At 39.9% G+C, this 124,246-nt stretch overlaps 1 protein-coding gene across 1 annotated transcript; it reads left to right on the top strand.

Moving 5' to 3' along the window:
- Positions 1-49,352: 49,352 nt before the first annotated feature.
- Positions 49,353-120,455, top strand: PTPN14 (protein tyrosine phosphatase non-receptor type 14). Its single transcript, XM_054396010.1, has 18 exons — positions 49,353-49,526; positions 57,194-57,363; positions 82,903-83,000; positions 85,223-85,290; positions 89,601-89,671; positions 91,375-91,462; positions 92,697-92,785; positions 94,389-94,476; positions 95,181-95,263; positions 97,565-97,622; positions 100,678-100,756; positions 102,347-103,836; positions 106,579-106,722; positions 107,766-107,984; positions 112,082-112,210; positions 113,133-113,367; positions 115,471-115,634; positions 120,327-120,455. The coding sequence occupies exons 1-18, from the start codon at positions 49,353-49,355 to the stop codon at positions 120,453-120,455; spliced, it is 3,576 nt and encodes a 1,191-aa protein (XP_054251985.1).
- The last annotated feature ends 3,791 nt before the right edge of the window (positions 120,456-124,246 follow it).

The raw sequence follows: 124,246 nt of genomic DNA, 5'->3' as shown, positions 1-124,246 counted from the left end.
CACCCAACTAATTGCAGTGGGAAATCCACTTCAAACAGCCATAGTTTATGAACCACTAACTGAAATGCTTCAACAGAATGTAACAAATATGCAGAGAGAAAACACCTGCATTGTGCATCTTACTGACTTTGGCTGTCACTTGCCCTCCTAACCTTTTCCAAGTATAATTTCCAACAGTTTTATTGGTATTTATGGAGCGCATCCATGAGTGCTGAGAGAGCTGGCTGATACTGTTGCTGAACCTCTCTCCATCACCTTTGAAAAGTCATGGAGAACAGGAGAGGTGCCTGATGACTGGAAGAAAGCAAATGTCACTCCAATCTTCAAAAAAGGCAAGAAGGAAGACCCAGGCAACTACAGACCACTCAGCCTTATCTCCATCCCTGGAAAGATGATGGAGCAGCTCATCCTGGAGGTCATCTCTAACCACATGGAAGACAAGAAGGTTATCAGGAGTAGACAACAGGGACTTACCAAGGGGAGATCCTGTCTGACTAATCTGATAGCCTTCTAATGAAGTTATGACCAAATGGGTAGATGAGGGAAGAGCAGTAGATGTCATATATCTTGACTTCAGTTAAGCTTTTGATACTGTCTCCCATAACATCCTCATAGAAGAGCTCAGGAGATGGGGCATAGATGGCTGGTCAGTGAGGTGGATTGAAAACTGGCTCCACAACAGAGTTCAGAGTGTCATCATCAGTGGCACAGAGTCACCTTGGAGGCCTGTGGCCAGGGGTGTTCCCCAGGAATGAGGACTGGGTCCTGTTTTGTTCAATATCTTTATCAATGACCTTGATGAGGTGATTGAGTGTATCCTTAGCAAGTTCACTGATGATACAAAACTGGGGGGTTAGCTGACACCTTGTCGGGTTTTGCAGCCATCCAACGTGACCTGAACAGGCTGGAGAGCTGGGTGCAGGCAAACCTCATGAAGTTTAATAAGGACAAGTGCAGGGTTCTACATCTGGAGAGGAATAACACCAGGCACCAGTACAGTTTAGGGGCTGCCCTGCTGGAAAGCAGCTCTATGGAGACTCCAAAGACCTTGGATTGGTGGTGGACAGCAAGTTCTCCATGGAACAACAATGTGCTCTTGTGGCCAAGAGAGCCAATGGGATCCTGGGATGTATCAAGAAAGGTGTGTCCAGCAGGTCTAGGGAAGTTCTTCTACCTCTCTACTCTGCCCTGGTGAGACCATACTGGAATACTGCATCCAGTTTTGGGCTCCCCAGTTCAAGAAAGAGAACTGCTGGAGAGAATCCAATGGAGAGCCACGAGGATGATAGGGGACTTGAGCATCTCCCCTATGAAGAGAGATTGAGATCCCTGGGGCTATTAAGTTTTGAGAAGAGAAGACTGAGAGGGGATCTCATCAATGTGTATAAATATGTGAGGGGTGGGTGTCAAGTGAAGGGGGCAGGCTCTTTTTGGTGGTTCACAGTGATAAGACAAGGAACAATGGGTTCAAACTTGAACATAGAAGATTTCACTTCAACATGAGCAGAAACTTCTTTACAGTGAAGGTGACAGAGTACTGGAACAGGCTTCCCAGGGGAGTTGTGGAGTCTCCTTCTCTGGAGACTTTCAAAACCCACCTGGATGCATTCCTGTGCAAACTACCCTGAGTGATCCTGCTCTGGCAGGGGGGTTGGACTCGATGATCTCTTGAGGTCCCTTCCAACCTCTAATATACTGTGATACTGTGATTTCTTGCATCATTTTTGTATCAATTCTGTCCAGGAAAATGTTTTTGTGTGGTTTAAGTCTTTCCAGGTTGCCTAGTGTATCATACATATGATAGCATAGAAAATAATCACTATTTATATATACCGCTTAGCATTCCCGTATTGCTCTAACTCTGAGCAACTTTCTTGTTAATTTTACCAAAAATGAGAATGAAAACCAGGGCTCTTTTAGAAGCAATATACAGACCTCAAAATGCTAAGCTATATCTAGCTGATGTTTTATTATTTTACAGTGCACTTCACTGTTAATTTCTGAAAGTCTTAAAATTCAGAATTTCGTAGTACTCTCATATCCAAGTATGGTCTTACACCCATTTCACACAGATAAGCAAACGTTAATGGCTCAATTCAATGTATGGAAGTTTGTGACAGTTCTATAACCCATGTTTTAGATTATAACATTAGCCTTTGCCTTCTCAAGAAACCATTTATCTCTAAGTGGCAACAAAGTATTTTCAACTGAGAGCCCACTGCGAGACACTTAAATTCATGCTGAGACACATAAAAATTATAATTATCTGAAGTGAGCAGCCACTAAAATACGTATACGACAGTGTATGCTGTCTTCTAGGTGTGCTACGAAAAGTAATTCTGTTAAAATCTAGTGATTTTTTTTCTGTCTTAGGAGACCACTGTTTTCAGAAATCTGAAAACCTAATGACCATGGTAAATTATGCATTTAAATGTACCTAACTTTATAATCCATGAAAACCAGAAAAATGTTACTCATTTCTGTCAGACTATTCTAACTTGGACAGCAGTTAACAGTTGCAGAGAAAGGTATATTTCTCATGCTAAATCCCATCTGGAGTACTTAAAAACTATGGAACTGTAAGTTCATCACTTGACTCACAAATGCCAAAATGTTTTTAAAATTTTACAACTCTTACTGAAGAGCTGAAAAGAGGCACAGGTATTAAGTCCTCAGGCAGAATACAACTCTAAGCAAGCTACAATATTCAACACAGTGTAGTTTATTTGCACAGATAATCAACCAAGTCTTGTTCTGGTCTCCAAAACTGGGTGCTGGCTTGTGATAAGCTGTAGAGTACTATAACATGTTAGCTCATGCTTGGTGGCAACAAGTTTGTTTTCCAGGATTGTGTAATCCAAATTCCTGTTCTAAGAGATGATTTTGAGAAGCACTATTAAATGGAATAATTAATGAGAGCATGGAATCCTAGAGAAGTAAACCTGGGGTTTTTGTTTTTATTTTTTTGGGGTAAGCTTCAAACATTATAAAGAATATGACTTCAGGAATGAGAATTTCAGCTAGTAGTGTGCTAAGTTTCTTATTGTACAATCAGGTCAGTATGCCCAGCTGTAGCACATGACAGAGATTTTAGGAACACAGTTAGGGTCACATTTACAATACAAATCAGGAATGTTGCAACTGCATTAGTTGATTGTAATGTAGATGACTGTAAGGCTAATTAAACATCCTCTGCTGTTCACAGGAGAAACCACCAGCTGTTGCCTAAGCACAGTTTAAAGGCAGTTTTATACAAAACAGGTTATGACATGGTTTCACCAACCAACGAGGACCGAGATTTTTCTGTGTTATAACAAGACTAGAATTACTTTAGCCTTGGTTTAAACACATGAAAAAAATGTTTAATACATGTATTGCTAGCAGTCCTAAGGCACTTATAGTCATTGCATATAGCTGCAGATAACACTGAAATAATACATCTCCTGTATTTTGACTGAGATAAAATCAGTTTTCCTCTGCAGTTGGTCAAGATAAATGGTGTTGGGCTTTGAGACAACATTCAGGCCTGTCAAACCCACAATCTGGGAAAAAAAGAAAAAAAAACAAAGCAAGCAAATAAACAAACCCAACAAAACCAGCCAAACAAAACAACAGCAAAAAACCAAACAACCAACCAAACCACCAAACAACAAAGTAAACCAAAACCCCCAAAACCTTTCTCTGCTACACAGCGCTTTCATCTGCAAATCAAAAAGCACCTTCTAAAGATCATTATCTCAGTTTTCAGAGAAGAAAATTAAGTCACAGGGATGTGCTGCTACATGCCCAAGACCAGACTGAAGACTGGTAGTTAAGGTAACTGAGCTACAGTCAATAAGTAATTTCCCATCTACTCCACTGTTTTGTAGAGCATCTTCATGTAATGAAATTGTAGAAGGAACCACTAAAAAATTATAACAGAGCAAAGGGAATATTTTGGAGCTAAATTCTGTAAATCATTACAGAAAGTCAATAAAATCTCTAAATATAAAGTGGTCACCTTATTAGAAAAAAAAATTAAAAATGCTGTAATATGATTCTCTAGCAGCATAGAAAGATGATACCTTAGGCAGACTATATGATTGATAGAAGATTAACCATCAAAGTTTTCTGAGTAAATTTGAACCAGCATAAGCCTTTGAAAACAAATCAATTATTTGTATAATTTTAATATCCCAATTTTGAAACAGTGTGAGGAACATCTAGTCTAGTTTTAGTATTTTCTGAAACCACTCTCAGAGTAGTAGGTGGGGACTGTTGCTTTTAATCCCCAGGTTATATACTCCTGACAGCTCTTGGGAAACAAAATGTATACAAAGATTCCAGGTTTCAATGGTCATAGAACGCAGTAGTAGCACCAACACAACAGATTTTCTGATGGAGACTCTTTGCCGTAACTGGCTGTGATCTCAAAGCACCTCCTGCTACAACCTTGGCAAATCTAATACAGACATTAATCACAGCATTAAGTAATCTCACAAAAAAGGAATCATCTTCGCTATTCCCAGTGTCAGGAGCTTCCCTTGGCTGAGTAAGTTTTAAATACATTTAATTTTGCAGAATTTGTTGAGCTGACCTTTTAGTAAAAGCTCTTGCATGAGTAGTCTGATTTTCTTCTAGGGGAACCCATTCTGCAAGTAAACAGTACATAAAATACCCTCTCCAAATCATCTCATCTGTCAGCATGTTTATGCTTCTGGCAACACTATTTCATTTGCAGTTAAGGTCATTAAACAAGTTTACTTCAAATGCAGAGACCTATGAAAGTGACCAGCTGCAGCACACCACCTTGAGGCACAGATGCAGAAGTTAGTACTCATTGTCTTAAAACCCAAATCCTTACACCTGGCCAGGCATGGGGAAAACCTGAGAGTGAACAAAAGAAGTTAAAACCCTACTTTTGATGCATGCTATCCTCTCATGCAACTGTCCACTTAGCAGGGGAAAGCCACGTTCTGGCATAAACTCTATCAATTCAAAGCACAGAAGCTCTATGATCCATCTGATCATCTACTTCTGACACCCGAGGTTTCTTCCAGATTTTTACTCAAAGCTCTGTATCTACATGTGGTCAAGCATAATTCATGTTAAAACCTTAAATGGTGTCACTTCTTAGTACCTCAGTGTAGCCACGTGTAAAATGGCAATAATTACTTACTTCATTAAGGTGTGGTGTTTGTAAAATGTTTGAGAGTCTCAGATGAAAAGGACTTTCCTTGCAAAATGTAATTATATTATCCCAGAGGTAAGGCATAAGCCTGTGATTCCACATACAGTATTTAAATACAATTACTTACTTATCAAAAGCAGGAATCTGTGCTATTTCTCCCTCTCTCAGCTCCTGATCCCCTTACCACTAAGAATCTGAGTAATCCTGACTCCAAACAAATCTGCTCACGTACTAGTTCAGTAAGGTGTACAAGTCCTTGCAACTCTGGTGATGGATACCTCCCTTTGACATTTCTGCAGGTGCCCACTGGTACCAGAAGTATTTACATGCACATTTAGGAATGTGGATAATTTTAAATAAACATAGTCTAAGGCAAACATAATTTTGCAAACTGTTCATCCACTATGACACGCAAGAGAATCTACATCATTTCTAATACTCACACTGTTCTTAAGCCTGCTTAGTCTGGTGTGATTTATTCAATTGCTCTTGGTAGCCCCAACCTTTCTCATGATACTCATTGCTTCCTACAGCATGGTGCCCTTTCTGCCCCTTCTCTCTCACGGCAGACATCAGGAAGGCTTCTCCACATCTGCCGTGAACTGGGTATCTTGGGCATTTAATGTATTGGAAGCTGTCACATCCCAAAACAACTTCAGGTTTTCTCCTGCTTGCTTTCTACCAAGGCTCCTGTACGATGCAGGCACCATGGGTCTTTATCCATCACCTCTGCACGGCTGGAGAAGCAGGGAGAATCACCCACCTAGGACCGAGGGTCACACAGTGAGCAGGAGACCAAAAGAGCTGACAAGGGAAAAGCAGGAGGAACGACTATAGGGAGAACAGAAGAAATGATGCTCTAACGCAAGACTAAGGGAAATGAACAGAGGGCTGTGGAACAGAGAAGAGGGGCACGGGTCGGCACCCCACCTAGTTCCAGGAGAGCTGGGAAGAGGTACGCAGAAGCTTCGAGGGCCACGAGTGCCAAGACTTCCTTAGCTTTGCTCCGCCCCACCCCGAATCCTCCCGGGGATACTCCCCCGGGCCCGGCCCGCCGCAGCTCCTCCCGCCCGGCCGCGCTGCACACAGGGCGGTGGGCTCGCCCCGGCCCAGCCCCTCCCGCCGCGGCCCGCGCCGACACGTGCGCAGACCCCAACGGCGGCTCGCGGCCACGCGCGCGCCGGGAGAGGCGGGGAAGGGGCCGGTTCCCTCCGGTGGGGAGGCGGGACGGGACGGGAGTGGAAAAGAAGGAACCTCGCGCGTGGCAGCTCTGCCCTCCTCGGGAGGGCTGCAGCCGGCACTCGCCCGGATTGGCAGGAGCCTGTGCCCTCCTCTTCCTTCCTCCGCTTCCCTCCTCCGCGGGGTGGGTTTCAGTCCTCCTCCTTCCTTGGGGAGGCGGGAGGGGGGAAGAGTTTAAAAAAAATAAAAAAAGGGAAGGAAAGAAAGAAAGAAAAAACCCGAAAGAGAAAAGAAATCCCAAGTCGCGTCCCCGACGTCTCCGGGCCCCGCGGCCGCAGCGGCCGCCCCACATTCCTGGCATTCCAGGGCCGTGACTCCCCGCGCCGCCCCAGCCCGGCCCCGGCCCCGCCGCCTCCGGGTTCCTCGCCCGCCGGCCCCGCTCGCCCCCGCGGGATACCACTCCCCTCCCTCCCGGCCGGCCTCACTCCCGCCCTACCTCCCTCCTTCCCGCACCCCGCGGGCGCCAGCAGGAGCTCAAGGCGCCCCGGCCCCCCGTGCCGCCGCCGCCACTGGCGGCCGCAGCTCCTGGCCGCCCCGTCGAAGTTGCCCGCGGTGGTTCGGGCTAGGGCGGCGGGAGCGGGTCTCCGTCCTTCACCGCCTGGGGAGCGCTTCGCCGCGCTCCCCACTCATTTCGCGACCCGCGGCAGACTCCGCCGCCTTCCGGGCCAGGACAGCCGCCTCCCGCGGGAACGCACAAAGCCGGAGCCGCCGCGCTGCCCCGGCGGCCGCCCAGCAGGTAAGGAGCCGCCGAGTTTGTTGGAGTTGGGGATGGGGCATGTCTCCGCACCTATCAGCCATCCGCGCTGACTTTGAAACGATCTGAGCGATGCTTTTGACTCCAGGTAGTGCGACAGGCAGTGTTTTGCGTGAGGCTAGCAGCGCTCCGCGAGGTGCGGATACAGCTCCGCGGCGTGTGCGCTCTTCTTCGTAAATGACCAAAATAGCTGAGCTTGGGTTACCAGTGCTAGTCGGTGACTTGCGATAAACAAGCTTCGGACAGTCCGCCTAGCCTGTGAATTTAATCTGCTGGACACCCAGATAAGGTGTCATTCGTGTAATCGAGAGGTAATTGGAAATAGCTAGGGACGGAGAGGGCTCTCTGCTGAGCTGCTGGTATTTACACCGCGGCGTGCCCCCATTTGTCTCCCCCCGCCCTGGGGTTTACCTTGTTCTTTGTTAGTTACAGTCAAGCCTAAACTGGCCGCTCGTCTTCAAGCAAGTAGCTTGTAGCGCTAAGTTATGCAGAACGCGGCGAGGGGAAGAGAGTGACATCTGCTCTCATTTCTGATGTGGCAAAGGCGATGAATTTTTAAGATGTCGAATTAGCTTGCTTTATCAGAGTGTATTTGGGACAAGCGTTACATAATGTATGTGTGGTGTGTGGATATAATGTGTGCTGGAGCTTTCCTATCGAGAATGTTTTATCTGTGATTTGCATGAAATAATCATTTGTTTCCATTATAAGAAACTCTTGAGCTTTAACAAGGTGGGAACAGTGGCCGGTAAAGGTTGTTGTCTAAAAAAAGTTTTGTGGGATTTTTGGCTCACCGCCTGAAGCCGTAGCTGAAATAAATACTTCTACCAGAAGACAGCTCCTTTTTTTTTTAAACTCTGGTTATTCTGAAAGCATTGTTACTCGGTGAAGTTCTTCAGAGTTTGGGAAAATATACATATAAAATGGCTACCCCCAAATCACAAGTCGCCACCTGCCAATCTCCGTATTAAGCAAGAAGGTAGCCAGGTCTCTTTGGGGAGAGATGTGAGGGGAGGCAGTCCCAACGGGGGCTGCTTTCTGTTTACCCGGCTGAGAGTGTCCTATCAAATATGAGTGACAAAATACAGATTATACAGCTTTTGCTCCTGCCCTCTGGGGGGTCTGTAGCTGACGTCTAGTACTTGTTACATGGTGTAAAATAAAGCATGTGTTGATATCATAGTAATGCAAATAAGCTTTAGGCCCTGTTCTGTTCTTGGCAGTACTTGCTTGAACTTCATTTGGTTTCTTTAAGAAGCTGTGCCAGAGTTGCTTACAGGCAGAGGGCACTTGTGTGTCTCTAATGGGTCATGCTACAAAAGTTGGGAGTTTTGCAAACTTACAGTTTAGAGCACAGCCCGTCAGTTAAAAGATAGACCCTAAAATCTGTGGCAGAGCTCATGGCCATCAATTCTGGCACTTTGCGTGCAAGAAGCTTGTGATCACAAGTGGCTCGATGCAAGCTCAGAGAATCTAGTGGTCAGATCAAGTCCAGAGTGAGGTCTGCAGGACTGATCCCAGTACTAGGCAAGTTGAGTTTTTGTATGGACACTATACCTACAGTTTTAAACGTGTCTTTTAAATGTGTATGTAGTAGTAGCAGAAGTAGCTTTGGAGCAGTGTTGTTAATTAGTAACCAATGTTAATACTGATGCCTGGCTTTCTCCTGGTCATTCTTGTCCAGCAGAAGCCTATTAGTGTCAGTTATCTTAACTTAGGAATAGAATGGCATTCTGTGAAGTATCTCTGGTTTGTACACTTAGCAAATTGTCTTGGCTGCCAGTGGCTTGAAGAAAGTATTTAATATAAAAAAACCTCCTGAGTTGTCTACATACTTCTGGTAACTCTATGGTTTCCTTTTTCTGTGTTTGTTTTCTTACCACCACAGCTATAGTCGCTGCTCTTCGTTCTATTTCTCCTCATATCCAGTAAGGCTGTTAGAATAAATCATACTTAAGTAGCTCGTTTTAATCAAGATTTAAGTTTAACATGGATACATGCCATGTGAAAAGTATGCTTCAATTCCAGCTCCTGGGCTGGAAGCAAGTCCTTCTCTGTTGCAAGGGTTAGTCAGTTGAGGGGGTTTCATAAACTGCTGGTAGTATACGAAGGTAAAAATTTTTCAGCTGTCAGTGCTGCTCAGTAGTGTATGGGTCCTAAAGTCCTGCAATGACCCACCCATGTGCTTGTGCTTAAATTCGTGTTCATGCCTAGTGCTTTAGAAACCACGGAACTTATTTTATATACGTAATAATAAACATGTATACAAGTCTTTGCAGGAGCCAAGCTGTAATACTTGGTATTCAGTATATTCGTGCATTTGTCTCCAGCACAATTATAAGAAGATTTTAATAAAGGCTTAATTTTTATGCTGAGCAGATGCCATAGAAGTCGTTTTATGTCTAAGTCCATTGCAGTGTGCTTTGGCTTACTATACTTTCTGGAGTTCCACTGGATCAGCTCCTGGTCTGTGAAAACAAACCTTTATCTTGTAGATGTGCCACCTGTGAGGAGCATGCCTGTGCACATGATTCTCTGTAATTTTAAGTGAAAAGGTCTGGTTGCATTTTTTAAATCTACAGGTTATCTATTCAGAGACCTTGTGAAATCTGCTGACTCCATTTCCTTGGTTGTTTAAAAAATATATATATAAGATTTTAAAGACTAAATCCTAAAGTAACTGACATAGACCTGAGCTGAAATTCAAGATCATGATGAAAGTGTGATTTTGGTTCCACTATTTAACCTCGTACAGGTGACCTCAAAATTCAGTGGGCACTTGGACTTTCCTCTGGTTGTGCTGGATTCAGTCCATGTCCAGAAGGAGTGTAGCCTATCCTACACATGCTTATGTTCTGCTTAAGGTCTTCTGGTTTGCTCTGCATTTGAAGCTGAAGAGGTGACATCTCACATGCTCTGAAGGAATTAAGGTTCCTCTCAGATACAGAAATAGCCCTGGGAGCAGGAACTGCAGTCCATGACTGTTCCCTTTCCTCCAGGCTATAGAAAGGAGTGATGAGAAATCTGGAGTGTAAGAGAATCAATGGCTTGAATGTCCAAGTGTCCAAAGGCTGCTATTTAGGTGTGTTGCCAGGTTATGGAGGTGTTGTTGACTTGGTCTTCATCTCTTTTTGTGAAATATTTTTGTGTTGTGTGCAATATTGGGATAGTTATTTTCTATTTTCCTGACTCTCCAATCTTTGGGGATCTTTTTTTTTTTTTTTTTAACTGTAAAGATATTTAGTCAGCTAATTGGAGTTCATGATTAAAATGTCTGCATAGTTTTGTAATGGTAAGCAACCAGAGCACAAAATTGGAGCTTGCTGAACAATTTAAAGCTAAGGATGTCACAAGGTACAGCTTATATTAAATGTTAGAGGCATCAACATTGTTACTGATGTTACTATTTTTTAGATGAAAATCAGATTTGGTTTTCCTTGTTAAACAAGGATGTACATTTTCTTCTGCTTGCACCTCTTCTGTTTAAATAAATCTTTAGGCAATTTTAACCTGTTTATTCACAATCAATGCTTTGGTAGGCAAGAAAATACTGACTTTACTGATCCCTTAAGATAGTAGAGTTGAACTAGTTTTCTTTTGAATTAATGATTTTCGCTGTCTAAATCAGTTGCTGTTTTTTACTTGTTAACGTATAATGGAGTGCGTTTTTAAAGCGAACTTACAGAATGGAAGGTTGACTTCACACGGAGGTTTGAAGGATTTAAAGCATTTTAATTTCATTGTCTTCGACATTTAATGTCCATGCATAATATAATGAAATTTAGCCCAATTTTAGTGAAGAGGTAAGGTAAGATTGTGGTCAAATAAAGGTAGTGTAACTATGCAAATGTAACACCTTGGTGTCTGAACCATGCTGGTTGGTATTTTGGGCTTTAGATCCAGGGGAAAATAAAGAAGGCTTTAAGATTGCTCTTTAATGTTTCTCAAGGTCAGCAAATCAATGCTAAAAGTGCCATCTGTAATTAAGGACGCAGGACAATGATGCAGCCCAAAGCATATATGAGGAATGCACATAATTGTTTTAAAATATATTTCCCCTCCCATCATTGTTGACCTAATAAGCAGTTGTACTTATTATGGTCGACTAAGGATGAGCAACTTCTGAAAATACCTAAGGGACTATAAACTTAGCACTAATTATGCATAAATTTAGATTACATTAAGAAGGATTTCTAACCAGAGGATTTTTCTGGAGGGAGTCAGGTATGTGACATGTTGGATGGGTGATGTCCTGAAAAGAAGAAAGCACCAACCTACAGCCTCCCTCTATTATGTCTTGTAGACATAGTGAAAGTCTTGTACTCTTCTCAAGTGAAGAGTTTAGATACCAAGCTTTGCTTAAAATCAAGCGTTTTTGAAACTGTAACTTTGCTTTCTAGTTCTCGGTGTATTCCTTCTTATGACTAAGAATTTTTTGTTGTTTGTTTGTTTGTTTTTTCCCAGTAATAATGTAAATCTTAAATTACCATGTGATGTAGAAACAGCTCTGAGAAGAGGGTGGTGAACGTGTATGTTTGTGATCTAATAAATGAATGATGGTGTGCCAAAACTTGCTAATAATTCAAAAGTATTTGGATTAGGCAAGACTGAAGAAGACTTGAGGAATTGTAAAGGGAATCCAAGAAAGCTGGGTAAAAGGGAAGCATAGCAGATGATGCTGATAAATTCAAGAATATGCATGTTAGAGGGAATAATCAAATTACTCATTCATGTTACTGGATTGTAAATTAACTATATGTGTTGAGGGTGGAGAGAAAAGGCTTCAACTGTTTTATTTGAACTTTTGTATCTCCTTAGCATTGGGCAGAAAAGAAATGCCACAGTCGTGTAATGCTGTCTTAATAACATTGTTATTAAGGACATTGTTAAACTTGCTGAAATTCACCTGGAATACTCAAATTGTGATCTATCGAAGAGAAACTGGAAGGAATTCTTAGGAAGTTGAATGGACAGTATTAGTGTAGCTTTGTTTCAAGGGCATTGGAGGTGGTAGGATATATGTGCAAACTAATATTTTGCAATTAATAAGTAATAATGTCACTGCCTTTTGAGGCAGTGACTAGTACTTTGAAAGACAATGTATATAATACCACTAAATTGCATTAAAACCAACAACAAACAATACAATTGTAGTACTTACTGCCAAAGGAACGTGTATAATTGTACCAATAGCTTCGTAGGAGGAAAAGTTGCAGGTAGATCTGAAGGGGTCTTAACTATTGTACTCTAGGGCATAAACCAGCAGTATCTGACAGGGATTGAGAAACATACCTTAGGATAGATGATGTTTTTATTGTCTGCTGTGATATTTCATGTTTTCTTCAGGAGGACATAGGGTAAGCTGCTGTTAAATAGAGGGTGTCAGGGCGGTGATTTAACCCACTATATAGCAATTTAGTTTCTGTATTGTACTGTGTATTGTGGTAGCTTTAATTAAGTATTAATGAAGGTGGGATTCAAATACCTCTTTTTTATGTATGTTCAGGCTTCATGAAAGCTGTATGTTGGATTTAACTCTTAATACGAAGTTGGATATTGTAATTCATTGAGACGTGCCATGCTACAGCCTGGGCTGATGTAGAGGACAGAAATTATGGTTAGGCTTCATTTAAAGATTATTGATTTGGCAATGATCAATGATTTCTAGTATATGCTTTAATGGACAAGCTGTAATTTCTACAGTTAAGAAAAATATTTTTGATTTCTGTAAAAGAATGATAGTTGTGCTCTCACTGTGACAAATAGGTGAATCAGTTTCTGGAAGTAGCTAGTTCTTCTGTAACTTAGAGGGTCTTTCAAAGAAAATCTTGTCAAAGCAATAGTGTACCAACACCGTGGGATTCTGGGACATATTTGGAACCTAAATGTTAATCTGTTACAGAACAGAAAGTGGGGAAAAAAACTGATTTAGTAGCAGGCACCATGACTGAGCTAATGATCAAGACCTGATGTTAACAGATTAGTATATGTAGGGTGTAACTCACTTATGCTTTGTCTGTAGAACTTTCAGAAAACAGTACTACATGCCACAGTATAACAGGTAAATCTCTGTAACTTGTATGTGATCTTAGCAACCAGAATGAGCTATCTTACAGACTGCCTAGCAGCTATCTACAAAACAGAATGTGCACAGATTTTTCTGCCTTCCTAGTTGAAAGAGCTGAAGCTGTTTTGAAGGTGGCCTTGCACTGCTTTTATGAACCAAGAAAATAAGGTTAATAGGAAGGCATAATTTGTGAGAGTGTGTGAAACTAATGCGCTCTTTCAAAGAGTCCATCCTTTGGTCATGGGACTTGGTTTAAAGCATTGCTACCTGAAGGACACTGTGTAGTGCCTTAGCCCACGAGAAATTGGCTGTGCGGGAGAATTGGGGGGGGTTACCAGTAGTTGTTTTAACTTGTGTTTGTGCAATTCTTTCTTGTTTTTACAACTAAGAAAATAGTTTGCATTCCTCAGGTTTTTTAGATTAGCTCTTATCATGGAACTCCCTCTTTTGAGAGGAGGCATTCACTACCCTGTAGATAAAATGCCTTTAGCTTCTTATTGATGATGATAATTAAGGTAGGTTTTTGGACAAGTCTGGGCAAAATCAGGGGACTTTGCCAATCGGAGATTCACTAATAGAAGCCAGATCCCATTTTTGATATCTGCCACTACATGCCATTTTCACAACACTGAATTTTTCCCCCTTCCCTCAGTACTTTGATTCGTTCTTTCAATGCAAAACTGTATCCTGTTGGTAGTGGAAACCCTGTATTTTCTGAGTATGTGATATGCAGTGCTTATCTTAGGTGCTTTAAGAACAAGATAAAGTGTAAAGGAATTTCTACACAAAACTTTGTGCCTGTTGTTTACCAGGACAGAGGGAGAGGAGAGGGAACAGCAGTATACCCAGTGGATAAGTTAATTTTGTGCCAAGCAAGAGTAACATCTCTGATGCCTTCATTTGTAGCAGGCCTTGAAAGTCTTGCCCCAAATACAGAAGACAAATTCTATCTTCCTCCTTAATAGGAGGTTTAATAGGTTTCTGAAATGCTCAATGTGAACACACCTGCCTCAGGAGGAAGAACCCTGGATGAGCTTTGGGGGTAATGGTAATTTATAATTTATTTCAAAGGTCCTAGGAAACAGGCATCTGAAATTATATAATTTTTTTTTCTTCCCTTGTTTGTCATACTTGTAAGAGCCTTGCAAGCTTGATGTCTATTTACATTCTGCATAGTGTTGCGAAGACTCAGCCTGTTTAGGAAAATGCTTTAGTCAACTTACCAGATAAAGATGTTGGCTGATAACTTTAGGAGATGGCTGATGCTGTCTTTTGCTGGTAGACAGAAATATTAACAGAGATTCAGAGCTCTGTTAGGTTCAGAAGAGAGGGTGGACAGGGCAAGTTTCTGCTTGTGAAGAAAATTAATTATGTAAACGTATTTGAGTAAAGTCGCTGTGATTGCTGGCACCTTTGCCAAGGCTCTGTTGTGGGAATCTGTGATAGCAGAGAAACCTAAATCACGATACTGATACTTTAAGTGCTGCTGCTTCCTACTTTGTTGTGGTCCTTTCTGAGAACCAAGAAAGGTGATGGCAGGGTTTTCTTGCAATTTTCTTCCACGTGTCCATGTTTCTATTGGTAGTTTGGTGTCCCAAAATGCCTTTGTACATAGTTGGAAATCTAGTTCATAAAATAGAACTGAAATATTTGCAGGGGAGTGCTATTGAGGCAGATCAGCAGTTAGCATCCAAACATTAAGTATGTTTGTTGCTAATAAATTTAACTTCCAAATTTTTTGAATTAACTTTCTTTCTGGCAAGTTGGAAATAAAAGCTGCCATTTAAATGTTGAAGTTTTGGGGTTTTTCCATGTTACATATTTTAGGGCTTTTGGTATGCAGTTAATGTTTCATACTAACTGTTATGTAGAGAAAAGTGTTTAAATACAATGCTGCATGTCAGAGATTTAATAATGTTTTTGAATTCCTTTCTGCATTGTGGAATGTGTTGGGTGCTTCAAATAGCAGAAGACTAGACTTGTATTACAATCTAAGAAAGAGGAAAAGAAATTATTTGGTACAATAGGCAAATGGTGTGTTGGAGAGAGCTCAGCTGAGCTGAGCTCAGCTGAGGTACCTGAGGGTTTTTGGGGTTTTTTTTGGTCCTAGCCTGCCCTCCTCTATAGGTGGTTCATTTCTCAGGAGTTTTTCTGGTTTGTCTATTTAATTGATAAATTGTCATAAATGGGTGTATTTGAATGTGCAAATCCAGGAAGGCACATTTTTCTGCAAATTTACAGTTCAGTAGTTCAGAGGCAGCTGTTTTAGAAGAGAATTACTGATACTACCTCAGGATTAGACCTTGTAAAGTGATAAATGTTTCCTTGGAGCTGAGATGGAAGGAGGCACCTTCAAGGAGAATACAGCAGCTTGGATTATGAGACATTCTCTATCTTGTACATTAGTTTTGTTCAAGTCCTGTTACTTGTTGCTCATGTAGGGACCTAAACCAGTTGCTCACAGAATAGCTCTGAGCTTTTATAGTACACATTTGCAGATAAATCTTCACTGCTGAAAAAGTAAATGATTAATGTAGCTAGAATGTGCTTTCAAAAAACCACATGAAACCTCGCCTAATGATGGCTCAGTTGTCTTCTGGTGTACAAATGTGTTTATCCAGAGAGACTGGTGCATTCTTACAGACTTCCTAGAATCTGACTAAGGTATGTAGATTGTCACCCATGCACTAATTAATCTGTCAAAACATCTGACAAGGTGTGGGTACACATGGGGGACAATTAGTAATTTTCTTCTATTAGTCAGTAATGTCAGCTTCTGTTCATGTCCTATAAGGTGTCTTTCCTACTTTGGTGTTTTCAGCTTGTGTTACAATAGAAGCTTGTTGACATGCAGCTTGACTTTCGTCTTACGTATATGTGTTGAGTGTCCTTGACAAGTACCACTAACACTGCATACAGCTGTGAAATTTTGCACTTCCTTTTCCCTTCCCGCAGCAGTATACTGAAATAGTCATGAGTGGCAGGACTGAGCTTGCAATAATATGTTGACTCCAAGGCAAGTGAATCTGTTAAATGAATGGGGCATTCACCTAACTTCATAAAACACTGTCCTCTATTAAATGCCACTTAATTTTGCTTTATCTGTTCTCCATTGTAATGTGGATTTAAAATGTAATTTCATATATTGTTTGCTTGGGACAGATCGAAGCAAATGCAATTCTCAGTCTTTTCATGTTGTATGTTGTAGTCATAGTGACAGAGGATATGACAATGACAGGGAAGGATATCCTCAATTATTCCAATATTTTCTTAGGATGAAAAAAAGGTCTGTTTATCTGAAAAAGGCTTTTTGCCATGGCTTTAGCGAGCTCTGGGAGCCATTTGGAAAGCTGAACATGTTTGTTTTCATGAGTTGAAATACTGGAATTAAAATGCCATTTGCAACTCACATGTTGAAAAAGACCCTTTGATAATACAGTGAATGAAATAATTTTATAAGATTCAGGCAGAATCTAGTTTGCTTATCAGAAAAAAGTCCTGATAATGAGCTCTATAATTTATGGTATTAATCTCTTAGGAACAGCAGTTTTCTTATGGGGACTATGTCAAAATAACACTAGACAGTCCACTTGAGCATTCAGTGAAGAGTCTAAGTCTCCATCAGCAAAATGGACAAGGTTCTGGCTTCATAATCATACAGGTCTATTTTTTCATAGTGGTTTGAAATAAAATATTTTTTCAAATTAAAAATGTTAGTAATATGGATATTAGCTCCACTAGTTGTTATTTTTCTACAGCTTTACTGAATAAGATGATGATCTGTGTTACTGAACTTGGGAAAAAGTCAGGGTTGTTTGGGGTGTTTTTTGGGTTGGGCATTTAAATGCAAGCTTTTTTAGCAAAGAATCTGGTAAAACGATAATAGAAAACCAATCCAGAGATTTTTAGGTAAATAGTTTTGATAGTACAGTGTTTTGGGGTCTTCATGAGCAAAGTGATTTCCTTTGCAAGATCTCATAGCTTTGTATCTGTACTTTGCATTGTGTTTCATTTGCTTTATCCTGAGGCGTTTGACAGGCCATATGTGCTCCTGCCCAGATATGGCTGTCTTGAGGCATGATGTCCCAGGCAGGTTCACACTAGCTACACTGGATGTGTTGTATGCAAGGTTTTGCACACCACGTTTTGTCAGACATCATTAGACGTGCTTTTCACAGCATGCTTTAAGGAATGTGTTAAATTCATCTCGTGGAGAACCAGTGTGGACAGGAACTGCTTATGTAGATTTCTTCCATTGATGTCTCTCTCAAGTTATTTTATTGGCATGTGTGACACATTCTTTGTGTACAGGGGTCAAACCTAAAAGAATTTGATCAGTGTAGCAAACTGATAGTGCTGAGTATCAAGCGCTAACTGCAGTGGAAAGCACTGGACACCAAAAGCGTCAGAATCTGTTCTGGATGATGTTGTCACTGATGGGTGTTATATTAAGCCTTTATGCAGTGAGGGCTCTAACTGTTAGGAAAAGAGAATGAGGAGAGCTTGAAATATTTTTGTTGTTGTTTTTTTTAACATAATGTATCTCATCCCTATAATGGTAGAGAAGTATAAGAAAGGCAAATGAAGTTATAAAAATATCAAAGGTGTACATGGCGTGAGAGTAGTTCTACCATGTGATGAAAACCATTAGTCTGCAATCTCTCAATTGTGATGTGCTTTATTACAGGCTACATCCGATTGTACTTTGTGTTACCTACCACCACAGCATTTTGCGTTGGAAAAGTGATGTCTAGATATAGCTGTAAGCTTTACCTCTGCAGTTTATATCTCTCAGGAGTTAGCAGTGTTTCAGACAACAAAAAGTTCTTTGTATTTAGGAGATGTTGAAATACTGGAATCAATTAGAATATTTCATTTCAGTATTTGTCTGTTTATGCCTTTAAAGACTGTGTCAAAATCATGTAATCGTTTCAGTGATTTGTATAATTTTATTTCTTCTTGGCTTAAGAAATATGGCAATGATGGTTCTGGTGATCTGGTGGAAGTGTATAAGGAGAAGATGTTATCAAGTATTTGGAAGCAGTTCATGTACTGAGTTTGTTTAAACACAGATGTGTTAGCTCACAAACAGTGAGAACTTTACAAGAACAAGCTGCAAGGTCAGAGGAAATGAAAAATAAAGGCAAACATAATTCCCATGTAAGACTGAGCACTGATTACTTGATCCTTGTCCTGGTAGGATCGTGATGATGACAACAGCATTTTGTGTGACTGTATGTCGTCAATAATCAAGACTTCATAAGGTTATATTCAGGTCTCTTGCTGGAGGCAGTTATGGAGCAGCATAATTAGACAAAAGGGTCTCAGAGTTTTATGCAAGAGAATCTTATACAATCTGCACAGATTCTAAGATACAAAAGGTTAAGTGTTGCAGTTGGCTACATACTGGCATTGTAATACACTTCGCATCGTTACGTTGTGTGCTAGGAGAGCGGAAAATTACAATTCAGCTATTCAAGACCATAGTAAATCTAGTTAATACCTCATACTTCTGACACATTTGTCAATGTGGTATTGTGATTATTTACCTTGGCACTGTAAGTTCCAAGCAGGAAGTTCAGTTGGTGAGCACTGCATCCCAAAGCCTCCGGCATATGCTTACCAGCCCCGCTGCCGCCAGTGTTCATGTGAGTTTGCAGAATCAGGGAATCAGTTTGTAACAGGAAATTGTATTTCCAAAGGTGAGTGAGTGAAAGGGGTCAGTAGCTCTTGACAGCTTGTTGCAGAGTAAGTTCTTCTGGAGGGTTATGGCCTGTAAAGTCAGTTGCTATGATTTTATTTTAAACCAAAAAGCTGTTGTGGTAAGACTGATATGCTTACCCTGAGTTCCTGGAGCACACTTTTTATAGGTCTGGGAATAAGGAGGCACCTAAAATAATCTCTGGTTTTGTCATCTCTTTGGTAGTGTGCTTGCTTCCTGTGTTATGAAAGTCATGATTAGATTAGCTGTGTCTAAGCTTCCTGTCTCACCAGGGTTTTTTCCATTATTTTTACAATCTCTTTCAGGAGTTACCAATATAATATTTCTGTAATAAAAGTTTCACTTAAATTATGGGATGAGTGCTATGGTGGTTGGTTTTTGTTTGCTTGTTTATTTTTTCACTCTGCTTTCTCTAGCATTCTAACTCTGATACTTTCTTAGGTGATCTTTTTTTAATGGTAGATGCTATTGTAATAGCATGCAGGCTAAGAAAACATAATACTGCTTTTGTCTGCACTTGGTGCTCTAATAAATTTGTACAAAAAGATGAACAATCTGTTGAGATGTATCATTTCTTATTCTTGCTCTGTGAAGTACCCTAAGCTTTTAAATGCACTTTCAAGTGGAGCGTGTGTGTGCTGTAGGGGCACTGTCCTTCACTGGCTCGGAGGTGGATGACTCCAGTTTGCCTGAATCAAAAAACATCCATTAGCATGTGGCACCATGGTTTAGATATTTTGCTTGCTTGCTTTGTTTGTTAGATGTCTGTATGTCAGGAAGAGGGGTAAACTCACCTGTGTGGTTATCTCAGGTTGGACAACAAAAATGACATGAACTATGTTGGGTAACTGTTCTAACCAACCGTTATGCTACTTTTCTTGGCCTCTTTTGAGGAAAGTGCTGTTGTTTAATAGGTGACACTTCCTCAATTTCTCAGCCAGAGTTCACATTTGAACTGTGATGCACAGTGTCATGTTTGGCTCATCTAGAGTGAACTCTTAAAGTAGGTAAGTTTAGCATAGTCTCATAAGCGTGAGCACGTTGGAGACTGAAAATAAGTGATCTGCTGAATTTCATATGTGCTCTTTTACTTATTGAAGCCAAAGGTAAATATATACATGTTTTAAAGCAAAAAGTGGAGCTGAATTTTCAGAACGCTGAGGTAGAACTCCTCCAGGACAGTCTTGCCTTAGACCATAGGCAAACATTTTTCAGTGCTGTATATCCTGCCTGACCTTCTGTGTCTCCCTTACAGTTAAATCTCATGTTCCATTAATAGATCTCATTTGCTCATCAGGGTGTGTGTTTGCCTATGATGTTGGTGAGGTTGCAGCTTTTAGTGAACATGAGGTTTGAAGTAACACTTGTATGTGAAAGTCTTTAAGCTTGTCTTTAGGCTTTACTCCTTTGATTAAACCTTTTTGACTTTGCAAATGCAGTTACTGCCTTGCCAATTGTGGATTTCATATCAGCTCTAGTGTTATTGCTGTAGAGGGAGCATTAGCTCCTTTTCTCTTTTATAATCAAATACTGAATTTGGGAGTTACCAGAATAATTTTTTTTTTTTTTTTAATTTTTGGGATGCTATATGGTTTCTTAATTCATTGCATGCTAATTTTTTACTAACATTTTCTACAGTACTTTATTTCTGTGTTCAGTGATTAACTTAATGTGTCATCTATCCTCTTTCTAAACCTGCACTTGTGAAAGAGTTGAACGGGGGAGTTTGCACTGATTAGTCACCAGCATTCACATTATTACACTAAAGGAATTCTGTGTTTTCCTAAGATGTGGCAGGTGTTATGGTATAAAATATTGGTCTTGGTTCATAATAATGCTTCTTCTTTGTAGTTACTATCTGTTGTTTAATTTGCTTCTAATACCTATGTGATACTTTATTAAGTGACAGGTTTGTATTTTGCATCTTTAGCCTGTGACTGCAGCAACAAATAGCCCTTTCTTTCCCTTAAAAGATAGATTCAGGGTCATTCTAATTGATTGCTTTCACTCACTTGCCTATGTAGTGCTCTTCTTCATTTGAGCATTGTCCTGATGGTAATTAAACAAAAGCCCAATTAAGTCTCACTCTATACTGGGAAGTAGCTTGCCAGAATTTGACAGTAGAACAAAGGATGTTTCATTGACAAATTTCTTAAGAGGAAAATGTCTCAGCGGAGGTCTTTAAAGCAGCGTGTGTGATTTCAGGCACTTACCAGCTATCACTTCTAAATTATTTTAGATCTGTGGCTGAGCCTTCTGCTCTGCTCTGAAGATGTGACTCAAAACTGTGCTGGAGAGCTAATTTCCATTCACCAACAGTGTGAAAGCTCCCTTGAAACATCTTCCCAAAGTAGGGAAGATGAGAGCAAGCAACCTCTTAGCTTCTTGGAATAGTGCAACATAGGGCTATATGATAAAAGTTGGGATTATAAAAGTAAAAAATTAATCAAAAATCTAAGTCTGTAAATCCCACTTAACTGGAGCCATTATAGTTATTATTCTTAATATTTTTATTTTAAAAGCTGTAAATCTGAAGAGGCACTTCAGGGGTGGAAAGAGAAGAATGAATTAGAACAATGCTTTTTTTCCAGACTTTGCCTTGTGTGACTCTTGGCACTTGTCCTGCTGAGTAAAGTGGTTTAAGAAAGAAGGGGAAGGGCCCAGAAGAGCCTTCTGCAACAGGACTCTTTAGAATACTTACAGGACTACTGCCTTACCGCGTGAAAACTTGTAAAATGTGTGAAAAGAGAATTTCAGTTGGGTTCCCAGCTTTCTGTTTCTTTTATCATTAAATTGTTCATTTGAATGCTATAGTTCTGTATCAATGTGTATCAGAACCAAGACAATAATTGTCAACAGTTCCAATTATTGCGTTTGATTTCCACCAAGCCATAAACACTCTTTGTCCTTTGCCTTTTACTAGCTATTGGCTTGATGTTCCTTCTGGACAGGAAAGCTGTGTTTAATGCTTTGTAAAGTGGCCATCAGTTCCTTACTTTTATCTCTATTCAGCATAAATTATTTTCAGCAAGGCCAAAGAATAATTTTGGCTAAGATTTGCAGGTGTCCCTTGTGGAGAGCTATTTCAGGATAAAGGCTTACTCTTACTGTTTCTTTCCTCCCCTTCTCTGTTTCATCTCTCCTTGAATATTAATTCTGAATGCTAGGAGTCAATGGTTGGTCTTCTCCCTCCTCCATGGTTCACTTTTGTTGTTGTTTTGTTATTTTCAGAATTAACCCTCAAGTGGATAGACTGAAGTATATTCTGTTATCCTTAAGCTTGAAAACTTGGTCTGTGCTGCTGTTGTAATATTTCTAAGGGGAAATTCAGCCCCTAATTATCAAATTAGATGCACATTCTGGTTCCTTGGCATGACGTTACTTCTGCCCATCTGTTAGGTTGGCATTCTGCCTTCTTAGAAAGTAGCCGACCAGTTTCAGCTGAGCAGAGGAGCCAACCAAAGATGGGTTAAGAGAGGCAGCCCACAGAACACTTTATGTTTGATTCCTCTTGCCAAAAGCTCTTCCTGTTTGCAAACAATGTCAGCTTAAGCCCATATGCTTCATTACATGGGATGACATCTGTGGAGACAGATGCAGGAATGGCAATACAAATGACATTTGATAAGGAAGGGCATATGTTATGAAACCAGACACTGCTATGTGTTTTAAGACCCTGTCTGTGCTGCACATGTGTACACAAAAATATAGATTGCCTGCTTATTTTGTTGTGTGAGTGCATTCATTGAGCAGCGTTTGGCCTTTGAAGTGCATCAGTGTTCGATGTTTGTGTTAGGTGTAACTACAGTGGTGTGATTTGGTTGTTGCAAATTATTAGCCTTGATCAGTATTTTGTTTCAGTACCTTTTGAGTAGCAATGTGCGTTAAAGGTCCAGTAATGCATGCTGTGTAAGGAAACATGTTTGGGTAATGCCAATGAAAGAGGAGTCTGTTAGAAGCAGAGGGTTCTGCTGTGAATTATCTTCCTGAAAGAATTCAGCAGTATCTTCCAAAATGGCTCTTAGGAAATTCACAAATTTCAGTGTTTAGCAATACATCATTTGGATGTGAATTCTCTAGGCCTGAGTAGAACAACAGTTTAAAACCTTCTTTAGGAGCAATCTTTTTGTTCCTTTGATAGATTACGCTGCATTTTTGCCAGAGATCAGGTTTCTGTCTAAAGCTGCTTTTCTCAAATACCTCTGTTTTTTGGTTTACAGTGTGAAAACTACATGAAAAAAAAAAAAAACCAGGAAATTAATTTAGTTATTGGACACTTTAACAAAATACCATAAAATCAAGATCTAATTAACTCTTTTAAACTGATTTTCATGTTCTAATCTAAGTCTGTCTAGGGCAGAGATTTATTTTTCTGCTTCAGAAATATTTTCTGTTGTTGCTATATGTATGTTGCAGCAACATATATGCAAACAACAAGGGATGTGCTGTTGCTCTTGGAGCCTTCCAGACCAGCCATGTCAAAGAGGTGATGCAGAGTTACAGGAAAGGAGAGATCAAGCAGTGGCCCTAGTACAGTGACCTGAAGTGCAAATCATCTGTGCCAAGGGTGGGAAGACATCAAAGAGAAGTGATTTCAGAGAGCCCCCAGTGAACAGGAAAGAAAAGAAAGAGATTCTCCAGTACAGTGGTTTTGGTTTCCTGTGCCACTGCCTCCATAAATTCCTGGATTACATTTAGCGGAAGAGTGACTTTGCAGTGGTTATAAGGAAGCAGAAGAGTTATTAGTAGATGCAAAGAGAGTTGACCTCAATCACATCACCACCGATCAGGAAGAAGAAGCAGCACATTAAGGTTCCCATCAGTTTGTGGCAAGATAGAGAGGACCTTGGTGTATGTGGAAAAGGTGCTTTTCTCTGACCACGGTGATGTATCCTCATGTTGAGGGTATCAGAAAGTCAATCATTAGATTGAGACATTGAAAGAGAATTAGCATCCCTCCTGTGTTCTTCAAACTGCTGATGAAAATCGTAGCAAGTTTTTGTTGACTAAACTTTGCATATAATCCATTTTAACAAGCTGAAGGTAAGATATTTTAAAACATTCTCATTTTGATTTCTATGCTTAGCAAAGTGTTAATTGCAGTAATTCCAAGCAGAATGTTTTGATTATGAGGAATAACATAAAGCCATATTGGTGACATAGGGAAATTAATTTTTTTCTGTCAGATTTTAGTGTGAAATACCGTTAACTTAGTATTTCAGAGCCATGGTGGGACAGCTCCCATGACTGGAATGTGGTTATGGACGACTATGTACTTTTCAGGAAGGACAGACTGACAAGGCAAGGTGGTTGAGTTGCTCTCTATGTGAATAAGCAACTAGAATGTGTTGAGCTTAACCCAAGGGGAGATGATAAGTCTTGAAAGCTTATGGGTAAGAGTGAAGGGACATACAAACATGGGTGATACGGTTGTGGGCATTTACTACAGACCGCTGAACCAGGAAGAAGCTGCTCATGAGGTCTTCTACAGGCAGCTGGAAGTAGCCTCAAGATCAAAAGCCCTGGTGCTCATGGGTGACTTCGACCACTCGGATGATAGTTGGAAAGATCACACAGCCAAGCACAAACAGTCCAAAAGGTTCCTGCAGTGCATTGACGACAACTTCCTCCTGCTAGTAGTTGAAGAACCAACAAGAAGTACAATGCTGGACCTGGAAGGACTGGTTGTAGATGTCAAGGTTGGAGGTAATCTTGGTTGCAGTGACCATGACGTGCTCGAGTTTAGTATCAACAGAGAAAGAAGCAGGGTGATAAGTAAAATTTCAACCCTGGACTTTAAGAGAACAAACTTTCCCCTCTTCAAGACTCTACTTAGAAATATCCAGTGGACTAGGACTCTGGAAGGAAGGGGGGCCCAAGAGAGCTGGTTAATATTCAAACATTCTTCTCCAAGCTGAAGAGAAATATGTTCCCTTGAAAAAAAAAATCATGTAAGGCAAGCAGAAGACCTGCATGGATAGGCAAGGAACTCTTAGTAAAACTCAAAAATAAAAAGGAGGTTTACAATATGTGGAAAGAAGGACTGGTCAATTGGGAGGATTATAGAGATATAGCCAGAGAATGTAGAGATGTAACAAGGAAGGCCAAGGCCCTCCTGGAACCAAATCTCGCCAGAGGGATGAAAGAGAACAAGAATAATTTTTTTTCAAATACATCAATGATAAAAGGAAGAGCAGGCAAAAGGGAGGGCCCACTGCTGAATGATATGGTAGATATGGTAACTGATGATGCAGAGATAGCAGAGTTGCTGAATGCCTTTCTTGCCTCAGTCTTTACTCTTAAGACCAACCCACAGGTCTCTCAGTCCCTAGAAGCAAGGGAGCAGAACTGGAGAGATGTGGATATTCCATTGGTCAGTCATGACAGGGTTAGAGATCTCTTATACCAACTGAAGACACACAAATCCTGGGCCCTGATGAAGTCTGCAGTATGTTCAGTTATCAATGGATCTTTCTGCATATATGTCTACATGTACTTTTTTGTATTTAAGGATCAAAAAAATGTTTATTTGGTTACATGATGAATTGTAGTAAGTTACTGCTTAGGCAAAGTAGCCATAGGAAAGGCTTTGACGTTGCTTGGCCTGCACATTCTCTTAATGGCTAAATCACTGAGAGAACCGGCACTACTAAAATGAAAGCAACTTGCTTGATTTTTTTCCCCTAATTCTCACCTTTGTGCATGGATTTGACAATGTGTCTGTGTCTTCTGTATTTGAAATGTTGCTATACTGAGATATTCTGGAGTTTGGTGGGGTTTGTTGTGTGTGTGTCTTTTGATGCTGGCTTGAATTGGTGGGACAGGGAGAGGACTGCTGGGCACATGAGGTATTAAGTGATGCGAATCATCTTGTCTTCCTCTTCTTGCTGTTAAGTGTTTTCAGTGTGGTGATTTTTCCATGCAAGTGCTAACATTCTACCAGCTGTGGGACTGGACTTTGCAGTTCAAGCCAAGCATACAGGCTGTTTGTTGCAGTTTTAGGATCAGCATTCAAGAATTCTGAGGAAATCTGTTGCTGCGTGTTACCAGCCCAGCAGCTGCATGAGACTTCTAAGCTATAGTCTGACATGCTGGAGAAAGAGTTTTAACTTACAAAAACACCTGTCAGTGCTTATTAGAGAATTTAGATGCTGTGAACTTTATTAGACAGATCATCTCCATTAGTGATGGCTTACTTTGAAAAACCTGTTTGCTTGCCCCTGTGGTATAATAGTGGCAGCTATCTTGAATGACAAGCGGGACAGCTCTGAGATGCCATCTGGACCAGCATGGGGATCAAAAAAAAAAAATCTTTTAGAGAAATGCTGAAATTAATTCAAAAACTTGAAGGCTGCTGCATCTTGCTAACCAGATGCTCTATGAGTACTGTATATATTGATACCTGCCACGAATGGGGAAAACAATGAAATGTGCTAAATTAAAATGACAGATTTACTTCAAATAGACACTGTTGAATTAATATATTTTTAAAAAATAGAATTATGATGATGCCTGCATTGTAGTGGCTGAATAACAGAGAAATAGAACATTGCCAGTAAAAAAGGGATTTCCAAATAATCTTGGAAATTCCATTCCCTTAATTGTTTTCTTTTTGGAGACAACTTGCAGCTTAGCTCATGGTTGTTACAAGACTCAGAGTGGTTACGGTATTTCAGATCTCTCCTAATGATACTAATCCTGACCATGATAACTAATGATATTAATCCTCTGATGCAAGTTTTCTGCTACTGTGAACATTCGTGCACAGTGCTTTGGAGACAGAGGTGGAAAAATTGTCAGCAGCTAGATAGTTACTCGGGGAACATGCAAGTTAAACACCTGACATCTTATGACTCACCCTCCAAGTATGTGTGATTGAGTGATGGTTAACTGATTGCCACAGTCGATTAAGACAAAATGTATCTGAAATGTGAAGCACTTTATTTTTGAATGTAGTAAGAAGGGCATTGTAAACACCTACAGACCTTACTACAGTCTGTCTGCAAACTTTGCCTCCCCCTCCACTTGCCCTCAAGAATGAGTTCATGTATTGTTTGTTGTTGCAAAGCAAGTATTTCTAACATTCTTAACACACTTTTAAAACATCATTGTTGCTAATTGTTTTATAATGATTATGAGTCACGATGAGAATTGCTACACCTGGTTGTTGTCTAATTGATTCCTTTTTAATGAAAGTGATTTTCTTGTTCATAAGTTTCCATGCTATTTTAACTTAAAACTGTATCTGGGCTCTGGTTGTAAGGGCAGAATGCAAACGTTGTACCAACATTGTTTTATGGTCCACAATTTCAGCAAGCCAAAGAAAAGTCCAGTCTTCTGGTAGAGACATTAAGCAGGTAAGATACTAGTATCTATCATGGTGAGATACATTTGGTAAAGTATGTGTTGGGAACATGAAAGTTGTAGGGGCTGAAGGAATTTTGACCTATCTGACGAAATAGTTGAAGGCATTTAGCTATCTCAGCTTTTAAGAAGGGACAGAATATCACCTAGTACATTTCAAACAACTGTTGTAAATAATCAATCATTTCAAAATGTGATTATGGTTGCAATCCTGCAGGATGCAGGTTGGTCCTGGGAATTTGCAGACAGGCCTGTTGGAAAGGCAGAATGCCACCTCCCCTTCTGCAGCTGTGTTGTCACTGCCTATTAGTTGTACAAGCAGCTGGTTATTCAAGTGCTTAAATATAGATTTGAGGAGCTTAGTTAAACAGCTATTTAAATTATCAGTGTTTCTAGTGCAATACTTAAGATTTACTGTTACAAAAGATGTCCAAGAAAACAGTAATAATACTATGGATTAAAAAAAAAAATCTATGAAAATACAAATAGTAAAATACTGTGCTGGATTCACTAGCAGTAACCGATTGCTGGAATGTGAAACAGTAGTCCAAAATTAAAGTGTTTATAGATGGATTATTGAAATGATGAAGCTGTTTGGAATGTAGGATTTTGAAACAGCTAGTCCAGAGCAGTGCTTATGTTTCGGTAGTTTTGTAGATGCTGTTGAATCTTTGGAAGGAGTTACAACCATTGTTTCTGGTATTGTACATACTTGGGGAACAAGCTTTTAGTAAATTACTATTGTTAGACTTGCATATTATTAAATAAACATAGATTGAAACAGATTCCATACTGTATAAACAACTGTGTGCAAGCCAATTTCTTTGTGCATGTGGGTTATGTATCATTTCCCCTCGGGAATTAACAACATGCCTTGAACTCCACTTTTTAATTTGATTGAGAGAGCGAGCCTTGCACACAGAAGAATAAAAACTCTTGCACTCTAATCTCTTAATCTTCATCTGAATTTGGATAGTATATGAAACAAATCTGGTGGCCTGTAACATTTCTAATGTGTATTCCCCATTTTTGCAGGAAAAGAAATCAAAGCAGACATAAAACAACGTATGACATAGGAGTTGGTATTGCTCTCAAGCGTGAAGAAATTCCACAACTTTAACTCTCCCTTCTAGTATGCTAGCATAAAGTGATTTTGGTGGCCTGATGGAGATTTCTTTGCTGATGGAACACAGTTTTTCTGCCAATGGGATCATCATGCACTTGGTGGGCTTCTGTGTTAGGCCTTTCATTGTTAGGGAAGAGACTATCCAGGAGTAATGTCAAGAAATGAATCTTTCTGGATAACAAGCTTTTGCCCTTGGAGGCAGATCTTCTGAAAAATGTGTGGAGTCTTCCGCATGCTTAGGAGCAGGAACTGGTAGAGATTCAGAACTGAATGACTGAAATGGAAAGTTGCACATAGTAGTCCCAGCTCTAGCATAGCTTTTGCAGTCACAGAAACAGCGTTACAAAAATTGTTTATGCAAAGAGAGGAAGATCTTTCAGCTCAGTTTCTTATGTGTATTTCCAAAGGGAGATAATTCTTGAGGTTCTACAGGATCTAAAATGGAACCTGCTTCCCCTCACCTTTCTTCAGGGAGAGAAATGAGTCCTATTTTTGGCAAATACACATGGATGAGGTGATCTCCAAACATGTTGTAACTACTCTGCTATAATTAATCCTAGTGCAAGGAGCTACAGCTTCTGTTTTTTTAAGTCTCTAGAGCTGGGTGTTTTTTTTGTTGTTGGTTGGGTTTTTTTTTCAGTAGGTGTGGTGATTTCATCTTTCCATTCTACATATCTCATACAACGAGCTGGTTGTCTAAATGCAGGCAAAATATGCATGTTTTAGAAGTGCTTTTAGTTCTTCAAGTAGATATCTGCCTTTTGTATTGAGCCACTTGCCTGATTTATTTTTTTCCCCTCAGCCTTTGGGATCTTACACTAGGATTTTTATTAAAAAAAAAAAAAAAAGCTTGTAGGATCTAATCACAGTAAGAAACAAAGAAAATAGTGGTGTTACCTGATGTGTAGATTAGATTGGCAGGAAACTGGACCATCGTCAACATCACTTGTGTGTACTGAAAACAAACCGAACCTCACACCTACACCGTTGGTCTTGGTCTTTAAAGTTTTGTTGGCAAAGCTCTGCTTTAAGGAGTGGGAAAACAAGTCCTACCCACAACAGGTAGTCATGGTGGCAAAAAGCTTAGTGTATTGCTGACAGCTGAATGAAATCCTTCGGTGTATGTATTTTACTCCATTCAAGGAAGAGCCTTGGCTACTCCTTCCCTGCCACCATCCCTTTTTCTCCAGCCTGGCAGAAACTGTCTCTCCACTAGTGGGATTCACGGATATGATATTTAAGCATTGGTAAGCCATTAGAGGAAGCTGCCATCATCTTGGATCTTAATTTGTTTCAGTAGATAAACACGCTATCAGATGAGATAGAGTTATCACCTGGGTGCAGAAAGCACATGAATAGAGAATGCAAGTGCTGTCAGAAATGCCAAAGCATCTGATGAGATTGTCAGTCTTAATGCACCGACTTACTTTTTCAGTGACATGGTTTTGCCTGAAGGCAGAAGTAAACCATCAAAATATAACAGGATATCCTGGCATGACAAGGAGAAGATCTCAGGGATATAGGTCTCCCAAGGCTGTCATTGGCTATTGCCAAGTGGAAGCTCCAGTTTGGGAGTGATTTTTTTTTTTTTTTTTTTTTTTTTTTTTGTGTGTGTGTGTTCCTTGTTTGTTTACCTTTAAAAAAAAAAAAGAGTTACACCAACCAGCAACTGCTCATGGAAGATAAGAAACTGCAGCAGCCAAAGTTTTAGATTTATTGCTGTGGTCAATTTCCTGTTATTTTTAATAGGATATGTTCCCCCCACTTCTAAACTAGTGATCTGTATCAGAGACTATATCATGTTTCAAACCACTCTAGCTGTTGGGTCTTGAACACATGCTCTTGACTGGGGTTTGGGCTTCCTAAGCAATGCTATAATCTGGTTTAATGTTGGTTGGGATTTTTTGTTGTTGCTTGTTTGGGAGTTTTTTGTTTGTTGGCTTTTTTTTTTTTTTAATTGGGTTTTTATAATGTGTTCATGGGTATGTTTGAGCTCCCTGTTACAAGGACATTTTAGGAGCGTTTGTTTAGTTTGTTTAAAAGTTGTAGAGTTTGAAAAGAAGAACACATGTTGAGGTTTGCTTAGCACAAATAGTGGAAAACAAACAGGATTACCTGATTGTCAGGGTACCTCTGGGCCAGCATTCCAGCCTGGGTCATTGCATGGGTTGGAAGTTAGGGAATTCTTGACTGGCTGCTGGGAGAGATTCAGCCACTTTGCAGTGCCTGAGTGGCTGGAAGAGGGGGAGGAAGTCTGGCTGGTAAACTTCTAGCTGATAAAATGTTGGTTAAAAAGCAGGATTTTAGCAGAAGGAAATATGTGTCATGTCATTATTTCCTCTTGGTTAATTTTATTTGTATTCTTTTGGTTACTTTCATTCAAAAACATCAAATCAACCCAAATGTTCTGATGAGCGATAAAAATACAGAAAGAGAAAACTGAGCCAGGCATTAATAAAGAACCACAGAGAGGATTAGAAGAGGGGTATCAGCTAGTCCTTAATTTATAAGGTCTTGGTAGGACTTTGAGATGGGAATGTTGATGCTCTGCATGGAATCCAGCATAACTTGCTGAAATTACACAATGTAGTTATAACTTGGCAAGCTAAATTCATAATTGTAATTGTTTAGTGGTTATTTCTAGACTTTATAGTAGATTTTGAAACTGCCCATTAAAAAATGCTTTGCTATTTTGTTTTTCAGTTGGACTTTATACAGACCGTTTGTTTTTTTCCTGGTCTTGGGTGGTTACTTTGTCTTCAGACTGTTTAAATTTCAGCCATATTAATGAACAGTGATAATCATGTTTAGTTGTGTATAGTTTAATGAACCAAGGTAATTAAACTGAAAATGACGTTGAACAGAAGGTGTGTTTCTGACCAATATTTTACCAAACACAAGGCCAGAGAGATACATATCCAAGCACAAATACAGGCTAGGGGGTGAAGTGATTAAGAACATCCCTGTGGAGAAGGATTGGGGTACTGGTGGATGAAAAGCTGGACATGAGCCGACAATGTGTGCTCACAGCCCAGAAGGCCAACCATATTCTGAGCTGCACCAAAGGAAGTGTGGCCAGCAGTCGAGGGAGGTGATTTTGTTCCTGGAGTACTGCATCCAGCTCTGGGGCTTCCAGTGTAAGGAAGACATGAACCTGCTCACCTGCTCGAGCAGGTCCAGAGGAGTGCCACAAAGATGATCAGAGATCTGGTGCACCTCTCCTGTGAAGACAGGCTGAGACAGTTGAGATTGTTCAGCCTGGAGAAGACTCCAGGAAACTCTTATAGCAACCTCCCAGTACCTGAAGTGGGCCTACAGGAAAGCTGGGGAGGGACTCCTTACCCAGGAGTATGGTGATAAGAGGTATTGTGTTCAAACTGAGAGGGTTGATTTAGATTAGATAGTAGGAAGAAATTCTTTACTGTGAGAGTGATGAGACAATGAAACAGGTTGCCCAGAGAAGTTCTGGATGCCCTCTTTGGAAGCATTCAAGGCCAAGTTGTATGTGGATTTGAGCAACCCAACAGGTCTAGTGAAGGTGCCCCTGCCATGGTGGGGGGTTGGAACTAGATGATCTTTAAGATCCCTTCTGACACAAACCATTCTACGATTCCATCTTTTGGAATCGAGCATTAGCAACTTCTCAGTTTGGACAAAGAGTTTATTGTGTCCGTCCTTAGAAAGTCATGAGCCTTATCATGCTTTTGACATCATGACAATCCATTTATTTTTCCTTTCACTGTCCTGAATAAAATCATTTTGCTTTCTGTAAATTATACTGTCAGCAAATAAACCCAAGCATTTAAAATCATCCCAAGATGGCTAATTTGCTTTCTTAGGATATTTGTGATCAGTACAGTACTGCTTTAAATAGATTCAGTATGTCTTGAGAACAGCAAACGAAAGTTCACCAGATTCTACACAAGAAATCAGAAATACAAGGCAGGTTTCAATTTTGAAGGTGAGATAGCAATTCTTGTTTTCATGGATCTAGTTAATAGTACATTTTAAAAATTGAAGTGTTTTATAAATTGCATAACAGAATGTGAAGGTATATCTGAATTATAAACCTTGTTCATAATTGAAACTATCTTGCTAACTCAGCTGTCTAAGGTGAATAGATGAGCCCTTTCATGTCTTGGGTTTGGCATCAATTTTCTAGCACTGATACTCCACTCATAAGGATAGTCTGGCCTTTTCCTCCAGAACCCATAAGATACAGGGCCTTTATTTACTCAGATGCTTGTCTTTGTTGTTTAGTGGACCTCTTCATATAGAAGCAATGTATGCTGTAGTGAATGTAAATACTTTCTTTTAAAGGTTTCAATATGTTTTTGATGTTGCCTAAAACTGAAACTCAAATAAACTTTGAGTTCCAAGCGTGCATAATTTGTGTTTGCAGTTAGAATGAGAAAAGAATATATACTTTGCGTTCAAAGTATTTTAAAACAAAACTTCTTTGTAGCTTTATCTCAACAAAATATGCAGTCTCCACAGAAGCTTTTGTGTTGCCAATTCTTAATTGAAAAGAAAATAAAAAGTTGTTGGTTTTTTTGTTAAATTTTTATTTGAGAAGGCTTTACTAATAGTGTTCTGTGTTTCCTGCCCACATTCCTTGCTCAAACAGATCTCTTGGCTGCCTATGGTGTTCCAGACCATCTACATGTATATCCAAGTATTTGTTTTGAGAACAGTGACTTTCTTTTTTGTTAGGGGAAAAAACCAAACACAAGCCCACAAAATTTCAACCATCTATGAGATTTTTTTTGTCTGTTTTCTTTTTTCCAGTGTATGTTCCCTCTGGAATGTTCATAGTACATTTCACATGCTGGATTTTATTTCTTTTTGGTTGCAAGAACTATAACATATGATGACGTGCTTACATGCAATCAAACTATCTAGTTTTCTGCTTCTGATTCTAGATATGAAAATCTCCCAGTTAAATTTCTGAAGACTTTTGGTCAAATTCTGGAAGCCAAACCCACAATGATTTGGGCGAAAAAATGAGTATAAATTACATGCAGAAGTTACAGTTCCTTTCACGGAGTCATAATAATGCCAATCTCAGTGCTTACTAATGTGATGTAGGACTTGAAAATGGTTGTGAAGGCTCTGGAGGTATTATCCTTTTCAAAGGATAAGAAACAGCTTATCAGGCTGGCAATGAGATGTGATGGTTTTGACTGAAATCAGTCCATTTCCAAAGCAAAGCCTATAGAAGTCTTGTTTCCCTGACGGGCACTTGCCAAAGTCTGTCCTTACTACCTTCATACAGATCATGTAATGTCATAGTTCCTTTCCATATGACTTATAATAACTACTTGTTTCTTACCATCTTTTCCTCGCTGCTGGAGCAGGAGAACTGTTTGTGTTTCTAAAATTAGATATCCATGGATACATGAAATATTTTTCTCTGTTTAAACTTGGCAGTTTAAATTGCATATGGAAAAGTGTGTTCCACTGCAGGAAGTCTGCATGCTGTATTCTTCTTTTACAGAAGAATAAAATGTTACATGGAATATTTAACTCTGTTCTGCAGAAGGAAAACAATACTTACAAAGGCAGGTTTATACTAATGTCTATAGCCAGACTCTTCCTCTGCTTTCATTGTGCAGTATTTAGGGTACCACCCTGTGAAGGAAAGCTTAACTATATATGGGATACAGATAGGATACATAATTTTAATATTGGTTGATAGTTTTTGTCGTTACTGTACTGTTTCTGCAGATGAAAGAGGGTGCTGGGTGCTCAGACCTCCTCAACTGTATGGACCATTTTTTAATGTAGTCTTCTTGCCTGAACTCCCTTCAATACTCAACATCTCAGACAATCTTGTCTTGTTTGTAATTTCTTAAGACTCCACAGGTAGCTGTAGTAGCGATAGGAAATTATATAGTACATGATTTCTTTTCTTGGCTATAAAAGCAGTAAATTTTGTTTTCTAAAACTTTAAGGCCTATGAAGACTGTTCCAAGGAAAAGCAAGGTAAAATATTTTGGAGGCTATTTGATGGCTAGGGTGGCAGGTAGTCTTGACCCCAGAATGGGCTACTTCACCTTGTTAACTTTCTGAAACTACTGTAATATTTTTCAGAACTGTACCTTCTCATTTTTATGAGGTACTAGATGATAGCAGTATGCTAATGTGAACTTACTTTCATGGAGTTGTATCATTGCTCTCTTCTGCTTTCTGAGTAATAGCCCACGTAAATGGATTAACCTGACTTGGAAATGAGTAAAGAGTAGTTGTGTTAGACATCTGTACTGAAGGAGCTAAAAGATGACTTAGAGCTGAAGTGGTTTCTAGTGTAAGTCCCAGTGTTTGGTGGTTTTGTGTGTGTGTGTGTTGATTGTGGGTTTGTTTATTTGTTTGTGCTTTTTTTGTTTTGTTTAAAAGACAAGTTAGATGAGTTAGTTACATTTTACTAGCTTTAAAAAAAAAAAAAAAGTACAGCCTGAATAGGCAAAGAATTTGGGAGAATTTTGTCTTCTGAATTGTATGTGACATGGGATTTATGTACCCAATGTTCTACTTTTTTATAATTCTTGTGAAACTTGTATAAATTGCCCAACAGATGGAAAGTTTTTTGCCTTTTTCTATCTGCCCTGAAGAAATGTTTTCCGTATGCTCTTTGCTTATCTTTCCCAAACTTTTTCTTCTTCTTTACGTCCATTACTTTATGCCAAAGTGATGGATTTTTTTCTGCTCTGCAAACTAATTACTTGTTCTAACTTAATTAATTTTTTCCCCCTCCTGTAAGTCTGAATACTTTGATACATCATGGTAGGGAGAGCAAGCAAAACACTGTTTAGCCCAGTAACCTAAAGAAGGATCCTGCAATATGAACTTGCTCTTGTGGTCCGACTAATTTATTTTTACTTCCATTGTGAAAACACAGTAGAAGATTTTGTGCTGTGCTCTTGTCACTATCAGGAGATAAGTATTTGCTAGTGCATAGACCCTACTGCCAGTTAAAGTAACTGATTTACTTGAGTGTTTAGAGTTGTAACAAAGGATTTTGAAATTTCTCTGTCATGACTAGCTGCTATCAGGATGCTGCATCTCCCAAGCTGGTACACACTTGATCCAGTAAGAACTGAAGATACCTGTCACTTTTTTAAGAGTTTTTAGTTCACTGCAGGTTATTTATGGTGCAGCTGGCTTACTGCTTTCAATAGCTGTGAACAGCTAACACTGTGTCCTGCAGGAGCTGATTGTTCAGATGGGATAACATGGTTAGAAAGAGGAACAAATCCTTTCATAGTATAGTGTTTAATGGTCCCCAGTGACACTTTGTTTGGAAATTAATGATGACTGATTTCCTCTACTAGAACACCTGATGGAGTAGGAGGATCACAACAAGAAACAGGTTCTTTGACTGTCTTTTTAGATTTTGTTTCTGGGATCTTTTGGAATTCCTTGTCAGTTCTCTATTGATTTGGTTTGTTGTTTGGTTTGGGATTTTGTTTGTTTTTTGACATACTAGTTTTTCTTCAAAACTTTGCCTTTTTTTTTTTCCTCCTTATTGTTTCTTGATGTAGTTTTTATGCTTGTGTATTTTGCAGTATTCATATTCCAACTGAATTCTAGGCTTTGTGACAATAATAGTATTTTTGGCATAAACTGTAGTATTAAGGGCCAGCTATATTTTACTCTGACAAGTTTACATATCAAAATTTAGATAAAAAATTGACTGAAAAAATGTAGCATGTTGATTTGGGGGTATGTAATCAATGGTTACCAATGAAAACTCATGCTATGAAATCCCATAAGGATGTTATCATATTCAAATCTTTTTGGCTTGTGACTGAAGAGAAGCACAAAGATACACAAGTAGTCATTTAAGCTCATTTCATGTTTCTTGATTCCAGAGTCTTTATAAAAATAGCTGTGTACAATAACAAATTAATTATTCTCAAAAGGATATCCTGAATTTGCCATGCCAGTATATGACTTTGAACTTTAGTCTTGCTTAGAAATGGAGGTTGTTTTGACGATAGCCCTTCAGAAGGATTCTCCTTTTTATGTTATGTAAATGCCTGCGTTATATTTAGCCACTGGAAATACTTTTGGTCTGAGTGTCCTGTATTCTGCAGTGAGGGGAAGTGGCTGGGGAAGGTAGGAACTGTGCTTTCTTTCTCAAGGATACTTAATTCTTTTCCAGTGATCCTCATCTCTCTTAGACAGTTAAAGCTGAACTCTGCTGCCTCCAATCACCCTCCCACAACCACAGGTTATAAACCCTCCTTATGTTGAGGTACAGGACAGTGGTTTGTACTACAAGGGTAACTTTTATTTAGCTGAACAGGAATACAGTTGAGCTGGATGACTTTCCAAACCAAAGCAAGGCAATGTTGCTTCTTTATCAGGTCTACTGTGTGGTGAACTTGATTTAATCCCTTTTTCCCTTTTTTTTTTTTTTGTTTTGTTTGTTTGTTTTGTTTTTGTTGTTGTGGTTGGTTAGTTTTTTCTTCTTAAGTAGATCCGATGTGAACTTAGACATGGACTAGTGAAGAACTGAAGGTCTTGAGTCAAATTTTGCATTTTTGTAGTCTATCAGTATCAAAAAGGAAGAGCAGAGCTGGCACTATCTTTGAGCTGAATTGTACTTAGTAGTGATTGTCAACAAATTGCAGGAGTTTGCTATTCCTCACTGTGCATGTCTTTGAGATGGCTTTATCTGTCACTCCGTTCCTGGCATCAGCATTTTAAATAATTACCCCTTGACCCTTTGGTCCGTAGTAACTCTTTCAAAAGCACAGCTAATCATTTTATAAAAAAGTCAGACTGGTTAATTCTTGGCAAGGTTGTCCCAGAGCCTTGTCTCTGCAAATGGAAATGATGAACTTTAGCGGTAATAAACAGCATGGGTGGAATTGCAGTGCGGTGGCCGCTTGGTGGGGAGCGCTGCTTTCCCTTCCACTGACACTTGCCTCGTATGCAGTAGATGTTGCTGTAAGACAGCATCACATGTGGCTTTGTCTGCTTCTGTTTATCATCACATACAGCAACAACTTGCTTTTCTATGATAATAGGAATTTGTATTATCACAGACCTGTCTTTGTGGTAAATTGTTGAATAAGATACACACCTCTATCACACCTTGATTTGCAGGTATATTTCTGGTCAGCCTGTTGCCCTCCTGCACTGTTTATAGAAAGGCTGTAGTCAGAGACCTGTCTCACTGCCATGCTGTGTTAGGTACAGGTTAATTGATTTCACAGCAGTGATGGCGACACAACATCACTATAGTAGGCAGCAGTGTCCTCACAACTGCCAAGGACAAATTTGACGTTATTTTGTTTAATTCAGCCAGTAAATCCATATGGCATTGCCTGCTTTTGCAGTAAAACTGAGGATTATGAAATTTAATTTCCTTTTTCTTCAGAGTGATCATGAACATGAGATTTCTTTCAGTCCATCTTGTAGCTTGCGGGCTCGCTGTGCTAGATCGTTTGGCTCCTTTACGACATGAGTGTCATCTGTTGTCCATGTTCAACTACAGAGGAATGTGAATACCAGGCTTCAAATTAAATGAAATGCTTCCAACTTGCTAACCAGAGACAGAATTATAGGAAGGGCTGTAGCATAGGAGCTTTCTCTACTCATTTTATTTTTTTGGTTTTGTTTCTTTTCTTGCTTTTCCCTGCATTGCAGTTAACACTGAAAGCAAACATTGGGGATACCTTGTCTCCTTATACTTCTGCAAGTCCAGTTATGTCACAAGACAGACAAGAAAACATGATACACATGGAGAGATTGTTTAACTTTTTTTTTCCTTTAGCTGTGCTGCCTTCTTTCTAGTGTTTAGGTTTTGTACTTACTTAAAGAAAATAAACTTATAGAAATATGTATTAAAAAACTACTTTACCTGTATTGAGTAAAACTGCAATGGCCACTGCACTGGATCAAAGGCTGTTTATGTCACTTTGATAGTCATATATAGTAAATAAACTGACCTATGGTCAGGTTTGTGTAAGTCCTGTTTAGATCTAGATTTCTAATACATTGTGTGATTTAAGTTTGAAGTAACCTTACATTTTTTCGTGTGACAAATAAAAGATGGATTTTTATGTTTTAAATCTGAATTGCTTGTAAAGAACAACAAAATAGGAAAATGTTAATGTTATATGTTAATCTTTATCTTTCTCCATTTTTATGTACAAAGCCTATTTTGGGAACTAGGGGAAGGTCACAAGCTTACAAGTTAGTTTTCGCCTTTGTTGCTGCAGTTGTGGGGCTTAATCTGAGCAAGGAATAAAGCTGTTTTATTTTAAAGAATTTCTTTCAAGCTCATGACTGGGGAAAAATTTCTGCAAAGTGTTTTTTCCCCTCTCAAGGTTACAAAGCAACTACCTTCTCTAATAGGGTCAGTTAACTAGAATTAGGCAGTAATCTCAGTAAAAGTTGATACAATATTATGATTCCAAATAGAGCAGTCATCATATCCAAAGGGTATTTTGCTCAGACATATGGGGACAGGTAGTAAAGCATTTATTGAAGCATTATTATTCAAGTTGAGCAAATATTGACACGCCATAGTATTTAGAATTTATTACAGTGATTTTGTGTATAGAGCTGCAACCTGTGTTCTGCACTGCAATACTGTTACAGCTTTACTAGCCTTCAGTGCAAAGCTGTTCTCTTGAGTAGAATTAATGACATATGTTAGAGAAAATAATCAGCCAATGTAAACTTATCTATTATAGTACCGTTATAACTAAAAAAGAAAAATGACACTTTCGTACAATGAAATAATATGGAATTGCAGTTTGTACACTTCCTTCCTTTGATAGCAGTTATTGGAATGCTGTGCAAGTAAATTCATAATTTTTCTCTCAAACTCTTTTTGCAGAACATTAGTGCTGAAGGATTCATATTGATGGTTTGAGTGGTATTTGATGCATAAAAGTTTCCCTGCTAAAAATTGCTAGGAAAAAAACCTCAAGCCATGACATCTGTTGTTAATAATATCTCAGTTCCTGTGAGCTGTCCAACTGCGTGATACCTAGGTAATTGTTTTAAAATCTTGTTTATCAATAGGATCTGCAGCAGAGATGAAGAAACAACACAGAGGGCTACTCACAGAGAGGTGTCCTTCTGTAGCTTTGCAATTCTGAGACACTGGTCAAAGAAGTCAGTTGCTTCCAAGAAGGTCCCCCCTTACTCCCCCCTTTAGCCGTAAGTCTTACCTCTAAGTATTTTGACTGTTTCAGGCTAGCGTTTAAGCCCACACAGTGGGCCCTGGAAAATAATCTTTTAATACAGAAAGAAAAGTACCATTAGCTCATTTCCGGCAGTTACTCTGTATTTCAGATGAGGTGTTTTGTGGCTGAAACAAATGCAGTTATTCACAGGCTGTGGCTGTGTGATTTACATCAAGGCCTATGTTCAGTAATGATAACAGGTTTACTCTTGCCATGTGTATGCCCACAATATAATCCTCCTTTGATAGAACTTGAAGGAATTTTTTTCAGCATTTTGTAGTGTCAGTGTTTTTGTGCATTAAGTAGTGGAGAGGCCTTTTTCCACACAAGTTCAAAAGTTCATGTTACAATCGCATATGAAGTACCTACTTTGGTAACTAAATGTGCCTGCTGGTGGGTTGGGATGTACAGTCTGCATGCTTTTTTAATTTGGGGTTTTTTTTCTTCTTTGTCTCTTCTTCTTCCCTTTTTCTTCTACCCTACACTTGGCTCTCATAGCTTATCTGCAGCCATACTTCTTTCATTGCATTATCATGGTTCATTATCAGGTGTAGTACCAAGTCTGGAAGAAGGATGTGCAGAAATACCAAAATGTTGGTCTCACTTTTCTTCTTCTCAGGGTTTTTTCATGTAGAGAAATAACTCATCTAGATTTTCAGTATTAATTCCTTTTATAGTCATTCAGTTAAAAGAATAAATTGCTTTATTTTGAAAATAATAATAGTAAATAAATTACTGTCGTTTGATTCAGCTATGTGAGAGAAAGTAACTTTCATTCTAGTGTAGCTTTGGTATACAGGAAGAAATGGAATGTGTTCTGGGAGTTCCCTTGCCTGCTAAGACCAGGAGGCTTCCTTGGGCTGTGATTTCACAAACTGCTAGGCTGACCTGATTGACTGTTGTCAGTTAAGGCAGAATGGCTCTTATTCGTCCTTCTCTGAGCTGTGTGGTTCTGCTTTCTTCCCTGTGCTTGGTGAGCTACTCACACTAGGCTCCACCATCATCTGTTTCAACTTACTAACCAATCTAAAAGGATCCTGTTCTTTTACTAAGGTAGGAAAGTGAAGAGGCTCAGCTGGGGTGGGGGTGTGTGTCTCAGCAGATTTTCAGAGCTGGCATAAGACAGGCTGTGATGATGTGCTCTGGATTGAGGAAGATGGGAAAAGAGCAGGACCTTTCTCCCATTCCTGGCAGTAGTGAGCTCTTTGAGACTACCTCAGATACAAAGCTGCATCCTTGGACAGGTGCCATCCAGGCACTGATCACTCTTGACTAGTTCTAATTTGAGGTCTTGTAATGACGTAGCCAAGGTGCAGGAAGGTTAACTGATATTCCCTGTGGGCCTAAACCCTGCCATGGCAGAGAGTTGGAGCCTCTGCAGACACCTGGAGCAGGCAGCACCATTTCCTGCTCAGAAACAAAAATTGCTACGATCTGGCTTTTTATTTTTCAACTGTAGAACACAGAGTTCTATAAGGTGTACAGGTGAGCGGTAAAATCTTCAGCTTCATTACTGAAATTATTGAGGATTAAAACTGATCACAATGGCAACCTAAACATCATTTAGAGATGTTATTTGTTGCAGATGTTATTCCTGACTGTACTAACTCAAGTCCTTCAGCAGCAGTTGCATTAGGAAGACCTGTTGGATTGTTGAGTGTATGCTGGCATGATGAAGCAATGGATGTGGTGCTAATTTGCAGTTTGGGAAGTTCACATCTTTTTTGTTGTAGACACTGACTTGGTGAGATCCACAAAACAACTTGGTACTTGTGCACGTCAGTGCAGAAGATAATTAGGGGTCTGACTTAGAGATTTGTATCCACAAATTCCATAATTTTCTAGATGCAAAGCAAGGTCTTTTTGCATAAAAAAAGTGGTGCTTTAGCAGGGGATGAGGGAATAACAAAGGATACACCTACTATATTTATGTACTTGAGTCAGCAAGTACATATTCTCACAAGTATTGAAACAAAAGGGAAGAAAGAAAGGGTAGACTTTTAACTGGTCTGAATTAGAGTGATTCTTCTAACTTTATTTAAACTACTCTAAGTATTTTATTCGGACTACTGAAAGCAGGAAATCTGACCCAAGCAGAATACAGTGAAAACACTTAGATCTTTTTAAAAAATAATCTCTTACAACAAAGATTAATCTAATGGGGAAGGGAAAGCTGTGATGGAATTGGGAAACTAGAAATGCCAACAGATGATTTTTGATCTTTAACCACTGCATATTGGTGTCTGATGATAGACAACAGGAGTAACTGTAGCAGTTTTTCTTCTGCTTTGAAGGTCCTGGACAGTCCTTGGCATCTGTTCATGCACACAGGTATGGGATCTGTGATCCTTTAGAGACCTTCGAAGTTGAGCATAGGATACTGTAATAGTTAGGAAAGTTAAAGCATAATTTGATTCTTTTCCCAGAATGTAGAGGTGAGAATGTTATTGTTTGTATTACTATTTGGATTAAGGTAATACTTAAATCCTCCTAAGAATTTTTAAAGATTTAAATGCCTGATAGTGAAGGTCCATGTCTTGCCAGGAACTGCATAAACAAGTAGTTGAAGACAGCAACCTTGCAGCAGAAGGCTTGTGTTATATATGGAATAAAACCTCCTTTCATCTGTCTGGAGATGAATTTGTCTCCTGAGAGTTTATCAGGCTTTATAGGCATTTCACCCATAACTGGGTGAAATACAGTCACGTTATTAGGGATAGAAGTACTCCTTGCCATGCTTTACCTGCCTGAAACTGTCACATGAGGACAATCAAGGGAGAGAGATGTATTTCACAGTGAGAGATTTTCTCCTCTAGACAGAACTCAACTAGATGGACATGGATTGTGCCAGACATTCAGTCTCCTGTACACTTATTTTTATTCTTCTCTAAAACTGTAGGTTAACAGCTTTGCTTGCAGCTTACATCAAATGCTGCGGTCTCAGCCCAGCCCAGGGTTACATACTTCTGTTAGGTGTGCTGTTGCTCCTGCAGTGCTAGGAATGCTTGGAGGGGTGCCATGCGCTGTTGGTAAATACAGGCTGCAGTTTGACAGTAATTGCTTTCTTCCTGGAGTTTCAGAAGTTTGGTACAACAGCAAATTAAGTGAGAGAAAGCATTCTTCAAGTGCATTTCGTATCAGATGCTATTTATTCTTTTTATGCTCCTTTGATTGTGGTACAGTTAAATATATGAAGTCTGTAATAGAGGAGCAAGTCATATCTCTAGAAATGTCCTGAGAGTTACCTTGGCTTTCATTATTCATAAGCCTTTCTTCTCTCCTGGCCTTTGAATAAACTTAAGGAAGATAGAGAATGTCCTGTGACTGGAGCATTGCCCTTCACAGCACAAAACAGATTCTGCTGTGTGTTCTTCCTCATGAAGTACCTAGCAGCTTGCATTGCTTCCTTCAGTCTGTCTTTTAAAACTGCTAACAAAAAGACCTGACCACCTTAAACTTACTTTGGAATAGCAAAGGAAGATTTCTTTCATATTTCTGGCTTCTTTTGGTTTTATGTTTGAAAAAGGTGTAAGATATTAACTTATTTGCTTGCTATGTACTAGTGGTTTGATCCAATTTCACTTCAGTGTCTCGTAAAGAAAAAAAACCACTGTTTTGGAAAGGCCCAAATTTTTATCTGCATCAGGTAACTTAAGTCCATAAGGAGATGTTACATTTTATACAGAAACTAACCAAGTTTTCTTAAAAATGAGAAGCAATTCTGCGTTACATATCAGGAATAGTGTGGCCAGCAGTAGCAGGGAAGTCATTCTGCCCCTGTCCTCAGCACTGGTTAGGCCACACCTTGAGTACTGCGTCCAGTTCTGGGCCCCTCAATTCAAGAGAGATGTTGAGTCGCTGGAACGTGTCCAGAGAAGGGCAGTGAAGCTGGTGAGGATTCTGGAGCACAAGCCCTGTGAGGACCAGATGAGGGAGCTGGGGTTGTTTAGTCTGGAGAGGAGCAGGCTCAGGGGAGACCTTCTTGCTGTCTACAACTACCTGAAAGGTGGTTGTAGCCAGGTGGGGGTTGGTCTCTTCTCCCAGGTAACCAGCAACGGAACAAGAGGACACAGTCTCAAGCTGTGCAGGGGGAAGTTTAGGCTTGATCTTAGAAAGAAGTTCTTCACAGAAAGAGAGATTGCCCATTGGGATGGGCTGCCCAGGGAGGTGGTGGGGTCAGTGTCCCTGGAGGTATTTAAGAAAGGACTGGATTGGAAAGGGTCTAGTTGATTACTTTAGGGTTGGATGATTGGTTGGACTGGATGATCTTGGAGGTCTCTTCCAACCTGGTTGATTCTGTGATTCTGACCCAGTTCTTCATGCAGGATTAGGCAGTGAAGAAGGGATAGTGCTACTCCGGATAAGGATGAGCCTTTTCCAACCTAAACCATTACAGCTGTGCCATCTGATACTTGAAGGTGTTTGAGTGTAATGCCTGGTCATGTGTTTGGAAGATATTCTTGGTCATGTGAGGTAGAGTGTGAGATAGGTAAGCGTGCCTTGAGCTGATACATAGATGGTTTATATCAGGTTCCATCTTTAAGATTCTAGTGAAAGCTGTTAATAGAACTGATGTTGTACTTGGAATGAGATTGTGGGTTAAAGTTCAATTTTATTCTTTGTGAAATACATTTTAATTCTTTATTCTCTCACTTTTAGTATTCCCCATTCCTCAGCCAGTGACTTTATCCATATGATAGCATGTGATAGCAAAGGGGGCTGACTCATTGTTCATTTGTTTCTTGGTCTGCTGAAACAGGAAGATTAAACTTTACCAAGAATCCACTAAGACATGGTATCACTTCATCTTCATACTGATGGAACTGCATTTATGATAGACAATTTTTTAAAAAGCTGCTCTAATTTTGCATTTTGTACACAAATTATATCATCAAAGAGTTGCAGGAGAAATATTTTGCAGAATAGAGTTTGTCTCAAATGAGCATGGATTGAAAAGAGATAAAGATTTAAAATGCAGTCAGAGTACTCTGTTCAGCTGGTCCAGCACCCAGAAATTATGTGGCCTTTTCTGGCACTTTTTTAATGTTAGAATAAGTTCCTGGTTATCTGCTGAGTTATTTATAGGCTTGCTTTAGGTTCTCTGTTTTTTTTGTGTGATTTTAAGTGAAAGTGTAAGTTTGAGGAGGGGAGTGTTGTTAGATGCCTGTATAGCTGGGTTAACTTTGTTAGGGACATTGCTGCTCCTTGGCAGCCCTTTAACCAGGAGAGGAGATCCTATAATGGAATAATCCTTCATTTGAAAGTTGAAAACCTTTCTGTCTCTCATTACTTTTTTCCAGTTATCTATAAAATAACAGTGAGTAAAAATGGATGCTCCTGATGCTTTGAAGATTATACAAACATAACTGTTTGCTTTAGGAACCTGTTAACTACCAGGGCCTTTGAGATGTTATTTAGAAAGCTTACCAAATGCTTTGTAACTGTCAGCTTAACAGAAAACACAAGCGGAAAGCTGGTCAAACATCCAGATGTTGTGAAGGGGAATTATTAATTACCCTTACAATAATAATAAACGATATGGCAAACAGGTATTAATAAAAATATTAGTAACCTTTTATTAATATGAAAATTGCCAAACTCATTAAATAGGATCGTTGTACAGTTGGAATATGTATTTGCAAGGGGAATATACAATCTTAGGGCAAATACAAACAATTATATGCAAATTAGGAGGCAATAACTTGGAAAGTTAGCGCAGATAGCGCTCAATTACAGCAGGGTGGAGACTCTTAAAGAACCTTTAAACCCAAAGGGCAATGAATTACTTACTCACAGCTGGTTTTACCCACACGGGGGATGCCGCGTTAGCAATGGAGCTTTGGGGCGCTGGCACAGCAGATTGCCAGCAAGGAGAGTTTACCGTGTGGTCCCAGGCTGATCTGGCTTCAGCGGACGGTGGGCACTTAATGACGCTACTTGTGACGGGCGCTTGCTTGGTTCCTGGGTAAACTGAGACATGGCACAGTTCTAATGGCAAGGGGAAGCAGGCTAGGTGGATCTGGCTTCTAGGTTCGTGGCTTTTCTGGCTTGCTGTGTATGGGTTCCTGGCTTTATTCCAGGCTCTGGACCAGGCACTCAAGGCAGGGCAGGGCAACTCGAGGCAGCTTCTATGAGACAGGTCCAAATAGGCTTGAAAGCAAGGTTTGAAGCAAGGCAAGGGCGACTACCAAGTCAACCTATATGTATATCAGGCGATTGGTCCAGTGGGGCACTGAAGCTAATGTGTAGCTGCCCAATGGAAAGGCATTCTGCCAGGCTACAACCATAAAAGGCAGAAACAAAGGCCTTGTTTCTGGGGGAGCAGTGGTCAGCTTACGTGCTCTTAACCCAGGTGAACAACTTGTTTACCAGACAGGCAGGAGTCCTGTCCCCTTTGTTCTTTTTCCCGTGTTGCCCTGTCTTTCTGCAGGAAGGAGGGGAGAGAAAGGGACCTTGTCTAGACATCTTAATGCCTGTCTGGGTTTGTACTGGGCCATACTATGGCCCTGCCATGACACCAGAAAATACGTAAACAGAAAAGTTAGACATGTGCATTGATTTGAGAATTAATAGCTGTTACAAGCTGGGCCAATCAGAGCTACTTCAAGCTGTCCCAGCCTTGCTATACCAATTCATTCTTTAACTGGAAACTCCTGTAAGTGTGACATTTCATGTGAAAGAGCTGTAATCAGGCATTCATACATACATAAGTGAAATGAAGAAGTAACCCAAACTGCATTACACAATGTGCATCCATGAACCCTTTTGTATGTCTGAATCTTTAGAAAATGGTACCAGTAGATCACTCTTGGCAGAACTGATAGCAAACTCCTATTATTTCACTGGTTTTTACAAAGTGAGGGAAATATTTGCCTTATTTACCTGAGCATATGATACAATTTAGACCAATTATTTTGCAATCCATGTTGACATTTTCGTTGTAGAGGAATTGATGGATATTTCAGAAGAGTGTATTTGCAGACTTGTCTTCTGGGATGGCTTATCCTGCAATATCTGTAATCTTCAGTGTGTCTGGTCAGCAAGTAAAAATCACTTTTCTTTTTTACTAATGTGGATTTTATCTTTAGCCTATTACTAATTGTACAGTTACTGTACAGAGGATGGCTCATGTTCTGCAAGGAAATGTGTGCAACTAACAGTAATGAAAGATAAGAGTAGCTTTATTTAAAACATTGAATTGGCTGCCTAAAACTCTCCATGTGTCTGAATTAGAATAATCTGCAAAGCCAGAGACTGGACAAAGATAAGACATAGTCCTCCACACCCTTCCTTCTCTGTAATTTCCTTCCATTCTTCCCATTTTTCAACTCCATGCTGTAATTTCAGATAGGCTGGTCAGCAAGGTAATTGCCAAATAGCTGGCTAGAGCTTAAAGCAGTAACCTGGCTTGTGTGTGCATAGACCTTTTGCCATTCTTCTAAGAGGTGTTGGACAAGCTGGCTAATGTTTGTTTCAATTCCTTTTCTGTGAATCATGAGCAATGTGTCCTTGCCTCGTCAGATTGTTACGAGGATATATTCATGTGTCTTTGATGGCTTCAGATGTTACAGTGATGCAAAGTATAACAGCTCTCTTGCGCAATCATGTGAAAATAATAAATTATGTCTGTACCTATGAAAGTTAGAAATGGGAGATTAAACTAGAGCAGCCAAGTTGATGTATTTGTTTGCACTTCAGTCACATAGCATGAGCTCCTTCTCAAGGTCTCTGGGCTTTTCTCTGGTGAAACTAGTAGATTACCAGGGTAGTCACACTTCTAACCATTGAGAGCCTGTTTGTCATTTTCTGTTTGTGTGGAAGTGTTTTGTTGTGGGTTTTGGCTTGTTTTATTTTGCTTTGTGTTGCTTTAAACCCCTAATAAGTGCCAAGATGTGCTTGCTATGGAAAATGTACTTAACTAAATATGCAATAGTTATGTTTCTAGTATGATGTTTATCACTGTAATCTGTTGGGCTGCTTTTGATATTCTCCATAGCAACTATAATCAGGAAAAAGTGAAAATAACTGATAGATGCAGTTTGATGCCAAATCATAGATGTGAGCAATGTACTGTTTGAAATGTCACATTCAGCTAATTGAGACATACTCTGCTGGAAATGCTTTCTTTGCTTTTTCTTAAGAAGCAGGGAAGTGAAAGATAGTTTTTACTTGCAGTACTATTTGTTAAGAGAAATGGAATCTTAGAAGGCATGTCTTAAAAGCATCTTAAATACCAGCATAAGTGTCCCTCCATCTCTTTCTCCAGAATATTCAAACAAAACAAGGAAGACTTGGTAGCAAGTCATTTGCTTTTTATGTCATTCTTCATGAGCTTACGTTGTGCCAGGGGAAGTTTAGCTTGGGTATTAAGAAAAATTTCTTTACAGAAAGAGTGGTGGGGCTGCCCAGGGAAGTGGTGGAGTCACCAGTCCTGGAGGTGTTCAAGAAGTGTGTAGATGTGGTGCTTCAGTCTAGTGGTCATGCTAGTCAGGTTACAGCTGGACTTGATCTTAAAGGTCTTTTCCAACCTTAATGATTCTATGATTCTCTGCATGTGGGAAACAGACATTTTAAAGCAGCTTATGCTAGTACAAATACCTTGTTTTGGTTTAGCTTGACCCTGCTCCCAAATAAACTTCTTGTTGTGGGTTTTTGCAGGGTTTTGTTGTTGGGGTTTTTTTTTTTCATGTTTGTTTTTTGGTTTTTTTTTTTTTTTAGTTTGGGGTTTTTTTGTTTTGTTTTAAAGCAGCGAATCTTGCAAATGAGGGATCATAGCTTCTTAAGTGTTATTATTTCTGTATCTCTGGTTCTTCTGTCTACTTTGTATTTTGGCTTAAGAGTTGCATGTATCCCTGATAAGTTTTAGGAGTAGTGATTAGAAACTGTCTAGAATATGTGTTCTCTTCCTCCCACTCAGTGTTATCGTGGTCTCTGACAGCTGTGTTCCGGCAGTTACTCATTCCACCTGAAAGAGTGAAGCTCAGCATTGCTTTGGACCTGGAAATGAGCAAAATGTCAGGGATTGCCTCAGAAGGAGCCTTCTCTGAAATGGCTGGGATGCTTCTTGCCTTTCACATGCATACTTTAGGTTTGATTTTTTTTCAGAGGTGCTGGGCATCTGCATTTCCTGCTGATTTTGGCCAGCCTTTCTTCTTTCAAAATCACACCTCTTTTAAATGCCTCTATTCCTTAGCTTTTTAAGCTAGCTTTCAAAGCTGGCCTGAAGGCACCAAAATTTGACTTGAAGATTATGTTATAGACCCCTGTGGTGGGGGTAATGGTGGGAGAGTTAGCACCTCTGGATGTGTGCCCTGTAGAATTGCTGTTAGTACTGAGCTTCTCAAAGAGCAGCTTTACAATTAAATCTGTGCTTTAAATTCTGCGCCAAAACAGAATTTTATAAGAATTCTTTTATAATTTGTTCTGGCAGTCCTGTGTGAAGATGTTTATTTTATGGTTTTCTATGTGACTGTTCTTCCTTAAAGCATTTTTCTTTTCCACTGATCTTTAAGGAACATCTTGTTTCACACTCATTTGTATGTATTTTGCAGGAAACCCTTGAAGCTTGCCCTGGGAATGGACAGCTACCTCCATTTCTGGAGGGGAGTAGTGCCAATTGAAGAAGCCTTCAAGGCAAGTCGACAAGCGTGCTGATAACTCCTAGAAGAGTACAGGGGAGGGGTGACCTTCCAGGCCAACAGCCATGCCTTTTGGGCTGAAACTGCGACGGACCAGACGCTACAATGTCTTGAGCAAGAACTGCTTTGTGACAAGGATCCGTCTGCTGGACAACAATGTGATCGAGTGCACCCTCTCTGTGGAGAGCACAGGGCAGGAGTGCTTAGAGGCTGTTGCTCAGAGGCTGGAATTACGTGAGGTAAGAGTAACCCCAGAAAGAGACTATCCGCCACTGTATAAATCGATACATTTTTAGCTGGGGCAGTCTGTTTGAATCATGTTGTTCTCAGAGTTGGCCAGATATCAGCAGCTGGAGCTTGGACAAACATACTCTGGTTGCATGAAAACTGAAAGCAGAATAGCACTCAGGGTTTTGTGTTGTTGCTTATTCATCGCAGCTTTGAGAGCTCTTTTTAGTAGTAAGATGAAATTTCTTCTTTTCTTAGAAAGCAATGGGTTTATATTCTGAATATGTGCAAGGCCAAGTTACACTAACTTTCATCTGAATGTAACCCTGGTCTCGCTGTGCTGCTAACTGAATTATGCCAGTGACTGACTTAAATATCTAGCTTCATACTGAGGGTGCTGGAGCACTGGAGCAGACTGCCCAGAGAGGTTGTGGAGTCTCTGGAGACTCTCAAAACATGCCTGGATGTGTTCCTGTGCAACCTGATCTAGGCAGACCTGCATTAGCAGGGTTATTGGACTAGGAGATCTTCAGAAATTCCTACCTCTGTCATTCTGTGATCCTGTGATATAAACACATTATTTTTACTAATAGACTAAGAGAGACAACAGTTGTGTTACTAGCAGGGGTTACTTAGTAAAAACCCAAGGATGTCGGTTTTTTTCTTCCTTTTAACTAAAATTTTTCACATCTGAAACTCTGAAAGGCTTTTTTTACATTCCCAATGCCTCTGAAAAGACTGAAGTAATGAAGTCTTTATTAAAGACTGAAATCCTTTACTTTCTATTTCTTGCTGTAGAGTTCAGTGTTTAAGTGTTGAGGCCTTTTTAGGAATCTCTCCCCAATATGCATGACACAAATGAACTGTCTTTTCTTACCTTCTGTAGACTCCTTACATGTATCCTGCATACTTCTAGGCTTTTGCAAGTCACATGTTCAAAATCATTGCCTGGAAATTGCTGCACTATCATCTGATTGTCCTAGCATATACTTTCCTTGAGCACAGCTGGAAATCTATTAATTTTGCAGTGTCTTAACATTTGTTGGTCCATGGCCCTTTGTAATGATGGCAGCTGGAAGGCAGCGTACAAATAATTAGTGCAGACGAAAACTAAACAGAATCTGCTTTTTGCACTATAAGGATAAGGATACAAGAGAAAAGCATCTTGCTTTCTCTGTCTGCACACAGGAGGATGTGAAAGCACTTCATACTTAAGTGTTTGTGGGTTTGGGGTTTTTTAATGTGGATTTTAATAGAATCATCTTTCCCCTTTCCTTTTAGAGATGAAGATTTTCTACTAATTACTTTTTGTTATTTCTTTCTGTTGATGATGCTTTAGGATGTGCTTATAGAGAGACTAGGTCCTCTCCTTGCAGTGCAGAAAAGAGTGAAATGAACAAAGTGATTCTTCTCTTACTCCTTGTAGGCTTATCTTGTTGGTGCAGCATAAGTCTGGGGCCTAATGATTCTCTCTGGAAGTCCACCTGCATTTGGGAACAATAGCTCTGTTGGCAGGTTAGCATTCTTTTCCACAAAGCATTTTGTGATTTCTGAACATATTTTGTTCCAATTTGGAACAAAGCCTGAAATTTCAATTTTTTCCAGACAAAAGAGATTGGACAGTAGAGTAGCAAAGGACATTGTTCGATTTAATGGGGGTTTTCTATTGCTTTGGGGTTTTTTCATTTTCAAAATTGTGTCATGCAAAAAGAAATATGTCAGCACAAAAAGTTTGTGTTTCAAGATAAAAAATATTTTAACAACACAGAAGAGAATGCTTTGATGTTGTTGGAACACTTTCCCCTTCTTTCATCACCCTCCCTACTTCTTTTACAAACAAAGTTTTGGCAACATTGAACCAATTTTGCAAAGTTCAGATTTCAACAGTACAACATTTTTTGACAGAAGTGGTTTGGGGTTTTTTAATTTTTTTTTTTCCTGATTGATTCTTGTAGCATCCATTGCTGCTTTAAATGTTTAGGAGAGAAGAGAATTACGAACCTCTTTCAAGAGAGAGTCTCCCTGTATCGTCCTCTGTTTCTTTCCTGAGGAATAATTTGACCTAGCAAGCTTGGATGGGCATGGTACTAGGTGCTATTCTTTCCCCCAGATGCCAAATTCAGTTCTGCTTCTGCTGCTCTGGACTTCCTGCCCTGGTTTGTAGGGAAACATGCAGTCATTCGTTGACTGTCCGCTTTTCTTCTTAGGCTTACCATAATTTTTTAACTTTCTGTCCAATCCAATTCTACAGAAGGGTCAAAAATACTTTGACAAAGTTCAGATTTCTAATAGATTTGTGCAACTGAATAGCTGAGTAGAGTAGAAGAGCCTAGTAGGTGCACTGAGGAGAAAATCCTTGCATGTGTCCATATTGGAAAGAGACTATAAAAATTCCTTGATTGCAGCAAAAACTTCAGCTGAAATATGCCTCTTCTTAGAAATTCTAATCAGTAAACTATGATGTACAAGTAAGGAAGAACCTAAACTTCATCAAATCCTGTTTGCCTCAAGCTCAAGTAAGAATGTCTGTTCTCTTAAAAGTAAAGACTGATTTTTGTTTAATACTTCAGTCATATGTTTAAATAAAGGTGTACCCCAACTTTTACGTTTGTTAGGAATACATCCATATATCATTTAAGCCAATTTCTTAGAAATAAAAAAAAAAACTGTCCAACCCTCCACTGCTAAAAAGCAAAACTGTTTAAGATTACTGTATGTATTGTTTTGAAAGACTCTCAATCATTATACCACACATGACTGAAAAAGAGTACCTAATGGATTATGCATATTTCTATTTGATCTCTGGGGAATGCAGCTCCCTCCCTGACTGAGTCAGGGTTCAGGAATAGGTCAGTAAAAAGTGTAGCCATGTAACTACTGTAAAATCTGGGTTTATCCTTTTCAGCAAAGCTCTTGACAAAGCAACAGGTCTCCTGGTTGAATGGTTGCTGTTTCCAATAAAATGAGCTCTTACACCAGCATTAGGTATAAAAGTAAAGATGAGAAGAAGGGAGGAAGGGAAAGAGGAAAGACAAGCTTAGAAAAGGCATTTTATAATCTTGTGTATGTCAGGAATATGTGTATGTGCAGGATACACAAGTATTATTCATTTTTTTTTCTTCCCACTGTAATGGCATCGTTGCCTTCACGTGAGATTAAGTGAACCTACTTGAAATAATACATACAAATCTGCTGTGAGACTTCATGTTTCTTTTTCCTCTTCGTTCTCTCTAGTTCACTTTATAAAATTATAAAAATGTTAAAGATGGAATGTTTTGATGTATTCTAAGAGGGAGTGTGAGCAAGAAGGTCCATTCCAACCAAAATTCAAGCTGAGTTTAACAATGATACCTCTAGCACTTTGATGCTGCAAGACCCAACCCACAGGAGGAGGATGGCAGGCTGCGTTATTGATGATGACCACTTTGCAGGGCTGGCCATTTGCTGCTGTTGTAACATTCTTTTTGTGCCATAGAATTGTTCCCTCCTTGTAGGGCATGAGTGAAAACCTTTGTTTGGCAGCTAACTTGCCTTGAAATCTGGCTTGGATTGACTCATCTTGCCAGCGAAGCTGAGTTAGGGTTCAGGCATCGCTTGTACAAAAGGCCTTCTAGGAACAATTGGCTGCTGTAGATGATGCCTTCCCCTCTGTGCAAGTGCCCTGGGATAGCAGGGTTTAATGCTTTTTGCCTGGAGCAGCTGGAATTCTGCCTTTTTCTCAAGGATAAATATTTAGTCGACTGCTTAACAAGATGCTTTAATAAACACTGAGCCTGTCTTGTTGGATCCTTTCAAATGAGATTTGCTGACTGAGTGGGTGTCTGTCATCTCTTGTTGACCATTCTACTCTTCTTGCCTGACACAAAAGCAGGGCTAGTTCAGGACTTGAGACTAAGCTACAGCAGAGTCCAAGTTCATATTTGGTATTTGCCTTCTGAACTGGCATCTGTAGTATCTTTTTCAAGACTTCCTAGAACAGGTTTGGTGTATCCAGTTTTCTGAGTTGTCATATTTCAAGGATCACCTTTTTATGTAGTGTCATTGGGGCATGCAGGTGCTCTCTGATTCTTATCCATGGCTGTAGTAGAGGACTGCAGCGCCTGGAAGAGCATAAGCCAGCTTCGTTGTACCATGTATGAAGTCATGTGTGGCATGTAAGACAAAGTTTAAAACTTTGAAACAAAGTTAATGTAAACTCTTTTTTTAACAGAGCTCTTAGTGTATTTGCAGATGAGGCAGACCAAAAGCACTAGCAATTGAAGCTCTTTGCAGAATGCATATTTGAGTGTATGTCTAGTGTTAGTCAGCTTGGGCTGGCAGAAGGACTCTTTAATTCTTGAGGTGTGGTGGGTTTTTTGGGTTTTTTGTTTGTTTGTTTTTTAAGAATTAAAAGCATTGTCCACTTCCTTTGCCACTTAGACTGCTGTTGTATCTGCAGCAGCCTGTGTTGCTTTAGAGCCTGCTTGGTGTAGGTATAGATGCTTATCTCATGAAAACTGGAGAGAAGTCTGTGGTTCACTGTACAGGAGGACAAACAGACCAGCTATTGGAGTTGGCCTAGTTTTCAACCAGCTTACTTACAAAGAAAAAGATCCCCTTTTTTTTTATATCTTTTCAACTACTTTGTGGGGTGTCTGTACTGTAAAAATGTTTTGTGGGCTGGAGTGAACGTCAGTGCATGCCTCTGATTCTGTAAAGCCTTCTGAACAGTGATATGCCTAGTCATAGCACACTGAACTTCGTGGTCCAGCCATTTTGAGTCCCAAATCCCTGTTTCTGTTTAGGAGTTACTAATGTTCCTAGGGGAGAGAGTCTCTTCAGGTGTTCCCAGTAGTGGCTATAGAAGTCCTTCATGAGTGTGGGTTGTTTAAAAAATGCTGATGTTCTCAAGAATTGAAGTTCCTGGTGACAGGGAACAGATATTCAAATGACTGTATTGGTCATCTCTCCAAAGTGCATGCATTTGTGACCTGAACTCTGCTCTGCAATCCTTATACTTCATCTGCAACTGTTAGATCCTCTCCAGGCTGCTTTCCAAGAAAACAGTCATCTTTCAGTTGCGTGAACTGCATGCTGCCATAGTCAGTCCACTATATCTGCTGTAGTTTAGAAGCTTAAACATTGCATTCCGTTCTCTTCTCATTCTTTTGAAGTGATTCAGGATTCTAGATTTGGTACTTGAAGAGCCTTTCTACTCCTGCCCTCACTCAAAGGGGAAGGACTGTGGTCATTTGAGCTATTTAATTACAATACCCTTTGAGAACTCTTTCGGACTTCAGACTCCAAATCATCTTAGTTGCTAGATATTTTATAAGTGCTTGAGTCTGCAAATTTGGGTTCTAGGTGGTGTGCTTACTTCATAAAGTAATATGGAAGATCCATTTTCACAGCTCTGCACTGTTTCTTGCTGAGGATGGTTTTCAAATGTTTTCCCTTTAGGTAAAAACACAATGCTTTTTTCTGCCTTCACATGAATTCCTTTCCTTTGCTGTCTCCACTGTCCTTCCCTCTTTCATTTTAATCTAATTACTATTGCAGTGAGCTTGTCAGAAATAATTTTTAATCTAGTGATGACTGCAGAGGGATAGTGAATGTATATCAGTTATTTGGTTAGTTTTAAGTTTATCCTATGGGAGGTAGTGACTTCTTTATTTTTGCCCTGGATTGATAGACTTATTGAAGATACCTTTACATTCTAGAAGGAAACACTACAGTAATTGTCTATAAAAAAAACTGGCTTGCTTCACTGTACCAAAGAGAGCTTAAAGAGAAAAGCCTGAGCGGTGTTCGAGCTATAGTGCAGGTTTGTCAGTCTTAATTGAGGAATTGGGTTGAATTAGTAATCACCTTAGTTACATGCTAGTCTGGCCTTTCTCTGCAGTTGGAAATATGTATGTAATGAGGCCCTTAAGTAAATACACCTACACTCCAATTCAGAAGTTTTGCATATGATTCTTTCTTGCATGCCCTCAGCTATAAAATAGTTACAACAGTGTTGCCCCTGCTGGCTTTTTGTGATTTCTAAGCATTTTAATTTTTCAGTGTTGCATTAGTTGGCCTTGTGGTATATGCTAAGTCAAGATACATGCAATGTGTTTTAGAAAATTATCCTTACCAAGGTGAAGCAGGTTGTTCATGGTGGGTCTTGCAAAGTAGAACAGTTTGAATTTGTCTGCTGCTTTTGTAGACCTTTTATTTAAAATCATGAACATATGGGAAATACAGTGATTGAAATCTTGATGGTTGATTTATGTGCCAAATTTTTTGAATGTATTAAAAGTAATTTCAAAGGAAAGCTTTATAAAACAGCAGATAGGGTTTTTTCTATTATTTGTTTCAGGTATTTTTATTTAAAATGTGCTGTTATGTATAAAAGCCTGTGTTTGCCTGTGGAAGGATGCTGTCCAGGCAAGTTAAGCTATAACAAAAAATTTTTGGGTTGTGTTGTTATTTGTTTAGGGTGAATCAGTCAGTTGGATTAAGCACCAAGAAAGCTTATTGAAATAAAATGAAATATGCAGAAATAGAATCCATCCCACTTTGAGACATTAATTCTGCCTGGTGTCTGCAAAAGTCCTTCTCAGTCTTTATTTTATTCATTCCAGTGTTAGTACAAGATGGTATTCTTCTATTTAAGGTATGGCTGGAAGTCTCCACATGCTCTCAGATGAAGTACTGAAGAAAAAGATGTGGATACAAACTTCACAGGCCACTGATGTATTGATTCCTTTGCTAAATATAAACATTTTTTTCACCTTCAGCTCTGTAGCTGTAGTACTTGCAGTATATTACAGTAGAGATTTGTTTGCAGTAGTAGATTAGTGTGTTTAATAGAGTGTTTTAAGAGCTCTCTGATAGAATCCTTGATGATGGATTGTCTCTTCCTTCAACTGCTTTTTACCAGTTTGTTGTCTGAAGCTATAGTTTGAACGGTGTCCCTTGTTAGTTACCTTCCACCACCAACAGTCCCATGTGTCTTACATGGGAGGTACTACAGCCATTGACAGTTATACAAGACAGGAAATAGCTGAGGTTTTCAATCCAGTGATTTCTGTACGAGCTGAGAGCAAACAACTTGTGTGTGTGATGTGCATTTTACATGTAATATTTGTCCATCATAAAATCTTGTGAGTGCAGTAAGAAAAATCAGCAAAACAACAAACAAAATATGTTCTGTATTGGGTAACTGTTTCTAGTATTGGTAGATCTATTTTGACTTAATGCATGTGGTTTTACATTGTATTTTACTCCTGGAAGAGTTCTTGTCCTTTGCATGCAGCAGGCCAGATCCAAAGTCTCATGAAGCCTTTGTGCTTTGATTCAGGCTTACTGTTTGCTGTTCACAAAGCACAGGTGTACAAGAAGACAAAGACTCAGACACTTTCTGTAAAGCATTGATGTCACCTGTGCCATAGTGTCAGTCAAAGCTCTTTAATACGCATTTTGGAGAGATGAGGGGCAGATAGTATTCCATGAGGTATGTCATAGTGCAATATTTATTTGTCGTGGTCTTCAAGGTTGTCCTAAAAATAAAGAACGTCAACAAATAAATTACTCTGATTTTACATATGTGAAAATTTACACAAGGCCATCTGTTCTTATTTGCATTTGTGTCACTGGTCGCATGTGTGGTCTAGCTGAAAAAGTTAAACTGATACTATTTTATTTCTTTATCTAGACCCACTACTTCGGCCTTTGGTTTCTCAGCAAGAACCAGCAGTCCCGCTGGGTTGAACTGGAAAAGCCTCTGAAGAAGCAGCTGGACAAATTCGCCAATGAGCCGTTGCTTTTCTTTGGGGTAATGTTCTATGTGCCCAGTGTTTCCCGACTGCAGCAGGAGGTAACAAGGTATGTGGCTTCCCTTGGTTCACACTACTGTGGTAGAGCTGGCAGAGAATGGACAGTCACTCTGTTTCTGGCATTCAGTATTTGCTCAGGTATCACCTGGTTCTTTTCTTTCCTGGTGATTGTTCAAAAAAGGACAAAATGAGAGAATTCTCCACTTGACTGGGGGAGTAGGGGAGGGGTGAAAGAAAAAAAAGAAGGAAAGCTGTATTGGTGAATGATTACATATAATTGTGGAAACAAAAGAGAGTAATAGATAAATGCCTAAAAACCTGGCATAAATTTTGAAAAGGACCATTACTCTTTTCTGTAACTTTATACAGATTAAAAGGAAGCCATAGGCAAAGGACCTCCATATACTCTTCTAGTTTATGGTTCTTACATCTGCCTATGCTTCACTGAAAGTGAACTTTGGCATCTTTTCTGGGTTTTGCCCATCCCACTCCTGATTTTTCCCCCTTACATTTCACAAAAGGATTAAAATTGTTAGAGGGTATTAGTCCTTTAATTAGGATCAGGGTGCACCTTGGCAAACAACTTCAGTGGGAATTACTGTTTTATTCAGAGTGCAGTACTACAGTTGTAACAATGCAAATGTTTCGAGGGGCTGTTGTTGTAAACCACATCACTGTGTGGTTTCTGCACATCTGTGCTATATTTAGATAAAAGAGGGAAAAAAAACCAAACAAACAACAACAACAAAACAAAGAGAAAAAAGCCCAACTCATCCAAAGAACGGGTGGGCTTGTTGTCTTTTGAACCAAAATTATTTCATTTATCTGGTGTAGAGCAGCAAAGTTGCATCAGCACAACTAGAAGTAAAGCCTGAAGTAAGTGGGTGAAGGCTACAGTGGCCTAAGCCTCCCCACTGAAGAAATGTTCTGTTGCTGCAAACCTGAAACTGCCCACATGGTAGTCATGTCTAAAAAAGATGTATACACAGTGGAGAAAGAGTTGCTTTAATTCTTGAGGGTGTGGAAGATGCGAAACTACTTGTACATTACAGATTGTATATTTTAAGGGATTCTTTTCCTAACACTGAACTGGCAAACTGGTTCTGGTACGATGCAAAAGATTTGATTCTTAGAATGAAAGCTGTCAGAAACCATCCCTTGATTGCTCTACATGCAGAGTTCTTGCCAAACAGTGGGCTAAAAAGCATCACAAAACTTAAACATTTCCCTGGGAATAGACTGAACATCAGTGCTTGTCTGTATGTCTGTTCCTGCTGGGAGAGGGAAGCCTCATATCCTTTCCTTCAGAATTGTTTAACACGCAGCTGGAATGTCTGAAATGTTTCATTGCTCACTTTTGTCAGTCCGGGTCCTGGCCTAACTGTGTGCAAGGAAGCATTGTAGCTATTTGGATGTTATTATCTCTTCAAGCTGCAGCCTGCAGTGCTGATTGCTCATTCATAGCTCACCTGCAGAGGTGCATTTGCTCATTCTGCCCAGGTTGGTAATAACAACACATTTCAGTGACAATTGAACTTCACAACACTTTCAGCTGGAGTAGCTGCTGAATTGTTTTCCTTTCTGAAATGATTGATAACTTAAGCTGCAGTCTCATAAGTGCCTCTCAGGGGTTCTTTAAGTGTCTGTAGCATAACCAGCTGCTTACTAATATATCTCAGATACAAAATAGCCTGTTACAATTATTTTGTTGTTGTTGTTTCCTGAAGTGGAATTGCATGATGTCAGCAAACCTTCAACTGTGCAGTTCTGGGCAGATTCAGTGAATCGTAGGTTTGAAGCAGTGAGTGGTAGGGTCGGGAAGGACTTTTCTGAAACAAGTGGTGGGGAAAGGTTTAGTCTAAAGTATGATGAAACGGAGAGATGGGAAGTGAGATTTTTTTGGTAGGTTTGGGTTTTTCAGGGGTTTTTTGGTAGTCTGTTTAAACATTTGTTTTAAAATTGAGACTGGCCACTTTTAGGTTTGGCTTGATCATGTTATGATTACCTGTGATGGTCAGGTAGGCACTAGGCACACCCACTCAGTGTCTGTGTGTTTGACTTGTGTTTACATACAAATGACAAAACTGTCATAAATGCAAAACTCATGATGAGACGCTTTTCCTCCTCGTCGACAGTTTCAGAAACACCAAAATCAAACAAACCCAATGCCAAAACAAAGCCATCTCCAAAGGCTGAAGCTTCAAAAATAGTGACACTGCTAGGAGTGAGTGTGTTACTTTTGTAACCTTCTCTTAGTGGAAACTTCTTCATCCCTGAGTTTGCCAGACCGTGCTTGGAGCTTGAGGTGAAATTCATCTCTCAGTCCTGTCTTTTAGTTAATTGCAGACTCCAGAATATCCAAGGTTGATTAATATTCCTTGAAGATGATGAGAAGTCTTCTGAGAATACTTGAGCAAACACTTACATATTCCTCAAGTATTCAAAGAACAAGGAATTGGTTCACAGAGGTGGTTTGCTGTGATCTGTGCTGGTTTTGAGAGATCTGTCTCAAGTTGAATATTTCTCTGTGCTTCTGGTGACTGCATCCCCCTGCACCTCATGTGCTGTCATTGCAAATAGGAAAAATGCTCCAAGGCTTTAGGTTTTGTTGGTTGAGAGAAGCATTACTTGTGTGTTTGGTTAATGGCTCTGAGGCACTGGTCCTTAATAAGTTTTATTTGAAAGACTATGTAACGCTTCAAAGCAATCTGTAGACCATTTTGTGTTCTGCTGTTGTTTGATATTTGGGGCCAACAGGAGGAATTCTTGCACAAATAAGATGATTTTTGTTTAGGTGAAACCATGAAAATTTATTTGTGAAATCATTGCTGTTGGAAGTGTAAAATGCTAATTGTGCCTGCAGGCTTCTGCATTTTATCTGCTTGCAGGTGTTGGTAGTGGTCAGGAGGTCTTCATGGTTTTGCTGATAACTTCCTGTATTGCACAAGCCAAATGTGGATGCAGACATGAGAGTGAGTCATTGCTCCAAGCACTATGTCCCCTAATGGTGAATATACTGTATGGAAACCTGTCCATATGTGACATGCTGAGAGAGGAGTGGAATAGTAATCTAGAAAGAAGTCAGTGCAATGTGGGAATGTCAGTTGACTTGCTAAATGTAAAGTAGTGGTGCTAACCACAGAGGCTGCCAGATACCACTGGAGGGTGTTTGCTCACAGCAGAGTCAACTAGAGGAGATTGCTCTAGGACTGTGTGCCACTGGGGTTTGACTATATCCATGGATGGAGAGACTCAAAAACTTCTCTGGGAAACCTATTTCAGTGGTCAGTCACCCTTGCAGTAAAGAAGGGGATTTTACATTTATAAGACATTTTTTAGTATTTTGATTTGTTCCCAGATGACCCCATTATTTCAAAGGTGTGAGTGGGTATTGAGTGACTGAATGGGTGAATGGGTTATCTTGGCTGGCACCTGATTACTGAGGTCCTGTAGAGCTGCAGGCACCTATGGTATAAACACAAGCACAGCCATGACTCAATGGGGGGCGATGTCTGTAGTTAATTTGTAAGATGCATTTCTGATAATGTGAGAAAGAAGTGCCTCTGGGATCTTAGGGAAAGAAAATGGAAAAACTGCAATTTATTCAACTAACAGCTCTTTCTTGTCAACCTCTGAGGCCTGCAAGAAAAGATGAGGCAGAGAATACTCTGGGGGGCACATTAATCACTTTAGTAGGTCAGATCTGACTCTGTGGCTTTCAGTTCTTCACTTTTTCGTGAAACTGACACTTGCTTAAAGATGCAAGCATTAGTGGTGTGGGATTTTTTTTTCCTTCTCAAATGTTAAGTGGACAGGGTAAGGACCACCTGCAGGACACCATCATTCATGTTCAGTTAACAATTTTGAGTGTGAATGGTGAGGCTACTCCAGACAGCCATGTTTCTGGACCAATGTCCTAGAGAAATGTACAGAAAGCAGCCATCAGTTCTAGAGTGCCTGTCTTTTCTTTCAGGTAATGGCAATTAAATAAATATTATTGCTCTGCCTTCATTTTAACATAATAGCATTATACCCTTAGCATTGGACCTTTTCCTTGGAGAGCTATTTCCTACCCTCTAGTTCTCTTATTTCCCTACTACTTCTGCTCTATTTCTTTTGTGTTGGGTTGAGGCTCCGACCTCTACGTATTCCTTGATTAATCCTGTTCCCTTCAAAATCTCGTCCACTCCAGTGTCCCTCCCACCTCTACCTCCAACCAGTCCCACAGACATCTTCCAGGGGGGAATTATGCATTAAAGCACCATGATAATTTCTTAAAGTGTCAGTAGAAGTTTCACCATGTTATAATTGATATAATTTGAAACTTTCTGGAAGAACTTGTGATGAAATAAAGTTTTAAGCAAAAAAAAAAAAAAAAACCCTAAGCAAACAAAACTAAAAACAACCCCCAAAGAAAACAACAAAAGGCAAAACAAACCAAAAGCCAAATCCCTGAAACAAAAAACAAGATAACAAACAACCAAAAAACCTTTCTGATTTTTTTTTTTCCTGAGGGCAGCTACAGCAGAAGCCATTTGGGTGGGAGTATGAGGGTTGGCACACTAGCAAAAGGCATTTTTCATGGAAGGCTACTAAGACAATCTCTTTTTACTCATCCAGCTGTTCTCAGAGTGAGCAGTCATTGCAGGTGGAGATACTGTGCATGTTTTTGGCTCATTTAAAGCACCTGGGATCTGCAAACTGTCTAATATAAAGCAGTCTTTGTGATGCCCTGTAGAGCAGATATTTGCATAGATTAGAAATATAAATCTGCCTTTTATTTTCTGCTAACTCCTCGGAGGGGAAGGAATCCTTTCAACCATTTATTTAAAAAAAAATAAGTCTTTGTACAGTGTATAAAAGTGAACAATCTTTCTTTCACTCTGCTTTTCCAAAAACAGAGCCCCCACACACTCTTTCAGCTTTCTGAAAATGTGGGTGTAATGCTGCTTTCTGCACAAGTATCAGACAATCTGTGGCCTTTTTTTTTTTTTTTTCCTTCTCATTACAGTTCTAAGGCAAAACTGAAGTTACATTACATTTTGCTCCTTGCAGTATCTATCTTCACACATGATACTGCTGTGCCAACTGCAAAGGAATGAAGGTGTGCTTTGGTCTAGCTTTCTGTTTTTCTTTTATGGAAGAAGTTTTTCAGTATCTTACTATGTGCCCTGTATCCAGTAACATCTGATGGCTTTTGTACCGTTGCAGATTAATCCATAATCCTGCAAAATGAGAGAAATTCCTAGTCTGGGTGCCACCAATGGGTTTGAGCCTGCATGATGCTGTGCACAGTAGGTGTGGAATGCACAACTCTGTAGAGAGTGATACACTCCAGTATCTGCTCTGTGCTGCATTGGGCTTTTGCCTTAAGTTTGGCTGTCAGCTCACGTTCTCCCTGAAGAATGAACTTTCCTGTGAAAGAAAACACAGTGTGTTTGGAATGGGATAGCTGCACCTGCAAAGTGTGGGAATCAATGTTCTGGCAGGTAGAAATTAGAGCCTGTGGCTGCCGGCCCTCTTCTCTGGAGGGCCTGTGAATAAATCAGTCTCAAACTTGTCCCCCATTAACTAAGTGAACATCTATGTACTCTGATGTTTTGCTGCCATACCCTTTTCTTCACCACTTCTTGTAGCTTTTTGTTTGTTTGTTTTAAAGAAACATTTCTTCACAGTTCCTCACCTTTCCCTTTAATTCTTTTTCTAAGTGTTAGGTGAAGGATATTTGAACTGACATTCTTCTAAAGCATCCAGAGCTACAGACCCTTAGGTTTTGTATGAATTTTTGAATCATGTGAGAATATATTAGAGGGGAAAAACTAGTACTTGACTGCTTCAAATTTAGAAGTTAAAATATTCTGCCAAATACTTAGATTATGAACTTTGGAATTTTTTTTCCTTCCCCTCAAATACTCCTTAAATGTCTTGCCTAATTGAGCTTATCTTTGCTTTACGTTTCCTGAACAAGCTAAAGTTTGGCATTGTCCTGTGTTGCTAGCTTTTAATTCGAGTAAAATCAGCTGGAGTTTCATACCAGTCACAGCTGTCTTTACATGGTGCTTTTAATTACTGTGTTAAGGCTGGATATCACACAAGCAGTGCCAGTCTGGTTTTGTGGCAAGCTTGGTGATGTGGAACTCTTTTGGCTGTAAAGGTTGTAAGGTACATGAGGCTGCTTTGCTTTTCATACTTGGTAACCTCTGCAGCTTGTGGCTGTCTGAGAAGTCTCTGTGTGTATCTTTTGAGTTCGTGGTGGTTGATTTGAGCTCTGTGGTGGCTTCGCTGTCCACAATGACTATTTTCTATATCAAAGCATGTCAGAAAAAAATCAGCATAATGTGTACCATCTGATTTATTCAGGACTGCCTTTGCTGTGCTTACCTGAAGTGATGGACTGTGACAGGTCATGTGGTTGTGCTTGTTAATGCACTTCTGGTAGACCCATATGATATTTTTTTCTTAAAAATGCAATGCTTAATTTATTTATTTTTTTTTCCTATGAAAGTACAGAGAAATATCATGCAGGATTGGAGAAGAGAGATTTGGGGTTAAGTTTGACAGGCAAATGAGTGATAATTGAGTGATACCTGACAAGGTGAAGTAGTTAAAAAACAAAAGGTCATAGAGTTTGGTCTCTCACACCTGAAGATTTTAGTCAGGATTTAAACATTTCAGTATTACTGGTCTAACTAAGCAGAAAAGAAAAGTTGGGTTTTCAGGCATGGAAGTCTTAACTGCCTTGTCCTTCATCATTTCATGCTTACAGTGTACTTCTTGCCACATGTTTTAAGAGCATGTCTGTCTCTCTGGAAAGATGGTGTCCAGGAGCAGGCTATGTAGCTTTCAGACAAATGATGCAACCAGTTACTCAGTATCCTCTTTTCTGGAAAATTTCCTAACTGCTAAGTATGTGCCAGTCAACAGGGCTATGCTTATAGAGCAGCTCTGCTCATACTGTGCTGGGTCCTTCACTTGAGTCACAATAACCTCATGCAGCACTAGAAGTGTGGGGTGGAGTGGTTGGAAAGCTGACTGGTAGAACATGAGCCACAGGGTGCACAGATGGCCAAGAAGGCCAACAGCATCCTGGCCTATATCGGGAACAGTGTGACAAGCAGGTCCAGGGAAGTGATTGTCCCCCTGTACTCAGCACTGCTGAGACCTCACCTTGAGTACTGTATTCTGTTTTGGGGGCCTTACTGCAACAAAGACATTGAGGTGCTGGAGTGGGGCCAGAGAAGGGCAGCAAAGTTGGTAAAGGGTCTAGAGAACAGGTCCAGTCAGGAGTGGCTGAGGGAACTGTGGGGGGTTAGTCTGGAGAAAACAAGTTTTGGGGATACCTTCTCACTCTCTACAACTACCTGAAAGGAGGTTGTAGCAAAGTGAGTGTTGGTCTCTTTTCCCAAGCAGCAAGTGACAGGGTGATAGGAAACATTATCAAGGTGTGTGAGGGGACATTTAGGTAGGACATTAGGAAAAATTTCTTCCAGAGTTGCCCAAGGAAGTGGTTGAGTCATCATTTAAAAGATGTGTAGATGTGGTGCTTAGGGGCATGGTTTAGCAGCAGACTTAGCAGTGTTAGGTTAATGGTTGGACTCAATGATCTTAGAGATCTCTTCAAGCCTAAATGATTCTATGATTCTCTTCAAGAAAGGCCATGACATGTAGCCACTTCTTGGCACTATGAAGAGCTTTGTGGCTTGCCCAAATGGAAAGATGATGTACCTCTTCACGAAGAAGCAAGACTGTTTTCTTCAACACAGAGACAGTATTAATGATCAGAACAGTCCTATGTTTTTAAGTGTTTCCAGTTAAAAAGTGTCTGTGGGTTCTATTTCTCCATTTATTTTATTTCTATAAGTGGAAGTTAGATAAACAGAATGTTCTATCAGAATGGAAGACCTTAGAAATAGAGGGTAATTCCTTCCCTTGAATTCTGTCAAATCTCTTTTTCTGAGCTAAATGATTTGGAGAACCAAATGACTGAAAAATTTTTACAGGGAAATGGTGATGAGCAGTGTGAAGTGGCACGGGGTGCCAGCTGACCTATATGTGGTGGTACGAATTTGTTTTTAACTAAGAAACTAATACACATTGCTGTAGATCGGTGTTGTGTCATGAAACACAGTAAGAGAATAGTTAGGATAAATAATAATATAAGTGTCTCATTCATGAGAATCCTCTGGGGGACCCCTTAACAATGCCTCATGAATAAGCAGCAGAGCTCTGGAGCTGAAATTTTATAAATTGATTGGAGGCAATGAAATTTCTGCTGGAACACAATCCCATTTTGTTTTAGACTGTGGTTGCCAGCCTGCCTGACCCTACAGGTCCTAGTCCTGATCATGGTCCCAGTGCAAATTGTCTCATCACTGGAACTGCACTGTATGGATTTTCTTTCTTTCCAGCTGCAGGAATTTGGGACTAAATAGCAACTTTCTCAGACACTCCATGTACTGTCTAGGATCTCATGTAAGCTGGGCAGGGGAGCAGCTTGGAAATGCTTGCAAGCTGGATGAGTCTGAAGAGCCCTGGGTGGCCACCCAGGCTTACACAGTCTGGGGTATTTGCATTTTGGTGCTCCTTTGATGGCTTTATTGTTTTGTATTAATTATTAGACTTCTTAAATATTAGTGGCTACTGCAGCATAAAAAGCATACATTAAACTTGTAGCCTGCCTTGTTGTAAACAAGCTGATACTTAATTAGCTTTAAAGTTGTTTTTAGAGGACAGCAACAACAAATAATGTGCAGTATTTCCCTGGCTTTTCTTGTGTTCATGTTGTTGCAGCGTATGCGTTGTTTTGCTTTTCAGCAATCTTCTTGAGTTGGTTGGTTTTGGATGTGTATTTTAGTGGATGTTTAAACTTTGGCTTAAAAATAAGAACTCCTTCAAGGCAGACCTAAGATTCAACATTAATTCTCTGTTTATAAAATAATTTGCTGAGGAGGGCAAAGCCTTCTCCCAGCTGACTTTTTTTCAGTGAATGGGGAGCTTGTTCTCTGTGTGTTGGTTACTGAAAGCTGAGCTCTTTGTGCCAGATATTTTAAGAAACTGTTGATGCTTAGATCTAATCTATTACATTGTACTATGCTTTTAGATCAGAAAGTGAATGTGTTTTCGTGTGTGTGGTTGGGCAGTACATATGTAGCAATTCTGAAAAATAGTGTTACGTAACTTTAAATCAGTGTTGGATACTTCAGCCTGCATTCTTGCTTTAGTAGGTTTTGAAGGCAGTGGCTGTGATGGTTAGAAATGTTGTAACAGGAATGCCTTGGCATTAGACAGTATCATATTTACATCTGATTATGAGGAAATTATACTTATTTTATGCTCTGGGGCTTAGTCATGTGTTCTTACATATCACTGTCCTGATGGGAACTATTTGTATGTTTGATAGTAGAAAAAGTATTTTTGGAGTACTCTATTTTTTAATTTTAATTTTCTTTATTGAGCCCTTTTAAATGGCAGCAAAGGTTACGTTTTGAGTAGCTACTCCTACGATAAAGACACACCATTTTACACAGCATGCTGGGAATTCCTATCTGGTCTTACGTAGATGAGCTTGAATCCTTCCATGCTGAATCCAGTCATGCTCGTGGAGGCATTTTTGCTGGAAAAAATGCACTTTGTCGCTTCCTTTTCTGTCTATCTGGGCACATGTGCTGTTGGAGACACCTGCTGAACCTGTATGTTGGTTGGGTAGCCTGAGCTTGCACTGACTGCCGAGCAGCTCTTGCTGACTCTTGCTGGGAGTGAGGAATGTGGATGGCTTTCACTATAGTTGGGACCCAGAACTGATTCAAACTGATTCAAATTTTTTTGAAAAATTCTGCACCTAGGTAGAATGATGTAACAAATTTATTGTCCCTGCTTGTGATTTTTGTTCTCTGTGTTTGGATTTTCCTTAAATTTTGCAGCACTAGAAATGAGACATAGTGACATGAATTTCAGTTTAAGATTTTTTTTTTTTAGATGTTCGAAGCAAAGCTCAAACTAGGTTAGTAACACAGCAAAGAAAGAAAGGCATGAGAGGTAATTATTTCTTAGTAATTTTCAAGAACCAGAATGAAGAAACCCACCTAGCTTTACCAAATAAAGAAGTATCATTCTTCAGTAATAGCTTGGCTTTGAGGGAGATTAATCGTCTGTAAAACTTCAGGGATAACAAAACATTGATTGTGCATCCATTTCAGAAGTGCAGAGGGAGCCTGATGAATAGAAAAGGTAGGTATGTGCATCAAGACAGAAGAAGAACCAGAGACAGACTAGATGCTGTGGCCACTTTCTCAGGGAGCCTGTTCCAGTGACTAACCATGCTCTCAGAAAAAAACCTTTTCCTAATGTTCACTCTGAACTTAGATCATAGAATAGTTTGGGTTGGAAGGGACCTTTAAAGATTATCTAGTCTTCCAACCATGAGTAAGGACATCTTCAGCTAGATCAGATGATCTTTAAAGAGAAGGAAATAAGCGAAACATTTTGAAACTGATTTTGGAACTCTAACCAACTTCTGATGCAGGAGACTTGTTTACTGCAAGGAAACAAAAACTTCTGAGTGGCCTGTAGGTTTATTCTGTGATAGCTGACATTTGAAATGATGCTGTGGCTAGAAATTTGGCCTTCTGTTTGTAACGCTGAAGAGCTTGCTTTGTGTATGAAGCTGCATGTTTGGATGAGTTGCACCTAAAACCTTTTGTTTCTCAGCCTATGAGGAAATTGCCCTCACTGCTCTTGGTTATGTGGATCACTGAGATAACATGCAGCATCAGTTCTCTTCTGTTTAAATCGTGTTGTTCTTGGTCCTTGGCTTTCTGCTGTTAGATTTCCCAGTCACACACACACGCACAGTTACATATTCTTAGCTGTATCGTTAACGTGTGTGCATGATTATGGAAAACTGGTTGAAAGTCTTTGTGTGATCTGAACATGTTCCCCAGTTCTTGGTTTGTGTTTGTAGCAGGTAGTCTTAAATAGTGCTGAGAAGTGATTTTGTATCTTGCCATAATTGGCAATAGAACAACCTCATGAAAACTGCAACTTGCTTTTTGGATTTAAGTGGGAAGTTGCATCCTGCTCCCTTTGGACTGCAGACTGTCTTAAGGCAAGCGTAAGGATGGTAAGCTGCTTACACAGCTGGAGGTTTTATCAGAAGTTGCATTTAACAACATGGCTCAGCTAGATTACTTGCACTTGAAGACTCTACAAGAAACCTTTCAGCTTGGTGTTTACTCTCAAGCACGGTGAGGCTGTAGGGTGTAGAAATACAACATGAGAAACAAAAAGTGTACATGCTTTTTTTACAGATTCATTAATAACAGACATAATATTCTGTGAGTTTGAAATTCAAGTCTAACATTTCTTGACAGATGGGAGCACACTGCCATCACCATGATGGACAGAGGGTTCCCTGCTGCTTTCGTTGTCTTCTCTGGGCAGCAAAGACTGAGCTTTTGTTGAGAGGTTTCTGTAAACTTACGAAGAAGCTTCTGCTGTGGTGGCTGTGGTAATGACTCTCAATAGAATCAGTTTTGATGAATTTTGTTCCCTGAAGGTTGTTACTGTATTGTCACAATCTCAAGCCAGACAGGTACAACTGGAAGCAAACAGATGCATTTTTTTTCTTTCCTGTAAGACAGATTTTTCCTTTAATTTACACTTCATGATGATTCTGCATTGCATGAAGAGAAATGATCATTTGAACTAAATTAACTGTCAATAAATTTGAGAGTGTTGTAGGTCTTTATTTCATGGTGCATGTGTGCCAAAAGTAAACTTCTTCAAAGCTAAGATACCGTTTTAAAAAATTTCTTTTCTCTTTACTACTGGCATCAGGAAGAGCTCTAAGAAGAGATTACAGTAGTTGATAGAGTTTTCTTGTACCTTAAAAGATGAACCAGCAGCAGAGGCAGGAGAAATGCATTTCCTTGGCTTTGCTATGCTGCAGTTACAATGCTTTAAAAAAATCTGTAAGGACAATATTGTTTTCAAATGGGAATGCTACTGTGTGCTGGAAAGCAGTGTCTTTTTAGTGTTCCCAGTGGTATCAAACTGTGTCAGAGGGTTTGATTCTGAGCTGATGGGTGGTGGTAGTCATGTCTCCCATTGGGACTAACCATAGATGAGGATATTTAGGGTCTGGAGGCACTTGGTAAGTGTGATAGTGTATGCAGTTCAGTTTTGTCAGTGTGTTGGTATACTACATCAGTGTGTGTGTGTATATATGTATGTATGTATGTATATACAGCTATCCTTCTGAACTGGAATGTTGCACAGAGCAGAGAATTTGGTTTGTAGCATTGTGGAAGAGGTGCAAGAAGTCATTTGATAGCCTAAAAATAGCCCATATTTTAAGCAATTTTATGAAAATAAGCCAATGGAGTTGTGGTATCAAAACAAGTGACATGCTGGTGCTAGAACTGTTTCCTTTTGCTTCCTAATTGAGGAGAAGAAGAAAAACTTTTGTTGCCCATACATTAGAAAGAATATTTGCATAAAATGAAACAGTTTCAGAGTAAAGGTCAAGTGATGCTTGGTTACTCGTGAAAGAGGAATAGATTATCGTCCACTTCACTTGCAGTTGCCCTGCCAAGGCCCTGCTTGACTCTTCAGAGCTTGGTTTTGACCTTTTATGTTAGAGTCTTATTAAGCAAAGCTTTTTATGGAGAAAGCATTGTGCATGTTTATGAATCTGTCAAATTGTTAGGCAGAAGAAAGAAGCAAGTTATTTCAGCAAATACCTGTTTCTAATTTTTCACTTGTGGCTGACAGGAGATTACTGACATAATTTCCTCTTCATCTTCTGTGAAATTTTAGTATAATAGCTGTAGAGGTAGCTGCTGTCATTGAGTGATTTTGCTTTCCCTAGAAAAAAATATGTTCTCTTCTATTTTTTTCTGGTTTACCAGGGGAAGGATAAGAAAAAAGGGAAAACAGCAAACACATGTCATCCCTAGTTACCTGAGTCACAGAAGTGCCTGTCAGCATCTCCTCACATGAAAATGGAAAGAATTGTTCCTCTTCTAATCTATGAACTGTGCTGCTCGCTGCCTTTGCATTCAGGCTATTGCAAAGGCCTTGACTGACTCCCCCTGCCACTCCCCTTAAGGTGTAATAGCAATATGTATTATTGCAGAATGAAGTTGCCCATTCAATAAGGAGCACTGTGTACACAGTGAATATTATGGTATACCTCACAGAGTGGTGTGTTGCTTTTGACTTGTCTCCCAGTATAGTTTAAGGCACTTATTTTTGACAGATGTGTTTCCCGGGTTGGGGCTAGTATTCTCCTATCTTTCCATGTGATGCAGTAGCAGTGACTAGCAGTTTCTCCTTGAGGAAGTGCAGACTGCCATGGGATATACTGCTTAAATTCTTCATGACTCAGACTGATCCTGCCTCAGTCTTGTCGCTTCTCCTGATGGAAGTCTCAAGAGTGACAGTTGCTCTAGACTTCTTGTGTAATCAGTGAGAAGTGGACATTTCCACAGCATGATTCAGGATTCCTCTGTTGTGCATCACTTTCTGCAGGTGATTCATTTTCTCTTTTTATACTGAAAAGGGAACTGCAGCTCACTGATCTTCTATTTCAGACATCTGAAGTTTGGCTGCGGCATCTGCATGAGGGTCAAGCCAGTAGCAGCAACCTGTGAACAAACAGACCTGTGCGTTTTCATTGGGATTTCTAACTGCTTTTAAATTTTGAGAATTCAGTAGTGGAAATCTTGGTTACAGTAGCACTGCCAGTCTTCAGTTTTGTTTTGGTTTTTTTTTTAATTTTGATGGTGGTACTGCAGGCTGGAGAAAACTTTTTCCCTTCTCTTGAGACACAAACCACAAAAACTAGTTCTAAACATGCCCTTTTTCAGGGAGCTGAATAGGTTGAATATTTTTTGCTCTGCTGGCAAGGTATAAAGCTAAAGGAGCTGCAATTTGATGTCAGTACAATCCTGAAGTATCCCGATGTGTTTAAAAGAGGTGTTTGTGTGAAGGCTGTTATGCAGCTGAAAATCTCAACAAGAATTTGGCAGAAATCTCAGTGTCAGAAGATGGCAGATGCCTGTACAGTGAGATGTTTACTGGTTCACTGTTTTATCTTTGGCAGCTGCTTTTGCACTTGATATCTTCAGCTGGTTTTGAAGGTTTTACAATGAATAATTATTCATTTAATGAAATGGATCTACTTTACCCACCCAACAGGGCACTGATTCACATATTTCTCTGGCAACATTCCCATTGTTACCAGAGCTGTGTTCACTTTTGAAGGGTTGTGTTCACTGGGGACATTAGAACTTCCTGGGCCATGGTTTTGTTGCATGATCTGCTGATGTGTGGGGTGACTGTTTTCTGTTGCCTCAGTGAAAACAATAGGGTCACCAAGCTCTTTGGAAGATGGAAACAACCTGAGTTTTCCTGTTTTCTGCTGGCAGTGAGCACTTCAACAATCTTTTCTCAGGAACAGGAGCTGTTACACTGACCACCTATAGATAGGTGGCAACTTCATTGTGTCACATTTCAAAAAGTGTTTTCTTATTACCAGGGCAGATTACTGTGAAAGGACGTAGTGAACGGGATGGATTTTGGCTACCTACAAGGTAAAACTCCACTAAATCAATAGAGCTTTCTCAAACATGGTTTAGGTGAGGCAGGGATATTACCTAACTGACAGGACTTGTTTTTTTTCCCCAAAGATCCCAAAATGCAGGCTACTGGAGCATGATTTTGGGGTTTTTGATTTATTTTTTTTTCTCCACCTCTCAGGGTTAAGCACACGTTCTATAAGTTTGAACATGGTTAAGCACACGTTCTGTAAGTTTGAACACGTTCACTTGCTCTTTGAGTAAAGTAACACCTGAATACACTTGCTTGCTGCTCAGCACCCACACATCAATTATTTTGTGATGTGCTTCTGGATACTTGAGTATTCATACTGGTTGCTCATTAGAATATGTGTTCACTCTGTTCAACTTTTGCATCAGTGCACGGTGGGACATTTCACCAGAAAGGACTGGTGGACTTACATCATTCCAGAGCTCAGAGCCCTACTGGAGAACAATATTTGAAATGTATATTGAAAAATGAGACAGGGTTTATGTGATGTATACAACATGTTTCATTACTCTGACTGGCATAACAGTGGAAGGGAACATTGGGGCAGTCAGAACTCTTCATGTTTGTTTTGTATCCAAAGAAAAGTTTAGAGTTATGCCTGTACTTAGTCCAGTTTTTAAAAGGAGTTATCTATTTATTTTCAGTACTGCAGAGTATAAGCTGGAGTTTACATATGCTCTAGTTAACTCACCACATTTTTTTAGCATGATTTTCTAACCTGCTTGGCCATTAACCTGGCTGGCTACCAGAAGAATTTTCAAACTGTTGACTCATATTGCTTCCATATGTAACTTAAACCACCTTTTCCCACAGTGGAGACAGCATGAAGGTTAGCTGTGTTTTCTTTTCAGTGCAAGGAACAGCATATTTTGAACTGAGTCAACACATATGAGTAAAGGAAGTAAATTTAAGCTATTATTAACTTTTTGGGCTCTAATCTCATTTTTGCTGAAATATTTCCTGGTTCTAAACCAGGGCTTTTAGTGCTCCTCTTCTCCAGGAGTTTTAGTAGTCTTCAGCATACACAGCTATGGCTCATCTTTTCATTTCTGCATCTTAGTGAGATTGGACCTTCACAGCTGCTGTTATTTTTATTCCATCTAAGGATCTGGGCTGCAGGAATTTTCTTTGTGCTTGGAATCTGATGTTTTGAGTGGAAAACAAAGTGTAGACTGCATGCCATGTCATATTATTGAGCACCTTTTATATAGGTGGAGCCTATGTGTGGCTGAAGCCCCTATTTTCTGTCATGCAGCAAAAGAGGGGTGATAGTGAGTAGAACTGTTCTGCAAAGTGACACAGAGTGGTACTCTGCCCTGTTATCCAGTTCGATTTTGCTGTTGAGCCAGATAGTGGCTTTGCATGCAAAAGCTCTGACAATTCACAGTCTCTCATCAAAGCAATAGCAGTTTCTGGCACACACAGCCCAGTGTGAGGAGAAAGAGTCCTGAGACTGTGTATGGGAATGGGGGAGACCACATTGGGAAGCTGAAGGTGGAGGCAGAAGTTGTGTGAGACTTTGTGAATTTGTGCTCAAAAAAAACCCCTATTGAGTACAGATAGGGTTTTTTGTTTGTTTTTTTTTTCTTGCAGACTGCACAAAAAAAATGAAGAAAGTTCAGCAAGAGTGATTTTTCTCGTAGGCTTTGATACCCACTTGACCTGTGGACCCTACTGGTGAATAGACAGTCTGGATTTAGTTCCAGTGTTATCACCCATTATGGGAAATCACATCATTCCTTAGGCCCTTGCTTTTCTAATTGAGATGGGTTTTTTACAATTTTTTGACAGTAGGGTGGGAGAAGGAAAATATTCATCTTTCTCTGCAGAATTTAAGATTCATAGATTTGTATAATGGCTTTGGTTGAAAGAGGTCTTAAAGATCATCTAGTTCCAACCTCCCCACCTTCCACCAAACTGGGTTGCTCATCCAAACTGGCCTTTACCACCTCCAGGATGGTGGCATCCACAACCTCCCTGGGCAACCTGTTCCAGTGTCTTGCCACCCTCATTGTAAAGAATATCTTCCTAATATCTAGTCTAAATCTGCCCTCCTCAAGCTTCAGTCCATTCTTTTTCATCCTATCACTACAAGTCTTTGTAGAAAGTCCCTTCCTGGTTTTCTTGCAGGCCCCATTCAGGTACTGGAAGGCCACTATAAGGTGTGGGTGGGGTCTCATGAGACCAGAGTGGAGGCGGAGAATCACCACCCATGTCCTGCTGGTCACACTTCTTTTGATGCAGCCCAAAATGTTGGCCTTCTGGGCTGCAAGCACATATTGCAGGCTCATGTTGAATTTTTCATCAGCTTGATGCCGCCAAGTCCTTTTCCTCAAGACTGCTCTTGAGGCATTCCCTGCTCAGTCTATATTTGTGCTTGGGATTGCCCTGACCAGGTGAAGGACCTTGCACTTGACCTGTTGAACTTCATGAGGTTGGCCTGGGACCACCTCTGAAGTCTGTCCAAGTCGCTCTGGATGGCATCCCTTCCCTCCGCACCACGCAGCTTGGTGTCATCCACAAACTTGCTGAGGGTGCACTCCATTCCACTATCTCTAATCCTGGCAGAAATGTTGGTCCCAGTACCAAACCCCTGAGGGACACCACTTGTCACTGGTCTCCATTTGGACATTGAGCCATTGATTGCAACCGAGTATGGTCATCCAGCCAATTCCTTATCCAGTGAGTGGTCCACCCCTGACGTCCATACTTTTCCAATTGGGTGACCAGGATGTCATGCAGGACAGTGTCAAACACTTTGCACAAGTGCAGGTAGATGTCATTAGTTGCTTACCCCTTATCCATCATAGAAAGCTGTAACTCCATCATAGAAAGCCAGCTTGTCAGGCACGATTTATGCTTGGTGAAACCATGTTAGTTACCACCACAACATGATCTATGTATCAAAAGCAGTATGTGGCAATGCTGCAATTCACCTACCTGACTCTATTCTACTTTTTTTTTTTTTTGATGATTAAAAAAGTAAGTGGAAGTAATAAGATGAAAAAAACAGTCTCCTGTATTTTAACTTTTGAACCTCTGTAGCCTAATGCAAACTCAGCTCTGGAGACAAGTGTATTTAAGCTTGTGTTTAAGCTTCATTGTGTGAGTAGTCTGAAGTCAATGGGACTGCCATGCTGAGCACTTTTAGCATCTGCTTAAAAATCAAACCAGATGGACATGTGGCTTTTTTTCAAAGACAGGGCTAGCAAACTCTTCACTCACAAATGTTTTATTCTAGTTTTTCTGTGTAATACTGAATGTTGTTTTTCTACTGAAAATGCTGAAACGCAGATTTCTTTACATTACATGATTTTGATCGTTTTGCTTTACTTCTTCAGTTTCACTGCAGCCTTTATACAGATGGTTGTGTCACCAGAGCCTGGCTTTGTTGGACACCAGCCTGCAGTGACCTTTGCTGAGATGGAGGTCTGGGAAGACAAGAGAATGTGTCTTTCTCTATTTTTTTTTTTTTTTTTTTTTTTACTGCAAAAGGCATGTTGGAGTTTTGTGCTGTATAATTCTTTAGGTATTTGGATTAACTCTGATAAAATTATAGGTGGTTGTAAGGGAGTTTATTGTGCTTATAAACTGTAGTGGGGCTCCCTTTAATTTGTTATAATTAATTCAAGAGTTCAAGGGCAGAAAATCAGGATCAGGTCGTGGCATGCCTTCCTTTCTTGCTAAAGCATGCTATTACTGGCCTTTTTATTTAAACTTTATAGTTGTGGGTCTGTTTGAAATATCTGAAAAGTATAGTGCATTCTTAACAAAAAGCACAAGTACAGAGGATGGGCCTGTTGTGGTTGGGGGCGAGTCCTTTTTAAATGCAGAGATATTGGTGGATACTGTAAAGGTGCATCTGCTGGCTGAGGCTCTCATGGAAGGAGTGTGTGTTTTGGAAGGCTTGTGTCATGCCTACGGGCTCCAACAAGGCCTGGGTGCATGTCTGTGCTTGTGGCCCATCAGAAATGGCAGTAAAAGAGAAACACTCAGAGCACTTCTTTACAACCCCAGCTCAGTCTTTTGCTGCCTGTGAGAATGCTGAGAGCCATGCTGTTAATCTCCTGTCTAACTGCTAAGGGTTTTACTAGACATCCGTTTAACCCTGGACACCAAAGAGGTGCCACACTTTGATACGAGGCTATACTGGAAGAAGCAGCTTGTATGGGAGATAAAACGTATAAAATGTGTGCTACCTTCCAAAATACTCCCATCTCTGCTGTACATACACACGCACACACACCCCAAGGCTGTGTATTATTTGCCCTTATGCTCATAAGTTGCATGTCAAAACAGGCGAAGTGACTGTCAATGTGAAATAAGCCCATTTTAGCCAAATCCCCTTCCCTTCAGCTGTAAACTGTTGCTTTTAAAGAGAGAAATTGAGCAATGTGGAAATAGGTTTTGTGAACTGTGTTTTGACCTGTCATCCTTTGCCAGTCCTGTGTGTGAAAATGATGCTAACCCAGCATTGTTCTGTTAGGAAGGGGAAAGGGATGACACAAATCTTTCCATCTATTCGATTTATTTTTAATTTCAGTCATGTCTTCCATCCAGCTGCTGGAGGAAACCAGGATATAGACAGTCAGATGCTGCTTTTGAACAACCTCATTTCTCAGTTACCTGAAGCTAACCTTGACCTGCCTTAAAAGGTTGTTATGTTCAGGGAGTTCATACCCTAGAAATTGTTACAACTGTGTTTACTACTGACATTGACAATTTCAGCTTCTGAAGGAATTTCCTCCTGAATGGGTGACAAAGGCTCTTTCGTCTCCTTCCCTTTTTCTGGCAAGTCTGCTGCACTTTCTGAAGGTCTGACAGGGTGTGGTAGACTTGTTCTCAATAATATACTTCCAAAAACATTACCCTTTAGTAGTGGGAACGCAGCCTTTGCTTTTTATATTCTACCACAAATCCCAGATAAATGACTGTTGTCTAGTACTGCAAAATGTCAGACTTCTGCTGGGAGAGAAGCTGATGAAATTCCAGAAGAGCGAGCTGGAGATGTTCTGTTTATCAACATCATCTGAGTTTTTTACAACAGCAAAGACAAGGCCTTAGCACTGTGTTACTGACAATGACATCATCAGTGTATGTACCTCTCTTTTCAAAGTGTCTTCAGATTAAGATGTGCTGATTGAATCCTTGCACCTAAAATGTGTTTCAGCATGCTCAAACACAGAAATCATAACACCATCTTTGCCAATATACAGAACATCGTATCTAAAAAGTCCAGTCTTGTCTGTCTGCCTTTCTGTCCTGCCATATGAAATCCAGTTCAAGTTTGCAGGCAGTTTTGTTGCAGCATATTGAGTGGCATACATGAAGTACTCGGCATCCAGTAAGTAGTACTCTGGTTTAAAACTTTGGAACAAAATCTAGGTCTCCCAAATTTCCCTTGGTTTCTTGCCCAGGTTTATACAAGTAACTTCACCAGCTGTGTGCCTCAGATAATCTATTCATAGAATTAGGGTAATTGATACTATTTTAAGCATATTTTACTCAGACAAGCAACCACTAAGAGTTAAGTATTATAATGATATTCTCCAATGTGTAATAAATAAAAATAACCTTTTGGTCACTAACGATTAATTCCTTTGATTGCTCATTGAATAGCTGAGTCCTTGGCTCATCTAAACTCAAAGGCTAAGAAAACATGAAAGACCTTCTGTTAAAAAGAAAAAAATAGTTCATCTTTAAAATGTAACATATAGGTATCTGTGGAATCTTGTTGCTAAATAGCATCAAAGACAAGAGCGTAAGAGATTTTAAGGTGCGAGAGGAACAATATACATACACATCAATATCAAAGCTAACATTCAAAATAATTTCAATAAGTGATTCTCTGTGCTCAAGAAACTGCTTTCCCTGTAGGCAGATTATTACATAAGTGCACATTGCAGCATCTCTGCTCAGAAGTGTATTACCATACTAAGATAAACCCAAATGAGCTGAATTGAGTTGCTGTGATTCAGTGAGACTTTCATTGTGTGCCTGATTTTGGAAGATCATATTGCAACTCTGTTTGGGGGTTTTTAAGCTGGTAAAGAGCTTACGGTGTTGAGCTAAACCACTTGTGGGGCAGTCTATTTCTCTTTTGAGTTTTAAAGGCTTGTTGTTTTGAAGATACTAAATGTAAAGCAGCTCTCTTTTCCTCCAGAGAAGAAATTAAACTACATAGCTAAGCAGTTATCCAATAGATAGGCTTGATGACAAAGAGGTACCTAATGAGTTATAAAAAAGTCAGTCATGCCAATAATTGCATCATTAGAAATTATTTTAAAGCAGTTGTACCTCTTGGGGAACATGTTTTGAAGTACTTTGTGTGTTTTCAGATACACTCAAGGTAAGTATTCATTGGTAAAAAAATGCATTGATTAAAAGAAAAATAATTTTTAAAAAACTAAAAAGTGTTTCTGGCAGCACTAGAGATAATGTGTATATTCCAAACTCTTCTGTCCCTGATGTGCAGAGAAGGAAAGTATAAAAGCAGGGGGAAATAAAAGTCCAGACTGATCACAGTACAGCATTCAAACAGTATGAATATTTATTACCTCAGTCCTTTTGTATAAATATATAGATGCATGTGTGTGTAGGCATATTTAGATTGTAAGTCCCTGGAGCAATAAGCATTTTTTTGTTGTTGTTTTTCTTGTACATTTCCTAGCAGAGCTGAATGCTGCTTGGTTACTAAAGCTACTGGGTCTGATAATACTAAGTAATTATTAATGGAGTATTTGCCTTGTGGTTCTTTGTGAGAGTTACTAGTAGGAAAATTGTGATGATGGAGTGCACCAGACCAATTACTCTGCAGAACTAACCTATATTCTTTCTTTTGTGTAACCATCCTTTAATTTCTTTGCAAAGATCTCATTTCCAATATTCATCAGGCCAGATTTTGTGTGGCTTGAAACGTTGGTTGTTGGAGGGAAAAGAAATCAGTAAAATGGATTTATTTTCTGTGTATATAAAACAGCATCAGAGGTTATACGTCAAATTAAACAGTGGGGATGGAAAGGTACAGTGGATTCAGTGACATTATACAAACACCCACATTCTTTTTTTGAAGTGACAGGGAAGCAAATATAAATCCTGAACTTGGGAGGTCTATGCAGAATTGTATGGGCAAATGGAGTTTCTCTACATTTACACAGCTGTAGCTGAGTCAGAATATGGGTGTTGCTTAATAATACTACTTATTTGGTTTTTTTTCCCTCTGATGTAATACAGTTTGCTAAAATGCAGATGTTGATTCTGGAGTTCACATGTTGTCTCTCTGTTGTCCAGTTGCAGCTTATTCACTTTACAAATAAAGTATGCTTTTTGATGCAATAGATGCAAATATATTTTTAATGCTTTCTACATTGGCTAAATAGAGTTTTGGGAAATTATATCCTTACAATTATGGCTTTGTTCAGACTTGTTGTCCACTCCCATTCCCCTTGGAATTAGCTACAGGCTGGCAAACTAGTCTTTATTTTATTGAATACACAATAGCTGTTCTAGAAATGTTTAAACCAAAGTGAGGAATGAAGGTAAGGGATTTCAACACTCATCACGCTTGGCTATGGTGGTGTGGTGTCTCTTTTACCCTGCACTCCCCTAGTGTGCCAAATAGTTTGGTGATTAAAGCTCACTAAGTCTTAGTTTTGAATTTCTTGCCTTTTATTATTTGGGGATGCAGCTTTCAAACTTCTCTTTTGTTCAGTTTCCTAACTAAACCACCTAATAGGGGGGCTTATGAAATGCATACTTTTATTTGCTGTTCTGAAACAGCTTTCCTCGGTGAATCTATAGCTGAATATTTTTTTTCATAAATCTAGTTTTGCAATCCAAGGGAACAAAGAGCAATCTCAGCTAGTATAGTGACATAATAACAGCATTTAACATAATTTTAGATGGAGTAGCCTCAGATTCTTGACAGAATATGGGCTAATTTCTCCTCTTCACTGGCTGGGCAGGGAGCCTGACCACAGTTTTGCAGCACATCAGAGCCATGAATCTGTGGCGTGTAGAGCTATTAGAGCCTTCTAGCAGAGCTTCCTCCATTCTGTGCTCCTCTTCTTCCGCTCCAGTTCGTGCCTTACCAAAAAGATATGCCAGTTTGTGCCTTATATAGCCACAATGAAAGGAGTTGCTAGGGGACACTTTAGGTGGGTGACCCTTGTCACTGCCAGTCCAGGGGGAAAGATGTAGGCCCTAGGTTTCTGCCTCAGTGTTCTTCAGTTTATTTTAGCACTTTCATTGAAAAAGCCACAGCAGGTGATTGCTTTTCAGTGCATTTACCTGTGAAAGGTGACAACTTTCTTCATGAGGTTTTTCCTGATAGATACACTAGTTAATGTCAGAGCACTAATTATATTTCTCCATGTCAATCTATGCAGTATGTGACAAATCTTAAACTTCCTTCTGCTGGTGCAAAAAAAAAATGCAATGCTGTACCATAATATTGTAGAATATTCCATTAAGATTTTTAAGTGTGACCTGTTTCTGACAACCAGAGTGAAAAAACTTGTAAATGGGCATCTTTCTGGTAAAGTGGGTGCTGATTACTGTTTTAAAATAATTTTTTCTAAAGTATTGGCAATTAAAATAGGAAGTAAACCCCCACATCACTGATTCTTTTGAAAGTCTTAGTCATAGTATTTGAACAGCAGTTGCATTGACACAGTATTTTTGATGATTACCTGTATATTTTTTAAATCTATTTTGTTTACCTATATATATTTATCTATTTATAGACTAAATGATCTATAATTTTGTGGATACTATGGTGGAAATCACAGTTCACTAAAGCTGGTGACATTCATCTGTAGAGCTAGAATGCCACTATAGGATTTTACATTGATGTTCATGTAGTTCTTAACTTTGCTTTAACAACAGCTGTAATTTTAATGCAGGTGTGGATTTTACTTCTGTTAGACTTGAATATGTAATTCATGCACACATACGTAGCATTGACATAAATAGTCTTGAAGACCAGATTCAGCAAACACTTGCTCACCTGTATACGTGATAAAGCAGCTTATGTTAAACTTGTATGAAAGTGTGTGTATTTTCAGAATTCAGAGTTAGTCATTGTAAAGAAGTGGAAAGAGAAGACTTGTCTCTTCAACTGATTGAGTGTGAAACCTGGGGCTGAAGAACATGGATCAAACTGAGAAGCTTTATGCTTTTTACAATCCCTCTTTGTCGAGTTTCAAAATCACCACTATGCTGTGTCAAAGCCAAATACCAGCATTTAAATGAGATTGTTTTTACTATTTGAAAAATGTTCTTTTGCCTTTTGTAGAGGAGAAAGGGGAAAGAGAAAACCTAAAAACCAGCAACCCAGCATGTAAAACCATTTTTAAGTGCATGTGAAAATGGTGAACTCTGAAGGAAACTTCTCAGACCTGAAGAACACGTGCAGAGACCTTCCCTGAGAGGATTTCTCTGCCCCATGGTGTTTGTGGCTTCTGAAACACCCAGCTGCCTTGAGTGTACTGGTCTGGTCAGAGCGTTGGTGCTGTCTAGTGGCAAGTTACTGCATCTCACATCATTAATGGAAGAGTTAACTGAAGAGAAATGTGAAATGCTGCATTTGATTAATAGCCCTCCAAGCATGGCTTGGATTATGCTGGTTTTGAAGCACAGAGGTATTTCCCAACAGCTCCACAATGAATTACATGGCGTTTGTGAGTATAGTTTAGTCCCTGTAACATGGGCAGTGTTAACAGTGTTTCTCCTTTCCTCTTGGGAATGGGAAGGTGACTTAAACTATAAAGCAAGACCAGAACAGTTTCTTTATCTTCCCAAAGGTTCAAAGGTAAGGTCAGATATGGTGTGCTGGTTGAAGATGAACCTAGATAGTTTACTGTCTCCAGTCTTTCTGGCACTCTTTGCTGTCCACCTTGTGGAGGTTGCAGTCTCCAAGATGGGCTGGTATGCTTGTGTACTATTTCTCTCTAACACAGTTTATCTCAAGCAATTATGTTTTAAATCCAGGCCAATTTAAATGGATGCCCTTTGTGTCATGGAGGGGTGAGCAGGCATGCAGCTGAAAGGAGCAGTAACCTCATAACCTGGTTCAGCTGCAGCCAGATTGGCACGTCAGGTCACAGACTGAGAAACCCCTTTGTTGGTTTTTGGGATTTCACTAACTTGGGTCACTCAGGTGCATCAGTTACTACCAGCAAGTCTGGGGACTGGGTGCATGAAGCTGAGGGCAGGTGTGGAGTGGTTACGCTGTAACTCAGTTGCAGCTCTCTTCACTGGATTTTAACCTGATACGCTGGAGGCACTGGAGCATATCTCTGCTGCTTTGGCCAGTTCTGCTGTAGGTCTGGCCCTGTTCAGCAAATGAAAGGGATGCATGATGGAGGACAGTACCTCATTAAGCTTTATGTGGAAAGCTTCTTGTTTATTTTAATCTGCTGTATTGCAAAAGTAAGGTGAAACATGTGAGTTCTGTTGCTGTGCTTAAAATTAAAAATTTGTTTTGTAATGAGTTACTGCAAATCAGCAACTGCATGATATTGTGTGTCTAAGTCATCCTTGCAGGTGGGAGATGTACCTTAAAAAAGCTTTCATGTGGGTCATAAAGTTATGTCAGTAGGTCCAAGTAGATGGCTTAAATTCTATTTCTTCTATCAAAACAGTGATACTGGAGGGGAAAAAAAGGAAGCAACAGTTTATTTTTGTATCAGTGATTGCATGGTCTTCAGTAAGGTCCATGAAATTTATGGAGGAGGTAATCCTAGCAGATACCCTTTTTCTATGCAGCCTGGGGAACACAAATTAGAACTTTTTATTTTCCTTTTCATCCTGCACTGCACATGTAGGCATCATACTGATTTTAGTAACGTGAAATAATCTGAAGCCAGATACAGACCTGACCTGTCTGTGGTGAATTTTCCTTCCTTTCAGCAATCTTTTGTTCTGTGTTAAAATGTACAAACAGATGTTATAGTTAGCGTTCACTTTCTGTTTGTAGATACCAGTATTACCTACAAGTGAAAAAGGATGTTCTTGATGGCCGATTACTTTCTTCATTGGAGCAGGGAATTCGACTAGCTGGTTTGGCAGTGCAAGGTAAGGTGACATGACCTGATGGCTCTTTTAAAACACTGGCTATTTTTGTTTGTTCTGTGTGTTGATTGGGCACTAACTAAGGCCTCATATGACTCCTACTCATAACAGCTGGGTTTTCTATTGATTTAAAAGTGCATAGATGGACTGCCATTGATGAAACACTTGCACCCTCAGGGAGGGAATGATGGGCCACATCACAGTGTTCAGCTTTCCTATTTCTAAAATCTACCTAAGTGAATCTGAACAAAACTCCAGGTTTTCCAGCCTCAACCATGGAGTACTTTGCAGTAATGAATTTGCTTCATGTTCTCTAGTTTGAAATGCAGTTACATCGAAGAGCCTAGCAGCAGCTTTAATTTTGCCTTTAATTAAAAACTCATTTTGCTGTATAGTACTATCTGAAGTATGAAAGAACGCATGATCATAATTGTTATGTGAGTTATAAATGAACAATAAACTACTTCTTACATTTTATTCTGAGCCTCGTAAGGACATCAGTAAAAGTGGGATCAAATAATGTATATGGGCAGAGGTAGAAGCCCTGTATTTGGAGAAAGTGTTCCAGGTTCTCATAGTCAGTCGTGGATAGCCTGAAATGTATTTTATCCAAGTACAGGGCTTCTACCTACTCATTCTTTCAGCATGCTCTGGGCACATCCTCTGATACGAGGGAAGGAAGTATGTACACAGCACACACTAAGATGTGATTTTTGAAAATCAAAGGTTCAATGGAGAGCAATGCTAGTAGTACCTTTCTTAGGGCATTAGAAATCCTGGGTTAGGATCTTCTTTCTTGGTTAAAAATTGAAGAAAAAATGTTTTCTGTCTGGTCTGGAAATTTTTTATTGATAAAGCAAAATACATGATTAGAATTCCATACTAAATCTTGCAGTTTAAATGTGTAAATTAAGTAAATGAAGTCTTTACACTCTGTAAATTAGGGCTGAATAGATACTGAATACATTTCACTGATCCTGTGGTTTTGGAGCTTTGTAATCAGTTTGATACTTTGTAATCACTTTATTTTAAATTTTCTACATAATCTGTTATATTTCAAAGACTGTTGCATCAGAATGATACACCTAATCTTGTTAGCTTTATTTCTCTCCTTGTATTAATCCCTTTGTCCTTTTCATGTGATGCAACCAAAGATATTTCAAATACTTATTTCTTTAAACTTACACAATCTGTTTCATGTCCATCGTGATTTTTTTTTTCTGTTTATGTTAAAACATAACTCTGAGGTGAAAACAAAATGAAGCTGCATTTTTGGCATCCTGCAATATGTGAAATCGTCTAGAAGCTTTGAAAGAATATTTAGATAATATGATTTATGGTGGGGATTTCCAGCTTCTATAATATGAGAATCTTGTAGATGGTGTTTGATCCAGTTCAATTAATATAAAATAAAAACCTCCTGGCAAGATATTCTCTTGATATAAGCTGTTATGTATTTAACAGATAAATATAGGCTTTGTTTTGTATTTTTTTAACATAGTTTAGCCTTTGCTTTTTTCAAAAGTCCACCGTTTCAAAGACATTTAGACAAGAATCCTCAGCCAAACATAGGAGAGAAGATGAGCATGGAAATGAGTACCCCTTGAAGAGAAGTAGTTGAAAAGCAAATTGAAAGCTGTGGGCCACTCAGTTAAAAAGACACAGTGCCTGTACTGTTGTATTGGTTATAGGAGGGTAAGACCTACACCTCCCAGCCATGTTGATTGTTTTTTTTAGAATTAAAAATTCTAGTGGATTTTAACTTCCTAGATGGTAAAATTAAGCATCTTTTGTAGCATTGTAGCAGAGGTAGATTAATTTATTTATTCATATTTCCTGCTCAGGTTTGGAAATGTTGGAGAAGCAAAAGTGTACACAATTTTTAAAGAGGCTAAGCAATCTCTGCCTTGTTAGATGATGGTATTAGTTCATGAAGGCAACAGAAATTTTTGCACTCCTGCTGGTTAAGCCTTGCAAATGGTCATAATAATTGGGGATCAAAAGAGAAAAACTACTCATTGGCTATTATTTAATCTCTGGTAATAACACATTTATTTTCAGACCACCATGTTAAAAGCTGAAGTGCAAGCAGAAATCTTTGTGCTGGGTTGTGGCTTTCGAGAGAAGTCGCCCACTTGAAATTAAGCATCTGTGCAAAGGTTGAGTGGGGTCTTAAGATGTGTGCAAAGTTCTAAAATAAGTAATTGTGTTGGTTTTTTTTCCAGCGGGTTTTGGAGACTATAATCAGTTTGAATCTCATGACTTCCTCCGAGAGTATGTCTTGTTTCCTATGGTGAGTTCCTCATCCCCTTCTTTTGTGGTCTTTGAGGCATGGAGAAATTACTCATAAGAGATGGCCTTGTTGATAACTGAGTAAAAGCACCAGCACTGAACTATTAGTAGTGGAAATAAACTTTGTTCCCCCAAACCTGCAATGAACATGATTTTATCTGAATGAATACATGCTGTCGAAATTAAGCCCTTTTTCAGTTTCTCTTAAGGCTCCATTGGGAATAGGTGTCAGCCACAACAAGAAGTACTTTGAATCAAAAAAGAATGTGCAGCTGTTTAAAAAGCTGTATATTAGCGGTATTGCAGTGTTAGTAACATGGTGCAACAAGTTAATATGAGGGCTGCTGATGTAGTAAATGTTGTGTCACAGGACACACGAAGCTTATCACAGCATGTTACGGGTTGGAAGGGACCTCGAAAGATCTAGTCCAACCCCCCTGCCAAAGCAGGATCACCTAGAGCAGGTCACACAGGAATGCATCCAGGTGGGTTTTGAATATCTCCAGAGAGGGAGACTCCACAATCCCCTAGAGCAGGCCTGTTCCAGTGTTCTGTCACAGTGAAAAAAATTTTCAACTTCCACCCATTGCCCCTTGTCCTGTTACTGGGCATCACCAAGAAGAGCCTGACTCCATCCTCTTGGGACTCACCCATCACATATTTTTAAACATGAATGAGGTCACCCCTTAGTTTCCTCCTCTCCAAGCTGAAGAGCCCCAGCTCCCTCAGTCTCTCCTCGTAAGGAAGATGGTTCCATTCCCTTAATCATTTTCATGGCTCTGTGCTGCACTCTTTCAAGCAGTTCCCTGTCCTTCTTGAATTGAGAGGGCGGAGAGTCTCTCTTGGCCTACTAACCATACTCCTTCTAATACACCCCAGAATGGCATTGGCCTTCTTGGCCACAGGCACACTGCTGGCTCATGGTCAGCCTTCCATTCACCAAGACCCCCAGGTCCTTTTCCTTCACTGCTCTCCAACAGGTCAGTCCCCAACAATTTCATTCATTTTCTCCCTGTCCACCTCTCCAGCCTATCCAAGTCTTGCTGAATGGCAGCACAGCCTTCAGGTGTGTCAGCCACTCCACCCAGTTTTGTGTAGTCAACAAACTTGCTGACAGTGCTCTCTGCTCCTTCATTCAGGTCATTGCTGCATGCATTGAGTAGTACTGGTCCCAGTACTGACCCCTGAGGGATTCCACTAGATACAGGCCTCCAACTAGACACTGTCCCACTGACCACAACTCTCTGACTTCTATCCTTCAATCAGTTCACATCCTCCTCACTACCTGATCATCCAGACCACACTGCCTCAACTTAGCTGCAAGGATGCTGTGGGAGATCTGTCAAATGCTTTACTGAAATCAAGATAAACCACATCCACTGCTCTACCATCATCTGTCCACCTGGTTATGTCCTCATAAAAGGCTATGAGGTTGGTCAAACATGACTTCCCCTTGGTAAAACCATGTTGACTGCTCCTCATGACCCTCTTGTCCTTGATATGCCTAAGGACAGGGCTAAGTTCCATTACCTTTCTGGGGATGGAGGTGAGGCTGACCAGTCTATAGTTACCTGGGTCCTCCTTCTTACCCTTTTTGAAGATTGAAGTGATGTTTGCCTTCTTCCAGTCCCCAGGCACCTCTCCTTTCTGCCATGACTTACCAAAGACAGCGGAGAGTGATCTGGCAATGACCTCTGCCAGCTTTCTCAGCACCCATGTGTGCATGCCATCGATTTATGGATGTCCAGGTTATTTAACTGTTCCCTAGCCCAATCCTCATCAACCAAGGAAAACTCCTCCTTTGTCATGTCTTCCTCAGGAGCCCCAGACCCCTGAGGCCCCAGAGGACAGTCTCCAGCAGTATACATGGAGACAAAGAAGACATTTAGTGACTCTGCCTGCTTTGTATCCTCTGTCACCAAGGCACCCACCTCATTCAGCAGTGGGCCTACATTGCCTCTAGTGTTAGTTTTTCCTGCAATGTATTTGAAGAAGCCCTTTCTGTTGTCCTTGACCTCCCTTGCAAGGTTGAATTCCAAGGAGGCCTTAGCTTTCCTAGTTGCTTCCCTAAATCCTCTGACAACAGTCTTATACTCCTCCCAGGTGGCCAGCTTCTCTTTCCATGATCTGTAGACCCTCTTTTTCCACTTGAGTTTGCTCAGTAGTTCCTTACTTAACTATGCAGGTCTCCTGGCTCCCTTTCTCAATTTCCTACTTGTTGGAATGCTCTAATCTTGAGCTTGGAAGAAGGGGTCCTTGAATATTACCCAACTGTCTTGGGGCCCTTTGCCCTCTACTACCCTGTCCCATGAGATTTCCCCTACCAATTGCTTGAAAAGGCCAAAGTTGGCCCTGCTGAAGTCCAAGGTTGTGATCCTGCTTGGTATTCTGTTCCTACCACACAAGATCCTGAACTCCACCATCCCATGATTGCTACAGCCCAGGATGCCCTCAGCCTTCACCAGTTCAACGAGACCCTTCTTGTTAGTATCAGGTCCATTAGCAGTGGAGTAAAGCATGAATTGGGTCTTTGCAAAATGTTCTTCAGGGCCTGTGCTGTAAATTTGTTTTAAACTTACATTGGCAACTAGCAAATAATCTAAATGTTGAGGGAAGTGTTTTGGATTACTAATGATGTTAGAAAGTCTGGTGACAAATACCAAGCCCTTGCAACCCACGACATTGAGCCTCTGTAGGAAGACGGATTAAAGAAAACAAACAAAAAAAAGCCGGCTGAGACTGAGCTTGACTTTATCCTAGACAGACAAGTCCATCAACACTAGTCTTGAGTATAAGATTCATAAAATGTAAAAGGTCATGGAATTCTTTCTAACTGGGGGAAAAAGAAAAAAAAGTGGAAATGGAGTGGTGTTCTCATGCCCTGAGTATAGCTGCATCGTCGAAGTTAAGGCATCTGGTTTCCCTCTGCAATTAGTGGAGTGGTGGAGGGAGAATGACTCATCTCACTGTAATCTGAAGGGTTGAGAAAGGCACTTCCAGAAGCATTTAATCCCATTTACCAGTGCTCTTTGTACAGAAACTGCAGCAAATAGTCCAGAAAGGTGCTCATTTTGTGGTATCTTGCCTTTCATCCATGCTGCTGTTCCTAAATTTAACAAAATCAGAAAAGTGTCTGCTTCCTACAGTCTTCATAAGCCTACTCTTAAATCAGCTATTTCTGTACACATTTCTTTAACTACATGTTTGTGCTCTTCTGAGGAGGAGTGGATAATATAATAGTAAATATTTCACTTCGGGTTCAGTGACAGTTGCTAAGAGCTGAAGCCAATGGAAGGATTCAAGTGAACCTTGGGCATAGAAAGAACTTCCAACAAGAACACTGCTATGAATTCATTAGCAAAGTGATCTGGTGGATGAGGGAGGGGCAGCTACATTTGTACTGTTTGATCTTGTGAGGCTACAATGTGTGTCAAATGGCATTTCTTCAGCAGTGAAAAGAACAAAGTTATGTACACAGTACACCCCACAGGTGTGTAGCTGTGCATAGGCATGTACTATGCTGTTTTTCATTAGCACGCTACCACTTTCACATTTTTTTGTGGCAGAAGCAAACAGGAGAGGGAGGGCCCCACTGAGCAAGAAACAGGCAGCGTATTTAAGTACAAATCATGCAGCCTTAAGGCTTTTTAAAATAAAAATAAGAACTTTGAGGTTTTGCAATAAAGCTTTTTTAGCTTCCTTTTTTTTTTATTTCTGCCTTGAATTGATGAGCAGACTTCCTTTGTTAACTTGTTCCCAGTTATTTCAGAATTGCTTTTATCACATTATTAAATTTGTATAAGACAAAAATTTCTGCTCAGAATGGGTTGTAGCATAAAGTACATTTTGTTACATATTTGAAGAGGTAGCAGAAGTTTTAATCCCTTTTAATATGAGGAAGGGAATACCTGTGGCTTGTAGGACAGAAAATACCCATGATTTCATTTTTCATGGTCTGTGCACTTCCAGGTGTTTTAAATGGCTTGGTCTTTATGCAAGAAAAAGTCCCTTATCTGTGCTCTATATTCTGTTTTCTATTTTGGAATAATAAGCACCTTAACCCTATTTTTAACAGTATACTTTTACCCTCCCCTAAAAAAAGTTTAAAAATCGGACATTTGTGTTCTCCTTGCACATATTCAGCATCCTGTGCTCTGTATTTTCAGTGCAGCCAGTAATGAGTTCTCTTTTGGTAGTAAGAGCATGAACACCAGACAATCTTGAAACATCTGCTGTCCTAATTCCTGTCTTTCATTTTGTTGTCACTCTTTTTGCATGACTACTGTTTGATGCTACTTTATATTCTTACAGGACTGGACCCAAGATGAAGCTGTTTTGGAGGAGCTGACTCAAAAGGTTGCTCAGGAGCACCGAACTCACAGGTGAGCTTCATGTGTTAAGCTTTGGGTTATTTTTTTTCTTGTTGTCATCCTCCTAGTACTTCCCTTCTTCTCCATGCTTTTCTGGCAAACTAACCTATCTTCATGTTGCTGTAATGCTACATCTCACAGGATTTTTAATTAGTCTGTTGCAAAAGATTATCTGCCTCTTGTGAACACAAAATGGCTGAGGAATTTAATCCCAAATAAACAAGCATTTGCACAGTAAGGTTTAATGAGTATGTGTAACACTACTCATGAGATGTGGTTGACTCCTTTCTCAATTTCATTTAAATTCTGATGTTGAAAGACTTCATTAGAGGTGGTTTGAGGGTCTGTCTGAGGGTTTTCTTTCATTCAAGAGAGGAAGGAAGTGTTTGCTGACCATGTGATGAAAATGAAAACAGCAGGAGTTTGGTTCCAAATCTTGTTGTGGAAAAGATACATTATGGTGTTACTGCTTAATGAGGTAGGAGGGTATGTATTAGTGCTTCAGTACAAATACCTTCTTTGTAAGCAGGCTTCTTTTGTGTTGTCTAGGTGCTTTGGTAGTGGAAGTATTCAAACCTCTAGAGCGCTGTTCTTAGGAAAATGACAGTGCCTGTATGTCCTTGGAAATAATCTTTTATGTTATATTATGAATTTGCATTTAAAGTTTTATTACATGAAATGCAATAGGAATATTATGTGGTGGGTACAGCACTCCCTATTATATGATGGAAGACGCTTTTAAAGCAGTAAAAAACAATCTCTGAGTCTAAGGCCATTCTCAGTCTGAGTTTCAATGCAAGCTTGGTCCTTTGATGCAACCAAAGGGCTAGCTTCCAAGCTGGCCATGAACGGGCCAGTTCTGTTCTTTGCTCTCTGCTGTGGGCTGCTTGTGTGATCCCTGTTAACTCACAGACTTGAAAGATTTCCCTCCCCTGCTGTGCTCTTTGGTGCTATTTCTGCAACACAAAGAACAAAAACTTACCCTCATTTCAGCTGGTAGATCACATTCCACCTCCTTTATTTTCCTCTTTTTCCAAAGTATTCACCTGCTTCCTATATTTCTGTTTGTAAGCTATGGTAAGAAGGAGCAAAGAAGAGAAACATTAATAGTGGCGTTCTTTTGCAGCAACCTACAATCTATTCTGACCTGCTTTTGAGAACAGAAATCTGTCAGAATTCCTGAGCTCTGACAGGAGCATGTGTAGACACGTGTGTAAAAGTTTTCAGCAGGTTTGTTCTCTATTATGAAAGAGAACCTGCTCAACATTTGGATTTAGTGCCTGTATTTTTCAACAGCCAACTTGAAAATGTAGATCTTCCATTTTAAGCAATTTTAAGAAACTTCAGTGGATTTGAATATCATTTTTGCAGATTAGGACCCATACATCTCAAATTGGCCATCCAAAACTCGACACAGCCTGGTGTGATAGCCTGATGTTTTAATAAAGCCTGGAACACTGATGGAGTATGATAAGTTCAGTTTGTTCCTCTTGTGATTTGAACTGTGCTTTGTACCTGACCTTAGCAACAGTCAGTAAAGTTCCTGCCTTGCTCATGATGATCCTGGTTTTGAAATTTGTATTGTGCATTTCTTGCAGCATCTCCAAAGTTTCTTCTAAAGTGATTTGTGAATCTCCCATTTTTTTTACTAGTGTTTTTTTTGTGTGTGTGCATATATTGAAACTGTTTTATGCCTTTTGTTACTCTAATTGCAGTGGCATTACAGCAGCAGAGGCTGAGCTAATGTACATCAATGAAGTGGAACGCCTTGATGGGTTTGGACAGGAAATTTTCCCTGTGAAGGTATGTTTGTGCGTATTGTAATGGAACCTCTGAAGCAAACAAAGCAGAAGTCTGCAGTGACCTTTGGAACACGTGCAAGTTCTGTTTGTCCAAAAGAGACAGGACTTGTTTCACTGTTTCAGAGGGTGAAATGCTTGCTAGTATTTAGAACGGACATTGCAACATGAGGATATCTTAGGCCTGTAGTGTTATTTCTCCGACAAAATCATTTACACTGAAGAAGTTGATATGTGCTAGAGCCTGCTCACTTGGGAAGCAGAGATGGTCTTTGATTTTCTGAGTGCTGTCTCAGTGGCTGGGACAGATGAACCTCAGCTTTGGTCATCTTTAACAGGATAGGAGTATGAGACTTTTTCATGTCTTTCTAAGTTGCTATTTACTAAGCATTAACTTTACTCTTCCTTAGATTCGCACACGTCTTCCACATATCTAAAACTGAGGGGGGTAATTCAAGGTTTATTACACATTTCCAATCACATGCACGCATTTGTATACATTTTCCCCCAAAGTTTCCCTGATCTCTTTGCCTTCTAACACTGCCTCTGAGATAAGGTGGAGGCATGCATAGTCCTCTAATTAGAATAACCTGAAAACTGTCAGCTGTGGGACCTATGCTGGCAAGTATAGTCTGCAAGGGTAGGCACAATACCAATAGCATTTCTGAAAAGCAATACAAGAACAGTGGATATTGTGTGGTGCATGCAGATGAATATTTAACCCAATAGCTGAAAAACAATGGAGGATATGTCTTTATAGAGTACTTTTTAGGGTGATGTTCTATGAACTTCTATATGGAGTACTTTAAAGAGGAAGCATGAAGGGTAGAGCTTTTGAGAGGGATTCCATCTCCAGGTGTGGTTTCTGAAATCTCTACATGTTTTAACAGATGGCTGGAAAGATACTGTGAATGCAAAAGAGGACTATTGCTTTTGATAGTCACACAGGCTCTAGATAGCTCTAATCACACTGATAGGGAATGTGGGGCATTATCCAATGAATGCAAATTTGTGGTGTGTGTATGTTCAACAGAGGAGAACCTTGAGCTTGTTTAGCCTTTGTCTGTTCTCACTAATCACCAGAATGAATCCAGTTAAATGCTAACCAAACAGCAAAATACAGGTTAGTTAAGAGTTAGTCCTGAAGAAGGGTTTCTGTGTGTTAGCTCAGTGTGTGTTTATATGCATGTATTGGCCACTTTCTTTATGAAACTAAATATATTGTCGTTTCTTTGCAGGATAATCACGGAAATGACATACACCTTGGTATTTTCTTCATGGGAATCTTCATAAAAAACAGAATTGGAAGGACAACTGTGATCTATAGGTACAAACTAGGATCTTTTGTATTTAAAGGAAGTTTCTTCTTAGGGCTTTGTGTGGGTTCTTTTTCTTACTTACATACCTGACTTCAGTAGTGCCAGTACTCCAACTAAGGAGTTTTCAGGACTGGTCTCTTGGCTGTAAGACATGTGATAAAGAATAATTGCTGATATCTGTGAATGGGTTTGACAGTAAGAAAGATGTACTTGTCTGTCATGTATCTTGTTCTACTTACAAGGCTTTGATCCCTTTTCTTGCCTTTATGTCTGCTTCTTTGATGCTTTGGAATGCAAATCTGTTAAACCTCGCCGTTTGCAGCCTAGGTGCTCAACATTTCTGAAAATCTGGTTGCCATGTTTAGGTGCCCCACTAAAAGAAAGATGAACTTTCTGACTCCATAATTTTGAAAATCCGGGTTCTGTCACTTGTTTATCTAGATGCTCTGCTGTTTATCATGGTTGTTAAAAATCACTTAAGCCTTTCCATTAACTTTCTTTCATGAGTTCTCTTACTTCTCATGAAAGATTTGTCTATATGAAAATGTTGCTAGAAATCTTCATTATTCCAAGAAGGCTAAGATTTTACTCAGTGTTCTTTGCTACTGTTCTGGTGGGTATTTCTGTTGCTACTGGTGTTAACTTGAAGTGGATTTTTACTAGTCCCTGTTATTAGAATCTGAATGTTTGTGCAGCCAAAAAAATTGTGGTTTATGAGGTGCAGTAATTTTTAGACTGCAGCTAAGTCTTGAACTGGAATGTTGGGGGATTTTGCCTTAATTAAGAGTGTCATCTTCAAAGATGTTAGGGCTCCCTTTTTCACATAGCTGATGTTTTGCATATTTAATTTTGAGAAGAAATTAGATAATCCTTTAGCTATGCCAAGTGACAAAAGCAAGAAGTTACTGTACATGTAGAAGTGACAGTTCGTTCTGAGATATCTTTACTCTTTGGAAATATGCACTTTGAGCATCCTGCCATGACATGAAGAGGAATGCATGCTGCAAACAGAACAAACAAGTCCATTCCATCTCTGTGGATTGCATGCAATGTACGCAAATGTCTGTCAGCTATTTGTAAGAAGATTATAACTCTGATCTTGAGTAACCTCGCAATTACTTGAAAAAGGAGATTGAAAACTTCAAAACCAGAGTATGAACATGATATGCATAGCCTACATAACCACGTTGTCAACCTTCTTTAAGAAGAATTGGAAAGTTGGAAACAGCATTTGGAGGAGGAATGGCACTATTAAAAAGCATGTTTTAAAATTTCTTTTGCATGTGGTTAAAATCTATCAGTTCAAAAATGTCACTGCTGTAAAATGTTTTTCATTAGTGTATTTTCAATGTTTCTTTTATATGAGTTTTCACAATGGTGTTTTTAAGGACAACTTTTAATTCTTCTGCTTTGGGTTAAGAGTTGAATATCTGTTTCTCCTTTAATCAGGACGTGACTTCCTTATTTTTCTGACCATATTTCTTCACCAAACAGCTACTGAAAAGCTTTCACATAAAATGAGACTCATATTGACTAAGGGATTCTTAAAGTATTTGTGAAATGTTTGAATGTATGTGTTGGCAAACTCTGACACATTTTTTCACTCTGCAGGTGGAATGACATTGGGAATATAGCACATAACAAGTCTTCAATTGTTCTGGAGTTGATCAACAAAGAAGAGAATGTACTCTTTCACACAGTAAGAAAAAGAAATCTCATCAGTGTCATCAAGAAAGCTGCTTATGTAAAAAATAAACCTTTAAAATTCCCCTTTCCTAAAGGGGCTCACGTTGAGAGTCACTAAGTCCTCCTTGCAGGTCCACATTTTACTTTATGCAGAGTGTGAAATTATTGGCTACCAATATTGGTATTCTCCTCCAAGCATCCTGAAGTACACTATATTGGGAAGTGTGGAAGAAACTGAAGTGCTTGTTGAATTAAGCATCCATAGTGCCACACTGTCTTTCATGCTGGCATAAATACAGCAGCATGAGCAGTTGCAGAAACTGGGCATAAGCTACTATGCGTGTGCATACTGCAACCTAGAGGGCTGCAGTGCTGTTCTGCACTATTTAAAATCACTTCACATCTCCCTGAGCCAAAGCCAGTATCGAAAATGAACCAGCAAACTTGAGCCATATTTTGCTGTTGTGCCTCCTCCCCTCCTACTGTGACTTAGCAGTGAAGTGGCAGCATGTAAAGGCATGCCACTGTATTTCGGTAATTCAATGCCTTGAATGCTCTCGAGGGCACTAGACATGTTCTTGGCAGTAAGATTCTGTACATGACAAACCTTACCAAGCATTACTGCCACTGGACTTTTAGAGCTCTTCTTTGTTACTTCTTGTTAAGATTAACAAAATTAATGATTCCCCCACCGTTTTTTTTTCCTTGCATTTGAAGGATGATCTTGAAAATGCCAAATATATTTCACGGCTGTTCTCAGCAAGACACAAGTTTTACAAACAGAACAAAATCTGCACAGAGTGAGTACTCTTTCTTCAGAGTTGTTTTCTGACACCCTGCTTTGGAACTGATCTGAGTTTTGGCATGTCTGGTTTTGTTTGTTTTTTCTAGTCACTTATGTCAGTTATTCTTTTCCCCCTTTCCCTTTTTTTCTTCTTTTGTTTTAACCACCAGCAAGAACAGACAATTGAGAACGAAATTTTGTTCTGAGCCTTGTGAGACCTGATGCTCCCCAATCAGCCAAATCTGACAGTCTTGAATTGAAGCCCTTGGTCTCTGCCATTCATAACCCAGAGTATTTGTATAAACTGGAGTGAAAGGTGACATATGTTAACATGCCAAAATGTGAATTGCAGTAGCATTTTTAAGAAACAGTATAATTTATCTGCTTCTTATGTGTGCCAAACATGGGAGGACATCTGGGAACATTAATCTGTGTAGCTATAGTAGCACAGTGCAGCAAAGGCTGTAAATCTGAAACTGAAGTTGCCTTTAGGATTTACTTTGAGTTAAGGAACTAGCCTTGAGCTAGTCCTCTCACACAGGTGGAGTCACCCTAAGTGATGGAGGAATTCATGACACTTTAGTTGTAAGTCAAAATGGCTGTTAGCTGTTAGCAATTTTAGTCTGAAGTAAATATCTTTCAAAAATTGTAAGAGTCTTGATAAATTTCATGATATGCTGGACTTGTATAGCAATGAGAACATAAATTACTTGCAAAATTTATCGGTGTAGTTAGGTAGAAAAGGTATAAAGTCTCTATCAACAGCTCCAGTTAAGAGCCATAAACAGCTCTAGTTAGAGCTATCAGCAGCTCTAGTTAGAGCTGGACATCCCATCTGTTCATCTGGGTAATGCCATCTGTTGGAAAATAAAGCCAACACGATGAAGGGGAAGATTGGAGGATCTAGCTTTCTAATATTACATGTGCACACATTGCATTAACATACAGTGAGTTAGAGTATTGGAGAGACCAGTGACGTGAACTGCATAGAGTCATCTTTTCACTTACTGAAAAGAGATGTTTGTTAGATTTCAGATGGTGCTTACAGTTCTTGGGAGGTGAGTGGAAGACCAGAGAAGACATTTCTTAGCAGCACATAATGCATTTCAGTAGTCCAGTACTAAATTTAATGCTAATGATTTCAGAGGAGTTGAGCTCAAGGGAAGCTCCTGGTTGCCTCCACTGTAACAATCAAGAAGGAAATGAAATAACGTAGTCTGTCATCATGGAATATCTCCCCTTCCAACCCATATATTGGGGTCAACAGAAAGGGCTGCTCTGTTTCCATTCACAATCTAGACTGCAGAAGCAGTAGTTCTAGATTGTGTTGATTTCTAAATGCTGAGCCATATGTGGACACCATGAACTGTATGTGTGTACCAGTTTCATATACAAGTTGCAAATATGTGGACTAATAAAGATAGGGAACAATGTGTGAGGTCACTGTGTTGAAATAACTGGAGTTTAAATGTATTTTTTGCTACTGGAACTACTTACTACAATCTTATGTGATATCAGCTTCTGTGTTAGAGCCACAGATATTGGTGACAGCATATGCCAGTGTGTGTTTTCTAGCCAAATAATTTTTTCCTGCCCTCTGTGTTAAAATGACAGTTTGTTTTCCTGTGTGCATTTCCTCTAATTGCACATAACATCATTCACCAGATCAGAAACAGTAAGAGGACAAATCCCACCTTTCCTCTCTTCACGTAAGCACTATATTTCTGCCTCCTTCAACTTGTTTCTCTCCCTTCTTCATTTGTGGGTTTTTTTGTTTGTTTTTCATTTGGTTGGTTGTTGTTTGTTTGTTTGTTTGTTTGTTTTTACCTCCTACACTCCTTGTTCCTTCCACTGCATCTGGCTAGTCTAACATTGTGTGTGGGTCTGCCAGTGTTATCTAACCAGTTGCTTCTGTTCCCTCATGATCTGTGTGCATTGCCTTGGAGTGATTGCTATGAAATTCATAAAATTATCATGGTTTTAAATTTCCTGTTAAGTCACCTGTGCCTGCGCACCATGTTCAGTTTTTATTGCATAAGAGACTCGTTTGTTTGATTCATTTTGAAACCAAAGTTTTTCTTTTGTTTCAATGTAAGCCAAAGAAGATAATGAAAAGAAGGCATGTATATTATAGAAATGGAATACTCCCTGTGTTTAGAGAAGAACCTGAATTATTTTCATTTACTTGTATTTCTTTTAAAGTCTGATTAATAAGAAATACTTAGAGATTCTTCATCTCTTGTTATCCCCATTCAGTCTCAAATCAGTACTGAACTATTCTAGTTTCTAGTATTTCTCTTTCCTCTTTCTTCCACAGACAATCAAGTTCTCCTCCCCCTATCCGACGACGGCCCACTTGGAGTAGGTCATCCTTGGTATGTGGTCTTTAAGAATCTCTACACCATTTCTAATAGGATAGGGCATTGTGTAAGATGGAATAATTTCTAAATTTCAAATAAGCACATCAACTTACTTCTTGTAGGCAGTATGAGTGGAATGAGATTCAAGGGTGTGGCTGCCCAGGTTGATGAATTTAACTGGATAATATCACCACTGAGTATTAAAAATTAGTCTTCAAGGCATTATATTTTTATTTGGCCTGCAGAAACTGAGCATCTTCTCTACTGGATTGAGTTATTTCAATATGTAGAGAAAATAATCCTCTAGAAAGAATTTGAAGTGTCTCACGCTGTATAAGTCAAAATCCAGCCAACACATAATTTTACAGTCTCTCGTTTTGCGTTTCTTCCATTCCTCATGTTTTTGTATAAAATCTACTTAAAATTTACCAAATCTTTGGGTTAAGAGACTATTTTCTGTGTGAAGTTCTGTGTGATTTTTTTTAACTAAGCTGGTTATAATCACTACAGCACTATGATTCAGAGTATTTCCTTAAACTGTGTTTGTTTCCATTTAACTGATCTCTATAAATACTACAGATCTGACAAAACTTGGTAACTTTTTCCTGAAATCTTTACAAAACAAGTCAGTGGGAGTCCTTTTCCCAGTCAGTTCTAAGGATATTTTTCTGGATCCAGTTTTAACATCTAGCTTGTATTTCTTAAAGTAATTCAGAATCTGTAAAATAAGAGTAGCAACAGCACTGCTGATTCCTTAGACAGAGGGCACTATTATCTATATGCAGGTTGTCAGTTTTTGTGTGTGATACAGGCGCAGACAATCCTGAAGTGATAACTCCGTTAGCCTGTCACTTCATGGCAGAAAACCAATAGGGACTGGAATATTTTCTTGACACATCCCTGTAGTATGGTTACAGCTCATCAAAATGTTCCAAAATTAAGCTTAAGCCAGTCCTGATGTAATAATAGCTTTATCTTTGCAGATTTCAGCCCAGGCTGTTTTCCCGTGTTTGCTCTTTGTGATCCATTAGATCTGGCATTCACCCTCTAGGTTTCCCAGCCATTAGGCAGGAAAACTGTTGAAGCTGATTCTGGATTTCTTCATCCTTTCATTCTTGCCGTATTTTTAAGGCATCATGATGTACTCTCTGAGGCATATTTATAATATTTTTGGTATCTGCTGGTCCCTGGAGATGTCTATGAAAATCTGAAGGTGAAGAAGTGAAATGTGTTTTGAATTTTTATTTTTCAGATAAATAACAAGGGGAAGGAGAGAGGTGCCTTCTATATCAAATATGAGAAATGGAAATCTCCTTTTTCAAAGGAAAAACAAGTCTTGCTGCCTCTTTGTGTTTAAAACACATGGATGCAACAAGTTTTTGAAAAAAATACAAGTCTTAGGAAGATCAAGAGGGACAATACGTGCTCATCAATTAGAAAGTGAGCTGGATTGCTAACCGTTCACGCTGAACTTTCAACTGCTTTTTTGATAATTGTTTTGTTAACTTGTTGGAACAACTCTCTTTGGGAAGGAAAAAAAAGCCTTTCTGAGTGCCGTCTTCAGTGTACATACCTTTACACACCTACCTACTCATTTGTTTTGTATGGTAATAAATCAGTAGGCAAAAATGGGAAGTGAAGTGGAATATTTGGGGTGAGGCTTTGCCATTTCTCTGAAGATCATGATGCTGGTTTTCCAGCAAAACCATGTCCATGTAGGAGAACATAATATGATATGTTTAATTAGCCAATTGAAAATCCAAGCAATCCTTAATTTGGATATTGATCTTCTGCAGATGTAAACCCCTGAATTTCTCGCAGATGCCTTCCATAACATCTGTCCCAAAGAAAACTCATCTTCAGATCTACACATTCCCAGTAGAAGTCACTTCTTTTGTGTACTTTTCCGCTGCTCTCCCATTTGTTAGGCTTTTCAACATCTCTGTTCCAGACTAAGGTCTGCTATGCAGGTTATCAGCAGCAGGCTCCTTTGTCCAGACTGCAGTGAGAACAGGGTTTTATACCCTTGAAAGTAATTGTTGTAGAGGCAATTTTGCATGCAAGAATTCATATGCGTGCTCAACTTCTTTGATGATTCTTAGTCCTTCTTGCCACTAACCCCTTCCCCACCCCCTCTTCTTCAGTAGCTAATTTGCATGGTGCTCATTTTGTGCATGTGCATGCAAAGGTAAATTGTTTGATGTTTCTATTTGCCTTAGACATCCACAGTTTTCTGTACTAGTTTGAACTACTTGAAACAGCCTAGATGTGAAGACATTTTTCTGCTGTGAAGGAAGACATATTCATGAGATTGAAAGTTTTATATTCATTAAAAGAGAATGTCTTCTTTCTCTTATGTACTTTCTTAATATATCAAAGCATATTTTCATAAACTTCGCCCCGTGACACCAACAAAGACAGTACAGTGCAGGTGGTAAAATGCAGCTGCAGAATGCAGCAGTTCACCAGTGGACAAAGGTGGTGGATACTGTGGCAGCTATGATTTCACTGCAAATGATCCTGCTGTTTTAATGCTGAATTGCATCCTGTGATATTTGTTGGGCTAAAAAATTTGTTGCAGTGCAGATCGTTGGAGAAAGGCTCCACCTCGTTATCTAGGCAATATCGTTTGTAAAGTTATTTTAAGTCCATATGTGCTCCTGGTGCTTGTATAACAATGTTTTAGGTCCTTGAATTTGTTCCATCTCCTGCATTTGTTCTCGTTAAGTGTCTGGTTTGTTTTGGTTTAATTCTTCAAGGGCAATGGCTTTTAATAAACTTTTGAAAAGTTCTAAGTGAACTGGAAGTCTGAATGTTGCTTTCTGAAGTGGTTTAGTTTAAAGCAGTCAAACTGGTCAGCTTTGGGCTCTGTGACAAAATTTAGCAAACAATTTACAATATGTTATTCTCTGTTCTATAAAGAAATGCCAAGCCACGTGTCTTTGGCTGTGTAAAAAAGAGCAGTATTCAGTAGAAAGGGCATAGAACCATTTTTCCTGTTTCAGCTGGAAAATTGTGGCAAACAAAGTTCCTAATGCTTTTGTTTTTAACTTGTGCCTTTTTTTTTCAGCCAAGGCAACATCCATTTATACTGCCTCCTATGCATGTCCAGTGTGGAGAACACTACACTGAAACACATAATTCACAAGGTATTTAAAGAATATATATTTTTCCTTTAATGGACTTCAATTTTATGTGTATGCAAAGAAGCTCCTAACCCTTAGGTCTACTTTTGTAATCCTGTTGTGGTCAAATGGGAGCTTCTGCTGGAGGAGAGTGAGCAGTTTTATAGTTAATGTTGCAGTAAGTTTTCTGTTTAAAGTCCAATTTCAATTTTGAAATTTCTCTGAAATTGTCTGTGCATGACTATATGTGCCTTAAAGTTGGTATTCCAGTTCAGTGAGCTGAAAAAAATAGTTCCTTTCTAAAGGCCTGTACTAAAAGTCAGTGCCAGCTGGGGCCCGGGAGAGAAATAGAGTGAGAGGAGACAGAAATTATCTTTTACTGTGGGAGAAATCATAGTGTCCTTCATATTTAGATAATCTGTGGGTTTTTTTCCTAAGATCTGCCTGCATTGTTGGAAACTATTTTTACCCTCATGTTTCACAAACAAATTCTCTAGGAGGTTGTACCAGGTTCCTTTGATAAAAGTCAGGAATGGAGCCCAGCCCCTAAACATCTTGGCTTGACACCCTTAACCACATTAACCACACCACCTTTTTCAATACACATAGCCAGGTCTGTTAGACTACTATTCTGTGCAGTTCATGAAACATACAGTTGAAGTGCTGTTAACAGCAGAGGAGCTCTTTGTCATACCTTGATAATATTTCACACCACAGTTGTGGTGGTCTGACAAAGTTTAAGACTGAATTTGGTATTTTGAAGGTATAGTTCCTTGCATGCTTAGTAGCTATCACTGAGTGGGGGGATTTCACTCAGTGGCTATCACTGTTTTACTGTGACACTGAGTCTATGTGAAGAGTTATATTCTCAATTTTAGAAGAATTGCAGAGTTCCCTTAATTTTACCACAGGCTGATCTATATTGTTGAAGAACCAGCTGATTTCAGAGTTTTGGGAGCTGCTATTATTTTCTTACAATTTTCAGCATGGAGTGTCTCATGGTGAAGTTGTGATGCAGAACATCTTTACCGTCTTGATTCCCTCTCAAATATCTGTTGTTGAAGTATGTAATATTCTTTAGTGCATCTGTGGAGTGGTTTTTGCTTAGTTTTGTTTTTCCCCCGTATCTTGATCTCCCTTCTGTGTTATGCTTCAGATCCTCAAAAATGTTGATTGATATGAAGTAGGATTTCTAATTTCACAGTCCTCAGCTCCTTCAAATCACAGACAGCAGTGCATTATCAGAAACAACAAAAGAATTTTTAGGATTACTATAGGCTAATAGCATTGGATTTTTAATGTGGCAGGAGCAGTGAATCAGGTTACTGAGGGAGTATATGCCCTTTTATTTTTCCTTGCCACCCCAGACAAAAACACTTCCTCTCTTTTAATGTCTCCCACAAGAATCTGAACTTCCATTTTTGCTAACTTGGGAGTGTTTAAGTGAGTAGTTGTGTTTTAGTTCAGTCAGTGACTCAAGGATGCTCCTAAGCCCAAATGCTCCCTGCAGTTCTTGTACACCAAGTTGTTTGTTGGTGCAGACTGCATTTGAAGTTTTGTTAACATTGAATGACTCCTTACAATTGTCCATGTCTTTATCCCTGTTGTACACAGATAGCATTTTCCATGGAAATGAAGAAACTTTCTACTGTAGGTCTCAGACCAGTTTGGATAGGTGTCCAATGGACTTTAGCTACTTGAATGGTAATGGACCCAATGGGAGCGTATGCAGTGCCCACAGCATGAACTCCCTCAATCGTTCACAGAACTTCATCCAGGCATCTCCCATGTCCTCAAATCTGAGCATCCCTGGCAGTGACATCATGAGAGCAGACTATATTCCCAGCCACAGACACAGTGCAATCATAGTACCATCCTACCGGCCAACTCCAGATTATGAAACTGTCATGAGGCAAATGAAGAGAGGGGTGATCCAGATGGATAGCCAAAGTCAGTCTTTGAGGAATCTCAATATTGGAAACACACATGCTTATAACCAGCCAGAAGACCTAGTTTACAGTCAGCCTGAGATTCGAGAGAGACATCCTTACACAATTACATACGGGCCTCAGGGTAGTGGCTATAACAAGCCCGTCACTCCATCTGACCAAGTGAACCCTAATAACGCTGGGCAAAACAAGACAGCAGCCAGTGCCATATCCCACACTGTCAGCACACCAGAGCTCGCTAACATGCAGCTGCAGAACAACCAGAGTTACAACACCACTCACATGTTAAAGAACTATCTCTTCAGACCTCCACCTCCCTACCCACGCCCACGTCCTGCCACCAGCACACCAGACCTGGCGAGTCACCGGCACAAGTACGTCAGTGGGAGCAGTCCTGACTTGGTCACTCGCAAAGTCCAGCTCTCAGTAAAGACCTTCCAAGAGGACAGCTCACCAGTTGTCTGTCAGTCACTGCAGGAGGTCAGTGAACCCCTCATGGCCGTAAAGCATCATGCAGCTGTGAACAAGCGCCATAGTTTGGAGGTCATCAGCAATATGGTACGTGACATAGAAGCCATGGCATTAAAAACTTTAAATGCCCCTCTGCCACGCAGGAACACTTTGCGGGAGCAGGTGCAGCCAGAAGAGTCAGTTCCGATGGGACATGACGTTCAGCAAGTTCCTCATTATCATCACAAAAAGACATTCTCTGATGCCACAATGCTGATACACAGCAGTGAAAGCGAAGAGGAAGAAGAAACCCCAGGGTCTGTGTCACGGATAACAGCCCTCCATGAGGACATGGAGTACAGCGCTCAGCTGCAAGCGGCCTTGGCTAGAATACCAAATAAACCTCCTCCGGAGTATCCGGGGCCTCGTAAAAGTGTCAGCAATGGTGCCCTGAGGCAGGACCATGTTAGCATTTCTGTGGCTGTAGCCAGGGCCAAGGCCATGAGGCCAGGGCCTTCCAAAGCCATTAGTGTCTCTCGAACTGATCAAATGGCAATAAATGGGTCTTCACTCGGGCCATCTATCTCAGAGCCTGATCTCACCAGTGTGAAGGAGCGGGTCAAGAAAGAACCTGTCAAGGAAAGGCCTGTGTCTGAAATGTTTTCTATTGAGGACAGCATTATAGAAAGAGAAATCATGATGAGGGTAAGTGCCTTCCTCTTGCAGTTTTTGGAAATTAGTAATCATACAGATCAGTTTCCATACCATAAAACTGTTGGATTGGTAAACTGTGGGGAACACATAGGTGTGAAGATGCTGGTGTGCGTGAAATCGGGAAATGTGATGTTAAATGCCACATACAGTTTGGTTTTGTAGGGTCTGTGTGGCCACCGAAGGGCCTGATCCTGTGCACTGCTATTGGGCTTGTCTGCTCCCTCTGTACTGGTTGTTCAGCTGCTGGCCACATCCAAATTTAATCCAGCTGTTGATGCCACCACCCTGGCAGCAGAACCAGCTTGAGATGGGTGGCAGAGCACACAACCAGCTGGCAAGAGACTGACCACAAAGTCCCACCTCAAGGCCTGCTCTCCTCCTGCCTGCACAGCTTCCTGGACCCTGCAGATCTGTTGGCAGGGTGGGTCTGATGTGTGTTCACTGTGTTGGGTGAGAAACTGTGTTTCAGGGCTGGCATTGCCTTCCTTCTCTGCAGGGATGCCAACTTAAGTATCACATAGTACCTAACATAATGGAAACTAGGTTTTTCAAATGATCCCTTTGACTTCTCTGCTATTTTATATATAACAGTTTTCAGAATAAAAGGCTGGGAGCTGTAGAATAGGGATTGCCTGTTTTGCCACTAACTCACTGAATGACCTGATACCTAATTACAGAAGCAGGAGATGTTGAGCATCTGGATTGTTTTGGTATTTGGGGGTTTTTGTGTGTTTTGTTTTGGGGGGTTGTTTGTTGTTGTTTTTTTAAAATGTACTCAAGTATGAGAAATAGAGTTTTATAAACAAGGAATTTAGAATAAAAAAATACTTAAAAGCTGCAGTGCCCCTGCAAGCAGTGACAGAAATATGAGGGATCCTTACCAGATAGTGACTGACTTAGGTGCTTAATGTAATGCCCTTGGGAGTGTAACTGCAGTCATAGAGAACAAAGCATATGCCATAGTTCGGGGGGTGGGGTTGGTGTTTTTTCAGAATTGAGATCTGAAATAAAAAGAGTTACTGAAACAAATTAATGAAGCATCTAAATGGTCTAGAGCAGAATAGAGTTTGTAATGCACTCAAGCAGTTAGATTTAAATACTACTGTATATTCAGAGACATTATGTATACGTAGGTATGCTTGTTCACTGGTGATGCTTCACAATTCATTCAGTTGTGTCATGGAGACTGAATTTCCTCCTTCCAGAATCTTAAAGCTTAAGTATAGAAAGATACTTGGCTGTAAATCATAATTTTTCATGAATGAATACTGTAGACATCGTAACAACATGCATATATATGAGCCTTTGACCTGAGGAAAGAGAACATACTGAGATGCAGAAACTCAAAGGATTTTAGGATGGAAATGAAGGTAAGAAGGGAGCTTTGAAGGTGGTGTTTGAGGACTCTTCCTCTGAATAATCATTCAGATCAGTCTTTGGTCAAAAGGTGTTTTTTGTTGTTCATTTGAACATAAAGTAGTATGCTTTTAAGGTGGTTTCAGCCTAGATCAGCAGTCTTAATACATGCAGACTGTCCTTTTGTCACAGGAATCACATGTTACATTAATGGAAATTTGATGATCATGATCTTTTAAACTCAGTCTTGTGTATTTTATCTTGCAAGTACCAAACAAAGAACCTGTTTCATGAAAGTGTGGAAAAAAAAAAAAAAGTAGAGTGAGTTTGGATTTTTGTTTTACTTTTTTGATGTTTGTTTTTGGTCTGGTTTGTTGGGTGTTTTTTGGGGTTTGGGGTGGGGTTGGTTTTGGGTTGTTTGTTTTTGTTTTTTTTTTTAGTGCTGTGGAGGAACTCAGTGATGAGGAAAAAGTTCATAGGCTTTTGAAAAATCAAACCATTTACATATGTCTGAGGGTGTTCAGGTTCTGTAATATGTTTCTAGGAGATGAGCTTGGCCTGCGTGGTAACCATAGCTTCCGTATGCATGCTGGGAACCACTTCCCTTGTGCTCATCTTCCAAATCCAGCAGAAAGAACTGTTAAGGAAATAGAATAAAACATTCTCAGTTTGGGTACTTCTGGAGATGATCTCAATTTGATATTTCAGCTCCCAGTGCTTCAACGAGAGCAGCAGGATGAATTTAAAATACACACTCTGGTTCTCCACATCCTAGCATAATATGATGCATGAATACGGTAAACTACATCCCTCCTTGGCTGCTGTTAGGTTCAGTTTCTGAGATATGCGAGCTCAGTTTTGAGTGCAAAATACATCATGGGTGCTATTTGCCATCACTATTATAGCTGAATGCATCAGAAGACTCCTCGTTAAGTATTACCATCACAGAAGAGAAACAATGGCCTGTGTTTTCTGTGCATTGTAATAGATTGAAATGATTGCTTTTTAGAAGATGCCGCAGGTATCTTGGCTATGGTAGTGCTGCTTCAACGTCACAGGGTGATGCTTTGTGTGTGCTACATTCAGAATAGTGTGTGCAGAAAAATGCTTGAGATTGTGTCTTTTGAGGGCATGCAAACTGTATTATATGCTGGGATTGCTTCTTTGAAATTAAAATTCTGCGCTCATGTAGGAGCAGGCCTTTGAGGAATAGCAGGAAGAATAGAGGTTGTATTTGAATTTGCCATGCTAATGGTGATCATCTGCATTCCTTGGCCAGAGAGTTGCAGATTTTGGAGATTAAAAAAACATTCCAGCATTTTACTGGCATTATAAATAATCACACAGAGATGAAAACGTGCCTTTTCTTGCCAAAAGAATCTAGAAAAGCAGAAGATGGCAGGCCTGGAGGCCCAGAAGAGGCCCTTGATGTTGGCAGCACTGAACGGACTCTCAGTTGCTAGGGTTCCAGTGCCGGAGGACAGCCAGGATGAAGTCGCCAAGGTGCCAATGGATGAGAGGGTAAGGTGGATCCTCATGAAATATTGCTTGTTCCCTTTGTTCCCAGCAGCATGAAGTTTCTATAGTATTAAAATTTTATTTGAAATGTGGAAAAAAAAAAAAATTCTCTTAGAAGTTTTCAGAGCCATTAATGGAAAAGATCTGTGGTTAACAGTAGTGTGTCTTTAGATGCTGACAATGTGTTAAACCTCTTGACATTTACTGAAGTTGGTGAAAATTGAGGCTGCTCATCATTTCACTTGACCATACAATGTCACACAAGATCTTAAATCTTAACATTTTGCACATTTTTCTCTTGATTAAGCAATATGGGATCATCTGTAGATACCATTTACATGTTCCAGTGCAACTAAGGAATTCAGTTAATATCTCTAAGGGAATTTAAATTAATTTTTTAAAAATTAAAATAAGCTGTTTGCCTCCTGATGTTTGTACTTTCAATTATGTGCATGTACATGAATTTTGGAGATTAAAAACAGTTGCCACCATTAAGATTTGAGAGACATATTTGCAAAGAATTTTTGTGGTTTTCTGCATAGAAATTTGCAGCCTTGCATTGTTTGGCACACAGAGGACAGAACTCAACCTCTGCCTGTGCATACGCAGTGTTGTGTTCAACCACAGGAATTGCATGCTTGCAGGTTAGGGAGCGCTTTGACAATGTTGACCATACCACACTTCTCACAGTATAATCTTCCTCCTAAAAAGAATAACGTAAAATATTTTTGCAATTATCTGTTGTGGTGAAATCACATACAAGTTCATACTGAACCAGGATTGTGTTTAGCGTGGTTTTGTTTTTTATGGTGTCAACCTTTAAAAAAACATGGAGCTGGAATGTAAAGATGTAGAATTTGCCTGTGGCTTTGCTCAGTAGAAGTAAAAGTGTGTCATGTTTCCTCAGACAACTGCAACTGAAAAAAGAAGCAGTTGAGAGTTCTGTGGCTCCACACTGAAATTCAAACAACTGATGGACTGATCTAGTGGTAAAAGTTCTTCCAGGAAGGATTAATGCATTGGTGTTCCTTTCTGTTAAATCTTAGTGCAAAATCTTGAAGAGGAAGTTGGAAGAGGGGATGGTGTTTACAGAATATGAGCAAATTCCAAAGAAAAAGGCAGATGGGATCTTCACCACTGCTGCCTTGCCTGAAAACACTGAGCGCAATCGTATCAGGGAGGTCGTTCCATATGAGGAGAATCGAGTAGAGCTGGTGCCAACCAAAGAAAATAATACAGGCTACATCAATGCTTCACACATAAAGGTAAAAGCTTTCTTGAACTTTGCTGTGCAAATTAAGGTATGTTAAAGCTTTGTTTGCATTTCTGGGTGCAGAGCAGCATATTCTGTAACTCTGGAGCTTCTGAAAAGGTAACCTGGAATATATCGCTGCCCCTACAGGTCAGTATGAGCATCTCTAAAGTCCCCTGTCAACTAAAGTGCTTGAGTTGATTTACTTGCTAGAGATTGCAAAGTCTTTTTGGAGAGAGATCATTGTTTTGTGTGGCAGTTTAGGCTGGGTGTCCCCTGCCACTGCCACATGAGATACACCTCTGGTGTCCTGGGTGCCCACCCACAGGGGTGGACACAGGAAACGGCGTATTTCTACCCATAAGTCCTGCACCCTATAAGGCCATCTGCAAAGTCATTTCTCTTCCTCTTTCTTCCCTCTCTGCTCCCCTGGGAGATGTCCTCTCTTATCGGGTAATGCCGGGGGAGTATCCTCAAGGCCTCTTAGGCCTGTCTAGGCCTAATGCCAGGAGGAGAATGGAGGGGGGGGGGCAGTCTCAGACCTGGCCAGCCTGAGACTTGCCTAGCAGCGGGAGGGGGAAGAAAGAGCCCTGGGGGGTTTGGATTTACCCTCAGGTGGGAAGAAGGGAAGGATTGGGAAGCTTTGGGAATTCTGTGAGGGGTTCTGTATGCTTTGGGATACTCTTTGCCACTATGCTTTGTAGTTTGTAGTTCTCTGTAGCTTCACCAATTGCTTTTCCATTTAAACTTTCCATCACTCTCCAATCCATTTGTGTGAGTCTCATTCTTTTGTCCCTTTCGGGGCAAGAGACGATCTGTCTGGCCCCAAACCAGCACATTTTGTTGGGTATTTTATGCCTGCTTCTACCAGCTGATTGTGGAATATCTCTTTTGGTTAATGTAGAAGGAGTTGCTATGTTTCTTAAACCTCGTGAATATGAGTTGAATCAGCCCCAATAGTGGCAACGTTGCATGGCTGCCATGACTCTGTACCTGAAACAATGAGCAGTCAATACATGTTCTGATTTATCAGTCCCAATGGCCTTGCAGGCCACTGGGGAACTACAGCCACCCATGCAGAATGAGTCCTTGCAATTGATTGGTGCAGCCTGAAAGAAGTATTGCACTAGATTTGACTGAAACACTTTTCCATTTACTAGCGCATAGGATGTGGCTTCTAAAGCTATGTTTCAAAGTAAGTTTTTATCCAGAAACTTCATATTTCTCATTATTTTAAATTATTTCTGTTAAATTGTGATCTGTTACTTACAAATGTGGCCGGTTTTAGCAGTGAACTATCTTGCAACAGCTGCAGATGCTTGTTTCTCTCTAAGCTTCCAGTCCTATTTGCAGTCTTTTGTTGGCTTTCACTCTACTTTGAGAGAAGTAACAGCACTCGCCTCCCTCAGAAGACAGATTCTCTTGTTGTCAGAGAGGGCTGTCTGCATTTTCTCATTGTCAAAATCCACATTAAAGATAAATAATTAAAAATTATAAATAAAACATCCTGTTAAATGAATATTTTCCTGGAGTAGGAGCCTTTTAAAAGTTTAAAGAGACTTGCTGGCCTCCTTGGTTGTGATTCACAGTGTTAAATCCTGTTGATTCAAAGCAATTTCTGAACCAGGATCCTGGCACTTTATCACTTTTCTGTGTAGCCTGGTAGGTAGCAGATAGTGAATTTTTGCATAATCAGCCGTTGCTATGATGATGGATTTCTGAGCCCAGAATTTTTCATCTACTTTGTAGGAGGCCAAAACCAAGAAATACCTAACATAAATTATACCCACAAAACAGTACTAGCCAGAAAATAATTTCCCCTGGCTAGTTTTGTGTCTGTGTTATACCTTATGTGTCAGTGTTGGACACACTTGCATCTCACATTCCCAGAGCACCTGGAACACAGGCACAAATATTTCAGTGCATTGCAGTGGTCCCTGCCAGTATTTTCCTTGTGCCCTCGTGGTGGCATGTATGGAAGCCAAGCAGATGTGCTTTTGCTTAGAAGGTGAAATTGCATCTGTGAAATTTACCTCAGTATCACAGTGTGTGTGTCTATGTCTGTGTGTTTCCAGCCCAGTATTCATTTTTTAATATCCTGCAGTTAGGGCATTAGAATGCAGTAAACATTCCAGGCATCCCATTCCCTCCAGACTATTTATGGTCCTTTCATAATTATGTACCAGGAGGCTGGATATTTGGACCAGAAGTCAGCAAAGAAAACTCCTATATCATTCTGATAAGATCCATGCCTGAAGGATTCCAGCTCCCACTGCTTAGTCTGCAAGCCCCACAGTTTCACAGTATTTCTCTGCTTATTTATCATAGACTTTTGCTGTTAAGATACGAAGATCGCTGTCTGTATCAGAGAAAAAAAAAATTGTAATTAAATTGATCTATTAAGCCAAAAGGTTCTTAAGACAACATCATCTGACTGTGTCAGTTCAGGATTAGCTTTCAAAGCTCTGATACTATACCAACACCCAGGAGTGCAGACAAGCATGCAAGCGCCAGACCAGTCCTAGCCCTAGCACAAGATGCCAGTTAGTGCTGTGCAGTTTATATTTTTTTCCCATCTAGTATGGGAACCTGAGGAGTCTGCCTGCATTAGTCTTGCAGATTTTAACCATCATTCAAGCAGGACAGTGCTACATAGTGTGAAATAAGAAAATGAGTGATGTGCAGGTTTGAAAAGAGGTTTCAGGGCAGTGAAAAATTTGTTACAAACACTCTGCTAGATACAGGTGTCAAAGCACAAGCATCCCAGCTTAATGAGCAGCTGTTTGAATAAGAAATAACTTGATTCTGTTTCTCAAAGTGTATTCAAAGGCCTGCACCTCAAACACAGTATATGGTTAAATCTGTCAGTTATTGATTGTTCCTTGTAGTGTTGTCTGCCAGCACCTTGATATTTTTGGACATGTCAGTATTTCTGTTGTAAACCTCCTTCTCCAGGATTTATAACTTTCTGGCTCTGGGCTAATACGTAGAATTAGAAGGTCTTAGCCTGAGAAGGAAAAACATTTTAACTTTCCAAAGTAATTAATGAATCTGGTTTTCCTTTTTGCTGGTAAGCACTTTTTCAGGTACCTTATCTCAGTCAGGTAAAGGAAGCAGTGTTCTACACTGGTTAACTCCAAGATAGTGCTGGCTCTGTTCAGGATACTGCATAATTTACAGTGTGTAAATCTGTGTGTTAGTGCCTTTACAAACAATTTCATTGCACATCACCATGCAAATGCACAAATATTTCTGTAGGCTGTGGTTGGTGATGCAGTTGTGTATTGAGAAATAGATGTAATCTACAGCTTTAGACAATTTTAAATTGCACAGGGCATTTGAAAGCCATTTAATGTGTTACTTTATAGTAGTATGCAGCTTCTGAACTGAAAAATCAAGGTGAGTGAGGAAGGGTAACTTGAAATTAAATCTGTCTTGATATTATGACTACCTGGCAACAGGCCTATCTGGGCTGTATGTAATGGACAATGTGTGGGCATAATGGCATCCCTTGGGGACTGTTTGGCCACGTCTTCAGCAGTGATTAGTGTAGTAAGAGTCTGTTTAAGAAATTATCTTTTTTCCTAAGTGAAAAACAATACAGGGAGATCCTAAAGAGCAGAGGCTTCCAGCATTTGTCCTGCAAAATGTTGTTTGCACTGAGGCTTTCTATACTATGTGTTAATTTGCAGCAATGCAGTGCCTTTTTAATGTATATAGACACTTCATCTGGTTTTTCTTTCAGCATGGATCTGTCACCCAGCCCAGGTGGTCAGTGAGCTGCTTACTTGTACTTAAGCCATATCTGAATTTTTTTTTTTTTTTCATCTTTATGATCCAAGACAAACAAATGACATTTTGGTCAATGCTTTATGTTTATTGGCATCAAGAAAGGACTTGGAAGCACCAGAGTTTGTGTTTTGTCAGATTTGTTCTTATCAAAAGGATGGGTTTTGTTCAAAATGTTGACTAAAAGTAGAAGAACAAAAGAGGAAAGGTTTCATTGTGTTTTCTTTTGTTCAAAAGGTAGTTCTGTCATAGACTCTGCTGAGAGTTTGGGCATTGATTGTGGTGTGTTTTTGCTGTTTTTTTTTTTTCTGTTACTCCCAGGTTACAGTAGGTGGAGAAGAGTGGCACTACATTGCTACCCAAGGGCCTCTGCCACACACATGCCATGACTTCTGGCAGATGGTCTGGGAACAAGGGGTGAATGTTATAGCCATGGTCACAGCTGAAGAGGTACGTAAAATCACAGAATGCAGCCCTTTTTGATGTGAGCAGATCTCTGGTTATCATTGCTTCCCACTCCACTCAACCTGTTTTCTCTAGCAACAACCCTTTTTCCTCTTGCTCTGAACATGTGCCTGTACTGCTCTAATACTGTGCTTTGTAACTTTCTGAAACTCAGTTTGGCAAGTACTGAAGTGAAACAAGCAGACCCCCCACATCCTCCTGCTTCACTTCAGTTTGGCCAAACCAAACAAAGATGTTTCCATTGGAATGGAAAGCACTGAACTGCTTCTGGTTAAAATGACACAGGCTTCCACCTCGTCCAAGGCCAGTTCTGCATACTGTCACTGTTATCAGCTGAAAAGAGACCAGAAGCTGTTGTTTCCATAGAAGTGTCCATGAAAAAAAAAAAAAGAGAGGGAGGGAGACAAATAGAAATCTTTTTCTTCTTATGCCAAGCAAAACATTTTTTTTCTGTGGTAATCCAAGAACTATGTGCTATGTTACAAAAACTGGCACATGTTGTTAACTAACACTGCATTCAGTTTTATGCTTGGTAGTGTTTAGCAAACACAGGGAGTGCCGTAGCACAGTAAGTCACTGTCCAGTTCCCGAGGCCGATCAACAAAAGCTACTTAGGGGTTGATGAAGAGAATCTCCTTCCATTTGAAGGAGAGGTTTTACAAGGAGGAGAATATTTACTGAGGTATTGTAAGCAGTAGCTGGCTTTTGCTGTAAGAGTTCATCAGTGCTTAGAGCTATTATGTGGCTGAGAATTTTAAGTTTTAAAGGATATTTTCTTCGCTTCTTGCTCTTCAGTAATTCGAAATGAGTATGCTTGACTTACCTGTTTTATGCCCTCTGTTTGCAGAGAATTATAACTGCAGGAATTAATGGCTATTTTTTTAAATTTGTTGTTGTTGTTCTTTAGGAGGGAGGAAGAAGTAAAAGTCATCGTTACTGGCCTAAACTGGGCTCTAAACACAGCTCAGCCACTTATGGGAAGTTCAAGGTGACCAATAAGTTCCGCACCGACTCTGGCTGCTATGCGACTACTGGTCTGAAGGTCAAACATCTCCTATCTGGACAAGAGCGGACAGTGTGGCATTTGCAGTATACTGACTGGCCAGACCATGGATGTCCAGAAGAGGTCCAAGGCTTTTTATGTAAGATTTCTTCAACTTCCCTGATAAAATACATCAAGGAAAAGGTTGCTCAGACTGTATTCAATTCACTGCACCTGGTTACAGCAGGGATTGATAGTGAATGGTTATTGCTGTGGTACACAAAGGCTTCAACTAGGTTGTACTTTGCTGTGATTTGGAGGGAAAAGTGGGATTCAAGAGGTAGGAGTGATTGAGGATTTTGGTCCTGAAAGACTCAACATAACAAGAGTTAAAATCAGAGGTAGCAGCAGTACTAAAGACTCGGGAAATTTTAAATAATAGGATACCTTTGCTGACTGATCTGTCAGTATAAGTTATTGCCACTTCCCAGCTACCTAATGAGTGTAGGAGATATTAGGCTGCACATAAATGGGGTAAGAGAGGTTCAGATGTTAATGAAATAGGGCACAACTCCTCCAGGTTCATAGGAGGCCCTTATCACTGACAGCCAGCACTTGGTAATCCAGAGGCATTGGACTTGTTGGAAAAAGAGCAGAGGGTTCCATCACACATGCAGCAGGTCTGAGCTCACTGCCATTCTCCTACCCGCATGTAGAATGCTAAGAGCTTCCCAATGGAGTGTCATCCTGGTTCATGCATTTCTGAAAACACAGCCATTATATTAACCTGTAAGGAGTTAATAATGCTTCCTACTTCTTAACAAGTAATAAACACTACCATAATAGGCAACAGGAATTCAAACATTATTTAACTAAAGCCACGTCCTTGGTGCTACAGTAGAGTGATACAGAGATCTTGAAGTTACCACAGAAGGAGTCTTTCCATGGTGTACTGATATGTTGGAGATGCCTGCCCTCGTAGTTTCTGAAAGCTTTAGCTGCAGTGGTGTGGCTCTGTTGTAACTGTCAGCAAGGTCCAGTTAGTTCCACTTCAGTCTCAACACAGCTGCCATCCTTCAGTGATCCATTCTCCTTTGTGTGGTATAAGCTTAATGTAAGTAGCATCCTCCTTTCCCCAGTTCCTGACACAGGGTTGGGAAATCAAAATGACACTTCAGCTTTGACAAAGGAGTGCCATGGGGTCTGTCTTTAAGGCAAAGCTATTGCCTGCTTCCTGATTTGTTTCATACTTTGTTTCTCCTACTAACCCCTACAGCTGTGTTTGGGCATGGCAATAATTGGAATCTGACCATCCCCCATTTCCTCTGTCCCTTTGTTTGCCACCACATATAGTCCTATTTTGCTGGTAGGCCTCCAGCCACAGCCTGCCTGTGTGGAAAGGACTTCTTAGGCTTCAGTGCCATAACATGAGTTGGGACAGGAGAGTTTGTCTCTGATCTCACTTCCACTCTGACTGGTGGGAATCTAAGTGTCTTAAGAGTTAATGCACCTGGATATATCCTTCTGAGCAAGGTCCATCATCTGTATCATGCATCTAGACTATGCTGGAATGATGTCTAGAGGTCAGAGTCAGAGCTGTAGTTTATGGTGTGTTTATCTGACCAAGTGAGCTTACAGTAGGTAAGGTTCTCTGTGCAGCTTGACAGTAGAATGCACTGAAGACTGGGACAGCCACACAATACATCTGTCCCTGAATCAGTACTTTCTAGAAATGACTTCAGGGAAGACAAAGATGAGCTCCCAGAAGGGGTCATAGCTGTTGAGAAACAAACCCTGAGCAGAGGAGTAGGTGAGATTCTGGCTCACTTTAGAAGGGAGAAAGCAGGGAGGGGCAAAGAGGGCAGATGGAGGTTTGCTTCCTATCTGATAGTGGCTTTGACAGGCAGTAGAGGGACTTAGCTGTTGTTTTGATCCGGTTAATAGCAGGAATTAATGTTAGTCATGTCTAGAATCATCTGCTTAGGGGACCTGAAGATTTGCAGAAGGGAAAACAGAATTTAATTTTTTTTAAAGAACTGTTTAATTTAAAGGAGCAGACACTAAAGTAATAATAGACACCAAGCTGGTACCTGCTGGTTTCAGTGCTGTTCAGCACACCCTGTCCAAAATAATTAGTGTGTGGTGAAAAATGTAAATTATTGCCACTTCGACCAAGAATTACTCTTCCATATGCTTTTTTCCCCCCATATTTTATGTTTAGGTGCATAGATGTTTGCAACCTCACCTGCCTTTTATCTTGCAGCTTACTTGGAGGAGATTCAGTCTGTGCGTCGCCACACCAACAGTGTGTTGGACAGCAGCAACAACTGTAACCCTCCTATCGTGGTTCACTGCAGTGCAGGGGTAGGAAGGACCGGAGTGGTTATCCTGACAGAACTGATGATTGGGTGCTTGGAGCATAATGAGGTAAGTCAGCTTCTTTCTCCAGACAAACCCTGAGTGCCTTTCTTGACTTAACTAGCTACGTGTCTGAGTAAGCTAAAAGATACTGAAGTGCTTTCCATTACCTTTGTGAGACAAGAGCCTTAAATGCAACAGGCAGAGATTTCCCATGGCAGGTTATTTATAGTTTTCTGACAAGTTGTTAATACACATTTTTATTAGTATTTCTTTAGTACATTCAAAATTAGGGCTTTTTTTAGCTCTTTCAAGAACTTTGCAAATTTATATATTTATTTAATTAACAGTCTAGAAAGAGCATGTTTACAAGGATTACCTGAGAGAAGCTAGAGAATAAAGTCTTCTTCCTAGCTCTTTGAACTAGTTCTTTGCCCTCTAAATTCACTCCTTGGACTGCTTCCCTCTCTCTTGTACTGTCTCTAATTCCATCTGGAAACAAAACTTAACTGTCTTAAGAAAAAAATGTGTTTGTATGTGGGGGAATAGTAATATGGTCTGGAGTTGAGAGTAAGAGCACCAGCGGAGTAGCCATGTGTAGTAACTTGCTTTTCATCTGTGTGACATGTCACTGGGGAACTGTCCGGGAAGAGCATTACATCTTGAATAACAATATGCCACACAGTTTCCAAGCAATAGCTATTGAGACTGAGGATTTCAGTTGCCAAAGAAACTGTTCAAAGATCAAAACCTCTTGTAGAGGTAAGAATGCAGCAGGAGTGGCAGATATGTATCATCTGCCCCTCCATCTATCACCCACTAGATGAATTGCACAGCATTCAGGGGAGCCTGGATGCATGCACCGAAATGCTCACCTACTTCTGTGTTACCATAGAGGAGTTACAAACAGGAGCCTTTCTGTGCAAAGCACTGTGCAAAGTGCAGCTTTGGCTCATGCAAAAATGTGAATCCTAAAGCAGGCAAATACCAACCTGCTTTCCACTTCATCACTTTTTTTTGTTTTTTTAAGTTGATGCAAAAAGTAATTTTTTTGTTCTGTGTTAGCCCCCTCCAGCAGCTTATCGTTCTGTAGTTTCAAGATCACCTAGAGATCCTGGGCTCAGTTCAGCTGAGATGGCCCTTCCCTAACTCTGGGCCTCACTAGAGGTGAAGCCATCACATAGATCCATGTCACAATTTATGCTGTTTTCCTTTCCTTTTTATTTGGGGGGGGGGAGAAGGGGGAAGAAGGAGATGACTCGGACAGAAAGGACCCACAGATACATACTTTGGGAATCCTGCAGACTTCCTATCCTGACTGCTGTTTAATAACTACTCATGTGGGACAACAGCTCTGACTCTCTAGCCTGCTTGACTTCTTTCCTTATGTGCTGGCACCTGGAAGTGACTGCTGCTGTTCCCACAGCACTCATTACATTTCTGCATGCCAAAGGAAATCTAGATAGTTACAAGAGCCATACCTGAATCACTTGTGAGCATCAGTTTAGCTGTGTCTGCTTCATAGTAACTTCTGTCTGCTAATGGTGTGCCAGGAACAAGCACCAACAGTTGTGCAATAGTTCTGGACACCTTAGTTTGTGGTTTACAGAAGTCACTTGTTTGGCACAGTAGCTAAGTAGCAAGTGAAGATAAAGGCAATACCTCAACATCTGAGCCTTGACATTCGAAAGAATTCTCATCAGATTCACTCAGAGCTGATGGTAGTGCTCATTAATAAGGGATTTGTCTGATGTGCCTTAATTAAAGCATTCTTCTGTCTTGATTAATGATGAAAATCATCACTAATATTAAAGACAATTTTCCTTAAGGGCATTGTTGCTCTAGATCATACTAAGTCAATATTTTTGGTTTATTAAAACCTAATTAAAAAAATAAATTTAAAAATCATAATGTTATATTTTCAGTTTGTGACAGTGCATTCTGCACAGAGAGGGTTCATTCTCTTGCAGCAGTTCTGTTGGTTTATTTTGAAGCAAGATTAATTGGGATGTTTTTCTATAATAAAATTACTTAAAATCCTTTAGTCTTACGAATTGTTTGATTTCCTCAGAAGTGTCATAGTAAGCAGAGTTACTACAGTTAACATGTGAGCAATGAAGAGAAAGAGGAAGGAGGTTGAAAATTCTGATACAGACCATCTTGGAAAGCCTGCTACCAGAGCTCTTGAGTCTGAGGTTTCAGATTTAGGTAGAAAGTCATGTTTAATCAAATACCTTACATATTCAGTCAATCTGGCTTCTAAGCAGTAGCTGCTTGAGTCTAAAGCTGTTTATCTCATGGCAGGGATAGAATTTCAGTAACTTGCTGTATAGTGATGTGTCACATCATTACATCCTTACTGCTGTAGACAAGTAGAACAAGAAAGTAATTGATATCCTGCTCTACCAACTTCTGCTTCAGACTTGGCACTGGGACATGAGCTCATGATTGCAGCTGTAGTGTGTTTTCATAAGAGAGATCTTTTAGTCTGGGAGACAGAAATGAGTGGCAGTTTTGCTTGTTCTTTTTGCAAATGCCATCTTAGCATTTTTTGGACGTGTATGTTGTAATTGAGGTGAGTTTGAAGATTCTGCTTACCTGGAGTAAAATGCTGAGCTGACTACAAATAGCAAGGTCGAATAGGAGGACAGATTTTTTTCTCATTTCTGAGATAGGTCAGAGCCATGTTGAGGTGCACAGATCACTGTGTTCCCAGTGAAAAAAAAATCAACAAGCTGTCAAGCACCAAACTTCTGAGAGGGGCACATGTAAGAAGGGTGTGCAGGTTGAAGCTGGCCTGCGTTTTTGTTGTAGTTGCTCAGGTGAGATCAGGTTCCACGCGCCTCGGCTCAATGAAGGCCTGCGTGGCTTTCATAAGCATCCAAGTCCACAAGGCAGAGTTAGCCGAGTTAAATGGAACAAGCTTAGGTTTTCCTTTGCACCTGTTTGAAAGTAATACGGCATTACTCATCAGAGATCTTTGCACTTGTTGACTTTAGAGATGTCCTTTTCATAACAGCTTGTTGGGTATGTGGCAGAATACTTGGCCTTGTTTTCAGAAAGTGATAGCCTGTGAGCTGGGGCCTGTTTACACAGAATGGAGATGATGAGATTTCTGTATGGACAGAAATGGATATGCAGTGTGATTTTTATTTTAAGCTTTCCAAAAGACTTCAGTGGGCATGGAAGCAGACTCCGTGCCCAGTTGCACTTCCAAGAGTTAGCAGCAGTCTTAGTTTGTTTCTCTGTCCAGGCATTTTGCTTGTAGCATTTCTCATCTCAGCCAGAAGACTTGCTAAGTTTCTTTTTGTTATTGCTGGAATGACAAACTGGCATTCTAAAGTGCAGTTTGTGTTGCCTTTTGGAATAACTGTTCTTCAGTTTTGAACTGCTTACGAGCTTCCTCATAAAGAGCATGTTATCTTAGAGCTTGCATTTACTGCTGCCACAAAAAATGTGTCCCCCTCATCTTGGGTCATATTACATGCCCTTTAGATTTGGAGCCTGGCAAGCTGAGCTTCGTGGCTTGGTGACTTCTGAATAGCTCCTCATATAACTGCTGTAACAGACAAAATGCAGTCACATCATAGGTTTTTTTGCTCTGTAAAGGCCAGAGATGTGGTGGTAACACCTAATGAAATTTGCAGAGACTTCTAACACTTTACCTCATCTCATGGGCCTCTGTGTCACAGATTTTAATTTGGGCCATTACAGGGTGCCTGTGCTCCAGTGTGCTTGATGAGGTATGGGATGTGCTTTCACATTGGACCTCCTGATCGTCCCCACTTAGTGTGCTCTAATTCCTATTGCAGAGCATTTTCAAGGCATGTGCATGAATTTCTTTTAGAAGAAACTAAGCTGGAAGATGCATCCTTAGAGAATATCTAATGTGTCCCAACTGCTAGTTGGACATTCAGTAGATGACAATGGACCTATGCTGGCCTGAAGTCTGCAAAATACTTATTGCAGATATTAGGTTCTCATTTCACTTTTACAGATGTATTTCTTCAGGAGAATTATTTATTAGCAGAGTCTTTGCCATGGAAGGTCAGGTGTTAAGAGTTTATGGACCTTTTGGTGACAATGTGTTCCCTTGTCCTTTAGTGGAAGGATCAGTATATTTACCTGCACTTTTAATTTTGTCCAAAGGATCTTCGTGCCTGTGATCCCAACGCCTTTTAAAGGTTTTTGTCGTTTCAAAAATCTCTCAGATCCTCCTTCAATGAGTAAGTTTGATCTGAGGGCAGTATGCAGGTGTTATGGCATCTGTTCGTGCACTCAGTGGTAGAGTCTGAAGCAAGCTGTTGAAATTTTGTACTAGACTGTCTTGATGTATCTATCTAGCCTTTAGCTTGAGATAATGTGATAGATTTATCTTACTGAGTTGGAAATAGGTATGTTGTAGTAGAAACTAGTAGAACTCCAAAAGAAGCCATACTGCATTGTGTTCTGCCAATGGTCTGCTGAGAGGTAATCAGTGGTACACAACTGGAAGAGAGGCCGTTGGTCATCTGCCCATTTACATCAGTCCAGAAATTCCCATTAGCCTTAGTGGGGAAAGCCCTGGATGGACAGTAACCTGACTGCTGTAATATTCCTTGAAATGAAAGCTGGTGGAAAAAAATCCCGTGTTTTACTCTGGTTGGTTATAATTCACTACATTGAGTAGTTCTGCATCAGATAACTGGTCTTTGAGACAATAATTGATTAATTTAATGAACCTGCATCCTTAGGTGTGTTTTTCTCCCCTGTTCTTTACAGAAAGTGGATGTTCCTGTGATGCTGAGACACCTGCGGGAGCAGAGAATGTTTATGATACAGACCATAGCCCAGTACAAGTTTGTCTATCAAGTGCTCATCCAGTTCCTGCAAAACTCCAGACTTATTTAATCTTTTCAAAACATCCCAGACCCAGCTTTGTGGATCTGACTGAACCTTACTGATGCACAAGGGGGAACTACCTTGACAACACTATGTGCATATATTGCACTTTTAAAGTTGTCCTGAAAGTAAGGAATGATTGTTCTTTAACTAGTCTCCAGTGGATTATTTTATACAAGACGTAATTTATTTTTCTTTGAATAACTTGTGAATTACTTTAATAACTTTTAAAACTTACAGTGACCTTCAAGTTGAACCACATTTGACATGACTGGTCTGCATTGTAACATGTCCGTAAGGAAAGCAATCCTTTGTAGAGGTAGTTTACTGGCTTTTATTTTGCCACACAGCTTCTGAAATGAAGTTATTTGGCAGTGGGCTTTTTCTCACATAAGAACATTTTGGACCCAGATACATGGCTTCCAGGGTGAAAACGAGACCTGCTAGATATCAGCTACCGCTCGGTACAAGTGGAAGCTCAAGGGAACACAGTCATGGAGGAAGGAGACCTGAGTCTCTGTACCTGCAGCAGGCCACGTACCATAGGGCTCAAACGCAGGATGTTGTGAGAGCAGAGAGTTTTGGGTGCTAAACTGCTCAAATTCCACAAGAATTATGGTTTTAGATTGGCCCCTGGAAAAAAGAAATACATTGCTCTTTTAAATGAAGCCTTCCCTACTGTGTGCAATCCTTGAGATTTTGTGTGAGTTGAAGCAGTGCAGGGTGAAGTCACTGTGAATGAGTCTTTCAGGTAACTGTGGGTTAAACAGGTTGTGGTGGGATTCCTACACTTTTATTTCTAGTGTAAGAGGTGGAAAGTTCCTGCCCTGAAGTTCTGAATCACAGAATTGCAGGTTGGAAGGGACCCCAAAGATCATCTGGTCCAACCTTTCTAGGTGATAGTGTAGTTTAAATGAGATGGCCCAGCACCTTTCTCACACTGACTCCTCTCTCCCATCCCTGCACACTGTCACTCTCCTGTGAACAGTCCAGCCCTGCTTTGACTGCAGTCCTGTCAGGTTGCTACAGAATGGATCAGGATGGAAAGAAGTCCTGGGGATCTCTGGTCCCAGCCCTGCTCACCCCATGGCTAACTTTAAAGTTGGACAGGCTTGCCCAGAGTCAGATCCAGTTTCAGAAATCTCCAAGGGTGGAGGAGATCGTGTATCTTCTCAGGGCATGCGATGGAATGCAGTTACTCTGTCGAGGTGAAATCAGCTTTCTTTGTATCCCTTTCCCAGATAAATTTTATCTTTTAGTTCCATCATTGCTTCTCTGTCGCATCCCCACCTCCAAACCCCTGCTCAGTGTACAAAGGCTTAAGCCAATAAGCACTCAACTTCAGCACTGAGAGACGTGCACACCTACCTTTTCCTAAAATCAGTGGGAGCCCAACCTATGGCTCTTCACTAGAATGTTTCTTCAGGACATTTAAAACTGCACTGTGCAGATTTGGTTCTCTGTAGTACAGGCCTAACAAGGTGACCTCGGTTCTGGTGGAGACTTCCAGCTACCAACACATCACAAAAAGTTACCTAGCTGTAGTATGTTGACTATGTTCCTTTTAGGAATCAGTTCTATTTTCAGTGAGCTTCAATTTTCCTCTTAATTTTTTCTGCCAATGCCAGCATATCTCGTGTTAAATTAGCGCAGCAACCATTTAAAGTCTTTTCAGCAGCATCTGCATAATTGCAGAGAGATGCTTTATATCTGGGAAACAAGCCAAGGAATAAACCTTGAAGCAAAGTGTATTAAATTAGTTATCTCGTTATAACTTTTTGAAAAATTTCCTAATGATGAATTAAGTTTGAACTTGGAGCTGTCAAGTCCCATTGCCCCATTTAGATACGAGAAGTAGAAAATGAAGAGGGAAAAGAATCCTGTTCCTGTGTCTCACTGTTGTGCTTTTCTTGGCTTAAATGTTTACTTCTGTTCCTACAGTGAGCACAGAAAAGTTAACTGCTTAAAAGAAAGTAAAGTGCTACATTTTAAAGGAAGAAAAACAATCAAATAGGGTTTTTTATGCAAAGATGCATCATAAGTGTCTTACAAAAACAGCAATTGCAAAATGGCACTGAAAATCCTTTCCAAATTAAGTCAGTGCCTATTAATGAGCCAAGTAAGTGGCCATGTAGTAAACAGTCATTTGCAATTAACTCCTCATGTAGCTGTTGTGGTAGATAGAGGCCAACATGACTCACTTTTTCCCTTTCATTTTCAAAGAATGGTAATTTTAAACTTTTCCTTTCATCTGACTTCAATGTATTTTTTCCTGCTAGATTTTATCTTGACTAGATCTGCTAATACCATAAGTGAATTGGGCTGCTATGTGTCTTCAGAGGTTCCTTTCCAGCCCAGGCTGCAACCAAACCAGTGTTTTATGACTGAAACATGATACAGTCTTGTAAGGGAAAACCTGAACCTTCTGACTTTGAACCTGCTGTAGTTCTATCAGACCAAAATTGCTTGGGCAGTATTTCCTAACCTTTAGGGAGTGACAGGAAAATGTATTTTGCATCCAATTTTATTAGTCATACAGGAACAAATGCATGAGACTGAAGCAACAGTAGTTTAGTTTCTGTCCCACAGACTTCAACAGCAGAGTCCTTAAGCAGAAAAGGACAGTTTGGAGATGCTGTTGAGTTGCATGGGTTTTTTAACATCAAAGCATGACAGTGGGTAGGTTCTAAGAGACCAATTTCATCCATTTAGAGTAAATTTGGAGTGAAATTCTTGCAAAGATGCATTAACAGTCAATGGATAGAGCTGCATCTTAAAACATCTGATACAAGCAGTCTTCTCCCAAGGCATCCATGTTGCAGACTGGCACATTTTGCCCATGCTCCATGGCTCTCTAAGAGAAAAGCTGGAGTGAGTGAGAAAGTCTGACTTGGGAATCTATTGTGTAGGTCTTTTTTGTTCATTCTTCATCTGTATTTTGCAGCCTTTTGGTTTTTTTCTTTCCTTTTTTTTTTTCTTTAAACTCTTAGCAATGATAGTATTGAGGTTGCCGGCATCAAAGTTTTGGTTAAAGTTACTGTCTGAACATTTCATGCCTACTGTTGTCTCTCTGATCAGGGATGGGAAAGATGACAGCTGAGTTCTGATGTTGCTCAGTGCTGTGGGCATCCTCCACCAAGCTGCTTTGGCACCTCTTGTCCTCAAGTACCTGGGGAAAGAAGCAGCTTGTCCCCACAAACTCTTGTATATAGCTATATAGGGAACCTAAATGCTTAGCTTCATTGGAAATACCTTTTCTCAAAACTAGTTCCAGCTGGCAGGAGACAGATCTGTGAGAACTTAGTCAACCTCTTACTAATGCAGTCCTTTATAAAAAGCACATTGAAGGACATTTCTGTTCCACTTATTTAAATCAGTTGCCTCAGCTACAAATATTACTAAATATTTGCATGAATTCAAGAGCTTTTTTAAATTACTTTTTTGTAAACAGACAGGAATGTAAATGGCAAAACATAGGTTGGCAAAGAATAAGTCTCATGCTTCAACAGAGATGGTCCTTTTAAACTAATAGTTTATTTTTTATCCAATAGCTGCTATGTCTATGTAACCCACAAGCAACTCTAAAGTAAATGCTGATGGGCAATCTCCTACTTCCATGTAACACACAAACCTATGGGGAAAATTCAGCAGCTACTGATCATGCTGCATTCACAACAGCTGGCTTTCCACCTGTCTCCTGGGAGGAGATGATGACTGAATTAGCTGTTGTCAGTCTTGCTAACGGTTTGTGAACTGTATATTCAGAAAGTGGAAGCATCTCTACAGCTGGTGTCTGCTGT

The sequence above is a fragment of the Indicator indicator genome, chromosome 2 (assembly GCF_027791375.1).
Source record: "Indicator indicator isolate 239-I01 chromosome 2, UM_Iind_1.1, whole genome shotgun sequence".
In the NCBI taxonomy this organism is placed as follows: domain Eukaryota; kingdom Metazoa; phylum Chordata; class Aves; order Piciformes; family Indicatoridae; genus Indicator; species Indicator indicator.
Note: the sequence above shows the minus strand (reverse complement) of the source record. Positions and strands in the feature narration are given on the sequence as shown.

Bases quoted from the DNA above. Each gene is read 5' to 3' on its own strand.
- PTPN14 (XM_054396010.1), top strand. From the start codon at position 49,353: ATGCCTTTTGGGCTGAAACTGCGACGGACCAGACGCTACAATGTCTTG. The intron at 89,672-91,374 runs GTGAGCTTCATG...CTCTAATTGCAG, and splicing joins CAGGAGCACCGAACTCACAG to TGGCATTACAGCAGCAGAGG. The intron at 95,264-97,564 runs GTGAGTACTCTT...TTTCTTCCACAG, and splicing joins CAGAACAAAATCTGCACAGA to ACAATCAAGTTCTCCTCCCC.